This window comes from Rhodnius prolixus, unplaced genomic scaffold (genome assembly GCF_049639745.1).
Source record: "Rhodnius prolixus isolate KJV_2025 unplaced genomic scaffold, Rpr scaffold_8, whole genome shotgun sequence".
NCBI lineage: Eukaryota > Metazoa > Arthropoda > Insecta > Hemiptera > Reduviidae > Rhodnius > Rhodnius prolixus.
This window is the reverse complement of record NW_027411593.1, coordinates 13,434,168-13,556,063: the sequence shown is the minus strand read 5'-3', so window position 1 is coordinate 13,556,063 and position 121,896 is coordinate 13,434,168. Positions and strand designations below refer to the sequence as shown.

The following is a 121,896-nucleotide window of genomic DNA, read 5'->3' as shown; positions in this document are numbered from 1 at the left end:
TACTGGCATTACAAAAGAAAAAGCTTCGAAAATTGCGACAATGTTCGAACATTATGAAATAAAAATATTATTGCATGTCTGAACACACAACGATTTGTAGATAGCTTATTCTCTCAGTTGTACTAATGCGATCTAAACAAGGTACAAATGTAAAATTTAACTGCATTAGTGTAATTTGTAAAAAGAATAAATTTAAAAGCTATGTAGGATGATTCAAGTTATATACTTGTCCATTCAAGTACAAAATAATTAAAAATTTACTTCAAGTCATTCAATATTTCTATTTTATTAACAATATTATTATTGTCTCTACCAAAACTTTTTAACAACTTGATTCCCCCGCCGTCAAGATGAGGCTCGTTTTTCTCTAGATTACTCAGGTTTGTTCCCTTTTTTGTTTTTAAAATAAATTTGTATAGTTAAATTATCATAATATCTTTGTAATGATATTACTAATTACCATAAGTAACCGAAAGCATATCAATGAACGAAATACCATTATTATAATATATTAATATTCCCATAATAAGACTATAGTACATAGGTAATAATAATATTAGTCTACTGTAATAATAAGCAGGTAGATATGATATTAACTATCAAGACTGGCTTGGTACTTTGAAAAGGCCCTAAGTTAGTCAAGTTCATACTTATTAATCAGCTGACTCCTTTTCTTTGGTGAAATTAAACAAATTTTATTTATAACTATTTCTAGTATTGTAATTTCGGTCCAATGTTTTCAATAAATTCTTTCGCAATTATCTATAAAAAAAATTATTAGTTATTAGAAACCTGTTGAATTGTGATGTACAAAGTCATAAATCCAACATCGGTCGCCAGAGTGAACTGGTGTTGACGAAACCAGTACCTACGCAATGAATTGTATTTAAATCTTTTCTTTTTACAATTCAAAAATTATTTGATAAGTGCTCACTGGAGATTTGTGCCTTTGTTGCTAGCACCCCTGCTAATGTAACCCCTACTCCTTACACCAATGTCGCCTGCTATCTTAGGCTGTACATTGAGAAAAGATTAAATTGGAACCCTCACACGGACTAAAAAGAGTTGTACTCAATTACCGACAACTGAAAAGACTGTTTGTCCACAGATCCTGTCTCTCAACGAACCACAAACGACTTAAATATATAATCCCATTTTAAAAATCTACAGGTGAACGGAATTAAAAATTTGGGGTCTAACTAAATGTTCCAACCTCCAAAGAATACGCTTTCAATCCAAAATCCATCGTACAATAGTTAGTGCTCTAATCTACATTTCCTAGCTGACCATCCCTGGAGAAATTATCTACTAACCCGATCCCGTTATAATATAAAATTCCACCAATCCCTTCAATCCCATCCTAATTCCTTGGACTGCTACCTCTTATGTCTCACCATTCCTGAGGTAATCCTCTCAGGTTAGGGACAGGGAAAGGATTTCCTCATCGATGGACGATAGCAATTAGCTCAGCAATTGGAAATGTTAATGCTGGGTGCATCTCCTCCCTGGGGAGTGAGCATGTGCGCGTATAGATGCTTGTACACGGGTGCATTCAGTGCTATGAATGTTACTTTTAGCAATAAAAAGAAATAGGAAGTTATGTCAAGGAAGTTTTATGAGGTGTTTATACCTATAATTTTTAAAAACTACTAAAAATTCTGTGAATATTTCGTTTTGGAAATACATGCAATAGAACAGCAATAGAATAATTGTAATAGAATAATGTCCTGTTTGATTCAAGTCTCTATTTCCGCTTTTAAAATTTCATTCAATAAAAATATTGATGAACAAAAAAACAAACCTTATTTAATGAAAAAGAATGGTAGATTGTATAATAAATACATTAAAATAACTGCAAGTAGTTTATAAAAATGAACAGAGTTTAATTTCTTTCCATTCCATTAGAAAGTGAAGTGCAAAGAGAAGAAGGGGAGGTAAACAACTGCAGATCGATATCAGCAAAATTAATTAATATTTACTATTTTAACCATAATCGAGTATTCCTACCAACTTGGCTGTCTGTTGTAATGTCCTCAATTATTTTAAATATTATCGTTTTTAATAGTACGCAATATAAAAGATACTTTAATTCTAATCTCACTCAAGGCTGATAAATAAATGTTTTAATTTGCAGAATCTGTCTGCCAGGACTAAATAAATAAACCTTCGGTATTATCTTAAGCTTTCTCGAATTTTATAATTATATTTTAATTCTAATTTGAGAAGCTCAAATGATTAGCCGAAAGAAATATCTCCTGTATTGAATACTTTTTCTAATTCTGTTGAGTAATTGTCAAGAGATGGCATTGCTCTGATCCAGAAGGAGGAATTCTTTTTTTTTGTGGGCCGCAGTTATTAGAAGTCAGCAACAAATTGGCAGTATTTCAGAATTTCTTAAACAGATTTTGAACGCTTATTTTTATTTTACTGCTGGTGATTGATTTCTCGACTATTCATTTGAAATGAGGCCATTAGACTGCAATTATACAAATAATTAAAGTACCATAGTTTCAAAGTTTCTGAGTATTAAAGTAAAGAGTGGGATATCTTCATGTTAACAATAAACCTTAAAGTTCTATCCAAGATAATTGTGGTAGCTTTGAATATATGACAAAGCAAAAAAAAAGTGATTTACTAAAGAAGAATTCAAGAGAAGTTTGTTAGCAAATAGAATGCTTTCTTTAAATTCCTGTTTAAACACCATCTATTCTTCGCCTTGAAAACTCACTTCTACTTAAAACAGTTTACTGAGTTTAAAATTAGGATGTCAAGCTAAGAGATGTTTTCTGCTTTTGTTGTTTTTGCAATTAAAATGGAAACTTATTCCTCCGTTGCATGTCTTGCCATTTTAATAGTTATTTTTAATTATCCATTAATAAATTGAATAATAATTAATTAAACTACCTTCCATCATCTTCTAACACTCCTTTAAGCATAAAAGAAACATAAATTTTATCATGTTCGGTAGGAGGATATAAATTTTGTTAATTTTTGACACTACAAGTAAGTATCTTTTAATTTAAAAAAAAAAAAATTATTATTTTAAATCATCAACATTACTTTGGGCATCTTAAATTGTCATATTTATGGAAATTAAGTTATACGTATATTATACATTAGTTTTGAGAATTAGCCGAAGCGTTTTTCCTTACTGCTATTTCAATTTTAGTCGTTTATATATATTAAGTACTAGTATTATATTAAGTTTATATGTACATATTTATAAAATCTAAATTTCTTCACAAATAAGTTTGGTTACATTGGAAAATTGTGTGACTGATGAATCGAAATGCTGTAAGATATAAACGCAACTCAATTGTCTTTTGAGCAGCTCAACTAAGTGTTTTTTTAGGTGTCTCTCTAATCTTCTCTCACGTTCTCTCTTTCATCATTTAACTTAGGGTAGTTGACCCTATTTTTTTTTTTGCATAAAAACACAATCTGGAAATGTAGAAAAGTATCAGCTCGATCAGTAAGGCATCTCTTAAACTTAATGTTTGCCCTTCTTAATATCAGTTGGATGTCACAACTTCAATTCAAAATAATCACTCGGTATAAGAAATTGTAAGGAAAAAACTTGACACTAAGATCACATTATCTTCTTAATTTGGTAATGCAAATCCCTTTAATGTCTGTGTATCTTTCTATCATCTTTTTAATTATAGTAATCAAGTAGTATTTCAGATAGTATATCACCTCTATGAAGTTTATTGTTTACAGGCATGATAACTAGTTTTCCGTAACTTGCTAACCTCAATATTTAAATAATTCTGAGCACCACCGACTGGGACGACAGCTTCGGCATTTTCTAGTTTTATTCCACTTCTTCTGTTGATTCAAATCATCCCACTCCACAAAATGAATTCGCAAATTCTTCTTCTTTATATTCTTCTCGATTTTTACTTTTTTCCCCTGCGTTTTCGTGTTTAAGACCTTTTTGTAAATTGCAATATTTTTATTCTTCTTTTCCTCTAAGCACTTCATAAGCTACTTCCCTCATGCAATTTATCAGTAACCTTCTAAAGTGCTTTTTAAGTTAAACTTTCATTTCTATTAATCTTTCTTTTAATCTCTTTTCATTTAAAAAAATAATAATTCTTTCTGCAATAAATGGATATTAATTTTTTTCTTTTTGAAACTTCACATTTTCTTGCCTTTTGATCTCCTCAAATGTTTAATTTTCATTATCTTTTATTAACTTATTCCAACGGAATGCACATCAGGCTTTTGACCATTTAGTAATTTGAACAATTACCTTCAGCACATGAGTGTAGGAATCTTTACTGAAATCATTTACTCATTGCTTAATAATGGAGGGTAACTACTTATGGATATCTTATGTTGATAATAAGGGCAGGAAATTTTTGAGTCTAGACATAATTGAATGAGCATTTTTTCCTTTATAAATTCCGCTTTCTTACACTAAATTGTCCGCCTGAAAAAATTGGCATTACTTGACTTTACTTTTATTTTATTATATTATATAATATGAAGAGAGTTTGAAGGAAAGTAATAAACTAAAATAGAAATAATATTTTTAAGTGGATTCATTTATTTATTGCAATAATTCCTTTTTTTAAGGCGAATTTATTGGTTTCAAATTCATAAAATGGATTTTTTTTTTTTTTTAAATTGAAATATTTTGTTTTTCCAAGTATGTTTTTAAATAAATAATTTTTTCACCTGGGGAAGTCGGCATTGATAATGGCACCCTTCTTCTTTTGGTTCTTGATCTCTTGATGATTACCATCTTCTACCATCATCATGACAATGCATGAAGTTTAAACTTAACCAAACCAGCCTCCAGTCACTGACAGCCCATCAGATTACAGTCTGCAAGTTCAATTAAATGTATGTTTGTATTTGAACAGATAATTATAAAAATAAAAGACAAATTGTTTACTTTATTTATCTTTTCAGTGACATATTGCTGAGTATGGTTTGTTTTTTAGAATAAGCACAGCATCACGGCAATTTGGCTAGTTTTATGAATAAAAAGCAGGCAATAAATTACCCCCCTTCCCATTTCTAGTCCATGAGGGAGTGTAGGGAGAAGTTATCTTGGATGCGCGTGCGAAGATTACAAAAGGTGCGCGCCTGTATGTTAGAGAAGAAAAGTGGGATATAAAAAGAAGAGCGCGAAGTGAGGAGGAAAGTTAAGATATCTCAAGCGGATGGCACATCTATCACACAGACCTGTCTGTGACCGGGCACCATGAACAGCTTCCAGGATCAACCAAGGCGCACTATTAGCGAGGGGAAGAATACCATCTACTCACTTGTCTTTCTTGCTCAGCCTGTGACAACTGAAACGCATTAAAACACTACCTTGGAGTCGTGTTTACTTTTATATATCTATATACACCTTCGCTTACACTTCACTTTACTATTTATTTAAACAAAAAGTTTATCAACTTTTCTTTTTTTCTTTCACCCACTCACTTTATCTCTCTCTTTAAAAAAAATAAAAAACAAAATTCCTAATACTGAAAGACAAAAATTTATTTAGGAAATCCGTAATAATCTAGTTTCTTTAAATTGTATTGAAATGTTTTCACAAGCATTGTGAATTCAATTAGCATCATTTAGTCATAGCACTGAGAACTGTACGAGATAACTGACTATCACAGTGGTGGGCAACCTATGACCCGCAGGTTACCTAGTGACCCACTGGGACAAAAGTGACCCAGTGAACAAATCTTAATTACGACGATCGGTAGGTATTCGTGCTAACGAATCAAAGTGTGCTTATATTGAGATCTGTTGCAAACTGTGATGAAATTCAGCGAGTAATCGTTTCAAAATGTACTTTTCTGCTAACATTTTATAATTTCTTTCAAGTTATAATTTAGGAGTTGATGATAATAAATTTGTAATTATCTATTTAAGGTATATTAGATAATCCCATCTGCAAAACTGTTTTATTTTCTGTACTCTGAGATAATATGAAGCCTATAATAGAAAGGACTACAATCAGCTTGCAGAACTAGCCATGATTAATATAAAAATGCTTGCAACTTTAACCAAAAAGGCTACAGCTATTTTTGTACATTTACAAACATCAAAATTAATTCTGTGTTCTGGAAGTTGGTCTAAGGGACAGAAAAAGAGGGGTAACGTTCTTGCCAAAGTTTCGGAAATAAATATAGAGTATTTTCTTAATCAGAACTTAATTATAGTTTGAACCTTGAAGAAAATAACCATTATAATTGAGTAAACTATGAAGAAACAAACAAAATGATAATTATTTAAATATAAGAATAAAGCAAGTAATAAATAAAATAGTAATGTAACTTTAGATTAGAGTGTAACGTAGATCCGTCGTACGTTTCCACAGAAACTACAGCCAAATGATGTAAATCACCACCCGAAGGTCTAATAGAAACCATCAGTTTTAACATGGTTTTTTAGCGAAAGCCGTGATCATGCCTGTCTCTTACCAAAAAATGGCCTATCATAGAGGATCGTGTCTTTTCTACCTTACGTTTCCACTAATCTAAGCCAAGAGAATCACTAAGTGCACTGCTTCTAAAAAAACGTTGAATCGCGCACGTAACGTTTAAGTGCACTTCTATAAAACAATAGTGAATAATACACGTTACATTCTAGTGAATTTCTATAAATGAGAATCAAGTGTATTTAATTTAAGTACATTTCTATGCATTTTTTTTTTTTTTTTTTTTAAAGGTCTGTGTGACTTCCCAATTATTTTTAAAGTATCGCATTTACATTTTTTTTTAGCCATTTAATTTAGAAGCCATTTGTTTTTTTGCTTCAATGTTCAAGTCATTTACAGAAACAAATAGGCTGCAAACTTATAGACTATTGCTTGGCCTTATGGATAAAGAGAAGGAAGAGAACAAATTAACAGGGAAAATTCAAGCCAAATCCTGATTATTTGAGGTATCTTATGCCCAAAAACTGTTGGAAGACTTCACCAGGGGACCGATGCAATAATTAGCAGCAGAAGACTTAACGGAGCTGAAAGACCTTCATGTGTCTTCTGTAGAGGATTATTTTATTTTATTTTTTTTTAATGAACAAGGACCTCGGAGCACGTGTTCTAAGCGTTCGTTAGCGATGGTTACTTGGGAGAAGCGTTGGAATAATTTCTCAAAGAAGCGCGTTGGTAGTCCAATGGCAAAAAAGATGCGGCGACACTGCTCGGTGATTTGAATTTTAATTCTCTGACAGCCAATAAATAATTGTTGAAGAAACATTACGATTCAGTAATTTGTAGTTTAGATCTTAAATTAAGCATTGTTTAGTTCAGAGAAACATTGTGGCCTTAAATTAAGTTACTCTAAATATTAGATGCACTTAAAACTTAAAGAAGAACTTTAAATTTGTAAAGTGAATGTCATAAGTCAGTCCGGGGCAAAAATCAGATCAAGGGCTCACTGGTAAGGACTTCTTTCATTTTCTCTGTTATCAGTGAGTTGCTTTATCGCTCAATGTTGTAAATTTCAAATAAAATGGAACAAAAAAAAGTTAAAGAACAAAAGAATTTTATCATTCATTAAATGTTAAAAGACTGATTTAAATTATTTCTTCAAAAGGCGTATTACACTGACTACATTATTGACGTAAAGGCGAAAATTGTTGAGACTAGGGAAGAAGCAGCGGCGTGGTATAAGTAGAGGAGAATCCAACTCATGTTCCCAAAGAGCTCCATTATAGATAGCATCGACTATTCACTCACTACCAATTGGGTGTTCATCCAGCCACAATATAAACGGCCTACCGTTCAATTGAGCTTGTTTATTCGTTTCAGATGTAGATAAAGCAAGAGGAAACAGGAACCAATCGATTTAATGCCGGCATCAACGATAGACTGGCGCGGGGTAGTAAAGAAAGTGGGTGGTGAGAGAACAGACAGCGAAAAAGCAACCTTAATTTGAGGAGAAAGATAAAGAAGGGCAAAGAAGTAAAATCTCTAGGAAGCAGTGTAAAAAGTGGAATGGTAAGAGAACAGAATGGTTAAAGTGTGCCCGAAGGAACAGTTAGTTAGGGATCTGGGACAAGTTAGAATAGACTCATTAGCTTGCTGAAACAAAAGTAAAACAGTAAAAAACACGAGTTTATATAAGCTTCTTAAACATAAAGATAGAAAGAGAGGGTAAAAAGAAAAAGTAGCTAAGATTTGTCAGCCATTTTTATCTCGTTACTTAAATCTAGATGCATTAATTACAAAAATTATAAGCACTTATTATTTGATAGTTACTTGAACATGTTTAAGGTGTAAACTCGCGTTTTTATGTCTTTCGAACTTGCTGACCTTATCTTCTTCCTCTATTTGCGACGATTCATGCTCTTATCAGTGGCTGGTATCATGGAAATAGTGCTAAGAGTGAGAAAGATCCAAGAGGAGTATGTTCCATGTTGGTAATAATAAGGTGAAAGTAACAGCTGATGTTGCCTTCGCCTTCTTGGTCGAGTTTTGATTGAGCAGATATAAGTATTTGGCATAAGTTATGTTTGTCAGCTGCGCACTTAACTGTGGGGTAGCAACTTTGATTATAAAATGATTGATCTGTAATATATCTTCTTTATTTCTATTTGTGTGTTTTCTTTAGCTATAATCGTAGTGATTAGTTCGTTGGTTTCTTTGTTTTGACTCCATTTGGCTGCTCATTGACTTTACTTTTTTAATGAGCCTCTACAGTATGGTAATTGTACAGAAGAGAACAATGAAGGCAGGCAATGCAATGGAGAAGATTCTAGCTGTAAATGGTAGAACATGTCTTAAATAAAAAAAATGAAAATAAATTATCATTCTAAAAGAAGGATTTTAACATAAACCAGAAAAGGAGTTGGCTAAAATAGAACCAGTGAATTGGTTGTAGTGTGCATCAAGATGAGAATAAGAAAGGTAACTTGAGATGGATGATGGTAACGTTTGTGGAAACACAAAGGTGGAGAGCATGAAACCATGGAATTAGCTGAGATTGAATCTAAAGCGAAATTTGAATCAGTAAACTGTAAAGCTAAATTCTAAATAACAAAATTATACAATAAACTACAACCAAACGATTGAAGGTAACAATAGAGCCAATATCTTTGCTGAGTTTTGAATTATCAGCTGACAATTTTAATGAAACGGTACAAAAAAATCTAGATTTAGCACGATACCTGTTATTCATCATTGTTCAATCTAATACTAAAATCTATTATTGAAGAACACTATTAAAAAGGAAATTATATTTTTGTCTCTACTTCAGATGTCACATTATTTTGTCCTCTACATATTGACCTAGTTCTCGGAGAAATACGTTGAATACGTTGCCTACTTTATGTACATATGATTTACTCATGTAATGGTTGTAATATGTTTTATCGACTTTTATGCAGTTATTTGCTTATCTTAGAACTTACATAAATAGGCAGATAAAGAACTCAGGAATATGGTCTATTTTCAGTATTGTAGTGGATGATGATGTAAATAAAAAGTCAAATCTTCACATTAGCAATTAATTTCTAGCTTAGGAAAAGTACAGGAACAGGATTACTAAGCTCCGTCGAACAAATAACTTTTTAAGCGGATTTTAAATCATGAAAATTAAATATTTTTTTCCAGTTTGTTTTTAAGTTAATCCTTGTCTATTGAAGAGTGAAATTAAATTATAAAAGTGTTTTAACTCGTCTTAAGTTATTCTTCTATTAGCATCATACAATGTAACAGAATATCTTTTATAAGTCCATCGTGAGACTGACTAAGGTTTAAGTTGAATAGTTTGATATTACTGGTTTTTAAACTTCTGCGATTATGCTGTTTCTCTTTTAAAATGTTGACTTCGCTTCCTTCATCTTTGAGCTTATTCTGCGGGCACTATAGACGCTTTCTTTACTATTGGGCAATCAGCTGGCCGAACGCTCTGAAAAAAGAAAGAAATACTGTGAGTTCCATTTTTCAAACTAGAATTGTTGGTATTAGATAGGATATTAGTGAATCTAAAGCTGGACAAATCTGACCTTCATTCACTAACATAATTACAATAAGGTTCTAGTAATAGAAATCCAGCCTCAGATTTCTTGTAAATGAGTTTGTAAAAAGTTGCTTTTTCTTACTCTTCCACTCACTCTTTCACTTTATTTTTGTAGAAATTCTTTTCCTCCTTCGGTTGTGTGTACGTTAGCCATTTTCCAGCTCACAAAATTTCACTAGCTATAAGTAGAAGGGTGTTTTAGTGGATCTAGCATGTGGGAAGTACATAAATATAACAGTCAATGGCAGCGTTGTGGTGCAAGGTGAAGCACAGGCACTTAGTCCAGGCCCTTATATCACCCTGCTCCCTTTACCTACCACTGGAACTCCTCTTTTTTTTCCGGACAAGATACAAACCGGACAAAAACAACTCCAGGGCACAAAATTCTCTTTTTCTACTAGAGCAGCCTCCTCTTTTATGATCTCTTATATAATAAATTATTATAATTTGACAATTTTTACTTTTTATTCTACAGAAAAAAAGAAAACAAATTTAATGATTACACAAGGGACTCATATAAAATTAAATTAAAACGCTAATTCAGTTTTAAAAAAGTCATTATTGATAAGAGTTAAAATTAAACTAATCGTCTCACGCTCGCTAAACCCCTCAATTATTAAAACCTAATTATTAACATTTTATTTAATCTCCAAACAAATTATTATTATTTATTTATGTTTCTTTTTACGTTGTTAATTGAACTTAACTATATTAAACTGTCGGCTAAAAATGTTTGTCATTCTCTAAGGGGTCCCGTAATTATAAAATTATTTGTCCCAAAGAGAAGTAGTTAATGTTACGAAGTATTATTATTTTTAATACATTTTTTTTTTATATTTAAGGCGTTCCAACATCTTAAAGTTATTATTATTCTTATTCTTATTATTCCCTTATTCTTTATTACTATTCTTATTATTATTATTAGTTACTATTTACGGTTTTGCTGGTAACTTTTTTCGGGTCATTGATTTTAGGTGTTTGTGGAGGTGATGTTCTTAGCAAATTTACGTTACGGACTACTAAGGAGACTCCTTGGACCGAAATCCTCCATGAACGTACAAAACAAACTTACACTTTACAAAACACTATTACGACCAATATGGACATATGGAACAGAATTGTGGGGCTCCGCTAAACCATCCAACATCCAATCTTTCCTATCTAAAGTCCTCCGCCGAATCGTTAACTCACCGTTCTATGTCTCCAATCGCACCCTCCATCATGATCTCAATATTCCGTATGTAAATGAGTTAATCCACACCCGGATTCCTAAATTTCCACAGCAAACTCTCTGATCACCCAAATCCTCTGGCTCAATTACTATCTACATCGTCCTATCCTGACAATCCGCCACGTGACCTCATTGCTTCCTAAACCCCTAATAAGTTCCTAGAGAGTTCCAGCGCTGGCTGGTTTCTCTCATCCCGTCATCCTGGTTGTGGCACTGAGCCAGCTCTGTGGCACAATCAAATGTTTATTTGTAAATACACATTTGCTAGATGTAATTATATTTTGTACCGTTGCAAATAAATAAATAAAAAAAAACTTTGACAGATTTTATTTTATGTAGCTGTATGTGTTGTTGTTAAAAACATTAATAAAAACCAATAGGAATTCATTTCTCCCTTCATGTTCGACGTAGGGGATAAAGCAGATCGGTTTTCTTTTGATGAGAGATCCGTTAGTATTCAATAATTTTATCTAGATTTTATTGTTGGATAGTTTTATTTTTGTATGGTTACCATTAATTTTACAGGTTTCTTCTTGTAGTAACCCACGTATTATGCGCGTGCTCACACACATAAGGAAGAGCTACAATACTTCAGCAGAGAATGAGGTAGATTGCCCAGTAAGTAATGGAAGTATTTTAACAAAAAAAAAAAAAAATGTTTTCACCTTCATCACCAAATGTACCCGCATTAATTTTTAAAGAACATATAGTGGAGACCTAAAGTATGCTACAGAACTCGCACACTCTGTTCTCATGATGTTCACTTGCTCCGTGCATTCTCAAACATGCATACAAACGCGCATGAAACATATTTGAAAGCAGAACTTACTGTTATCTTTTTGCATAGCTTTCTTTTTTCTTATTTTTGCTATTTTCTCTTTTTCACTTGTTTTGTTATAGCAAAATAAAATATGATGTGCAAACTTTCACGTCAATCCTTTGCTGCAATATCCTGTGTTCTAATCATAATATTTTTTTATCCAAACTCGGAATTTCAATTATATTCAACAGTAAATGCCACTTAAAGTTTCCCAAAAATTTGAGTAGTTCAATGAAGTGACACTACAAACCTACACAGAACTTTACCTCAGAACTAATTCTCAAAGAATAAGTATTAAAAAAAAAAAATTTGTTATGCTACAATAAAAATGAAAAGTCTACTCACATTAGCGTGGTTCTTCAGTTTAGGAAATTTTCTACAAATTTCAAATTGTACTAATACAATTAATTTCCCTTTTCGCGATTTTAGTTTGTGGATTATTCTGAGCACTACACAATTTAAAAAAAAAAACAAAAACTTTTTATAACTCAGCAAGCAAGAAGAAAATGGAAACTAGTATAGCATGAAGAAAGATTGATAAAACTGAGAATAATTAATAAACAAGATTATTCATTATCTTGGCAAAAAAGTGATAGAAAGAAAACTTCACGTGGGCGATGCAGTTTGCTTGCTTCAACGATCTGAATAGATCGACATACAGAGAGAGCTTGTTGAAAGATGATACATACTTTATTCACTTTTAATAACACAATTATAATGTTAGAAAATTTTAGAAGCGTGGTAAAATTGATGCCTGCAGGATATTAAAGGACCTAAATTAACTTTAAACAAGTTTAAACTTATTGTGCCAAAGGTTATAAACCTTGCCAAACTCCTTAACATTCTAAAATGAAGTGTTATATTGAATATTCTACGAACTTCACTAATCTTCTTCTCTCACTCTCCATCAAACTTTATTTTTTATTGTTTTAATATGCGTTATTAAAGATATAATTAAATTAATTTCGAAACAAAGCCTCACCATAAACAGTTAAATACCAATCTTTAGCAATCTGACCAGAGTTGTAAGCAGCTAATGTTTGCTCACAATGTGTTCTGGTTCTAAGAAACAACACTGGTTATTGATCCTGTATAGAAAAAAATTGATTTTGATCACTTTTAGTAGATAACTGGTCTGGGTGGGCCCTTAATCTCGTTCCTTAGGCACTGCCTAAGAGCCTTAGGATGATCCCTTATTGTAGGTGTGCGAAGACGCCTACACCCAGAAGCGGGAAACGCGAGAATTTTAGAGAGGGTTATTCTCTAGTGCCTTTAGGGCGTAAGCCCCACCACCTCGACAAGGTTGGACACCAAGTGGGGTCAAGGCCTGAAGGGCCATTGCCATAAAGAGGGCACACAAAAGACATATCCCTGCAGATGAACATGGAGAAAAACTGATGCTGAAGAGAAGTGTGATGTAAAGGATACAGGAAGGCGGTAGTTGCTCCTTCTTCTTGCCGATGAACAAGATGCACTGTAGCCTGAAAAGAAGAGAAGTGAAAACACAATGAAAGTTACAAGATGCGAGGCTACAGAAGTTTGGCGGGAACCAAAACGCGGGAAAAGCATGGCGCGAAAATTTAAAAGGAGGGGGCGCCGCGAAAAGATGAGTTCGACTGAACACTTATAGTACTATAGTAGGTGAAACTTCTTTTCAGAAAGTCTGGGAATTTCTCAGTCATTTTTGTGTATTATCTCCTCTAGGCAGCAAGTGCAAGAGCGATACTGAACCAATGATTGCACCTAAATTTTAGACATAACTGTCAACACAGAAACTAGACCCACTAAAAAGGTCTACCTTGTGGCGATGATATTATCTGTGTTTAAGTTGTCCTATGAACTCTGCAACACTGCTAGAAGTAAGGGTTTTTTTTTTTTTGTAAGATAGATTAGAGTTGCAAGATGGCCCTAAGTAACTGCTAACACTAACCCAAAAGTTTCTGTAGAAAACCTACTAGCTCTTCGCCAATGGAAAAGTTATAAATCACCCCCAATCTGCTCAATCTTTTTGGGTAGCCGACATCCTGATTCTAGAACCCTCTCTAGAAACTAAATTCTAATAAACTCTTCCTGCTACTTCTTTTTGGGACACCAACATAGCCATCATAGTAAAAAGGGTATCTTGGGCGCTGATTGTGGTGGCGTTTCCCCACTTATTTTAGCAAAAAAATGTTATTGCCAATCAAATCAGAAAACCAAAGAAGTATGGAAAGAAAAATCCTTTTCAGTACCCAACAGGGATAATTAATAAGCCAGTGGTAGTTTTGGACATCCAACTCCGAAATATTATCAGTCCTATCAAGAGAGCAATATAGTAATATACAGTTTGTTTTTTTTCTCACTGAGACATCACTTGTTTTTCCATGCCAAAACGAGATGTTCCATTTAATTAATTTCAGTTGTTTTGTTGCTTGTTCTCAATTCTAACCAATCTCGTTGATGAATTTATACACACAAAAAAATAAACAAATATATAAAATACCGTATACAGCTACAAAAGTTTTTCTCGAACAAGTATTATCCAATTATTTTTCAGAGTTTAACCTTACGTATATAAAAAACAATATATATATATATTGTTAGTTAAATTGATTTTTATTTTTCTCTTGATAAAATTAAATGTCATGTATACATAACATTTATCACCAGAACGTTAGGAAAGATCTTAACCATGTTCTCTCACACATTACATACAGGATATATCCCAACATTAAATTCAGCTGATGGTGCATGATAACTATGTAATATATTTTATATAAAAACATAATAAATAAATTTATGACTTACATAAAATGTTATATGGTTCATCTAATAATTTGTTTTCTTATTCTCTTTCCTGCAAATTTTATTTTTTATTTAGGAATAGTTTCTATTAAATATTTCAGTCGTTATAATTCCATTTATTATGGAATATGAGATCAGAAGAAAATAGTTTTGTTAATAGTTCCACTGCTTTAACACTCTTCTACAGATAGTTATTACTATTTAACAAGATATTATTTTATGTTTCTGCACATACTTCTTCAAACGTAAGTTGTCAATTGTGAACACACAATTTCAGAAATCCATCACTATTTGTAAATTTTCAAAAAAACTACTGGAAAAAACCACTGAACTACAAACCACGCAAAAGTTACGGCCATGTGAAATCAAATAGGCTGTTTTGGCGACAACCTCGTAAGTGGCAAAGACTGCGGCAAAACTGCAGCTGGGGCCCGGTGGTATTCACCTGGAATTCATAATACGACATTTGAGCACTGAAGCGATTCAATTATTTATTAACATGGAGTTCTGGTTACATCTCGATTTCACCGGCAAAGAAGAAAAAAAATCTCCTGTTTACCTAATTTAAAAGGGTCAAACAACTACTATTTTTGAGTATCTACTTTTAACTACTGTCCTCATGTCGCTGAGAAGTGCCTTCTGCAAAGTAGCAGAAAAAAATAGATCTGTAAAACCATTAAGATACGAAGGATCGTTTTCACAAAAAAAAGAGAAGCTATCAGAGTGATATTTATCGACTCTTATTTGGCCTGCAGTTATCTTTAAAAACAAACACCAATAGGACAGGAGATATAGCGATTACAAATATGAAGAAAATGTAAAGCACTCAAACTTTATCAACTAATATCTTCATAAAAAATACAGCTAGAAAGCGGGAATTGTGCCCAATTATAGAGGTAAATGAATACTATAATTACCCATAATTCTGCAAAAATTACACCAATATGACGGGAGATACAGCAATTCAAAATTTGAAGGAAATGTAAAACTCTCAAACTTTATCACCTTATAACTCTTTCAAAAAATTGAGCTAGAAAGCTGCAATTGGGCTCAATTGAAGAGGTAAATTAGTACCATAAATGTACATATTTTCGGAAAGTTTACAGTGTAACTTTATGTTTGGTCCATTTTATTTTCGTAAAAACGATTCGCAGGTGTTAGTTGAACCAAAACCGCTCACAACCCTTTGTGCCAGATTTCACAAATTTAAAAATTTTTCTTTTGTGAAATAAGTGATATAAAAATCTATTTTTGATTCTGATGTTTTAAAAATGGGCTTTAGTTCATTATTATACTGCAGTTCCATTTACAGTAAATAAACAAATTCTGTAAAATTAGGATGAATCACGCGGTCCACAATATTCATAGGTTTGGTCTACTCTATTACTTAATTAGATCCTAATATAACTAAAGTTTTGTTCCTCTAAAAACCATTTAACTCGGATGCATTTCAGAGACAAGAATGATATGTCCACGTTATGTAGTATAAAGGATACGAATGTTTGACGACATATACAGGTATTTAGATGCACCATTTCGCTACGAAGACATAATACTCTCCACCAACATCTATTATGTGCTTAAATCTATAGCAGAGTTAACAATGAAATATGAATGTATTTAAAAGTTATAGCCGATTAGAATGAATGCAAGAAAATGATTTGAGGAGGATTATGCGATTTTAATTTAGGTTAAGCTATAAGGATGGCAGAAGCACAGAGTACTGATCCATCCATTAGTTGTAAGGTTTATGTAAATAGTTGTATATAGTAGAGGGATGAATGTGTGAAGCGAATGTATTTATAAGTAAGAATGGAGAGTGAGTGATATTCTAGTGATAAGCACCTAGACGATGCTGGCTGGATGGCGGAAGCCAATGCCAAAAAAAGGGCAAAAAAAACATTCGAAACATAATAATTACAATAAATAAGGACAAAGTTAAACGAAAGATAAGAAGACAGAAAGGATTGAGTTTGAAATAAACGCTGTAATATGAAATATGTGGATGCTGGCGTTGTAAGGATGACAAGTTTTCGCGTGAGTCTAGGAGCTGCAGGCAAAACACGCCTTTTGTTCTCATTCTTGTCACTGATTCATGGTGACTCTAATAGCTGTTCTCCTGTCTCATTTCTAGCTTCCTAACTTACACTTTTTATTTCCTTTTATTACGTTTATTTTTAACTATACAAAACAAAACAAAAAAAGAAGAAGTTACATTTTCTTTTGTGCGAGGAAAAATTAAATATTTTCTTCTTGGAAAATGGATATGTGCTGAATGTAAATGTCGCGATGCTTACGGCTGATTGCTAAAATTACCATCATTTCTCTGTAGGATATTTTCAACCAAGTTTCAGCGATACTGTTTCAGTAAATAAATGTCTATTTAACTAGAGAACAAGTGAATGAAAAACTAATGAGTGATGACTGTCACATTTCATTTCTTAAATTGTTTTATTTGAAATGTTTATACTCTCATTAATTCAAAATATCCGAAATGCCTAGTAGGCTTTTTGGATGGAGGAAAGTGTACCTATCTTTAGAAATCCTAATCGAATTTTGGAACATCTGATCCTTTGGACACCAGAGAGATTACACCTTATTTCCTGGCTCTCTTTCTAGAATATACCTGGAATATCTCTTTTTTATTTTAGTATCTAAGAACCGCAGAAGGCGTGGCGCAGTTGGAGGACTCCCATGCTTTCTGGATGGCCTGGATAGTTACCAGCTGTTGGAGAGCAATATAACCTACCTCTTTTAGAGATTTCTAAAGCGAGGACAATGGAAGGAGAGCTGAGATGGCTTCAGGATGAGTAGTTATCCCTTGGTACCTGCTCGCTTTTCTCCATGAACTTCCCTGGCTTACCCGGATGGGAAGTTTTATTACCATGGATGCTGAAGGATGTCTTCCCTAGCACTAGAGGGACAAAATAGTGCTGAGTATCCCCCAAGAATCGAAATATAGTCGCTCCTTTTAAATTATACATATTAGTCAGCGTTTATGGTGAGCCAATGCCCATTTAATATGAAATTAATATAAAAATTAGGAAAGAAGAATTTGAAAAAGTTAAAAAAGGTAATTAAAAATTAAATTTATGACACTTTTTAGTTGAATAGGGGCATTTTAATTAAAAATGGAAGAAATAAGATTCATTTTTACAAATTAGGGCCAAGAGAGAAAAAAATAAATAAAAACTAAGCGGGTACGACCCGTCGAAACTGAGACATCTTTCTTTTTGCGTAAAACTGATGTTTGCAGTTTTGCAGAACCAAACTTTTTGTTTAAATAATTGATTTTTGTAAAGCTTATTGCACATCAATGCAATCAATTTAAACGATAATTAAATAAACCACAATATATTGAAGATCCAAACCTGCTTTTGTTCTATCAGGAAAGATAATTTGTTAAAGAATATAACTATGGAGAATAGGGAGTAATTATAGCTAAATTGAAATGTGGGAAATAAATTAATTCACCAGATAAATAGTAGATTGTACAAAGAAGATGAAAGCTTGTTGTATTAAATAAGTAGAACAACTAAGAAACAGAATGCAATTTAGAGAAATTAACAAATTTAATTTTCTTCCCTTGATTTAATTTTCCAACTTGTTTTAAGCGCTTTTCACAACTAACAGAGTGGGCGAAAATTCGGCAGCAATGTCTTACATATAGTACTATAGCACGTATGTAGGCGCAAAGGCTTGAAATAGAACATTCAAAATGGATTAATGGAACGGTTTTCTAAGCAGTTGCTCTTAATGCGAACGTGGTACATTTGGGAAATTAGGTTTTTCAACAAAGATGTATGTTATGTGGTTTCCCTAAATACGAAAAAAAAAAACGAAAAGAAAAGAAAGAAAATTAAACCGCAGAGCCTGAAGGTTTTCTTTGTCTCGTAATTAGTCGCGTGGGGTCAAAATAATCGCAGCACTTTCATTTCAACCGTTGCACTAAGAAAAGGCTCTTCCTCGCCACCTTCAAAGTGACTCCACCTGTCTAAATTGGGCTAGAATTGAGTCTAGAATATGCTTTAAACGCTAAACTTACTCCCCCTCCATCTATAAGGTAATTAACCGTCACCCCATGTTCCCGTTTACGTTAAATTTTTTACTGTTATCCGGAAGGTGAATTTAATCTCTTTTTTTGAAATTTCTTTTTCTTCTCTTAATTAGGAGTTTTAGGATTGGCAGTTAATAAGTAAAAAAGTAAAGTAATCGCCTATTTTTTCAGGCGGGGCTTAACGTCCAACTACCAATTAGGTGTCGTGGACGGAGGCGACTAGCAAACGTACTTTACTATTTCTCATTTAACCATTAAATAAAATTCAAGGCCAAGACTGGGAATCGAACCCAGTACCACAATGCATATTAGCTTTGCAGGTCTCGCCTCTTAACCCGCTCGGCTACCGTGGCGCCCGATTGGCAGTTAATACTTTATAACTCATAGGATTATTCAATTTTTTGAACATCAATTTTGTTATTTGATGTACATACAGAAAACTGTTACAGTTGTTGTTTTTTATTTGGACCGATTCCTCGCCAATTTGAATCCTTAATATAATATTTTTACGGTCACTAAAACCAATATATATTCATTACTGATTAAATAAACTATAAATCGCAAGGAACTGAAACATGGTATTTCGTTTGGCAAATCCACCAGAGACCTTAATGGGAAAATGCCCCTTAGTTTCTCGCCTTTAGTTTTTCACGATCTCTGTTTTACTGAAAAATTTAATTTTTCTTTGCAAGGATTCTGGAGGAAATGCAATTAATTTTTGTCATGCCTCAAGTTCCCCAAGTAAGTTACTATACACGAATAATTGTTTATCTTAGGTAAAAATTAATTTTTAGCAAAGTTAGTTGAGTGTTAGTTGCCGTTAGAACAGAAATTAGAAAGCATGGAAGTGGCGCCTGGCTACTAGCCTAAATCAAATATCTGCAACGCGTACTGGCAACCAGATCTATCCCTTAAAAAACCACATTAACTATGCCTCTTTAGGGCCATTTGTGTGTTAAAAACAAATCCATATTTTTTAAAGAATTTACCAACTTATTATAAATGCGAGAGCAAGTCGTGCGATCTAGATGCTTTTTATATTTCATCTTGTTTTAATAATTATTACAAAATGGAATGAAAAATTTCCACAATATGCAAATAAATTACAGTTTTAATTAGCTAATAAGAGATGAGTTTAAGTAATTACTCACTATTCACAAATGGTACGCAAGTTACGGTGAATCTGGAACAATATTTGTACAAACTCTTCTTCCCTTTCGTATATCTGATACTATATGATATTTGTAATTGTAAAGTCATTATAATCTCTGTTTTTCTCGCTTTTTTAAAGCTAATTAATTCAGACATTAAATGTACGTTAATTAAAGAACTCATTAGATATTTACAAAAGTTAACGTGGCAGTAATGATGACGAAGATAAGATCAGGTACTTCTCACAAGGCACATGCTTAGTTAGTTAAGGGACAATAATATAGAGGAGAGATTAGGGAGATAAGTTTAAATGAGCGCAACATGATCTTGGTAATATGTCTTTTATACTACAAACTCTGAAGAAGCCAATAAGTTTGCCAGAAGTTGAATACTCACATGACTTCGTATTAACCTAATTCTCAAGATGCCTTAATTTTAACAGTTTTCATTTGAAAATCTTCAAGTAAAACATGTATATAATTAGTGCACAAAGTTTGAAGAAGCCGGTTTCGAGTAGATCTACAAAACTGAGAAATTTATTTAGTAAAATATGAACTCCGGTTCACCAATTTTGCCAAAAATTTTTATTGAGACAAAATCAGTTGGCCCCTAAAGCTAAAAATCAAATTTGAATTTCATGCGTTTTTTTTTAAGTCTCAGTGGACTCGCTAAGACATACGCGCAGACCAATTTGTAAAAAACACTTTTTTTGGATCAAGGAGATCTCAAAAGGGATGTTACTAATCTAAACACAAAATAGAAAATCAGCACGATTACAATACTTCTCTTAATGAATAGAATTAAAAGATTGAAAAGAGCAATGCAGATTGCTTTGGTCGTTTGATTTTTAGTGTCTTTTAAAAATGTTCATAAAATTTAAAAACATATTTTATTTTAAGGAAGACTTTATTTTGGGATGAGAAAAAGAACGAGAACCGTCTCCAGAAAATTTTTTGTAGAGAATTTTCTAAATTAGGTTAAATCCTTGGGTGAAAAAAAAAAAAAAAAACTAATGGCATTTAATCCACAACAAAGTCAACAAATCCCCTTCACTCTGTGGCGTGCAGACTTGTCCTTCAGACAGCTTTAAACTTAGTAACACTTCTACCTGTAGAAGCTGTAGGATATCTTGGAATAAACATTGAAAATCGACTAAATTAGAGTGAACCAATGGAAATAAGAGATATCTAAACAAATAGAACAAACTGCTACAACGACCAATTAATAGACAATCCAAAATTATCCTAGCACCACAAATGACTGATTAACAGTTGCACATACAAACCGAAATAGTTACAGACTTGAACATGTGGAGTTCAAACAAACGCACAGAAAATGTGACCCTTCTAATTTAAAATTATTCATCAGATAACTATGTTTTGCTACAGTATTATCCACAAAAATCTCCACATTTCCTCAAAAAAATGGCAGCAAAATAGTTTTTTTTATAAAAATATAAATTTGTATATAATACAAAAAAATTGGGGAGGGTATTGGTCTAGTGGTCAAGAGCGTGGCTTTGTGTGTGGGAGGTCCCTAGTTCGAAACCCGCGAATGACTACTTTTTATTTGTTTAAAAAATTTGTTTATACGTAAACTATGAGCTTCCGCCCTGGTCCACGACAACTAATTGGTGGTTGGACGTTAAGCATCGCCTGAAAAAATAGGCGATTACTTTATGTATCATATACCCGCAGAGGGAAGTGGATTAGCTACTTCTAGAGGAGAAGAACTAAGAAAATCTTGTAAAACAAATGAGTGTAATTATAAATAATAATTAGGCCTACTATTTTTACTAGCTATTTCGTGATTACTTTTAATATCGTAGATTGATTTTGGCTGCCATTAGGAGAAAAATTTCAATGATTAAATGCAAGCGTGAACTGAATTTCATTGAGCGAAGAACGGCTAATTGTAATGTAGCATGTTGATGTTTATTCAAGTTCTATCGAAGTATTATTCAACATTGAGTCTAAGCACCGCTGTTCTTTGTGTAGAAAGCAGGCTAAAGGTACTATGTCTCTGCTTACAATTCCTAGCACAGTATGTTTGTCTATGCGTTAGCCTATAACATCCTTTTTATACGCCCTTCCAACTCAGGCAGTCAATACAATGGCTGTGTAATGCCCATTAATGTAATGGAAAGATCTAATCGTACGAAATAATGTACCATCAGCTTAGCAGTACATTGTAACATCTTCACAAATAGTGTATACGATGTTAGAGACACATAAACTCTTCAGCTAAAATTTGTTACAAATGTAACTTCTTTATTGAACTAGCTGTTGATCGTATGATTATATCTTGACAAGGACTGGCTATAAATCGCTGCCATAAGTAGTGACTCATTTTCCATGAAGGCAAGGCATTCTTATATTCGCCGAGCTTTTATTCCATGACTGTATTATTCTTCTTCAACATCTGAGGTCGTTGGCGCCAAGGACATGTAAGGTAAGTGCACTGGGGCCTCCGAACAGTGGGTAGACAATTATATCCTTCATAGTCGCTTTGGTTTCTTCTTTATCGGATTCACAATTCTTATCTTGATTTAGCCACTTATCCATTTTTAGGGTACAAATTCAACTAAAATAAATCTTAAATGAGTAAGGATGTTTTTAAGTTGTATGAAACGTAGAACTTTTTACCATGTATTTGAAATATTAGTGGACACTGTGCAATTGGGCGAAACCTAAACTCCAATGAAAAGTGTACTGTCACAGAACTACAAACTTATATTTCATTTGCATAGTACCTTTGATAGGATCTTTATCTATTAACTTGTTACTAAAATGTTAATGAGTGAATTAATTTATCAGTTCACAATATATTTCCGCGACCACCAAAAATTCTCTCGCGACCCTACGGGGGGGTTCGTGACCCATAGTTTTTTTTTGGCTTTCGCCATACAGCCAGCATCATCTAGATGCTTAGTAATCTTATTCGAACACATTCTCTAAATAAATTACATTCACCCTAATAGCTGAAACTAGAAACTATGTACAACTACCCAAGCACAACCATTTCTACATCTATACAAATTAAAACTGTCCGGTAGAACAATTGTACAAGGGTTGATCGTCAAAAACTGCACGAAAAAGCGTAACGTTGAAAAACACCCAACTTTGACAATTTTTTTTCTTTTTTTCTATAAAAGCTACAATTTCCAAATTTTCTTTAAAATATAGGGCAAATCATCCTTTACATCAGTAATTTTTTCGTAATAACATAGATCTAATAGATTTCTAGAAAAAAGTTAGCAAACACTGGAAAAAAACGACATTTTCAGAAAATGTTCTTGTTGTTGTTCTTTTTCTTCTTGTTGTTACCTTTTTTTTAAACAACGTAGCGCCTATACGCGTGAACCGATTTTCTGAGGTGTCATTCGATTCAGAATTTTATGTAGATGTGCCTTTTAGAGGTCTCGACGCTGTACATCAAATAGGAGAGGAGTTAGCCCCATGTATGTGAGGCCCCTTCTTTTAACTATTATTATTAATAACACAGTAAATTATTGAACATTTTGATCAAATTTGGCAGGTTTACACTATACACTTGGGTACGCCATTATCACTAGAATATCACTCACTCTCCATTCTTACTTATAAATACATTCGCTTCACTCATTCCTCCCTCTACAACTATTTACTAAACTACAACTAATGGATGGATCAGTACTCTGTGCTCCTGCCATCCTTATAGCTTAACCGAAATTAAAATCACGAAATCCTTCTCTAATCATTTTCTTGCATTCATTCTAATCAGCTATAACTTTTAAATACCCTCGTATTACTTAGCTAGCTCTACAACAGATTTAAGCACATAGATGTAGGTGAAGAATATTATGTCTTCGTAGCGAAATGGTGCATCTAAATACCTGTATATGTCGTCAAACATTCGTATCCTTTCTATTACATAACGTGGACATATCATTATTATGGTTTAAGAAACACTGGTCCATATTATTATTACTTTGCGACAGAAGAGAGTCATTAATATTATATTTAGGATCCAGGATATAGAGGTAATGATGTAAGTTTCACACCTCGTTGATAATTTCCTGACCATGTTCAATTGGTGTTTGTAAATTTAGCAGTAACCAATACCAGAGGCTTCCAATATACATGAACACTCTAGTATGGATAACATTACATAACGTGATAAACAAGTCGGTTTACATGGTAACCAAAGTAACAACTATTCAGTTAACAATACGATGTGTACTTGTATAAATGAGTTTAAATGGTAACTTTTAACCACTAACTTACTAAGTAAGAAGTAGTTAGCTTGGAATGGAGAGGGAAGTATATATGTAAAATTGAGTGGTGGGGATGAGAAGCTGCTGTTTTTATGGTTGCGATAAAAGTGTCTGCCAAGCATGAAATTAAGCCAACGTTCCGCTTACCTGGGGATAGCGGTATGGGGTTTACTGGTAGCAAAAGCAGCCTTTGCTTGCTAAGCATTAAGCCACAAAACCACTTTCATTAGCTTAACACGGACTTCCTTCGTTGCTGGTGCTCTAATGCTGCACAAACCCTCTTTCTGGAGTCTCTCGTCCCGCTCTTGCAGCCAGTTGTTACGGTCTCGTTCTGACTTGCCCCTCCCCTCACACAGTACAACCTAAAGCTCCCCCATCCCTAGCCAAACTTACATTGTATAAATTATAAAACCCTCTCCAGGACCAATGAGTACTGAAGAAAGAAAGATAGAGCGATCCGTACAGAACGAGATGGACTGGGAGATACAGAAACAAAAAAAAAAATTAATAAAAAAAAGAAAAAGAAATTAAAACGAATTTACCTCTACGAGCCGACCCTCCATTCATCCCTCCTCAACACATAAAACGATAAATATTTCAAGGAAAATTAACTACCACAAAGCTCGTTTGAATTATGCCATTCTGAGTTTTGTAACAATTTGTCGCAGAAGCTGGCCAAGCCCTTTTTTTTTGTTTTTTTGCTCTTTACTTCATTTTTTATACTTTTTGCTCCCACCACAGCCATTTCTGCCTAATGAAATTCGAATTGTTTCTACGCTACTACAGTATCTCGTAAAATATTTTTTGGACCAAAGCCACTATTTAAGACAGCCGTAGAAATTGGTAAAACCTCAAAAGACAAAACAAACCATCTGCTGAGTGGTGGTCCATATTTCTTAAATGGGGAAAATCTCTATGTACGTATGTATGTATGTATGTAGAGAGACAAACATATAAATACATGGAACAAAATACATTCTGCTAAGAATTACAAGAAATATCTGTTAAAAAACAAATATATGGCTGCTCGTTTAATGTAATTTTCTCAAGAACATGTTTTCTTTTCTAAAATTTCCTTACATAACTTGTGAAAAATTTTGTTCTGTAGCGTCTGGACTTTAAAAAGAAAAATGCTAATAATAACTGTGACAAAACTGACCCGACTATCTCTTAATAAAGTTCAGAGGATTTCAAAGCCTTAGGGATTTCTTAAAACTTCGGATTCTTGAAAATTATTTTGTTATTACTAACAATATGCAGTTAGTAAAACTGTACATCAAAACAGAAAAGTGAAAGGCCCATAGCTAATTCTCCAAAAGAAGTGCTCGAACTTACGATCTTATCTAGACAAATGGTACAAATATAAATACGAAGATTTTCGAAAATCGAAATTGCAATATTCGAATAAAAGTTGACAAAGTTAAAAACTCAGTCAGTAAAGTGGTTGAGGGTTTTTCACTGCTAACATGAGAGAACTAACTGAAATATAAAGTTTAACCTTCTTGCCATTTTTTGATTTTGAGCTAGCGTAAACACACAAAGTGAAGAACTTTTGTGTTTTTTTTGGATCAATTTTCGTAAAAGATTAAACAAAAAATTTACACATATTTTAGAAACAATTTATATTAAGACCGAACTAGTGTATTAGAGCAGCAGTACATGTAAACTACTTTGTAAAGGAACGGATTAGCTCTGTGGTCAGCTTAATTTGACGCGGAGATCCCGGATTCAAATCCAGCAACTGGCCCTTAGATTTTTCTCTTTCTAGGAACTTCTTACCAAGACGTAGATGGTTGGATGACGTAGAAAGAGATCTGCGAAAGGTGGGTGTTAGAAGATGGCGCCTAAAAGCCGAGGATAAGGAAAAGTGGCACTCTCTCTTGAATGAGGTCCAGATCCTATTATAGGACTGTAGCACCATGGGAAGAAGAAGAAGGAACTTCTTACACATCACTGTCCATAGGCCGGCAGTGCACTGAAAAAAGCTCTGGGCAACAATGACCTTAGATGTTGAAGCGCCTTAAATAAGATTTAAATGAAAGAATGAATAAATATCTATTACTATTAATATATACATAAAATAAATACAGAAGTATAAATGTATTATACATTTCAACCTTCTTATCTAGTGAAGAAAGAGAAAAGTTAGATGAGAGGATTGGAATGCAGGGAAAAAAGGAGAGGAAAAACCTGCAGCTACATATGATTTTAAAAAAAATTAAGCAGTTAACTGAAACTGCTACATTTCAGCTCAAATTGACTAAGTTATTAGAATTTTCTTGACAACGCTCCAATAATTCTCTTTAAAGTTAGGCTTACCATAATTACGAAGAGCCAAACCGGGACGCAAAGGAGGAAGAGGCTCATTTTCGTTTTGCTTTTCACTTAATTTGTGTTTTTCATATTTGAAATGCAATCAAAATTATTAAGTTTACTGAAAACATATTAATAAATGGGCGCGGGGGAACGATCGGCCGGGGTGTCGGTGTTGTTCAAGTTTGACTGGGACGCCGGGACAGGGATCTCAAACCGGGACCATCCCGGTCAAACCGGGACGTATGGTAAGCCTATTTAAAGTTATCCCTGAAAAAAGATGGCTCTTAATATCGTGTACGTTCCACAGTTAAATAATTTTTATCCGATGTATTGTTTGTCGTAAACAATAGGCATAATTTTACTTTTTTTCATTTAAAACCTAAAATTCTAAATGCGCTTACTACTCTAGCCTACCATTTTTAGGTCACTAAAGTATCCTTCAAAAGATTTTCTTGAAGCTAAGATTTAGGATTAACTTAAGGGCCGTTTAATGAGGAAAGAGAAAAACAAGAACCAGCGCTGAGGAACAACCACAGGTAAGAAGAGGATAGACACTTCAGCGATCTTGTCGTCTCAGACAATTAACATCCACTAAACTTGCAGTGAGAGTCTTACATAAGAGGCCTGCTTAAGAAGTTGATGAGTGCAACTGTTTAGAAGTTTAAGTAAATAAGTTGACTATATTTTTCATTATTCATTTTTCTTTTAACCTATATTCATGTTTATATTCTTATACATGTGAATTGTCCATTGCTAATGGATATGACATCAATTAATTAAACGCGTATAGCATGTGGATGTTAGAAATCCATTCTAAACAAATGTCTTAAAACAAATTGAATTAACATTAGCGAGAATATTTGCATACACTACAGCTAGAACATTAAATAATTACTAATTAACTACAGCTAGCAGTGCCGATAAGCTGTTCAATCTAATATGTATTCTCTATTAAATAGCTATTTGTGTAATTTAAATCAACCGTAAATGTAGAGATCTATTGTAATCACAATATTGTACAACTAATTCTCTGTTTACTAGTAAGCTTATTGCATTCCAAATCTTTTGCTAATAGGTCTTCAAGTTTGGAACTAGTTGGGTGTTGAAATTTATTGTGCTAAGAACTGATCACAGAAATCAATAGTAACAGTATAGAAATAATTGATTGTACTAAAGTGTATGGATTTTTCTTATGTTTACCGTAGCAAGGCAAAGTATTTCTCTATCTTGGCAAGTTGTCGAAATTTATTTTTCATGTAATTACTTTTATTAAGTTCCAAGGTCTTTTTTTACCAACTTTGTTAGCGTCACATGTCCTGACCAATCTCCACACTCTCTTCCTCATCAGAAGTCCAACTCTTCTATGGCAACTGTCTCTCAGCATCTACTTGTTCAGGAAACATATCGAGGCTTGGATCATATTGCAGCATTTCTTATCCTACCCACGTACGTTGCGTGATTTGTACTAGCGTCTCTGATGTCAAAATCTGTCTCCCATATTTTCATGACTTACTGTCTTCGTTAACTAACGGTATTTTTGAAGATAGTTCACTAAATTCCTTTGTTTATTTCTTTTTAATTATGAAAACTTAATGCACTCATGGCGACACACAATCATTATTCTCTTTCATTGACTTCGTGGTTTAGCTTCTTTTTTTTTTATACCAGGAACTTGAGGTGATGGTTGTTGACAATAATCAAGAGATTGACTCTTTTCCAGCAGACCTCCATTATCTTTTTTTAAAGTTAATCATCAAATTCAACTTTAAATTTTCTCAGGATGATATTCAGATTATAATGCAGATTTACTGCATTACTTGCAAACTAACACAAGCGATTAGATGAAATTTAAATGTTCATCTCTGAAGGAAGAGATCTAGAAATAAACCACATGATCTTTCATGATTACAGAAGATAAATAAATTGTGAAAAATCTGCTTACATAATACAATACAGACTACAAATATCCTGGAAATCACATATTTACACGACAAATAACACAAGAAAGGAAAAGTACCTAAGCACATGCTCATTTATGCCCGATTGCTGCATACACCAAACTATGGCTTGAGCATAGTAGAGTTTAATAGTATCAAATAATAAAAACTAAAACGAATGAAGCGCATTCTATCAACCGATTTCCACATCGCCAGTTGGGCTTACAATCCCACCTAAATCCTTCAACTCAACACTCTTTAATCCAGCCACCGTTATAGATACGGTACTCTTTATGCAAAATTAGATTTTAATTTGAAGGAGAGGCATTACTTAAAGGATTCAAATAACTTAAATTTTATGAGAATAATTTTAAAAACAAGAGCTGAGCTACATAAACTTAATCACAGACAAGGTAAATCGCCAAATGAAAATTTAAATAACTGCAATCTGGGTAACTTACATGCAATAGAAGACCATTATCATTTTCTGGCGTTTTGTCCAATTTTAAAAGAGTTTAGGGTGCGGTACTTTGGCAAACGGATTCTTAATGAGGAGGAATTAATACTGATAATAAATGGCAAAGATTGGGATAATCTGTATGGCTATGTGAGCACAGCGTGCAGGTACAGAGCACTTATAGAGTCAGAATTCAGTTGAAAAAAATAAAAAATAAATCGGTTAAGTAAATAGCTAGATCTGTATAAATTTAATATTTAATGTGTAATTGTTCTGAGATGTGGTTTATTGGAAACTTAGCAAATGTTAGGGATTTATTTTTACTTTTGTTTACTGTGTATTGTAATATGATTCTCTTAGTATGAATTAAGAAGTTTTATTTTATTTTTTATGAATGATAATGTTCTTTTTTGTACAAGTATTTTTTGCAACTCTGGCAGACGGTACTACCATTGCCATTGATGTTTTTTGTTTTTGTTTGTATTAGTATTATAATGAGTTTCTTTTACAAATAAACATCTTTATTATTAATCCAGCCAGCACCTCCAACACGATTCAGATGAATACATCAGAGAAATGTTAAGTTCATAATACTTTAAATATTTCAAAGTATCCCTCTCTTTTCCCATGGTGACACTCTTTTGTTACATTAAAAGTTAAAATGGTACAAATGACCACAAAATATAATGTAATAATGTTGGTTACTGTCCAATTAGTGTTGGCACAATAATGTCCTAGTTAAAACAACAGTTTATTTTCAATTTAAATGTCAAACTATTAAGATTTTAAAAAGTAATTAGTTACTCTATTCGGTAGGAAATCTCATTTATAAGAATGGACATAACAGATGGAACAAGAGTAGCGCATATATAGTAGTTTGATTAGAAATTGACTAATACGGCCTACTGGCATGGTTGGACTAGGGTAATTATAAGTAAATTACTGTACTGTCATGGAGCAAGTGGAGAAGAGACAAGAGGCCGCGAGTAATAACAATGTGGATTGTGGCTCGTTGATATTGTATTTTCCCTAGGGTAATTCAGGACGTGGGCTGACTGGTTGTTCGTGTGTGGACCAAGAGGTATAGAGGAATGGAGACTAGGTCACACACTACCACCGCTACAACGGGGGATATAGAGAGAGACAGAGAGGTTTGGGAAGCTGCGGTACAGTGCCTCTAGTTGAATTGTGGCTCTATGGGGCATTACTGCCCCTCTGTTCGCCGTTAGTCTGCACTCCTCAGCGGCGGCTCTGCTTCTCGCTAGCCGCTCCCAACAACATCCTCATTCTTCCTCACTAGTCCTTCGCATCCCTACCAGACTATAGCAGAACCTCACGTCCCACTTGCTGCCATCTCATCCCTAATATACTATCTCGGACTAACATCCCTACTTATCTCTTACTAGCCAGCTACAGCCCCTTGGTCTCATACCACATTTTTTTGCCTTTCTTTCCCTTTTTCACTAAAACAAGTGAAAAAAAAGTTGCAAGAAACGAAGTAAAGATAGTAACATTATGAAATACCTAACAAGAGGCCGGGAGTTTCCCCAAGAATCAGTACAGATTAAAAGCTAAACTTATTGTCGTCTTTACATCGATTCGGGGGTATTCAAAATATGTATACAATTTATACCCATAAGACCATTTAAATCGGAAAGACGAAAGTGCTGGTGGCTAGGAGGAAGCCTCAGGTGCATCCCGCGACGTTTTACGTCTTTGGGGATTACGAGTTCGAGGTTGTCTCCAACTTCCCCTACCTGGGCTCTATCATTTCGGACATAGCCGACGAAAAAGAAGAAGTCAGAAGAAGGATAGCAGTGGGAAACAGAGCGTACTACGGTCTATATAAAATAATGAGGAGCAGCCTGGTCAACCGAGGAACAAAGATCCAGATGTATAAGACCTTGATAAGGCCAGTCGTGACCTACGCAAGCGAAACATGGACACTGAATAAGGCAGCTTGTGAGAGGATTGACAGGTTCGAGAGGCGAGTCCTAAGACGGATCTTTGGGCCGAAAAGGGAAAACCAGAGCTGGAAAAGAAGGCCAAATCAAGAGGTGTACGCCCTGTATGGGGAGCCAAGCATCACCGCGTTTGTGAAGGCCCAGCGGCTGAAATGGTATGGGCATGTATGCCGGATGTCCGAGGAAAGGATAGCATCAAAGGTGCTAAAAGGAAAGTGGCACGGCTCTCGCCCCCGGGGACGTCCGAAGACCAGGTGGGTGGACAATGTGAGAGCGGATATGAGAAAGATAGGTTTGAGGGCCCACCTGGTGAATGGATAGGGTTGAGTGGTCTACCCGCATAGAGCAGGCCATGGACCGTCTCGGTCTGTAGTGCCCATAGAAGAAGAAGAAGAAGAAGAAGCCCATTTAAATCAGAATTGGGTAGTCTGAGTGAAAGCAGAAGTGAAGGGTTATTGTCTAGGAATACGATGCTTTATAATATTTACAATAACCGGAGATATTATGATTTGGACATGAATGAGGAAATTATTAAAGAAGAAATGAGTTTTTAGTTGCGAAAGATGTTTGCTTCATGAAGGTCCTAGTACGGTTCAAAAGATCTATTTTGTGCTCGAGTTGTCATACAATAATAAGTGTCTGTAAAACGTTTCAACTTGAGTGATGAAGCAAAGTTTCTTTAGTTAAATCCAAGTAGCTACACACAACTGTCTCTGCAAGAACTAGATGGATTATGCGAATGTCATAATCAGTGTGTTTTGTTAGTTAGGATGTCCGCAGATACAAAGAGATTCCCGAAGAAGAGGCTAATCCACTTCCTCCTAAACAAAAAGTAAGTGTGCTGTAATACGTAGTGATAATCACGATTTTATCCTAAGATGAGTAACTATTTTACACAATGAAGTTTTAACGGTTTGACTTTTGGCTTACATTTTTCAGATAAATTTTTAAAAGCATCTTCTTTTTCCCTTGCCAAAAACATCAAAATTTTATGGATCATGTTGCTATTGTTTCAGAGTGCGTCTAAAGTAAAGCATTGCTTTACAGTTCACCTGTCTCCTGTACATGGATCATGTTGCTATTGTTTCAGAGTGCGTCTAAAGTAAAGCATTGCTTTACAGTTCACCTGTCTCCTGTACATTCTAGTTGTAACACGGTAAAGCATGCTGTCTGTTTGCCAGTCCCCTAAACAATATAATAGGTAAAAGTATGTTAATTAGTTTGATGTCTGTTCCATTCTAACTTTTCTTTGCCAACCTCTTAACCTAAAAGATGCCAGAAGTAAGCGCTGACTCTCCAATGTTTTTCAACACAATCAACCTAAGCAGTTAGCTCATAAACCTCGCTTTCTGAGTCTCAAGAGCAGATCATAGCTAATAAAATGCTGCTTGAAAGTCAACAGCTTAACAAGCCTTCTTTGAACAACTCTACAGCATTTGGAATCCTAAAAGAAACGGCGAGTTTCTCTCTCTGGAGTGACCGACTTTCTATCTTCAGAATTTGAAATGTGAAACCTCCAGAAATAACCCTCTACTTCATGCGATCTCTTCACTGCCAGCATACATGACACCTAATCCAGCCCAAAGACTGTGGACAAGAGCCAGTTCTTTCTAGAGAGACTTCTTAGATAATGTACTCACAAACTAATGACCAGTTCTGTACTTTTATTGCCCATTAATTAAAGGACAGCTAAAAGGAAAGCACTTAGAATCAAAAATTATTACTTATCGCGTTGGTTCTAATAAACTTGCTGCTAAAGTTCTGAATTTAAAGAAAACTTTGTTTTGCATGAAAATAATAAATGATACGAACCAAATTTGTATCTCGTAAAAGTACAGTTATCCTTAATTCTTACGTGACTAGAGCAAACGGTATAAACAGTGTAATTACATCTTCACTTCGAACTCTTAAATTTTTGCAGAACAATCCTTATAGAACATCTCTAATTTAAAATGTCCCCAAAACCGGATAAAAGCATTAACTGGCGCACACTTAGCAAGAATTTTCTAAAGAACCCACAGATTTTAACAGAAAAATGAAAGAAAGTATATTTTTGCCACAGAAAAAAAAACAAACTTACATTTAGTTTTAAGCTTTATTCAACTTTTGGGGCGGAAAGAATTTACCTTTCAACGAAATAACTTTAAAAGAAGTGGGTCCAACCTAAAGAAAGTGTTTTAAAAATTGAGTGATGTTGCTTCCACCATCAATGTATTTCGATTTACGCCTTAAAATAATATAATATGTTGCCAACTTTTGTATAAAATGGTAAATTTATTCATAAAACAATGATCTCTTTAATATTTAATAAATAAACCTTATTCCTAGGAGCTATATTAGTTAGGCTTATTATTATATTATTATTATTTATCAGTCTTCACTTTTATTTCATCAATTCGCTAGTTAAGGATTTATTTAGTTTTCTAAAATTATCAGAATTGATTTTTCTATCCCGGAATTCCTTTAGTGACAAAGCTAAGTTAAACGAAGATTATTGGAGATTTAAACCTTAATTTTTAACCTATCTAATTTGGTTAACCTGGCCGATCTAATTTGTGAACATTGAAGAAATTAATCAAGTTGTCAATTTATTATTAATAAAGTGATTTATTAAAACAAACAAAATAATCTCTATTATCATCTTAGAAATATCTAAAATCACAATTATTTTCTCTTAAGTTGAGTAACAAGAGGTTCTGTGTCACAATTGATTTTTGAAGAAATTACTCTAGGTGCGAAAATTGGTTTTTAGAATAGCCTGGAAGTGGATGTTCTTGAACGGTGATTGTGTATAACTCTAGCTAACAAACAGAAACTTTTAAAGTTCAAAAATCATATTACCCATTTGTGAGGTGAGAAGAATAGAAAAATATGCCCAATGAGAAAATACAAAATAAATAAAAATATTAAATACTTTGCGTAAGATACAGACGTCTTCGAACCTTACTTCTAATGCCGTGACCCCGCAATACAGTTCCTCATGTTGCGGTGACCCCAAACCAAAAATAATTTTGGTGGCTACTTCATGACTGTAATTTTGCTACATTTATGATTCGGAATGTAAATACCTGATATGCATTATGTATTCTTATTGCTACAAATCAAACATAATTTAAACATAGTGATTAATCACAAAAACAATATTTAATTAGGTATATATTGAGAAATATTTATTACTGATTCCAAATAAAGAACATTTCACCACGGCATAGCATGGGTTTAAATACGTATAACAACAGTAATATAACAGTAAACAACAGTGCAATATTTTGCAACAGTATGCTGCCAAATTCAGTGAGATGGTTGTGGTTGCTTCTTGCTTACCAATTCAGAAATTCTCGGGGCAGTCATTGCAAGGGCACAGCGAAGATCATTTTCCACAACACGTCTACTTCGGTATTTAGACTTGATTACTAGCAAGCTGGAAAACACTGTTTCGCAAAGATATGTTATTGGAAAAGGAAGAAGAAGGCGCAGCACAGTCTCAGACAGAATATGATATAACTGTAAACACTTAATCCAGAATTTTGTCAGTGGCATCGTAGAGAAATCTGTTCTCGCTGCATCATTGTTAATTAGGTCAATGAACTCTTCTTGCGCTGTCTCCGGAACATCTTCAACTTTCACTGTGAATGGACTTCTGGCAAGTGCAAATGGGATGTCAGGTAGATTAGGAAAGTATGATGAAATTTCGTCTGCAAGCATGTGTAAATGTTCTTTCACAGAAGTTATCATCATAAGTTTTTGGCTGGCTCAATGTCATGTTCCTCCTCAAAGAAGGCAGATAATGTAGGAAACATGTAAATTTTATTTTTATCCAATTTATTTTTCCAAAGCTGAAGATCATTCATTTGGAATGATCTAATTTTTTCGAACAAATCGAGGCACGTTGCATTTGGTCCTTGCAGTGATAAATTTAAATCATTCAAGATGACAAAGATGTCCACCAAGTAAGCTATTTTCTGCAGCACAGTTTTATCGCTAAAAAGTGCTTCGAATAGCGAAATCTGTATTTTCCGATGGCTTTAGGCGACCCATGTGTTTTGGTCGTTCGACCCCCGCCGGGGTCGCGACCCGCAGTTGAGAACCGCTAGACTAAAGGAATTCGAGACGAGACAAGTAATAAACTAAAATGTTTCTTACTACAGGGTACACACATCAACTTCATGGCCTTGAGATTTAGTGAACTTCATTGATTGGCCAAAATCATTGGGGGCGTTAAGTGGGTTATTCATCTCCAATTATAATTTGTAGCAAAAGGTTACTTGCAGTTGCAGAACGGTTCTTTTATTCCCTCCTGGTGTACCACCTAAAACTAATTAAAAATAATTTTGTAACAGATTATTACATTATGGACAGTAGTAAATAGTAAGTATAAATGAAATTGTTGATATATTTCTAAGAGTATTAGGAATTTAATGTAAATCAATGTGAAAAAAGCAATTTTTTTTTTTTATGAGAAGTTAAGATGTAGTGAATTTGTAGGCCAAGTTTACCCAAGCTAAAGTCAGACAGGTTTAGGTTGCTGTCAATTAAAGCAGCGCTGCTGACAATATAAACGGCAAGTTGAACTGTAATCCAATAAGCAGGTACGTCCGGAGCTAACGCCTTCCTAACTATTAGAAGGTTAGAGTAGACGCTGGTATAAACTCAAATTGCTGTTGCTCCAGCTACACTACTGTCACCGATATGATCCTTGTTCATCAACTAGGTAGTTTTACTACTTATAGACAAGTTGTTGGCCCTTCGCTTCTCACCCATTTACCATTTGACCTTCTTATATCAGCACTTAGTAACTATATATCTTCCCTGTTACAACTATAATCAAGTGATAATTGCTTCTCATTTTGTGATGTTGACAATTAATAGTTGTGTGAAGTTACTGTTCATTTTCTTAATTTACTTCTGTAAAATATTTTGGCATCTCTTTTGTGGATAAATCTGGCTTTCATTTCAGGACATTTTTTTTTTCTAATTTTTGAACAATAAGGATGCCACTGAAGAAAAAGCATTTGAGTCGAATAACCTAAATGAAGTCATTGGTGAAACTCAAATGGTTTCTCATTTCACGGAGAAGGTTATCTGAGAAGAGTATGAGTAAGTATCTATAGCAGGCAGCTGAATAATCATTGTAACAACTTTGGTTAGGAACTTTTCGAAAGTTCCATGAAACTTCGCTGTGTTATAAGTTTAACAATCGAATTGTTATGCGCGAAGAAAAGTGATCTGTTTAGATTGCTGGGTCAGAGGTAAAGACTTGGAGGTCAATCCATTAGAAAGTACAGCCACATTAGTACAGTCACTTTAAAGAAAAGGAGGTGCATTTTGGGACTACGAAGAAATTATTCACTTTATTAAATTCATCTTAGACGGCAAAACTGCCACATTCCCATATTTTCAGCTTTGGCTGAAATACTTAACTTTGGTGATCCATGGACGAGTATCATTCCAACTACTCGTAGATAATCACACAAAAAGACGATCTCATTGGTTTGAGCTAATACCTCACCCTGCCAAAACAGGAAAAATGTAAGGTGCTGGAGATTTTTGAGAACAAAGAAGCCGAATGGGGTTTATATTTGTGGTCGATGGCGCCCGGAGCCTGTTTGATTCACTGCTAGCTTCTAGTGAGTTTTACAAGCAACATTGTCCATAACCAGAAAAAAGAGCTGCAGGAACCTTCTATGAGGAGGAAATATAGGAGCAGAAAAAATATTTATTTCTGCGTATTTTGTGTCTTAGTCTCAAGTAAAGGGAAATTTACCACACCATAGATGAAGAAGAAGAAGAAGGGTAAGTGGGTTCAATAATTCCCATTAATGTTCCCTCAAAAGTTAAAATCGAAAAGAGAGGAAAACCCTAAAATGTTTAGGGATTGGGGCTTCGTTTTAAAAAATAAATTTACATTCTTGCCCACGAAAGAAGTCCTTGATGTCATTGAAGCTTCTTTTGTCTTTTGAAGTGCATTGCGGTCTTCGGATCAGAATTCATTACCATAACCAAAATAAAATAAAGGTTATTTAAACCCTGTATTTATCAATAGAATATTCGCTATTAAGCTTTTGATTAAGGTTCTAACATTGTTATCATTATTTAATATCCAATGAGAAAGAAAACTTTGCAAAAAAGAAATTTAAATTCATTTAAAAATATCTATTCCAATGTTTTTAATAACAAAATTGTAAAGGAAAATGGAAAATGAGATAATTATTGATGCTTATCACACACAACAACATACATCGAAAGTATGGAAAACTTAGTCTTTATATGTTTCAACAAAAAAAATCTTTGTAACAAGCGATAGCTCTAGTCACTCTGCAGGGCGTCATTTCCAATAAAAAATTTACAGGTAGCCTTTTGGCTTAGGACTTATTTGTTTAGGATTGCTTTATAGTCAGTCACTGCTTAAGCATTTTATAGTCAAGTGAGGACAGTGTGACTTGTGCAACTTATCTTTAAATTTAGAAATGACATTTTACCTATCAAAAATATTTAAAAGAAGTAGCCTGTGCTTTTCGCCATTGGAAGTTAATATGAAATCTCCAAGATCTGATCTTAACAAAAAAGTATTTGAAAAAGAACTATTTCAAGGAAAAAAATAGGAGGTTTCAAAAGATCAAAGGATGGTTTGTTTACATATTAATGAATGCTATCAAATTAATGCAGTTTTTATGACTTACGTACAAGTAATAGATAAGAATGAAGACTATTGGTGAAGGTAATAATAAATGAAGGGTACTAGAGCTGCCTTTTGTTGCTTTAGAGAGAGCTAATCTTTAATAAATGTGTCTTTCAACCTTATTATACTGACTATTCTTTAAGAAATCTTTGTGAAGAGTATCTGAAGGGAGATTTCCAAGGAGACCATAGAAAAATTCGTAATAAAAGACGAGAGATAGGGCAATTTTCACGAATGAAATCACATTCAATTGGTCAATATAAATAATTAACATAATAGATACTTACTGAACAGAACTGGTTACACTACATTGATCTATTTGTCTGCAGAGCACCCTCTTACAGCGTCGGCCTCACAAAGACGTGTTACTGTAAGTGCTGTTCGTGCAGTTCGACTGGAATACCCGCAGGGACTGTTGTTGATCACTGAAGAAGTGGCTGGTTTACTGACCCTAACGATATTTTAACAACCTGGCAAATGCAAAAATAAAAATTAATAAACAAAAAAAATTTATATAAAATGTGATATAAAAATAATTGCCACCATTAATGAGAATATGGAATGAAAGTGGTTTTTAATGTTAATTTTACCGTTAACGGCATAATGTATATTTTTGGCATAATTTAGATAAATTATATAAAATGGACAAGTTATATTCTGAAATAAAATATTCGTATGTTTATTTTTTATACATTCATACTTTATCTCGGGCTCCACTTAGACAAACGATTGACATGAACTATGAACTCCACTCAAAACGACTGAACTGAATCAAAGATTCAGAAATATTAAAGAAACTATTAGACTAAAGCTTAAAACTTATATTACACCAAAGATAATACAGCTCAATATAATATATACTCAAGATAATATAGCACTCGAATTATACCGGTACACAAACACATCAAAATCCGAGCCCTTAAAATCCATACATACAGTCTAATCTTCCTTTAACGACTATAACCTCACAATCCATGCTGGCATGAAAATTCCATTCGTCCCAATCTTAACTAAATGAAATTCCATTCTAAACTATCTCCAAATCCATGGTTACAGACTAACGAAATCACTTTTTTGGGGGGGTTAAAAAAAACCTTCTTTTTTTTTAACCCTTAAACATTATCTACTATCGGTTTCTCTCAATAAATTTTTCTTAATCGATTGTCGAGACGTTTTGGATGTCTGGATGCATTTCCAATTCCATGATTCCCCATAACTGCACAGCGTTACACAATCGATATAAACACAGGTTGAAAAAAACTACTAGATCATTAAAACGCAACTTAAAACGACAATTTAGGAGTTAGCATTTTAGAGAACAAAATTCTATTGTCAGAAACTGAGAATAAACATGTTTTGAAGAATTGGGACTTCGTGGCGTGCGACAACTGGGTGCCTGATGTGGAGTGGTCAGAGAGGCAGCTGTACCCCCACTGGTGGAACGTGTTCATGAGTTGATTCTAAAGTTCACGCGCTCGCCTGAAGCCAAACATCCTTCTTTCTAAATTTTTCATGTTCTACTTAATAATTATTTTTAAAAATGTCACTTAGAAGTGCAAAAGGAAGGAAGCGAAATTCAAAAGAGTGTTGTCAACATATTATTATTATAGTTTTAAATATAAGTAACCTAAAATAATAAATAATGGAATGGTACGTATAATCTGGACAAAACTGTTCTTGCGAAGTAATAATTTACACTTTGACTATTTGGTTAAAAGATTTGTCGTTCAAAATTACCATTCATATATGAAAAACCAACAATGATTGTAATAAACGAACGCGAAAAGTTTCGACAATTCCCTCGCCTCCTCCACCTTATCCATGCTGTCTCCTCCTCCTCTGAAATCAACCTTACCAATCCCCTAATTTTATATCACTCGTCGCTTCTACCCCTCCAATCCTTCATGTTTACCGGCAGTTAAATTGGAAGTGACTAGTTATCTGGAGGCACGCCACAATAATTCGCATTAAGTGAACGTGCGTGCGTTATCGGCTTAGATCTGTGCGGCCGGGGGCGGCAGCGGCGCTGGGGGCGTTGTTAAGCCCATGTCCTGTCAACAGTACTCTCGGCCTCCCCGGCATGAAAATAGAACCACTTTTACTTGTGTTTCAATCCAACATTACACCCAGCAACCGTGTGCACTTAACATTAGCATATTGTAGAATGCGTAGCCCTATTTTTTGTTTTGTTTTGTAGATTGTGCTTGTAATTTGCGGTTTACAAAGTAAATACCATTTATTTGTTCAAGAAATAATTCTGTAATCTGTACTAGTTTCGATTTACAAAAGAGGGCATTAGCTGAAGTTAATCTGCATAAATTAATGTGTTATTTGTTTGTATGCTGGTTTGTTCCAAATTTGTACTTTGTCTTACACTTTAAAAGAGAAAGGGAGGCGATCGTGTACATATTTTTTAGGATACTCTCCAATCTTAAAGGCCGAATACTTCTCCTCCAATAGTCTATCTGCTTTTAGCTTTACAGTGTCTATTTTTTTCTTCGCCCAAACCTCATATCCGTTTAACAGAATATTCCCTACAATAAGTCTGTCAACGAATTTAGAACTTTTTTTTTGGAAATACAGGAGATCCAAAAACAAAAATAACGTCTTAACTTAGGTTTAAACTGTGTCGTTACATCATGTTAACTAAATTCGTCGCCTGAATCTGAATCTGATTGGCTACACGTCAGTGACCTACAAAAGACTGGCGTCTTATCACAGAAGAACTGTTCACAGGTAGCGAGATTTAATAACGGAGGCTGGACTAACATTGTTGGAAGTCAATGGAAGTTTTTTAAATTATGGACACTTCAAACGCACATCAACCACTTAAAGGATTGGCTTATAAAATGGCGAATCAAAACTAAAGTTACGAAATCAAAATATATAGTATTTACTCTCAGACGGAAAATCCTACCTCCCATCATCTTGAACCAAACTCCTATACCAACTGTGGACAAAGTACGCTACCTTGGACATGGAATCCCTCATACTAGACTGAAAAGACAAGAAACTAACCAACGCTACAAACTTCTCGCCAGACTACTTGACAAACTTAACCTACATAACAAAAGACTTTTATACCTGTTGTTACAGTGACTTACCAATTGGTCATACGGCATCGAAGTATGGGGATCGACTAAACGTTCCAATTCTTTACGCATTCAGACTTTACAATAAAAAATACTACGAAAACTACTTAACGCTCCATTCTATATTTCGAACCTCGCCATTCATAATGACCTCAAAATCCCGTTCATTAGCGACCTTACTAAAACTCGTTTCTTAAAATTTCATTCCTTTACAGCAGCTCATTCTAATCCTTTAATTGAAAACTTATCTTCTTCCATTTTACCAGGTAATCCTCGAAGGAGATTGATTGGCCCCCGCGATCTACTCTCCCCAAAAAAGCAGTATAATGCATCTACTCACGTTAATGGAATATCGCCAGTGCGTGCCTTCTTCTATCTTCATTCACGACATTATATTACATCACATTTGCTTGTTGCAACAACCTTGTCACAAATTTCAATAAAAGATTTTTTAAAAAAATTATGGAATCACTGAACACAAGCGCTCAATAAAGTTTTTGACCATTTCATGGAGAAGTTTAAACGAATAGATTTTCCTTGGTTTGTAAGAATTTCCTAAAGTGTGAGTTTTCTTGCGATAATTCTAAATCAAAGAATATATATATATAATTATTTCTACCTTCCACTATATGGCATAAAGAAAAATGTTCACCAACAGAACATACAGCACTTTTGGCTAGCAAGAGCGGTCACTAGTCGGCGACAGGACCGTACCTGTCATGGCTGTAAATTAGGATTTGTCCACACAGTCCAACTTCTTATTGGCTTCCAACCACCGTAACACTTTCTTCCTCTAATCCTTCCGCCTCCACCCTCTTAGTTCAATTCCCTGGACATCATTTATTCTCTCCATAACATCCCCCACACCTCTTTCTCGCCGTACATTCCATGCTTGTGTCTGAAAGAGTGTGTGTGCGCGCGCGCAAGGTTGTTCTTGGACAGAGGAGACCCAACATCTCTCCTTACCCCGCTTGTAACAGCTACATCATTTCCCCTACTATGTACTTCTTCTTCACCCTATAATTCATAACTTCACCTACAATATATTTTTCGCAATAACCAATATTGGCATGCCATTCATTATGTTGTTTGATTTCCTTCCCACACTAACAATTTTCTTAGAAACTTTTCATACCTGATGATAAATATTTTTTTTAGACATTTAATTTATTAACCTGTTTATATTCTCAGGTAATTGCTTTTTACTCAAGAAATATAACAAACATATTTCCATTATTAATTGCTTTTAATTCCAATTTTAGAAGATTTTTCCAAAAAGAAAATATTGCAATTTCATGGGATTTTTCAAAAACAAATTCAAAAGGTTACCTTCAGCTACTGAATGGAAACCCAATTTATTGAATCAGCGACTTCTTCAGGGGCTTTGCCATCATTCACTCACTCACTCACTCCCTGATCATCACAACCTCAGCCACAATAGCTTTCCACCATCATTATAGATGGTAATTTGAGCCAATTCATCAACATATTCACAAACTCGTCCTCATTTAAACATACAATTTAAAGATGTCTACATTCTACGACAAATATTAACATCTAACAGAGCTGATATGCATTTGTTTACTTCGCTTCAGATTTTTTCTCTTCAATATACTATCTTCTCAAATACAGAAGTTTACATAGGCAGAATATGGAAGGTCTTTCCTGGAATAGATAGAGGACTCCATGTACCAGATAGTCTTTACTATAGACGGAGGATATTAGGATCGATCCAGAAGTACAGCAGTGGAACAGGTATATCATTAAATGTTGAAGCAGTTTAGATTTATCAGCATACGATCAAAATTCAGTTAAAATGGTTCGAAAAGCCAGAAATAAGATGTTTACACTGGAAATTTTTTTTTAGAATCAAACGAATTTTTTGAATAAGTTAGTGAAATCCAGGTTGAGTGAAATATCAATTTAGGTAGCACTAATAATATTGAATTTGTGGAAATCCATACACAAAGAAATAAGTGAAATTCTTATAATAATAATGGAAATACTGAAACCAATTAAATTGTTCAGTAAAATTTTAAAATTTGGAAACACAAATGTTTTAATAAAATCGTGCAGTAGCAGGCAGATATTGTTTCGTTTTCAAAGATAAGCGGAAAACATGTTTATTTCAGTTTCTTTTTTAAAGCGAAAAAGTGAATGGATTTTTTTAAAATCTTTTTTCTACGAACAGCCTTTCACAATCTAGATACATTTACGGGCACTGAATCAAATAAATAAAATACTAATTGAGTTTAAATTTACCAATCGTTGAACCAGCATAGATTACGTTGATATGTGATACATTTATAGACATGTATTGCAGTAGTAACACTAGATATCTGAACAAATAATTGTTACCAATACTGGTATCGATGAGTGCATACAGCAAATTTTAGACTTTTGAGGTTTTTTACTTTTTTTAAGGCTTAATGATCAGAGTTATTTTTTATTTTTGTAAATATTGATTGCAATCTTTATAAAGAAAAAAACAATGGCTACGTTACCACTGAAGAATCAACTCTGGAAATCAGGTTCTAACTTGACTGTTCCATTAAAAAAGCCCAAACTAAAAAAAACATTTACGTGCAACGATACCACCATAAGCATTGTGCACAAAAGTGCATCCAAATTTTCAATTTTTATCCCTTTCCCTCAGTTTTACGCCAGAAAACGTTTAAAAATTATTTTTACTCTATTCTTCAAAACACCCTCTGTGTTTCGTTTTGATCAGTGTCATTGCTGAGAATGCCTTCTCAAACAGGTAAGTAGTGTTGAAAGGAAGCAGTATTCCGACTACCTTACTACCCAATCAATGTGTATTCTTTTTCAACCATAATCCAGAACTCTACTAAATTCATTTCCACGAACTTCAATCGCTGTGTACTGTCAGCTGCAACGACAATAAGCTGTTCCTTTTCCATTAATTGTAGGCCAGACATATGAACTTGGATATGAAATGGGTTTCTGATCCAATCTTTGTCAAAAAAAAAGAGTTAGACTTGGAAAGTAGTGTTGCAACTTCTCAATAACTATGTCATGTAACACGACTGCACCAGGATCAACTTCAACAGTATGACGAAACATAGCTACTGAATTAGTTGCTTCTATTTCATGTGACCACATTCGAAGTCTCGGACGAAATGCGCATAGTTTCGTCAGTAACAGAGAGTATGTTTGATTCGTTGTTCTGCATACTCGAATTCTGTGCATCATTCTGTTTTATTTCATTTATAGGAATATGAGGTTATACTGTTTTAACTTATAATTAATTTTAATGCAACGCCATTATAATTTTTTGTATTTTTTTGCCACGGCACACTTCTACCGTAGCCGTGGCACAGTTGTGTGCCGCGACGCATAGGTTGGGAAGCACTGATCTACACGCTATTTCTTGTACTGTGTCTGCCTGAAGAATGTTAAAACAACGCTTCGTAACGGAAACCATTATTATCAGATGAGTCTTTCCTTTCAGTTATTGAAGAAATAAAGAAAAAACAATTATTTTCCATAACCAACCCTGTAATGTAAACTGAAACAGGTCAAAAGAGACAAATCAGAACTTCTAAAGTGTACTACAATAAGAACTACATCATTTAGTACAGACTTTCAATTCCTAGCTCAGATTATGTGCTCAGGATCTTCCTTTTGAGCCATATTCCTGTTTATCCTTCTGAATGGACAATGATCAAGCTGATCACCGGAGTAACTAACACTGGGGCACATATTCACGTCCAAATTGTCAGTGAAAAAATCAGTTTGGTCATGATGGCATTGCTCAATCATAAAGGAAACGAGAGGAAATTTTGTATTATATTAATATTATAGTAGTTATATTGGATCAACTAAATTGGAATTCATAAATAATCAGACCATAGGGCGGCAATTGATTAGCTTTAAATAATGAACTATTTTGTTTTGGTATTCCCTAGTGAATCGACACCGTGTTTATTACATTCTTTATTACGTACGACTGCCCACGAATAAGTAAAGAAAAAGAAGAATATTTATAACTGAAAAACAAAAACAAAAAATATTATATATATAAAGTGAGAGAGAACAGTTGCTACCATTTCGTTATAATTCTTTGTATAATTTTACACAATAGATGCTTTCATGCAGGATGAACGTGCCGCGGAGGGGATGTTGACAAGAGAGGAGCATTCTCCCGATAAGCGACTTGTCAGCCATGTTTCATTTTCTTTAGTCTCTCTCTTCCTCTCTGTACAATTTTCACCACTCTCAACATTCTTCTTATTTATATATATACTCTTTTTTATTATTATTATATTTTTATATAAGAAGATAAACTCTTTGTTCTTTATTTAGAAAAATAATAGAATGAAAATAAAAGAGTTAAATTTGTTATGACAGCCAGTTCTCGGAGAGTGGAAAATAAATAATCTGGAGAACACCTCGCAAATCCAAAATATATAATGCAATCACGTACGATAAATAAAAAAAAAATAATGAGCAAAATGACGCAATTTTTCTTCTGCAAAATGCTAATATACTTTAAGAAGTGAGGCGCCACGGTAGCCGAGCGGTTAGAGGCGAGACCTGCAAAGCTAATATGTACTGTGGTACTGGGTTCGATTCCCGGTTTATTAGGCCTTGGATTTTATTTAATGGTTAATAAAAGAAATTTACAGTAAAGTATGTTTGCTAGTCGCCTCCGTCCACGACACCTTATTGGTAGTTGGACTTTAAGCCCCGCATGAAAAAATAGGCGATTACTTTACTTCACTTTTACTTTACCTTACTTTAAGAAGTGGCAAAAACGCTGCAGATTATATTGGAATTTTTACTATTGCTTTGTTTTTGTTTTAGTTAAAAATTATGATGGTATGTTGGTACTCCATTTTATTTCCTCCTGGATATACCTATAGTTTGGAGTGGACTAGCAGAATATAATGGCCAGAAAGATTAGATCTACCCATTATTCGGAGTCGGAGCTCACCTAAAGTAGAACATCTAGCTAAGAAGTGATAGAGATCCTCCTGTACCCCTTAAGGAGCACAGAGAGCACATAATATCATCACCTTGCCGCTCCAACCATGGGACACTAACCTGAGTAGATCTCTGAAATTCAATTTCGCGTTACCTATATGACCAAAATGAGAACCACAATCAACTGTATTCTCCATTAGTGTCCTGTAAAGGAGGAAACGCTCCATCTTGCTGGCCCTTCTCACAGATTCCTCCCCAAAAGCACCCCGCACTCTATCCGCCAACGCAGTCAATTGTGATTGCCACACATTGATGAGGTTCAAGGATGAGTCGAATGCCAACGAATGTTTCTGTGCCAGGACCTCAAGAAAAATGTAATTAAAAGCCAACAGGGAGATGAATGGTTGGAATAATCTGGTACTCTGACATGCAACATGTAATGTACGTAAATATGTAAATATGAAGATAAATACATTTGATTATTATTACAAAAATTTCTATTGAAGAAATAGAGAAGAATTACATAAAAATGAGCCATAAAAGAGAGAAAATTTGATGTCAAACTTACTTTTATTTCAAAAAAGAAAAAAATCCAGTCCTGTTTTTATTCCTTGAGAAATATGTGGAGACCTACAGCGAAGGGATTGTATTTTGTGGTCATGTAGGGTGGACCAGTCATGCCCTGAATTAGGAATTCGCCGTTTCCTTCCTTCCGCTCAAGAGCCACCACCCTAAGCATCATTGTTAGCATTCTATTCTTATGTTGTCCATAATTTCGGATTATATTACTACAAGTACAAACAGGATGTAGAAAGGTCAAAGTAAGAGTAACTGAATAGATTTTCTCTTTGGAGAGAAAGTGAGAGCAGCACATGTACGCTCCAGTCAGATTAGAGAAACTAGAGATTTCATCGAAAATAGTGGATTTCAAGTTCTTAAAGTTCGAAAAAGTTGTTTTGAGAAATTAGTTTCTCATACTCCATTCATTTTCTTAACCTTCCAACAGTGAAGCTGTTACGATCCTGCAGATTTCATTTTTCACTCCTTAAATATCTGTTTTGTGGTGCTCCGAGTCGGAAAAAGTGGTTTTAAAATGTATAAACAAGAGTATGGTAAAGGCCATGTGGATATCAGATAATTGTTGGCCTATCAACTGCAAACTCAGAAAACACATGCATTGCATGGGCCTGGCAGATGATAGCCTTTGTTGGTTCTTTCAGAAGGTGGAGGAGGAGGAAACGGCACTGCACGTGTTGTGTCAGTGCGAAGGGCTTTTGTCTGGTTAAGGATGTTACTCCTTGGGATGGAAAAAAAAAACCAAGGCCTGAGAGCTTTACCCAGGAGCCGCTCTTTTGTATTAAGAGTGTGAAGAGCGAGCTCTAGAGTGATGGGAGCCACAATAGATCCATTGAGTCGCCTTTAAGGCCACCCTACCAGAATCTAATCTAATGATCAAAGTTAATCAAAAACAGGAACATAGAAAGTTCAAATTTGACTCCTCAAAAGAGGTACCACACTGAGATCCGGCAATAAACTTTTAGCCAAAATCACTAGGACAAAAAATGGCATTTTTGCAAAATAGATATTCAACTGTTTTGGAGTTTTACTCGAAGGACTCCATCAATTTTCTTAAAACTCCAGTACGCTTATTGGAAACAAGAAGATCTAAAACTTTTATTTAAAACATTTTTCTGATAAATACTTTTGGAGGAGAGGCTTTTCTCTGTGTAACCTTTACTTCAATTATATTAACATGAATAAACAAACAAAACAAAAAAAAAAGTAAAAATCAGAATTTTTCAACAATTATTTTAAATAATAAGTATTCGAATCGCCTATATGGTATGCGGCCATTAGAAACACGTAAGACGCTTCTAGAAGACAGACAAAGCTAGATTTTGATTGGATTTCCCCTAGAAACACTTACTAATCAAACAACTGATCTTACATCATCATCATTATCATCATCCTTCATCATTAATCAATCAAACCATCAAATCAAATCAATCAACATCATTTGATAACACACTACTTTATTTAGTAAAATAATAAATGAAAATAGAATTAACGGTAACTGAACAGTGAAAGTTTCACGTTTTAAACTCCACTTCTTCAACTTAGAGCAATATTTTTGGCAAATAGTTTGGATACGTCGGTGCACAGGATTGTTTAAGAATTTTTGCAGGTATTTAGTTAATCGCGTATTGCTCGAGTCCAGCACTCTGTATTTACTTCTTTCAATATACTCGTAAGACGAGATTTTTGTTTTGGTTGCTGTTATACATAAACATATTTCTTTCGTAAGTTTCCTTGTTACTGTAATTACATTTTTCTTTATTAATTTGTATAGAGGCCTTTCTGAGGGATTGCCCCAACCTGCACCATGAGTGACAACATTCATGGAAAGCTAAAATAAACTTCCACATTATTGAATATATTGCTTAATTCTATTCAGAATAATTCACTATATTGTTTTTTCCTCTTCTTGAGCAGTGCAATATTTTTAATAACAAAAAATATATATTTAATAAAATTCCTTCAATTCAGTATCTCCTCTTTTACGTTCCCTTTTGCTGAAAACTTTAAATGAAATATTTCCATCACTTTAGGCCAGTTTATTGAATATTTCCGAGTACAGACGGTGGATGGTATATGGAGGAGTTATCGGCTAATACTGCCAACCCCATCCTGTGCCATCACAATCTAATGACAGGCATTACTATTCGCAGCCGCATATCCACAGACATTCCACAATAGCAGTCATACCCTCCATTGTTAAAGAGTTATTTAATTTCTTTTAACGCCACAATAGGATTCTCACTATAAAACTTACGCATTTAGTTCATTTTTTTGTTTTTGTTTTTAAAGAGTAAACTATAAAATATTATGGCAACTTGTTAAGTAAAAACTATTGATGAGATTTTGCACAAGAATTGATTCAAAAAAATACTTCTATTTGAATTTTCAATATCCAAGTTTAGAAGCTGGAAAAAATCGGGTGGATGATAATTTAAATATTTCAAGACTTTTTAATTGAACTTCCTCTAAGTGATCACAGAAGTTGAAAGAGAGCCTCCAATATTCATTCACACATATCCGGTGTCTGTCGATATAAGTAGTCGACGAGTTTAGCAATCCGGGGCCCCATATCTCTTGATAGCACTTACGATTACGTATTGCTCACTTGATTTAAGAATGAATCTATTTACTCAACACTAATCCAAGAGTGCTAAAATAGTGTTTTACCAATCTAGCGATTTCCTGGACTTATCTAACGTCATTCTTAAATAGAACGTTAATTAAGAACCTATATCTAAGCATTGTACATTTCTAAATAAAGAGACAAAATTCTTAAAGGTTTTTTAAGTGAGTAAACGAAATTCCGATTTTTGTAAATGTCTTTAAATAAGATTGAAACAGGTACAAGTTTAATAAGTAAGTTTAAGTGAGGTTCAGACATTATTTCCGTTATACCCGTAGTGTGGTGGTACCCAAATGAAAAATCAAATGTCAACTATTTGCAATATTCCTGAACATCAATTTGTAAAGATGACATTTTCATATTCAGAAATGGAGTTCTCATAATTGAAAATCTGCCCGATTATAATATTTTCTCTAATTGAGGTAAGATAAAGTAAAAAAAAAAAAATTGAGTAACTTTTCTTGTAAATGATTTTATTATCGCTCTGATTTATTGCTGATTGAACTGTTACGGGAAAAATAATCCAGGTCATTGAACATCCGGAAAATGTAATTAATTAAATTTTAAAAAATAAATCACCAGTATAAATCTAGTTAGCACTGTTGATATTGAAAAAATAAAATAAAGATGGATTGGAATTGCCAGTAAGAAATTGTCACGTTTGATTTAAACTTACTTTTTAAACTTTTGTACTTCTTCCTTTAAAGTTTTCACAGTCCTGTTTCATCTTATTTTAGGACAATTACGTTCTAAATTTCTTTTACTCTCTTTCAAGAACTTTAGAATTGTTTATCTTTTTTTGTGGAAATGTAAACTTTTCTGAAACATGGAATCCGAACGTTCGTTAAAATTGTGATTAGATGAGTTCAGGGATTGGATGAAATTTATATATTGTACAATAACTTCCTTGGGACTCGGATTTAATTCTATTTTATTTAATGAAGAGAACAGGAACATCAGGTTTATTAATGAAAATTGACTTTAAGGAGACACTTTGATAGCGCATCATTAAAAAAGTATATAATCGCATAATTGCAAACCTATTAAAACCAGGGAAAATAACTCGGCTCTGATTAGAGATAAGGATTAATATTTGTTTTAATGATTCACCTCAAAACATTTTGTGTTTTGACGGTATATTGCCAATGGAAATCCATTCTAAGTTGATCAAGGTTTTATTTTAACTAATTTGCAACTTTATTTTCAAATTTAAGAAAAAATAGGTATAAACAATTTAAACGTGGCTGAGTTTCTCTTGATTTTTGAAAGATTGACGCCCAAAAACTTTGAACCATGGATATAATAAACATAGCGTAAAGTAAACAACTGAATTTGACTTACGAATAATAGAAAGGGGTTTGCTCTGACATCCGCTTTCTCCAAAAACGAACGAAATTTGGAAGTAGGAAAACATTTTGAGTCAAATGAAGGAGGTGTTATCAGCTGTAGACAGGTATTTTGAACACCTTCCAGATTCGGATTACAGCATCAAATCCATTCATTAGAAAAACATTAGTCTAGATTCTCTAGATGCAACGATCTTAAAAAAGAACTAATTGTAAAATAATGAAATAAAAATAAAATGCGGGAGATAACACAATAACTAAAACACATAAAACATAATAATATCTCCTTAACAAAAACTTACAGTTTAAAATGTTAAGTATAAGGGTTGATTAAACGCCAAAAGGTACACAAATCAGCGAGTACCCAACATTTCATTAATACTTCATTAATATTTAAGTAATTCTACTGCATTAATTTTCATTAATAAGTTATTTTTTAGAATTTATTAGATATCACAGACCCTTATGCTGGCCATTTTCGTCTACAAAATATATGTTCAAGTAGCACTGTAGATTGACTGTAATATCTAGTTATTTATAATAATCAAACTATTAATTACAGGTTAAAAAGAAAAATGTTATAAAAAATAAAATAAAAATATGAGGCTAAAAAATTCAAAAACTTTTTTATAAAAAACTTACACCAATGATTTTGTTTATTTCATTTATTTATTTTTATTTTTAAATAAAAATCGTCGGTTTAAGTTCATTCTTTGATTAAAGTAATTGTTATTTTATGTAGTAGTCAAACGTTTGTAATAATAGGTAATAATTATCTGGCTTTATCGCAAATAATATAGTTTTCTTCAATTACATGAATTACTGTGTGTTAATTGTGCTCACGAATATTTCGGTAAGACGAATTCAAGACAGTAGCCTACTCTTTGTCTTTTTCTACTTTAACATGCATGTACATATTTATGTGATTTATCATAATTATAACAAAAAAATAATATAAATGAAGTGGCCAGCATAAGGGTCTGTGATATCTAATAAATTCTAAAAAATAACTTATTAATGAAAATTAATGCAGTAGAATTACTTAAATATTAATGAAGTATTAATGAAATGTTGGGTACTCGCTGATTTGTGTACCTTTTGGCGTTTAATCAACCCTTATACTTAACATTTTAAACTGTAAGTTTTTGTTAAGGAGATTTTTGTACCTTTTGGATAGACTGTCCTTTTTGTCTATTTTACAAAGTTACATATCTGCTTTACAGATTTTTTTAAAATTTGGAATAAGCTATTCTATCATTATAACCTGATAAGGTGTTAACTACCACTGGAGAGATCTTTTTAAAGAATGATTGTAGTTGCGTTCCCCCAAACCATCCTCAATAACAATTTTTTTGAGAAAGTGTTTTGAATAACATAGGAAGGTATTTGTACGTAAATAGCAAAATTAAACTGCGATTTCAGTACTTCCTTTTAAGAGGAGTAAGAAAAATAAACTAGGATTGCAGTACTTCTCCCTAAAAGGCAAAGAGGCAAAGATTTTTTAATCGAACAATTCATTGATTTAAATCGGTTCACTCATTGATAATTTAAACGATTGCAGTACTTCCTATTAGTAGGAGCAAGAGAATCAGCAACGTAGAGGAGCTTTAACCACTTATTCGAGCTGAATTTTATCAAAATCGGACTAAGCGTTATAGAAATATTGGTAATAATAGTTTTAGAAAGGGCCTTATTTGGTTGGGCAAACTCCCCTCCTTGTGAGGCACGGTGCAGAGACTTTTAAAGTGCAAATCTGTATAAAATTTCGATTCGAATGACACTTCATTCATAAAAATCGGTTCACGTGTCGATAATTTGAAACGATTGCTATACTTCCCCTTAACAAGTGTAAGAGCTGATCGCCGCTTTAATGTTACGTAGGGGAGCCCTAGCCCTATCATCCTACCAAATTTTATCAAAATCGGGCCAAGATTTACAGAGTAATTAGTAATAATAATTTTAGAGGGGGCCTTACATAAAGGGGGCTAACTCCTCTCCCATTCGATGTACAGCGTCGGGACCCCCAAAAGGCACATCTACATAAAATTCCGAATCGAATGACACCTCATTCATGAAAATCGGTTCACGCGTTTAGGCGCTACGTTGTTTACAAAAAAGGTAACAACAAGAACAACAAGAAGAAGAAGAAGAACAAGAACAAGAACATTTTTTGAAAAAGCCGTTTTTGCTCATTTTCGGCAACTTTTTTCTCGAAACCTATTAGATCTGGGTGGTTGCAAAAAAATTACAGTTATAAAGGAGGGTTTGCCCTATAATTTAAAGAAAATTTGGGAATTTTATCTTTTATAGAAAAACAGAAAAAAATTGTCAAAGTTGGGTGTTTTTCAACGTTACGCTTTTTCGTGCAGTTTTTGATGGTCAACCCTTATATTCATAACGGTTTGAATAAACACAAATTAACCTAAATATAGTTTATTCACATAATTCATAAGGCATAATATTCATAAGGCATAACTTCCATAAAGAGTGACAACACTCAACTCAACTCAACTAAGGAATGTCTCCAGTTGGAGGTAGTTACCTGCTACCCTTAACGGTCAGCCCTTCTCTTACACCCACTACAGGGTTACCAAATATCATACATTCCAATACATTCAAATTTACTACATAATAAAAATAAATAAATTCATAAAAAGGTCGAGAACACTGAGATTTTGAGTATAAGAATGTTGTAAGGACGTACAATATTGATATTTATTCATCAAATAATGATTTATCGTGATGATTTATAACGAAGTTTGTTTATAATTGTTGCATAAATAATGAGTACATCAGATATAACATATATCTTGAAACAAGAAAATAATGATTATATTTTGATTATATAATTATTTCGAAGGATTTATGAACGTAGTTCGAAACTGAGACTGATAAAATAGATATATAAACTGTTTAAAAAAGAAAATAATAAAAGTTGGTGCTAATAGCCTTAGACTCCGAAGCGAAAAACAGATAAAAAAAATAGTTAAAAATTGAGACGTAATCACAAAAATAAGTTTATAGTAATCGATAAGTAAGAAGGTATGCGTGAGTGTAATCGTCTATAAATTGTAATAGAACTATTTTAAAAATGAGGCGATTAACTTAATTTTTAACCATATTCAAAAGTTATACGAGGGTTGGAGATAAAAGAGTATGTCGCCATCTAATAATATAGCCTTCCTTGTATGGAACGTGAATTCATAAAGAAATTCTTTTAGAAAATTTACATTATGATGGCCATATCTCTTCATTTTTACGGCTAAATAACTGATGGCCAAAATAGCTGCTGCTGAATAACCTTTTTACGGATATGATCAGTTTTATTACATATTATTATTTTTTTGTCGCTTGATTATTATGGATAAAATACTCCTTCGTTATGTTTATAAGATTATTTTTGAAAAGTATAAGTTCTATTTGGAAAGTACGAGGTCTGTAAATTAAGCAATGAGACTGATTTTTTTAAATTTTTTTATTCAAAAAGAATTACAATTCTATATTGTCACCTTCAAAATAACTTCCTTCTAAAGTCACACAACGCTGGAGACGTTTCTTCCACTCCTTATATCAGTGCTCGAACTCCGAATAGCCTTCAGTTGGTCGGTTACAGCCGTTTGAATGTTTTCGACTGTCCTAAAATGAGTTCCCTTGAGGTGATTTTTCAACTTCGGGAAGAGAAAAAAGTCACAAGGACTCAAGTCAGGCGAATAAGGAGGCTGAGGAGCCACAGCAATGTTTTTACTGGCCAAAAAACTCGTTTATTGAAATTGCTGTGTGACAAGGAGCATTAACGTGATGCAACACCCACTTGTTCTTGATGTTTGGTCTCACACGAATGACCCTTTTTCGAAGTTTTTCTAGAACCTCTCGGTAAAAGTGTTTATTGACCGTTTGACTTTGAGGTAGAAACTCTTTGTGGACGATTCCGTGGATATAGAAAAAACAAATCAGCATGCATTTGATCTTCGACTTCGCTATCCTTGCTTTTTTTGGGCCTTAGAGAAGTTGAAGTGTGCCACTCCATGCTCTGGCGCTTGGTTTCTGGGTCGTACTCAAACACCCAAGACTCGTCACCAGTAATGGGGGTCATTTTTTTTTTCAAGGGAACTCATCTTGGGACAGTCGAAAACATTCAAATGGCTGTAACCGACCACGGCTATTCCAGTATCGTAGTTCGAGCACTGCTGTTGAGGAGAGGAAGAAACGTCTCCAGCGCTATGTGGCTTCAGAAGGAAGTTATTTTGAAGGTGACAATATAGAATTGTAATTCTTTTTGAAGAAATTTTTTTTAAAAAATCAGTCTCATTACTTAATTAACAGACCTCGTATATAGTATTTTATTTGAAACATCATTTTGTCTACATTATTTAGGGTCCACTCCTTATTGGCGAACTATTAGAATAATTTCTACCGTTAATGGTTCACTTCAAATGACCTTCAACTTCAATTTTCTGTGCACAACTCTCCACGATGTCCTGGTCTGTTAGGTACCCCTGAATACTGCTTTTTTTTTTTTTGGCCAAGATATGAATGCTACAAAAGCAGCAAAAAACTATTGTTGATATCTAGGGCAGTGACCTAACTGTTACCAGTGGTACATCCGGAAATGTAAGCTTGCCTGAGGAAAAAACCCCAAGAAATCCAAATACCATTGACAAACAGTCCAAGAGCAACTGAAACACAAATTGGAAAGACAAGCGGAATGGCAATTTTTAGGAGGCGCATGAGTTGTCAGATGATAACAAGTAACACAGAGAGAGATAAACCATCTGCCTATCTTTAGTGACTAAGTAACTACACTGTGTTGTGACAAGGAATGAAAAATGGACAGTGTACGAAAACATGAAAAAAAAAAAGCAGTGGTTTGTTCCAAATCAGACGCCCACACATTCCAAAAAACCAGGATTAACTTTTTTTTTTAAAAAAAAAGGTTTTATGGTGTATTTGGTGAGACAAAGCAGGAATAATTCACTATGAACTGGTCAAACTCGGGTGAGACCATCATATCCAACATTTATTGTAACTGGAAAAGTTGAACGAAAAAATTGGATTTTTGTTAGTGGATAATTGAAATAATGGATTACTGTGCGGCTCCCCTATTATGAAGGATTCATCTTCCTATTTTCGGTTTATACCAGGAATGGATGACATTCAATGAATACATGATTATTCCCTTTGAAAATTATTGCATCAGCATTTTTATTTCAATGAAAAGTATGGAGCAAGAATACATTTTGACTAAAATTATTTGAAAAACATTTAAATCTCATTTCTTTGAATAAAAAAAGTATCGATTAAAAATTCTATGTTTTCGATCTCAAGAAATGAAAATTAAACTTTTTTTTCGTAAGTCCAATTTAAAGCTGAACGCTCAACCTTTGCGAAGTGGTTCCGAATTGTTATGCAAATTGTGAATTGGGTTTATTCGTATAACTTACTTAAGACATTGAAGGAAAAGGTTTGTAATAAATATAAGAAGTGTTAAAACTAGAAACATTTTGTACAGGACTATAAAAGTGCATGCTGGATCAAAAATCAGCTAAATACCAAATACCTTAGGATTCAAGATTGGCGAGGAATCGGTCAAATAAAAAAAAACAAACAAACTCGTCTTTTTGCCAACGTTTCGACAAATATATTGTCCTCTTCAGGGCGTGGCTATGCGGGACAATATATTTGTCGAAACGTTGGCAAAGACGAGTTTGTTTTTTACTTGACCGATTCCTCGTCAATCTTGAATCCTATGTTTGTGAACGTTCAGTTAGAAGCGTAAGAAAAGTTTGTTTACTAAGCCGAGGGAAACACCCCTCATTTTCTCATTTCCACGAGCCAAAGTGAGGTGCCCTTATCTAACCAACACATGCAAACACACACAAGAGCGAATCTTAAAAAAAAACAACCTCGACAATGAACCTTCAACATGGTTCCATTTGTCAAGATACACTCTGGTAACATTTGCTCTATTTAACTAACACCACTCCCATAATTGTTATTGCCAAACATCGTTACAAAGTATTAAAAACTTAAATTAGTTTGGTTTTGTAATTTGAATAATGTTGAATAAAGATTACAAAATAAGTCTCTCAGACCAGAACTTAGTTGAACTGTACAGCGTCATTTTGTATCTGACCCATTCTCTAGAATCTAAACATGCACAATTTTAACCACAATTATAATTTAAGACAGGCATGTCAAACACGAATGCGGCCCGCTAGTCTAAGTCCTGCGGCCAGTTACAGCCGCAAGCCGTTGTCGGAAGAGTGGCAGCAACTTCCAACAAAATGCGATGCAGTAGCTAGCATTACGGCTTATAACTCGATGTGGACTTACTCGCTTCTTGCTCACTGAGATAGTACTGGCAGAGTGTCAAATACGAAGTATTATTTTAGGTAAAACAACTTCAAAAAGAAAATTTATCCCATTTTGAATGCTGCCTATCATTACTACAAAAAAATGCCGAATTTGAAATTTCCAAAATCAAATTAAATGATTAAAAAACGAATTTGAAACAAAATTTTAGGATTTTACTAAATGTGAAAATCAATTTCAAATATTAACTTCTACTCTTTCAGTTAATGTTAAAACTGATGATGAAATTTTACAATTAGAACTCATCGAAATTCAGTGCAGTTTCTGTTTTGAAACAAAAATTCACGGCAGTTGGAGTATCAAACTTTTATAACTAACTAATAAATCAATCGTTTCCCAATATTTTATTATTAGCTAAACATGTTTTAGCCATATTTGTAAAGAGATATTTGTGTGAGATATTGCTTTCAATATTAAAAAATAATAAAAATCCTGAAAGATCAAGATTAACAGAAAAACATGTTCAATCTATTTTAAAAATACAGAACTGCCAATGAAATTCAACAAAATTTCGAAGATTTGGTTACAGAAAAACGTTGCCAAGTTTCTTCAAAACAAGATTATACAATTTTTTTGTAAGAATTTGTATTATTTGACTTGATTTTATTTTCTCAATGTACTTTTTATATTAATAATAGTAAATCAAAATTTTCTTATTTTGAGTTTTTTTATGATGCTATTTTTGGAAATCATAAAATGGCCCTTGATGATAAATAAGTTTAAAATGCCTAATGTAAGAGGGCATCCTTATCGAATATTTAGAAACCTTATTTCAAGACCTACAGCTAGCAAACCATAATTTTAAAAATAAGAGACAAAAGTTATGTTATTTGTACCTCCTGCTTTTCCAATAACTTATTTGTGTGTGTGAATGTGTGACTTTTGAGACTCTTCTACACACACGGAGTCTAAGAGAAAGAGGAATCATTTTTTTTCTCCTAAAAATCTTCTCATTTTAGCAAACTTTTCTTTCACTTCATGAAAGATTTCCAAATTTCATTTAAGCGAAAGTAAATCATAAAGAAAAAAAAACTATTTACAATGTTAAGTGACTTTAGCCAAAAGTAAATGATACGAGACGAAGTGGATTTTGTTTTAGATGTTTAACAAAGCGAAAGCTATTACATTGTGAGAAATGGGAGAACTAGGATGGTCATTAATGTATTTTAGAATGTGTAGGTTGATCTCTGCCCAGCTGATGGAGCTAGCTGGAAGAACCTAACTGATGGGTGTAGCTGGGTCCGAGAGAGCGTTGTTGTTACAGCTGCCTGCTCTTGAATTCACTACCCACTCTTACACACACTATCTATTCATCCTGCCGTGAATACAATAACAGTAAAAAATTGTGAATACAGAATTTCGCATGAGAATAGGGCGAGTGCTCGCATATTTTTGTAAGTTAATCAACTGTCCCCGCTAGTACTAGAAGAGTGACGCAAATATGTACAACCCACAGTTATACCAACCCTTATCTCCTGGACAGAAATACGCATAGGAAGAGTCACTCCACGGGTCAAACCTAAATATAAATCTAAGGGGGACTGGTTTTGTTTGGTGGTTATGAGTGGAGACTTGTAATAGGAAATCCCCAGTTCGTGTTGGGTTTTTATTTTTTGGAAAGATGTTAATAGTAAGGTATGAGGGCTTTCGTCCCCGTGTTCGACACGTAATTAGATATTTAACGTAAGATTCGCTTAAAAAATTAGCGATTCCTTTTTACTTTAATCATAATTCTCGTAATGAACCTACGATTTCCTGTTATTAATTAAAACCTTAATCTTGAATTTTTGTTCATTCTTTTTGGTGACTGATTTACGAGTATAGTTTCAATAGGATGAAAAAATAATTGCCATTTCAGTCGAGTAAAATTTATTTTGCCGAGCTTTCGAGCTAGGGACACTAGGTCATCTTCAGGGCTGTGGAACATATTTACAGTTTGTTAACAATGATTCTATTGAAATGAATATGTATAATAAAACGAAATTTACAAAAATTATTTACCTAGTTTAGAAAGTAATACTATAACATTTCAGGGTTGGTGTGTCTTCTGCCTTGTCTGTTCATGGACTGAGTGTGATCGGTCTGTGTGTAATATGTGTTAGGTTGTGTGGAAGTCAGTGTTGCCAATTGTCAAGTATTTTGTAGTAAGTTTGCGTATATGTTGTTTAAATTGTTCGTGTCTGTTTTGAAATTTAAACTGTTTTCTGTCTTAGATATGTATATCATTTCTAGCAATAAATTTTACTCGACTGAAATGGCAATTATTTTTTCAACTTAAACTTAAATTTCATTTTTATAAATAAAAACTTTATAGCATTCATGAAGTAGGGCAAAAGTTTGACTTAAAACTCAGCTCGCCAAAAGGTTACGACTTTTTCAACATACAACTTGTAAAGACAATAATTTTGATTCACCTTCCCAAAATCTATTTACACAACTGCAGTACATTACCGAAATAAGTGAAGAATATGTTGATACAACACGATATACCTAAATACACGAGGAGAGAGTTCGTTCAACAGTGAAGCTCCCCAAAGAAAAGCATTTCACCATTGCGCGCTAGCACTTACTACTACATTAAGAAGATCACGTGGCCACCCTGGTGCTTCAACCGCCTTAGAAAGAAGAAGGATATGAGGAAACTGCACTGTGGAACTTGGCCTTAGCGGTATCTTGCAGCTTCAGAAACGTAGTGAAGATGGAGAACTCGGCGCTAGGTTCTGTTACACTGATTGGACAGAGTGTTTTCTATTTAATGAATTGGATTCTTTAGGAACTAAAATCTTTGGTTGTGAGCCCCAAAGTTCTATTCCTTCGTTCTTTTTTTTTTTCAAAATTCCACTTGAAAATAATTTTTATTTTTAAGGCACGTCAGTCAACAAGTGAGGTCACTGTTACAATTTTGACTATTGATGGACATTTATGAAAGCTATTGGAATAAGAAATAACAAATTTATTTTTAATATTTTATGAAATTAATAAGCTTATTACAATAGCTCTTTTCAATTTAATAGAAAATGAATTTCCAAAATGCGAACAATTTTGATCTTTTTTCTCTTTCTCCCATTTTGGACCAAAGTTTTCCTCACATTAAATTGTACATCCCACTTAAGAGTAGTAAGTTAGAGTTGAGTTACATTTAGAGTATACACCAAGAAACCTAAAAAATTATATCAAACATAAAAAGGATGCCCTTGCACTTTTTTAAGCAAAACAATGGAGACTATATTCTACTATCACAGCTACATCTCTATCTATTGGTTCTAAGAAGGCAGGACAACAGATATATTTGATTGAACGGGACTATAGCCAGAATGAACCCTTTTCGATTGGGTTACTAATTCGTAATGGAAGCTCTGGGGAAATTACTTTTCTTTTTCTTCTTCTGCCCAACAAGAAGACCTTGACCTTTCCGGCCACTTTCTGCCAATTCGACTGCACATCACAATCCATCTTCTCCTCTTTCGTAAGTCCGATTCAACCTCATCCAGCTACCTGAGTCACAACTCTTTCATTTCTTCAATTCTCTCTAGGCTCCACGTTTTTGAATTTGACCTTTTTAAACGTGTTACTCTTCACTGAATAAATATTTAATGGTGTGACAGTACGTGTACGAGTTTTGTTTGACCATCCCTCCTCATTTCCTCATTTAATGGATATCCAACTAAAACATTTAAACTCGAAAAAAAATGTCTCCAAATTCTGTGAACAACTAATTTATCGTAAGTTGGCACACACTTTGTGAATCTGCGTCCAGATTACACTGATTATCAGGACAACTTGCAGACCTGGGGTTTATTCAGCTCTTCTGCTTATTTATTGGTATCAGAATCAGGTTATTGTAAGAAGAGTGGACACCATTGCAAGGTCAAGCAGGTCGTGTTCTTCTTTCAGCATCTTCTCAGTCTTTGACTCGAGTGATTCGTTTTATTGCAATTTGTTTTGGGCACCATCTTCAAGCTTTATTAAAACTGTCCGGTAGGACAGTTGTATAAGGGTTGACCATCAAAAACTGCACGAAAAAGCGTAACGTTGAAAAACACCCAACTTTGACAATTTTTTTCTCTTTTTCTATAAAAGATAAAATTCCCAAATTTTCTTTAAATCTTACTCCAAACCCTCCTTTATAACTGTAATTTTTTTGCAACCACCCAGATCTAATAGGTTTCGAGAAAAAAGTTGCCGAAAATGAGCAAAAACGGCTTTTTCAAAAAATGTTCTTGTTCTTGTTGTTGTTCTTGTTGTTGTTGTTGTTACCTTTTTGTAAACAACGTAGCGCCTAAACGCGTGAACCGATTTTCATGAATGAGGTGTCATTCGATTCGGAATTTTATGTAGATGTGCCTTTTGGGGGTCTCGATGCTGTACATCGAATGGAAGAGGAGTTAGCCCCCTTTATGTAAGGCCCCCTCCAAAATTATTATTACTAATTACTCTGTAAATCTTGGCCCGATTTTGATAAAATTTGGTAGGGTGATAGGGTTAGGGCTCCCCTACGTAACATTAAAGCGACGATCAGCTCTAACACTTTTTAAGGGGAAGTATAGCAATCGTTGCAAATTATCGACACGTGAACCGATTTTCATGAATGAAGTGTCATTCGAATCGAAATTTTGTACAGATTTGCACTTTAAAAGTCTCGACGCCGTGCCTCATAAGGAGGGGAGTTTGCCCCACCCAAATAAGACCCTTTCTAAAACTATTATTACCAATATTTCTATAACGCTTAGTCCGATTTTGATAAAATTCAGCCCGAATAAGTGGTTAAAGCTCCTCTACGTGGCTGTGAAGTGCCATCTTGCTCTTACACCTACTAAGAGGAAGTACTACAGTCGTTTAAATTATCAATGAGTGAACCGATTTAAATCAATGAATTGTCGTTCGATTAAAAAATCTTTCCTCTTTGCCTTTTAGGGAGAAGTACTGCAATCGTAGTTTATTTTTCTTACTCCTCTTAAAAGGAAGTACTGAAATCGCAGTTTAATTTTGCTATTTACGTACAAATACCTTCCTATGTTATTCAAAACTCTTTTTCAAAAAAATTGTTATTGAGAATGGTTTGGTGGAACGCAACTATAATCATTCTATAAAAAGATCTCTCCAGTGGTAGTTACGGTTCCGACTTAACACCTTATCAGATTATAATGATAGAATTGCTTATTCCAAATTTTAAAAAAATCTGTAAAGAAGATATGTAACTTTGTAAAATAGACAAAAAGGAAAATCTATCCAAAAGGTACAAAAATATCCTTAACAAAAACTTACAGTTTAAAATGTTAAGTATAAGGGTTGATTAAACGCCAAAAGGTACACAAATCAGCGAGTACCCAACATTTCATTAATACTTCATTAATAGTCAAGTAATTCTACTGCATTAATTTTCATTAATAAGTTATTTTTTAGAATTTATTAGATGTCACAGACCCTTATGCTGGCCACTTCATTTATAATATTTTTTTGTAATAATTATGATAAATCACATATATACGTACATGCATGTTAAAGTAGAAAAAGACAAAGTTAGAGTAGGCTACTGTCTTGAATTCGTCTTACCGAAATATTCGTGAGCACAAATAATACACAGATAATAACAAGTAGATTATTCAACAACAATTATTCATTTCTCAATTGTAATTTAATTTAGTCCTCCTAATTTTACTTATAGTAAAATACTGGTATAATTAGCTGCCCTAAAAATATGCATATCTTATTCATTTTACATTACATGTATACAACATTGTGGTATGAATACCAAGATTGAGAATGTAATTGAAGAAAACTATATTATTTGCGATAAAGCCAGATAATTATTACCTATTATTATAAACGTTTGACTACTTCATAAAATAACAATTACTTTAATCGAAGAATGAACTTAAACCGACGATTTTTATTTAAAAATAAAAATAAATAAATAAAATAAAATCATTAATGTAAGTTTTTTATAAAAAAAAAGTTTTGAATTTTTTAGCCTCATATTTTTTTTTCTTTTTAACCTGTAATTAATAGTTTGATTATTATAAATAACTAGATATTACAGTCAATCTACAGTGCAACTTGAACATATATTTTGTAGACGAAAATGGCCAGCATAAGGGTCTGTGACATCTAATAAATTCTAAAAAATAACTTATTAATGAAAATTAATGCAGTAGAATTACTTGACTATTAATGAAGTATTAATGAAATGTTGGGTACTCGCTGATTTGTGTACCTTTTGGCGTTTAATCAACCCTTATACTTAACATTTTAAACTGTAAGTTTTTGTTAAGGATACTATTAAAATTTATCTTACTACAACCAGAGATCAACCAAAGAATTACTTTGTAAACTTTGGACAGTAAATAGCTGAATTCCGTCCATGAAGTTAATGGTAGTTATAAAGCTTTGTTTCCAACCTTTGTTCAGATTAAAAAACGCACCAAAAAATATTACTGTTGAAAACAACCAACTTTGACAATTTTTTTCTCTTTTCCAATAAAAGATAAAATTCTCAATTTTTCCTTAAAATATAGAGCAAATCCTAGTTTATAGGTGTAATTTTTTGCAACAACCAAGCTCAGATTTCAAGAGAAACATTGTCAAAAAATAGGAAAAAAAACGGCATTTTCAGAAATTGTTCTGTTTTTTCTTCCTGGGACCTTTTTTTGTTAAACCGATTTTCACGAAATGTAGATATCAATATACGAACAACAGGAGTTTTCTCGATTAATAAAAGAGGGTTCTCGGAGTTTCTTCTCATTAACTTCCTTTTTAGAGAAAGATTCGAAAAAAACTAATAAATTTTAGCAATAAATTATAAGTGCTTGCAATAAATTCAGTACAATAAGTTTTATTAGGTGATAAAGAGAGCCTGAGGCGGAAAACAGTTTATTACGAATTGCAATGTATGCATAGTAGCCAAAATAAGTAATATTTATTGGTTTTATGAAAAGAAAATAAAAGATAAATGAATGCAACTAAGATGAAGGCAGCAAATTTCAGCACAATGAAAGCGTTAACCAGCATCAGTTCTGTAAAGTCTTATCTCGTTTTAAAGAACTAAAACAAACAAAATAAAAATACAAAGACAAAATAAAATGGAATAATAAAAAAAAAAACCTACGTTCATTTTGCGTACTTATTCGAAGGTGAAAAAGTGTTATCTGTGGCGGCTATCTCAAAGATGGAGTACCAAGAGACCAAGGGAAGTATACATTATGTTGCCAGATAGGGAATCTGCTCTCTCTATGACGTGGAAAAGAGTTCTTTGTGGCTTTTTACTTCTTTTTTTTCAGGCTACGTTATCCAACATGGCCTGCTATCTAGGCTTTGTTCCATCCCCTATGCTTTAATAAACATATCTACCAGCTATCATCACTCTATTCAATATTTATAACTACTTTAGATCGTAGTAACAGTTTTTGATATGCCTGTGAAACGTAACATTATATATATGTACCATTCAACATATGTTTACATGTACACACGTGCATTAAACTTTTTCGAACACCTTTTACTCTAAAAAAAAATGAAAAAATCAACCGTTAAATAACCTACTGCTCCATCTGATTTCAGCTATATGGTGGAAACAGATGCAGACAGAAAAAGGAATTAGATACCTTGCTATATTTTAAATAAACTTACAAGATGCAAAAATATTGATGCTTCATTTTCTATGACTGCCTAATATTTGGCTGACGAAGTTGAGTGAATCCATTATACAGATTGAAAGGCTCAGATTTCAACAAATGGCAAAAAAACACGCGCAGAAGATCAAGCAACAAGGCTTGATTGAACAGCGGAAATCGCAATTAAACATCAATTTTGCAAAACCAAACTTGATTTTTGTTCAGGAATTGAAAAACTTTTACAAGATTTGCAAAAAACATAGGGTGATACTGATCAGCGCACATTATCTGTATAAAATACAGGAAACACGAAAATATGGAACCTTTACAGCTTCACAGATCGCTAGTGTGAAAATTACTGTAGAGGTAGGACTACGTTTAGGTTCGGCAAAGCTTAACCTAGCAAATGACAGAATAGAATATTTGGAGAATAGTTACCTTAAACAAGACCCTAAAAGATACAATTGTAAAAACGTAAGTTGGGCAAAAATGCAAGTTGATATTCCATTGTTCTTGCAACTCAGAATTTTGGTTAGACTTTTCATACAAAATAAATATTTAGGCGTTAAGCGAAACTACGCTATAAATTTAAAAGAATCTTTCTTGTTTAAAGTTTTAAGAAGCTGTTGCAATACAACCATCAGAGCTTTTTCCTAGAAAATGCTATATCATTATCTTCGTGCTAAGAAAAGCAAGCCTGGATTATCAACAAATCATCTATGTTGGTATAAACGTTAAATGAGGCCATTTTTTTTAAACATTTAGTTACAAACGTAAGCGAAGACAACGGAAAAGCTGCAGATAACTTCGTTTTCTATTTGAGGAATTAACATTCGACCTGAGTCCCGAACGTTGGCCTTGCTCTAGTCTTAGTTTCAATAAAGTAATTTTAAATAACCATCTTCAATTATCAAATAAATTTAAATTTTCAGCCCTTCTTCATTTATATAACTTATTGTTTGAATTTATTAGAGAAGTAGAGATAGTGAAAGAATTTGGCCCATTTTAAAACCACATTAGCAACTTTATTATTCGTTAATTCACGCACAAAGCTATCCTGATTCCCAAGTGAATATAATAATGGGAAAAAGTTTTTATAAATGGTGGTTAGCTTTTTATTTTTTATTTCTTTTGGTTTTAATTTAATTTTATTTTGTTTTTTGTTTTATTCAGAAAGTTTGGCTTTTATGAAGTAAGTTTGAGTTTTTTTAATATTCACATTTTATAATTGAAGATATTTCCAGATTTATTTATTAGCACTTTTTATCATTGTGGGGTCAGATGTATATTCTAAACAGGTTTGAACATGAATTGCAGAATAAAATTACTCACTATTAAATATTCTTTTCCTTAAGTATTTTAATTGTTTAAGTTTTCGAAATTGAGTTTTTACTAGAAATCTTCTGCACCGCCCCCTAAAAATGTTTTTAGTTAAACTATAATTAGTTATTTTAGTTTCATGTATTTAGTAGCAGAAATTTGGACTCAGTGTCGTATCCTGCATTATTATTATTTCAATTCAAAAGTGTGGTCATATGCTCCCAAAAAATGTTCCAATCTTCGCCCTATTCGAATTTTGTCAGTCTCATTTTCAAATCCAACTGAGAAAGATAAATAAATAAGCTTCATTCCAAACATTCCTCAATTAGCACTTTTGTGCACTGCAAAAAGCCAGGACTAAAGGTAATGTGCCACACATTCTCTGTGGAGCACAAACCTTAAACTTTGGGTCCAGTAAATTACCTCCATGTTGAACAAGTGACGAGCCATAGGTGCATCTTTGAAAATCAACACCAAATAGATTCCTTTTCCATTTAATAACCTGGAGAAGGTTCTCAGGCTTTTCTGTACAAATCTCTTTGCAAACTACATTATTTTGCCTCATTCTTTGTTATTCCCACCTTTGGCAGCCTAATTGCTTTACTCAGGCTATGGGCATACAAAGGTTAAGAAATATACACCAAAGAAAACTTAGCTATATTGTTACCCCGGAGTTTTGGATATCGGGAAATCCAGAAAAAGGTCACTATTTTCATCTGATCTTATTTATTCAGTCTTCTTCTACATTCCTTTGCCAGCTTTTTGATTAAAACTTTTCTAAAGCTTACTATCTTACTATCCTATGGCCCTCCTTCAGTTACTTCCACTGAACTATACTTTAGGAATGTCATGACCTCTGTTTAAATATAGTTATGAATAGTTCAGATATAGAGGAAACATTCTTGTGGAGGCAAAAAATGTTTGAGAAGTTTTGCGAGACCAGGAAATTCAAATTTTTTGTCTGCCTTTTCCAGTTCATGGGAAGGAAAGAATAGAATGTCGAAAGTATGGGATCCAAACATAAATCTAAACCACTAATTTTCATTTGCAATCCTCTCCAAGTATAAAATGTCTATAATCAACAATTACAGTAGATACAATAATTTAAAGAAGATCTATACATTTGGTGTTATAGTACTTGCAGTTTACAGCGAGTTCTTCTCACCAGTATTTTGTTTGTAAGTATTTTAGAATACTCTACTTTCCTTTTAACCATTGAACGATCCCTATCTTGTTCTTGAGAATTCCAGGGAAGTAAAGAAGAGGAGGCCGTAAAACAGCTTCCCAATAATGTCCCTTGTACATACCCCTTATTGCATTAAAGATGGCGTTCAGGTATAGAAGGGTACCGGTGAGCTGTAATGAATTCCCAAGCCTGTTCACTTTATAACATACCATCCTTCAGGGCAATGTACCGCTCACTAACAAAATGGTATACGAATATTTACGTTAATATCTTTAAAGTGAACCAATCTTTAAAAATAAACATGTAATTCTGAAAGAACTTCTAAAACTACATTTCACTTCTTTCCAATAAAAATTAGAATCAATTCGTAACATTATTTTGGTTGGCATTGATTTCAACGATGTCGAGTGAATTCTGATTGACATTAAATTAATCTTTCAACGAAATTAATGATTCTGATATATTGACCGATAAAGTCGATGAATTCATAATAGATATTTAATCTTTAATTTTCAAGAGCTGAAGGAAAAGACGAATAATTGAATACCTTCTAGGAACAAGGTCTAATTAAAATATTTAATTTGTATTTGCTCTTGCTCTTCTTTTAAATGTGAAAATGTTTTGCAATCGTAAAAAAATTTAAAGTTTTCATTGAAAATATCTGGTTAGAAGTGCCAAAGGCCTGAAGAAAAATTGTTTTTATAAATTGGAATGTGTCGGTATCCATTTGGCTGTTGTTTGTGGTCAGCATTTTACTCAAAAAGATTATGAAATCCATTCAATAAGCTTTTTTGTACAAAATTAGTTGCAAATCGATGCACCTTTCTTCAAGAAAATTACCAAAAAAAAGGGAGAAAAGAACGCATCGTTGCTATAAAAATCTATTTTTTTCTTGCAAAAAGTTTTAAATTAAAGAAAAACCTTTATGAGAATTCTTGGGGTACAAAGTTACGTATAAGAAAAAACTTATTATCGAGAAAACTACGAGGAAATACTGAAAAATGCCCTAAATAAAAATGTCGCACCTCAGGGTCCACTTATTTCGGCCAAAACGTTGAAGCTAGAAGTGATAATTCAGAAGTTAAAGCTTTCTGCTATTTTGTTTTCGTCATGTTCCGGTGACACAAACATGCGCTCAAACCCCATTGCATTTTGTAAGTAAAAGTCATTTCACCACTCGGCTCCTTTGGGAACGCAGCGGGTGATTTTTAGACAAATACTCTGATCTTGTTAAGTGCGAAATAAAGATCCTCACAAGCCATTGGCCGTTCACTTAAATGTTTTCTTAAGCCTACAAAAAATTTGTGGTTACAAACCAATGAATAAAAAGTTTTCCTTGTTATTATAAAGTACTTCCTTTCGCTAGAAACCGCCAAAGTCAGCTTTCACAACGATCCTTACTTAATTACTATCTGGTTCGACAGTTCTTAAATTAGGACCTGGGCCTCCTCAACAAGTTTTTCCCATTCGTCGCGGTCTACAGGCCTTAAGGCGCCATTTACTTATTCCAACCCGACGAAGGTCTTCTTCCATATCATCCAGCGGTCTAAGTCGAGGGTGCCCTAGAATTCTTCTGCCTCCTGGGGTTTTCTTTTAACAGTTTTCGGGGCACCCTTCCCGCAGGCATCCTCTTCACGTGTCTCCTTCCCCTACTTTATTTGGGCGACTATATCAGGTTCTCCAAACAATTCCATCAATTCAAGGTTCTTTCTGATTCTCCAGTCGCCATCTCAACGACCCTGGCGTAAAGAAACCTAAGAGGACTCATTACTTACATGTTACTGAGTCAAAACAGAAAAACTCTTAATTACTATTACTTTTATTGGTTTTTCCCTAGATGATAACGAGAGGACACAACAGATACAATTCGGTCTTCTACCTTTTTGCAGCTTTTCAATATAACATCCTTTGGGAACATTAAGAAATGGCTTACAAGGAAGTATACTAGACTCACTAGAACTACCACCTTCACGGCACAAAAGTCGAACTAGGAATGACTAATACTCTAGTTACGGGTATTGTTTTTTGACGAAGCATTTACATTGGATGTAACCAGCTGCGAGACCATGGGGATAGAAAATGAAGATAGAAGGATGAAACTCTGTACCAATTCTGTCGGTTGAAAACGATTCCTAATATTTGGATCCAAACTAGAGGTTGAAGTCTTATCTCTGCCCAACTAGTTCTTCAAAGAGACAAGATAAAATGAGCTGTAAACCAAGAGCGGCAGAATTTGCTTAAGTGCATATTCTATTTGCCTGTGAAAGTATAGATTAGATTCCATTACTATTCTGTGATCCTGCCAATTTCCATTCTTTAGATCTCTTAAAATGATTCAGATAAAGATGACCCAAACCGACCAATTTCTTTTGAAATAAATGAAAACTTATTTGAAAAAATTTATCCTCCAAGGATAATTGTCTTTCTTATTTTATTTTTCATTAAATATTTTGAAACATCGGTCAAATTAATGACCGCCACCGAAAATTTGAATATATTTATTCAGTTTTGTAAAATATAATTTATTTAATGTAAAAGTTTTTTTAAAATATGGGTACATTAGTTGCTTTACAAATTCAAAAATTATCTAATTTATAGAAATATATGTTTTGTTAAATTCGATAATTTCCCAAACATACACACTATAGTTATTAACTGGCACTTTCAGTTTATTCGCTGATAGTGTGCCTATCTGCTTTTAGGTGTGTAGATCGGCCGGCCCGTGAGCAGCATCTCTTCTATCTAATTCATTTGACTCTAAACATAAAGCGGTCCCAAAGGAATGAGTGTAGTTGTTAAATTATTAAACTAAATCGTACACAAGGGTGATGTTATCAATACTGACTCGTATCGAAACATTGATTAAAATTGTTATTTATATATGTTACACATCCCGGTACACTGCTATCAATATCATATGACATTTCGATATATTTAGTACTAATCAGAGAATAAGCAAGATAACATTTACATACTTGTAATCGAGAGTGTGAGGAAAGATTTATGGACAGTTGGAGTTTCATCAATACATGTCTTCGAATATAAATAAATCTCAAATAGTGGTTTAGAGATGCACAATTACAGTAAGACGGATGCAACACTAACTCAAAGAACTGTAAAGTCCACATCTATACCACTACATCGAAGTATACACCATTTGTATACGTCACAGCAATATTATTGTCTTATTCTGCTGACTTCAAGCTGATCACTACCTGCAATAGCTTCTAATTTCACTTATCGGTTGGACTAAACTTTATAAAATAGAATAAAACGCCAACACATCAGTACCTACGACATTTTTCTGCAAAACGAGATTCATACTCTGGTCATATTCTTAATAACATAACTCTATCTACATCCAATTCCTTTGTACCATCCAAGGCTACCTTAGGATTAACTTCTGACCTAGAAAATCATCTAACAGAACTAACGACAAGAACTTGAAACGCTAATTTGGAACACGTAAGGTCTTATGAGAACCTCTTATTATTGTTAGTTACAAACTAAACAATTTGTAAGACAATACAGAAATCATTAAGAATGTTGATTTCGAGCAGTGGGACGCAACGATAAAAATTTAATAGCTCTACTTCAGGAGATATGTAGCTGATAATGTTTATTATGACATTCGCAGTCAAAACTTGGTTTTTAAATTATTTTTCATTTCTATTTGTTCATTGGTATGTTGCAAACGCGAAGAATATCGAACAAAAAGGTATTAGATTACTTTAAACTTCTATTATAAACTAGTTAGCTCTAGAAATATAACAAGAACATTTTGTTTAGATAACAAAATAAAGTTATATAAAATAGAGAATTCTGGGCGCATTTTCTCCTATCGTGAACTTTATTCTATTTGTAAAACCTGCAATATCACCAAAATGAGATACAGAAATGAACATCCATTCCTAAACCGAACTTTTTTGTTTTTAATTTTGAAATAAAACTAACTGAATTATTTATATCTACGAGGGTCGTTTGAAAAGTCCGTGCAAAAATAAAAACTACTTAATTTTTTGGGGTAAACCTTTTTTATTTTTCAACATAGTCTCCTTTTAGGCTTATACACTTCGTCCAACGCTGCTCTAGTTTGTTGATCCCGTCCGAATAATAGGATTTGTCCAAGTCTGAAAAATAGCCATTCGTTTCTGCAATCACCTCCTCGTTTGAATAAAATCTTTTTCCCGCCAGCCATTTCTTCATATTGGGGAACAAATAGTAGTCGAGGGAGCCAAGTCTGGAGAATAGGGGGGATGTGAATCGAGTTGGAACCCTATTTCCATTAATTTTGCGACCACAACTGCTGAGGTGTGAGCTGGTGCGTTGTCGTGATGGAAAAGGACTTTTTTGTGGGCCAATCGTGGGCGTTTTTCTTACAGCTCGGTTTTCAAACGGTCCAATAACGATGATTAATATGCACCTGTAATAGTTTTACCCTTTTCCGGATAGTCGATGTGGATTATTCCTTGCGAATCCCAAAAGACAGTCGCCATAATCTTTCCGGCCGAAGGAACGGTCTTCGCCTTTTTTGGCGCAGATTCCCCCTTGGTAACCCATTGTTTAGATTGTTCTTTGGTCTCAGGAGTGTAGTGATGTATGCATGTTTCATCCACAGTGACGAAGCGACGCTTAAAGTCCTGCGGATTCTTCTGGAACAGCTGCAAACCGTCCTTGCAACACTTCACACGATTTCGTTTTTGGTCAAGCGTGAGCAATCGCGGCACCCATCTTGCGGATAGCTTTGTCATGTCCAAATGTTGATGCAAAATATTATGTACCCGTTCATTCGAGATGCCCACAGCTCTAGCAATCTCACGCACCTTCACTCTTCTGTCATCCATCACCATATCATGGATTTTATCAATGATTTCTGGAGTAGTAACCTCAACAGGGCGTCCAGAACGTTCAGCGTCACTTGTGCCCATATGGCCACTCCGAAAATTTTGAAACCACTTATAAACTGTTCTAATCGAAGGTGCAGAGTCACCATAATGTTTATCAAGCTTCTCTTTAGTCTCCTCAGGCGTTTTGCCTTTCATAAAGTAGTGTTTAATCAACACACGAAATTCTTTTTCGTCCATTTTTTGAAAATCACTCGACTTCCTCGATTCAAACGAATGCCAAACACAAAGAAATAGACCGATCTGGCTGAAACTTGGTGTGTTTTTCCAAGAGATGCTACTAACTAAACATAACCTCGATACGCGCCAGTGGTGCTATCTCTCTGACTTTGCACGGACTTTTCAAACGACTCTCGTAAATTATTAACAATAGAGGAAATGAAACCAATTCCGAAAAAAAAAAAATTCTTTTCAATTATTTGATTTATTCACTAACCTAACTTCTAACAGTGGATCTCAAGTATTGCACAAGCTTACGAAATCCAAAATAATGCCAAAAATACTAGTATTTTTAGCTACTTAGAAGTATTCTAAATAAAGTTTACAAAATATGTGGCTCTAAATGCTTCCTTCAAAATGGAATGACCCATTCATGGAATAAATAGATTTATTAAGTAATTTCTTTAAAATAATATCACATTCTCTTTGAAAATTCTTTTAAGTGCAGAAATTAACTTCAACATTTATTCACTTTAAGAAAAAATACTTTTATAATCAATTTTATAATAAATTAAATATAAAACTCATAAATTAAATAAATACTTACCCTTTAGTAGTCCTTTGTACGTGTTTACTACAAACACAGTTAAATGCAACTACATCTAAGAAACGAATGTAATTTTACTTGAGTGGCCAAAGCTGGGATAGTTGTATAAAAGCAGATGGAGACTTTTATTTGGATTTCACCACCCGTCTGGTAAGTGTCTTCGGTTTAAGTTGCCTTAACATGATTTGTCAGAGTGGTTCCCAAAAGCCCAAGACGGGTTTCAGCCCAGGAGTATCGACCTTTAAAGTAGATAAAACATCATACTATATAATGTATGTACATAAGATATTTGTTTTGTCCAGTTAATGTAAACTATAAAGAGTATTAGTAATGTTTTTTTTTTTAATCAAAAATATTTTTGTTTACATAAATATGGAAACCTAAATTCAATAAATGCTTAATAATTAAATGATTACAGTAGTCAGACAATTAAGTAATTTTCAAGTTTTGAAGCAAAGCTGTATATTCTCACACACAAGACGGTTGCTCTACTATTGGCCATCATTCAACGATAATATAAGCTGCAAAACTTACAAATCAAAATATTTGTTGGTCTTCATCTCTCGCTACACTTACTGACTTGGGGCAAGCGATTTTTTTCCCCCGTTTTTAGCGATATTCTCGTCAACTGCCCTAACTATTGGTACAGTTATAGTTATTACACACTAGCAGATGATACACTTATACATATTTAAAAAAAAATTCGATGAAAATTAGATCAACAATACTTTATTTTCATTTTTTCGCTTTTTTTTTTGGCATTGGCTTTCGCCATACAGCCAGCATCGTCTAGGTGCTTATCACTAGAATATCACTCACTCTCCATTCTTACCTTCAAATACATTCGCTTCACACATTCATCCCTCTACTATATACAACTATTTACATAAACCTTACAACTAATGGATGGATCAGCACTCTATATTCCTGCCATTCTTATAGCTTAACTGAAATTAAAACCATGTAATCCTTCTCTAATCATTTTCTTCCATTCATTCTACAACTTTTAAATACATTCATATTTCATTGCTAGCTCTGCTATAGACTTAAGCACATAAATGTTGGTGGAGAATATAATGTCTTCGTAGCGAAATGGTGCATCTAAATACCTGTATATATCGTCAAATATTCGTTTCCTTTCTACCACATAACGTGGACATATCATTATTATATGTTTGAAATCCTCCTCCTCATTGCAATCTACGCAAAGAGGAGAGGACCTTCTGTTGATCCTGTGAAGATACGATCCACACACCGCGTGGTTCGCTCTCAGCCTGCTTATTGTCGCAACAACCCATTTATTGGTGACAGTTCCCTTAAACCATGGTTGTCTAGGTAACTGATCTGCCATAGTTTTATAGAATCTCCCTTTATCACCATTTTACTTTAAAAGTAACAATACTTTTGGCAGAGCGAATGATTTGATTGAAAATTTCATTTGTTTGAAACCTTTCAGTTATTGTGCTCTTCTTTCATATTTCATTCCTTCTCCATCACTTCACTTGTCAGGGTGTCAATTCCACTTTCAGTCTTATATGTGATCAAGACTTTGATTTGTTAAAACATTAGTAACTTTTGGTTGAACCCTATTTTATTAAAATACTATGAAAGGCTCAAATTCTGGATTTAAGGAAGATTCTTTAGAGGAGCACTCTAATAGTTGGGTTTTAAAAATTATTTTTAAGGTTTTCTCTAAAACAGTTGTAGGTTGACCTTTTTTCACAACTATCACTAACAATCTATCTTGGTAAAATCGTTTCAGGACGGTTCAAAGGGAAAGGGCACGATGAGGAAGGTTTTTCTTGTAAAGTACCATTTAAGTTTTTTTAAGAGGGTTTCTAGAAAATAACAGGGGACACTTTTTTACTTGATTTATTCTTGATTAAATGATTGATTGATTCTTAAAAACAGTTAATTGTAAAGTCTAAGGGAACTGATTTAACTGATGAACTGATTCAGTTCAAAATTCCATAAGTAGAACAACATTCAATCATCTTTATTTATGGTCCACTAATTGTATAATTTGTAATTGTATACACATTGTAAATTGTAATTAATTTGTGAAGAGTTGATCACTGATATTCTCAATTACAAAGTAACTTCAGTAACTCAAAGAAACTCAAACTTGGAAAGTTAACGTAATGAATAAATTTTGAATTATGCAAAACAGTTTGTTTTGTAAATGGGTCACATAACTTATTTTTGTTTTTTAGTTCAAGTTCTTTTTCTTGACGTTTTATTTTTATATATTTTTTCATGATTTAAAGCGCGTCAACATCAGTAACTTCGGTTATAACCGGAGCTTTTTTCAGTGTATTGCTGGCCTCCCCTCCGGACAGTGTTCTCTTGTTACAGACAACACTGTCCATCACCGGACAGTGAGCTGTAAGAAGCTCCTAGGAAGAGAAAATCTAAGGGTCAGCTGCTGGATTCAATCCCGGGACCTCCGCGTGGGAATCCAATACGCGAACCGCATAGCTAATCCCTTCCCTACACGTTTTATTTTTTTTAATTTTTTTATCCAATCCTTTCAATCAAAAGTCCTCTGCCGTATTGTTAATCCTCTCTATATCTTTTTATCTAAGTTCACAAAAAAGGTAACAACAACAACTTCAACAAGAACAAGAACATTTTCTGAAAATTAGGTTTTTGTCCATTTTCAGCAACGTATTTCTCAAAATCTATTTAATCTATGTTGCAAAAATAAAAATTACAGTCATAAAGGAGGATTTGCCCTATATTTTAAAGAACATTTGGGAATTTTATCTTATATAAAAGAAGAGAAAAAAATTGTCAAAGTTGGGTGTTTTTGAACGTTACACTTTTTCGTGCAGTTTTTGACGATCAACCCTTATACAACCGTCCTACCGACACGAAAATATGTTTAAATAATTTCATATTAATAATCATGAAGTAGTAGAGACAAGCAACAAAGTATTAACTAACTTCATAAAGGAATAGATAGAAGTGATAATAAACTAAAACAGTGTTTATATTAAGCATAGATATGGCCGCAAGCAAACACAAGTTTTGCCGTACTAAGGTTTTACAAGATGGGGACGGTTGCAAGCACCGACTCTCCGTTTCTATACAGCTTTTGTCATTTCGAATTATAATTTAAATTGGAAGATAGTATACAATCGTTTTAGAAGCGCTGTTATTTACCTCATTAAAATCTGCACAGTGTTAAGTCTCGTGTAAAAGAGAGAGACAACGAGATAGGGGAATTAACTGTTGAGGCAGGGTGTGGAAGAGAAAGAAGATCCTTTGGCTTATACAACCTTCAATTAGAACACTTTGTTGGACTAATGATTTGTTTTAGAAAGACTTAAAACGGAAATAAGATTGAATGGAGGGGAGAGAGACCAAAAGGAGGGGTAAGGATAGAAAAATAGGTTTGTCTCTTTCTTCAGTATCATTGACTAATTCCTTTTGACCACCGCCATCTCTTCGACTTCTTCTAAGGACGACAAGACAGATAGCATTTAATGATAATGTAACCATTTTTCAGAATTTCCATTCTTTGAATATTCTAAGTTCCTTTTAAAAATTAGCGTAACTCAGTTTTTATTGGGTTGATCCTTTTACAGTTCAACATTTATTTTGTTTAATATTTTACGCGTTTCGGGTACGGATTTCTTAGTGACCGTAGCAAACGGTAAATATATTATAAAGGTAGGCTATGCTTGATGATTCTCTGATTGATTGCAGTAAAAATCACAAATAGGGTACCTCTAAATAGCGGAAACTCTAAGAGAACATTTTTCTATTTTAAAAAACAAAAGTTTTTTTTAGAAAATTGAGCGCTGATTTTTCCATAAGCTTTCTTAAAGTTAGATAGATTGCGAAGTTTTTGATTTAATTGTCACTCTTTAAGTACCAGTCAAGATGAAGTGTGGAGAGAAGCCAACTAGTGGAGGAATTCGATACTGGTTGGAGGGGCTCCTTGGAGGAAACCGGTCGCAAGACAAGCGGCTTTTCAGTTTCCTAGCACGACTGTTTGGGACAGCGGGTTTGGACGGGTGGACGAAGAGTCAAACGGTTTTTAGTTTGTTGATTTTTACAGAAGACATTTTGAGATTATTTGCAAGAGTTAATTATATTAAATAGAAAAGGTTGGTCATTTTTCTAAGCACTACTGACTGGAAGGATTGTATACGATAGAAGCAGTAATGTCCAAACTGATTGTCAATCGTTTGTCAAATAATCTACAAATGTTGCTTCCAAGGATGTCGTTTGTCGCGATAAAGCCCCAAATATCGCAGGTGTTCAACAGGTTGTATAATAGCGACATCCGGATAAAAGACTTCCTCGGAGGAGGGTTGAAGGTGATAATTTGCATTTAGTGGAGTTAAACTTTTATTCTCCATATAATTAGCCAGACTAGTAGAATGTACAATAGCCGAGCGGTTAGAGGAGAGACCTGCGAAGCTAATATGTATTGTGGTACTGGGTTCGATTCCCGGTCTTCTTAGGCCTTGGATTTTATTTAATGGTTAATATGAGAGATTTATAGTAAAGTATGCTTGTTAGTCGCCTCCGTTCACGACACCTAATTGGTAGTTGGACGTAAAGCCTGCCTGACTAGTAGAATGTTAATGCGATCTTAAAACGTTCAGGTCATGAGATTTTGAAGCAATAAAGCCGCCCTCGTCAGCGCGAGGATAGTTTATAAATGAGTAGGAACATCAGCATTACAAAAGGTACATAAAAGAGGTATACGAAATCGTGTAGACGATCACAGCAAACCCAGAAGAAGCTCTACGAAAAGTTATGATTTTAAAATAAAGTATGGGAAAGACACCTTTGAGCTTTTACATGAAGCCCGGCAACCGTACTCGGTCATAGACTTCCATCAAGACATTCGGATAATAGTGCTTTTACTTGCCAGTGGTGCTATCTCTCTGACTTTGCACGGACTTTTCAAACGACCCTCGTATATAATTAGTCCTTTAACAAAATTTGGCCAAAAATCTCTCGATTGGAAATGCGAACTTAAAAGATGAGATTTTCAGTTTTTCGCCACTTAAAAGTTTTGAAAATGGTCTTAAAGACATTCTTTGAACTTAATGCTATTATTTTTAGCACTTTTATTTGAAAAAATGGACGCTTTTTATCTATTTTTTTTTTTTTAATTAAAGTATTGACGTGAATTCTTCTCAATATCTCGAGCATTTATCAAGGAAGCGCGACAGCGCCATTGTTTAACTCAATTACTTAATAAAAGTAATATAATAAAAACTTCACTTGATTACCAAGACGGAAGCAAACTGATATAAGCTTCAGAGTACATTGAACTCTGATGACTCGATCGAATTTCATTAAGTTAAAATTGTTTATTTAATATACTGCCAATTTCATTTGGAATCTTTTACCGGGGAAATAAGAATTGTTGAGAGTTGGTGAAAGGGCCTAGATATAGAGGAAACGTTTAAATTGAAACTATATTTCCCGTTGTATTAGTAAAAATGGATATAAATTTAATCCAACCATTGCATTGGAACGCACAATTGTACAATACGTAGAATGGGTTTTTGATGATTTGTCATTAATGTTTAATTACTAAAGTTAGAGATTAGTAAGAGTTTTTACTCCAGACTTTTTAAAAAAACTGTTTAGAGACGTGAATTTTTTTATTATTTTGGAGCTATCTGACATGGAATTCAGTGGAGTCTCGGTTATCCGTCACCCTTTTATCCGTCTATTCCAATTAACCGTCACTGTCCTCAGTATTTAAAAATTACAAAAAACCCAAAAAATTATGTCGCAGACATTGTATTCATTAATTTTAATACACAATAGAATGAATTGAATAATGAAAGATGCCTGACCTTTAAGGCTTAAGCGTATAAACGTATAAAATATGTGCGAGTATACCAGTTAATACAAAGTTTTATACACGTTAAACAAAAGAATCTGGAAATTTTCCTGTTTTTTTCCATTATCCCCGTCTATTCGACTATCCGTCACGTGTCCGGTCCCGGTCATGACGGAAAACCGATACTCCACTGTATAATGGTAATGTGTAATTCTATAATTTAATTAATCTAAGCTAGAATACAGACTTGATTTCTTCGTAGATCAGGAAACAGAAAGGGTGGCGATGAAAAGTAGAAAATCAGCAAGTAACTTTCTATTTTACAGCTGAATATCCTCCCAAAGCTTTCTCTCCTTCTGATGTTAAGTATGCTATCCTGAATCTTCCTAGGAAAAAATCTCCCGGTCACGATCTTATCACCGCCAATTTCCTCCGGCGAATGCCAAAACGTGCTATCGTTTTCCTTACCTACCTATACAATTCAGTACTAAGAACCACATTTTTCCCGATTCAATGGAAATTCTCCAAAATAATAATGATTCTTAAACCTAAAAAGCCAGTAAACAGCGTTTCGTCCTATCGTCCTATAAGCCTTCTTCCAATCTTAGGAAAACTCCTTGAGAAACTGCTCCTAAAACGAATTTATCCTCTCCTAGAATCACAGGAAATACTTCCGTCCCATCAATTTGGTTTCCGCGCTCATCACTCTACAGTCCAGCAATGTCATCGTGTTGTGGATGTAATCTCAACCTCTCTTGAGAATGGACAGTATTGTCCGGGAGTTTTTCTCGACGTTGCTCAAGCTTTCGATCGCGTCTGGCACCGGGGATTGCTTGCCAAACTCAAGAGCATCCTACCAACTACATATTTTCTCATCCTTCAATCTTACCTTACTGGACGCTTATTTAGTGTCGTCTGTGGAAATTCCAACTCTCCTTGTTACCCAGTTCGAGCAGGTGTTCCCCAGGGAAGTGTCCTTGGGCCTGTACTCTACACCATATACACTGCTGATATTCCTTTTTCCTTTTTACTTATGCCGATGATACGGCCATCCTCTCTCCTCATAAAGACCCGGTCCTTGCCTACCGCTTCCTCCAATCCCATATAGAATCTCTTGAGCCTTGGCTAAAGAAATGGAGAATTAAAATTAATGAAAATAAATGTAATTACATTACATTCTCCCTAAGGCGAACTATCCTTCCACCCGTTTACCTAAACCTCACTCCTCTTCCCACAACAGATTGTGTTAAGTACCTAGGACTCTTCATGGACAAACGCCAAACCTGGAATCCACATGCTAGACTCAAACGGAAAGAACTGAACAGACGATACAAACTTCTCTCTAGACTTCTCGACAAGCGATCTAAACTCTCTCTACAGAATAAACGACTTATCTACACTATGATACTGAAACCTGCCTGGACTTACGGAATGGAACTTTGGGGCTCAGCCAAAGGTTCCAATATCTACAGAATCCAATCCTTCCAGTCAAAAACTCTCCGTCGAATCGCTAATGCTCCTTACTTTGTTTCCAATCATACCTTGCACCGAGATTTCCTTGTTCCTTATGTCTCAGAAGCTGTAAGATCCCGTTACTTTAAATTCCACACATCAATCATCTCACATCCCAATCCTCTAGTAGCTCAACTTACCACTCTACCAGGAAATCCTCCTCCAGGCGGTTGAAGCGTAGGTGGCCACGCGATCTTCTAAATGAAGTAAGAGCCAATGTACAATAGTTGGAACTGTACCAAATTTGGGAGTTTCACCAATGGGTGAATTCTCCCCTCATGTATTCATGTACCTATTCCATTATCATGTTGTATCAGCTTCACTTGATGCAGAATTATTCTGCAGTTGTGAAAATAAATAAATTTAAGAAAAACAAAAAAAACAGCTGAATGTACAATCAAAATGGCAGCTATAATTAAGTCCAGAAATAATAAATTTAATTGATCATTGTTTACTTTTTAGGCTACAACAAGAAAATGGAATTACTTTTTAATCAATCAAATATTTAAGCATTTCGCTTACCTCTAGTAAGTGAATGTATTGCAATAGTGGTGTAGCTCTTCAATTTTGAGTTTAACGCTATCCTAAGAAAAAAAAAAATAAACTTATTTTTACTGATTGCTTTAAGTGAAAGTGAGTTTGGTAAAACAGGAAAACAGTAAATCTTAAAAAATATACAAATTTCGAGACTTTTGCTTAGTTGTAAGTCACGGAATGATGCGTCAATAAAAGTTTTGGTCAAATTACTGAAAGAACTTATCAGTTTCTCAATATTCTCTCGAGAAAAAGCTCTCTCTAGTTTCTCTAAATTTTATAAAGAGATCCGCGAACATTACATATTCTTAGATCTATTTAGTTGTATTCATTTGAATCATTTACATAGAGGGTAGGAAATGTTAGGCTATCCATTAAAGTGGTATTTCGGTTTCACTGTATATTGTTAACCAACAATTCACTGTACTTATATTCCTAACCAAGAATGAAGTTCATTTCTGAAAACCTGAGTTTAAAAAGAAGTATAAGTCAAAATTGAAAATTTTAGTAAAAGAACGCCATGAAAGTGTTCCATCCATATATTTAAATATTGTTCCTCAATGGTAATAAAGTAAAGAAGTTTGATCATTACTAAATACCAGGCAAGATAATACCACATTAAATTAGTAGAAGTTATAAGTAAATACATTAAAATCCTTTATATTCCGGGGAGGCTTTAAATTTTACGCCCTTAACTAGTTGTATTTCATGCATTTTACAGGCCATTTGTTCCAGCAATAATGCGTATCTTTTCTCTCCAGTTATTACTGGAGTTACTAACAATTTTATACTTAAGTAGTTACTAAAGCTAAATTTTTTAAAATCTTTTTCTTTTTTTTTCCTCCATCCAACATAAACACAAGGAACAATTCACGCGAATAATTGTTCATAGTTTTTGGTGACTGAATCATCGATCTAAAAGGAGGAAAAATTATTGTCAATTTCATTAAGATTTTTTTAATTATTTTTAATTTTGGTCAAGCTTTCGACCTATGGACTTAGGTCAAATTCAGGGCTTATGCTTTGTACGCAATTATAATATTTAGTACCTAAACACTCAGAACAGAAGACAAACCAACTTACGATGTTAAAAATGTAAAAAAAAATTATAATTTTCAACAATAATATATTGGTTTCGTGACCATAAATTGTTAAACTTAGGATGGAAGATTTACGAGGAATCGGTCAAATAAAACAACTCGTCTTTTTGCCAACGTTTCGACAAATATCTTTCTAGAACCTTTCTAGAAATGTGCCACATAGTGAAACAAAACAACACAGTGAACTTTAGGACAGACACGTCTAATTTAGCCAATTGCTACAATTTTATCATTAAAAAATAAATAGATATCCAAATTTTGTACATAATTATTGCTGGGTTTTTTAAATTTACTTCAAATCTTTTGGTTATTTGGTATTTAGTGCATAAGGGTTATTTGGTTTCTCCTGTGTTTTGTGTTTAACGGTTTTTGTGGTTTAAAGAAATTTACCAATATTTATTGTATTTACTCTTTTGTTGTATGTAATTAGTCTACTGTATCTGTTCAATTGTAATTACCAAAATTCCCGTGTAAGTCCCGCTATATCTGTATATATATGTATATACTGCTTCTCCATTTCTGGCTCTTAGTTTCTGTAACTCAACCAACCCGCATAGCCACGTAAATTTTAATAATTATAAAAAAAATTATTGCATTTTTACAGTTTATGTTCATATTACTGATTTTTACTGTTTTTTCTATGTTACTGACTCTGTAAATTGTTTTGTATTTGTAATATCCAGGCCCTGAAGAGGACAATATATTTGTCGAAACGTTGGCAAAGAGATGAGCTGTATTATTTGACCGATACCTCGCAAATCTTCCATCCTAAGTTTAACAATTTGCGGTCACGAAAACTATATATTCGTAATAAATTATGACTGAAATTGGCAACAATGTTTCTTCCTCCATATATATTTATTACTTTTAAAACTTTTTCCTACGATACAGGTAGCGGAAATAGTAGCATCAAGTCAAAATTTCTAATTCCAGATTTCACCGAGGTCCTGTGAGTCCAAAAAAGTACTTGTAACTAATGAGTCAGCCTGTGGAACGTATTTTTTTTTTTCAGCATAACTCAAAAACGAACCATCTTAGGAAGATCAAATTCAATAATTGATCAAGGGCTCTTAGATCTTATGAAGAACGGCATTCCTTTCGAAATGTTTTCCTTTTCCAAAGTAATTATTTAGCTCCCGGAGATACCGTGAATAATTAAAAGAAGAAAGATTGCGTATCTGGAACACAAGATGAGAAGTAGCAAGTAACATCTTCTTCAGAACATTTCGGTTGGGAAAGTAGAAGACAAAAATAGTACGGTCTTAGAAGGTCAGGATAATCAATTGTTTCAGAACAAGGTTCGGTGCAGCAGAGATTGTTCCATCTCGCACAGGACCGCAATGTACTTTAATGAAGTGATCGTCTACTTCCGCTATTTTAACACACTCATAGCGTTCTTTTACTAAAATTTTCAATTTTGACTTATATTTCTTTTGAAACTCCAGATTTCAGAAATGAACTTCATTCTTAACCAACAATATATTAATTATTATTATTTATTTATTGCTTTTAAATTTTGTACAATCCATAGCAAGAGTTGGTCTCGGTTACCAATTACTATATATATATATAACACACAATAGAGTGATACATACAATTTTATAATATATTTGCTAATAATTATACACAATTAAATAACTATGAGCGAGAGTATACAAATAAAAAGAAAGAAAAAGTAAACAAATCTGCGTTTAAAAAACAAACAAATAAGAAATATCAACCCACAAGTATAGCTCTTAGCCTTAATGCATTATAAACATAAAAATATATACTTTTTAATTTACTCAAGTTATCTACAAAAAGGAGATCATCGACTTGGTCTTGAAAATTTACATTCGATCGCACATAACTTCTTAAATAAGTGTCCCTAAAGAAAGATAATACAGTACACTCTAACAAAAAATGTGCAAATTCATCTTTAGAACATTTACATAAAGAACAAACATTATCAGGATTGAAGCTACGCACAGTTCCCTTTAGATAAATTCTAGGTTTGATTTTGCTCATTAGGCGGATTTGTGACAAAGTCCAAATAAATTTAGGATCACATCTGAAGTAGATGTATGGTTCAGGCAAACCAAGAAGGCTTATGCTTCTAAAATAGTTATTAAAGGAAGCATGAGTCACAGAAAGTACATCCTTACTCAACAAATTATTATTAAAACTTTCTAGCAAGGAGTTTTTCCTTTTTCTTAATTCCTCCGAACTTTGCGCTAGCCACACATCGTCGCCACCTATAGAAAATAAGAGTCTTCTAAATTCCATTACCCAGTTATAAGGCAATTGAATAGTATCTGACTGTTCAAACAAACCATTATAGCAGACTCTTGGTAGACTATCATGAGGTAGATTTAAGATTTTTGACCAGAATCCCAACATTCGTTTAAAAATTAGAGCTTTAATATGCAGCCGATTACTTTCCAAACGGACAAAAGCGTCAGGCGTATTGCGAGAAAGATGCAGTAACGATTTTAGGAATTTTAAATGCACTCTTTCCAGAAGGTCGAAATAATTAGGGCTCCAAATTTCCGAAGCATAGAGTAAAACACTCGAAACCATACTGTCAAAGATGTACATCTTATCCCTCCAAGAGTTGCACCCGGATCTGGCTATGAGACTCAACACGGAAGCCATAGCGGCAGAACTTTTAACAATATATTAATGTGAAATACCGCTTTAAAAGATAGCCTAACATCTCCTACCCTGTATGTAAATGATTCAAATAATAGTTGAATACATCTAACTTAGGCGAAGAAGCGTTCATGCTTTACTTTAAATTACTATTTTAGCGCCATTTCATTTAGTTATTTGTTAATACAAAATGTATTTTAAATTAAATAATGAAAATAAAGTATTGAACATCCAGTATTCGTATTTAAAAAATGGATTGAATCGACAAGTAGAGTTACCGCAGCCAATATAAGTTTTTAACTTTGGCGATATAAACTGTTATCCATTTAAAAAGAAATATCACCGCTGAATTGGACCAAGTGAATGGAAAAACGCTGTAACCCTTAATAACAATCATATCCTGGCCCTGTTCGTGGTGGGCTACCCCAACAGATTAATGTCGCATGTCCCCCTAACTTTAAAATCCTTTACACAAACAAGGGTATAATGAAAATTTCCCACTTTCAACGTTGCTATCTAGCCCATTTTAAAGATTCCTCTAATAAAAATGTTAATAGCTGTGAGATAAAAATAAATTAATTTATTATTTAAAATTTGAATACATAATACATAAATGAAAAAATGGAAAAAGGATACATTTATTTCTTTCACGTATTAGTATAGTTAGCGTATATTAGCAACATACTTAGTAGTAGCATTAGTAATCACGAAATATACGGTAGATTTCTGATCGACTCCACGAATTTACAATGATCTTTATCTGACGAAGTGTCTCAGTATCTTTTTTTTCCCTAACCACTTGTCCATAATCAGTTTTAGTTACTCCCTGAACATTCCGAAAATTAGCGTCTCACGATAATAATATGAAGAAAAAAAAAAGAAGCTACTTTTTTTAATAGTAAATAAAATGAAATTGTGATTTGTAATTTTTCTATTATGATGCGAAATTAGGTTCATTGCGAAATAAAATTTGAATGAGTTTCTAAAGAACTGAGTTTTAATTATTACTGGGTAATTTTTTAGGTTATCTCTTGTTTGCCCTCGGCCGACTATTTGAGGGTGATCGGTGTAAAAGTCTAAATTCAATTGTAATTTGGGTAAAACATAATTAAGTGAAGAAAGATAACGGCATATGTGAAATATTCGAACATACTCACACAACATAATCTGATCACGATTTACTTAAAGAGTTTCTTGAAATCAACAAGTAAATTTCCCAAAAAAAGGGACAGAAACTACAAAAATTTTAAGGTAAAGAAGTATTTCCTCTCAATCGATTTACTTCATACGGGAAATCTAACTTAATATTGTCTCTATTTTGGTCCTGGGTTGTTAAAAGGAAAGAGACAGAAGACTTGGCGATAAATTCGCATGTAAACCAACTGGAATTAAATGATTGTATCCTGTCAAAAAGTAAAGAAATAAAATGCATGTGGTTTTCTGAAAATTGTACCACTGAGAAGGATGTCTTGGTGAAATTAAACCAAGGAAAAAGAATGATTATCATTGTGAAATCAGTGATTGGGATGAGGAGCTGTTCCATTCCACTGTGCTTGGCTCGGCTCTATATGGTCTGGATGAAGTTGGGAAAATAAAAGCAAAAACTGCTTGCAACGGAGATGCGACTTCTGGAGACACAGCTATAGGGAGTGTGTCTAGGTTGCAGAGATTTCGGCGACGAGTTCGACCATGAAATCAATGTGCTCCACGATATGTAGGTAAAAGGGCCTCAAATGTTAAGAGAACCTTATGAGAATGTAAACCAATTGGTGGTGGTCTAAACGAATAATTGGGACTACATGCTGGAAAAATGGAGAAGAAGAGGGCGTCTGAGAAAGGCATGGATAGAGGACATTTAGGAAGGAATGGCCACGAAAGGATTGGAGGAGAGAACGATAGGAAGAGGGAATTTTGGGATCTGACATATGACCTTTGTTCATCAACAGCCAAAGAAGAGGAGATGGTCCGTCCTGATTTATGGTATAAAGAAAGTCGCAGGTGTATCTTGTTATTCTCATCCTAAGATTGTCCTGTTCTTTCATTCTGTTACACTTTCTCTGTATACATTTGTAGAGGTTATTCTCTTTGTAATGGAGGATTCTCTTAAAACCCTGAATGTTCTTTGTCACTGGCAAACAGGCTAGAAATGACAAGGGTATGATGACTTTAATAATACTCCCGATGATCTTTACCTTAGAAGGAAAACGATTGAAGGAATAAGGTCAAAAGACATCTTATCTTATGTAGATCAATTTTCTTCTTTCAAGACGTGAATACTTCGCATCTTATCTTTGAAAACAGAAAGGTAACAAACTGCTAAAATTCCAAAGTGAAAGACAATTTGTGAGTTTTAATTGTACGTAACTAACCTTTCCATGTTTCCATCTTGTAGTCAAGGAAGTGTTAATCAAACAGATCAAGTTAAGATAACTGAGCTTTGGGAAAATTGTTGTGTGGAGCTTTTGAAATATGGAAAAGCGCCTTACTTTCACAGATTCAAAGGCTTTTCTTACAATGGAGGATTGTAGTAACATTTAAGGAGTTACTTAGTGCCCATTGTTTAATATCTATGATTTAGAATCAGGCATTAAAGGCATCAGATATGAGTACGTTAAAAAAAAATTAGAAACATACATGATCCAACAAGGGCTCTTAGATCCTATGAAGAACAACATCCCTTCAAAATGATTACATTTTCCAAAGTAATTATTTAGCTCCTAGAGATACTGTGAACAATTAAAAGAAGAAAGATTGCGTATCTGGAACACAAGATGAGAAGTAGCAAGTAACATCTTCTTCAGAACATTTCGGTTGGGAAAGTAGAAGACAAAAATAGTACGGTCTTAGTATGGACAGGGTAATCAATTGTTTTAGAACAAGGACTGGGATCGGTACAGCAGAGTTGTTCCATCTCGCACAGGACCGCAATGTATTTAATGAAGTGATCGTCTACTTTCGCTATTAGAGTCTCGGCACTTAAATTTACCCGCAGCAAGAGATAGCGGGTGATTTTACCAGCAGATTTTGCTACGCTAGGTGCTTTACCAGATTAATGTTCTGCCAGTAGTCGTTGTTATAATTTCTTTCTACCTAAACGAAGAGGATCTCGTTACTAAATTGTATTTAATTGTAGTTGTAAGATTTATTTTCAATAATTTTTAATTACTGCTTCACTATACAGCATATTATACACCATAGTATTTAGTAAATGGTGGTATAAGTAATAATTTTTTTCCAGTTACATTCCTTTAGCTGAGACCTAAATTCTTTTCCTTGTTGGAAATACCTGCCGCCCCCACATGGCTAGGGTAAGCTTTCTTCCTATTTCCGATATACCACCCGGACTCTGTCCCACTTTACCCTCCGTTCATCCCTTCCAGTCAAGTTGAACTGGTTTTGTTCGAACAAGGCGGCTACGATCGTTAACTGTAATTAAATACCCATTAACGTCAACGCCAAAAGTTTACAACAAACGCGGGTGGAAATACTTAACAAAATTTATTCTTTTTAGTTTTTAGTACTATCTTTTATTTTTTGTAGACATGCTCGTATATCTTTAGGTAGATAATTCTAAAAATAATTATAATAATAGGTAATAATAATTAATAATAACCCAATTATCATTATACACACAAATTAATAATTTCGCAAAAACAAGTTATAGTTAGATCAAGTTGGCGGCCATTAAAGCTCCAGAATACCTCACTGACTGATGATTTAATCCCAGCAAAATCTTAAATAAAACTCTAAAACGATTTACTGAAATTTTCCGTACGTTTGTGACGTTGTCACATAAACTAGTCAAAAAAAGAAATAAATAGTGTGTAATTGACACAATTACCAATTGTTGAAGGGTTAGCTTAACAGGATTTCGGCCGAAAGTAAGGATGACAATTCCAAGGCATGGTACTCATGAAGTAGCAAGGTTGAACTACCTGCTATTTCTCGTATTTATTTTTGTACTCTCGTATTAAGAAGAACCAGGGAAACGAGATCCTTAACAATAGGGGATAGTTAAGTATTTCAACCCCCTCATAGGTTTAAATTCTTTTAGGATTAGGTCACATTTAGAGTGTGCAGGAACATTTGTTAAAAGTACTGCACACTTGAGTTAGATTCTACGAAATAGGATAGACTATATACATGAACTAGATTAAGCGTTATTACATATGTAATATATAATGTAATTGTATATATGTATATGTATTATTATATAAGTCGTTACAAACATGTTTATTAATAATGTAAAGTTTTCCCCCCAAAAAAAAACTTTACTTACACAACTAATGCCTGCCACTAGTTATTAAATATGTGGGTTTGATTAACTAATAAAACTCGCTAAAGTTGTAAGTAATAACCTGATTTATTCACACATTGACATTAACTAACATTAACATTTACTGGCAACTAACGCTATTCATTACAGTCACCATTTACAACAGTCACAACAGTTTACTGTTACTTACTCACTTCGTAACGCCACAAAACTGTTCCCCGACTGACCACTGGTCCGCACTGCACCGAATTGCACTAGTCTCAGCTACACTAACACAGCTCTACTCATCAACTGACTAATTGCCCAACTAGCTACCACTGAAGCACTCCGCAACACTGACTCTCCAAGACTAACTCATAAACTTGACTAATAACTATAAACTCTAATAACTCCTTAAAACTTGCTAAAAAACTCTTAAAACTCAATTGAAACTCAATTGAAACACTCCCTTCTCCAGCTGTGTCGGCCTCCTTTTAACTGCGTGCCTCCCTCCAACTGGGACTGCCCTCCTCCAACTCTCTGAGCATAAGTTTCCACGCCCTCCTGACGTTCATTGGTTGGAAAACACATACCGCCACCACCTCAGCTGTGAGCCGCCTCCTCCCATTCTCTGTCTCTCTCCAACTCCGTCTGTCTCACTCTCACCTGTCAATCACTGGCTGGGAAACACATATGCCACCACCCCAACTGAGGCCTTTCTCTTAGCTGGCTTTTACACAGGTCACTAACTCCTTGAACAATCTAGCCCTTTCCTTTCTAGTTCAGGTATAGACTGGCCCTTTTGTCTACACAGTGGTGGCCTGTTACCGGCTTTAGTCGTTCAACCTCTAGAATAATCTAGGCCTTTCTTCTCCGCCCAGGTCAACTTCGTTACAATAATTAAAGCAAAACCCAAAGTACTTTTAATTGCTTGAATTTTGGAAAATGTCAACTTGTGAAAATAAGGGATGGTACCATCGGCGAAACCGCATTCCCCCTCGTCGGCTAGACCAATGATGTAAGAGAGGGGGTCTGCATCCGATAGCCTAGGCTCCACCCTGCCTTGCTGAGCAAGATATGTGTGTGTGTGTGGCAGCACGATATGACAATAGGCAACCATCCCAGCTCTAGTGGCCTTTATGTGAGAAAAGAAACTGTGTAGTAGGCGCTAATGGCCACAGACGTCGATGCGCCGGAGAAAAATAAAACAGGGGATAGTTAAAAAAAAAAAAATTTAATATCTCCCTTTGACGATTTGAGTGTTAGTACAAAATATAATAAAGAAGAAAGGATGTAGGCAGAATTAAAAAGAACAAGACTGGAGCTCGCAGAAATGTGGAAAAGAGTCTTAGAACTCGTCAATTATTTTATGCCAGACTGCACTGTCTTTTTCACTCCATCTGCTGACACCCCAGAAATTCAATAACCTGCATGAAGGTCGAGCGGGCAATTTTCCTATAACCTTCACCGCTGGGGATCTAGATAAAGCATTTTTCCTTTCTCTCTCTTCCATTATTTTCACACAGAAAAAAAAAGAAAAACAACATGGAAAGGATTTCCAATTTAAATATATTTTGAAACAAATCAAGAACAATGCCTATTTTCTTTTCGGAGGCGCACTCCAAGTCCAACTACCGACAGATATCCTGAGGTTGGAGGCGGTTAGCAAACATACTTCTCTACAAAATTTCTCACATTCGTTAAAATCCGCCATCCGGAAAAGTAGATAGAGTGATAAGCACATAATAATTCCGCTACAATACAGATATTTTACTTATTCTATTTGACAACGAATATTTGCTAAATAAAATTGTGGATAATAAGTATTATACCCTTTACTTTATCTCACCCAGTTTAAAAAGGGCTAACTCCTCTCCCATTCGATGTACAGCGTCGAGACCCCCAAAAGGCACATCTACATAAAATTCCGAATCGAATGACACCTCATTCATGAAAATCGGTTCACGCGTTTAGGCGCTACGTTGTTTACAAAAAAGGTAACAAGAAGAAGAAGAAGAAGAAGAAGAAGAAGAAGAAGAAGAAGAACAAGAACAAGAACAAGAACATTTTTTGAAAAAGCCGTTTTTGCTCATTTTTGGCAACTTTTTTCTCGAAACCTATTAGATCTGGGTTGTTGCAAAAAAATTACAGTTATAAAGGAGGGTTTGCCCTATAATTTAAAGAAAATTTGGGAATTTTATCTTTTATAGAAAAAGAGAAAAAAATTGTCAAAGTTGGGTGTTTTTCAACGTTACGCTTTTTCGTGCAGTTTTTGATGATCAACCCTTATACAACTGTCCTACCGGACAGTTTTAATCCAATATACAGGGTGATCCATTTAAAACGCACAAATCGCTAATAACTTTTTAGAAAAGTGGAATTTCGAAAAAAACCCATGAAGTAAACTATATGTTTTTTTCGGGTCGTTTTCAAATTTTCCACCCCCGAAGCCGTATCTTTATTTTTAGTGGAGTCGTCGGTCAAAAACCCGATTGAGGTTTCATAAGGACCACTGGTTTTGACAATGATTGTGAAAACTACATAAAAAATTGTGAAAAATGACGTTGATCCCATTTCAATATCCCTAATATTTGTCGAGATAATCAAGATCAAAGTTACTATTTTATCAACTCGTGAGCGGTTTTCAATTTAATATTCTTACCTTTATCAAAGGTCAAGAAGTCTTGCATACTGGGTGCATTAACATGATGTGATGGTTGCTTTTATTTGATGATAAAACAAGTTTATCCTAATTTCCCCACATCCATTACATTACACTACATTTTTTAAAATCTTCTATTTATTGTTATTTTTGTTCATTGCGTCACAAATAACATTTTCTGCAGTCAGAGGACCTCCCAAAACGTGTATTTCTGGTGTAAAATTAATATTGAAAACAGTTCACGAATAGATAAAATTGTAACTTTGATCTTAAATATCTCAACTAATATTAGGGATATCGAAACGGGATCAACGTCATTTTTCACAGTTTTTTTGTGTAGCTTTCATAATCATTGTCAAAAACAGTGGTCCTAATAAAAACCCCAATTGGGTTTTTAGCCGTAACTCCGCCAAAAATAAAGATACAGCATCGGGAGTGGAAAATTTGAAAACTAGACAAAAAAAAAAAACATATAGTTTACGTCGTAGGTTTTTTCGAAATTCCACTTTCCTAAAACGTTATTAGCGATTGGTGCGTTTTAAATGGATCACCCTGTATACATGTGATTTTACTAAACTGTACTTAAAGAACATGGAGAATATATCAATCAATGTAAACAAAAGAAGTAAGAAACTGTATTAAATAGGATGATAATAAGACTCCAGAAATGAAAGTAAGAGCCTAGGATTTAGTTCGAAAGAAAAGCTAGTTTTCTATGAGTTTAAAGAAACATGAGCACAAGGTCTTTAAAAGAAATCCAATATCTTGCGATCTATATAAGAGGAAAATGACGCAGTTTCTTTCCTCCTTAAGGTTCTATTTGAAAGAGACAAGTAATTGTGAATGAACTCTCGTAAGAACTATGAAGCTTTATATTAAGTTGAGTGAATAAAAATGTACTTTGCCGTTTAGGATAAGGAACGGAGATGGAAGTTTTGAAAATATTAATATTCTGGAAGATGAAGAAGACAAGGCAATTAAGGTAATGAAAAGAAACAAAGCAGAACGATGGCATCCCAAACGAACTTATTGTAGAAGGAAGGATTTATTAATAAAACTTGGGTGTGCTCCCTTTAACAAAATTTTAAAAATAGAACAATACCAGGTGAAATTATTCACAAAAAAGAACTAGGAAATAAATAGATAATTATCGATCTGGGAATAAATAGAAAATTATCAACCTTTATCTTTTGATGCAAATTTCGTAAAATATTTTGCAGCATTATTAATGATAGAATTAAAATTAAGGTTCATGAATTTCATGATATAATAAAGCAGGCAGCCTTTTGGCCTTCTTATAGTACTACGCAATACAAAGCCTGAGTCGAATTGAAAAATCCATATTATAATAATAATAATGCACATCTAAAGGCTAAACAGAAGCATTCGATTTTATAAAGTAAAAAATGTATTTGCGACGCATTCAAGAAAACTAATATTGATTGGGTTTTTTGTAGATATTGTTAAGAAAATTCATGCGAATAATAAAGCTTACATGTGCTTGGATAAAGCAAAAATGTTACGGGCTGAGAAATAGTAGTACCTATCTCCAATATTATTTAAATGTGCACTAAATAACTTATTTAAGGAATTTAGATTGAAGTGATTTGGGAATAAAAATAAATGAAACGATGTTGAATAACCTCCTGATTAGGTGATGATGATTTTTGACTAATCCCATCTAATCTAATGGCCTTTATTAAATTGGTTAAAAATGGCTTACTGAGATAAGTAATAAAAATGGATTTAAAATATTTCCAGGAATAAAAAATTATCTACTCTGAAGAAGCACTGATCTTACGAGTATGTACAAAATTATGTTTATAACCTACATATATAAAAAACGAATGGAGAGAGATATACCGTAAAAGTTAACCGTGATGGAGCAATTTCTGGAGTATATAAAAAATTTCTAAAGGCAATTTCTCAGCTGAACTCAAATAGTTTGTTTGTTAAGCACGAATATGTCCCAGAGATAAAAAAAATATCAACTTTGCTAAAGCAAACCAAGAGGCTATTGTAAGTAATATACAGTGACTCCCATTAATATTGGGACACCTATTACAAAATGATTTAAAAGGTAAATGAAAACAACGTACAAAAGTTTGGATTTTTTTTTTTTAATAACATTAGCAACATCTGTAGAAATTATATATAAGTATAAATCGATGAAATTCCAAACTGTTAGGTAGCACTTTTTGAAAAAGTGTAAAATAAGGCTCTCAAAAATATTGGGACACCAGAAGTGCTAGTGTTTAAATGTTCAATATTTAAAATCTCCTACTATTTAATAATTGGTTGGTAATAATTTAATAATTGCTTTTTGACTTACAATAGCCCTCAAACGATCAGGCATAGGTGAAACAAGTTTTTGGTTAATTCAGGTGGTGTTTTTTTCCCATTCTTCCAGGAAACATCGTTTTAATTCATTTTTGTTAGATATTACTCGTTTACTTAAAGCACTGGCTAAATATTGCCATAAATCTTCAATGGGATTAAGATCCGGTGACTGCGGAGAGGTTTGGAAAACTTTGGGCAGTTATATAACAGTCACTGACGTATCACCCAAGCCGTAGGTTTGGGGTCATTGTCTTGGTAGAATTTAGAAGACCCTAAAATACCAAATGTTTGGGCACTTTTTTCAAATTATATTTTAATATATTACTATAGGGAAGGGATTAGCTATGAGGTTAGCATACTGGACTCCCACGCGGAGGTCCCGGGTTCGAATCCAGCAGCTGACCCTTAGATTTTCTCTTCCTAGGAGCTTCTTACAGCTCACTGTCCGGTGATGGACAGTGTTGTCTGTAACGAGAGAACACTGTCCGGAGGCCGGCAGTGCACTGGAAAAAGCTCCGGGCGCTAATGACCTCAGCTGTTGATGCGCAAAAAAAAAAAAAAAAAAAAAAAAAAAAAAATATATTACTATAAACCATTTTGTGCATCATTCCATCAATAAACACTAATTCTCCAAATCCTGATGCACATTCAGCTCCAAACCAGAACTGACCCACCTCCACCCGGTGGTGCAGCTTTAAAACCCTTTAAAGTTGGCTGTAAATTCTTCTTTTCGAGATCAGCATTCGCTTTCCTCCAGACCATAACCCTTCCATCTGACTGAAAAACATTAAATTTTGATTCATCGCTAGAGTATATCATTCCAAAAGTCACTATTTACATTGAAATATTTTTCGGCAAATTTCACTCTCTTAAAACGATTTATGTTACTGACAAAAAGATTCTTCCAGGCTACTCTACCATGATAGTCGAGTTTTCTTAGCACTCTCCGAACTGTTTCTGCTCCTTTTTTGCTCTCTGAACATGTCAAAAATTTCACATTGAAGTTTTGGAGCACTAAGTCGGTGATCTTTTTTAATTCTTATATATTAATAACGCTGCTCTCTCTCAGAGAGCAGTTGAGGACGGCCTTTTTGTGGGGTTGAAACAATTCTTTTTCTTTTTGGTAACGCTGAATGATGTTCCACGCATTAGATGTTTTAGGTCCGATCAGTTTTTCTGTCTCTCTAACACTTTTTATTGTCTTTGTGCAAAGAAATTATAATATTTCTTTGTTCAATCGTTGTATTTGTATTTTTGCGCGACATGTTACACCTGGCTTGATTTATATAAACTAATTTAATTATTAATTTCATATTGAATATATGCTTAAGGTATATATTTACAAATTGTGTAGATATTCGTGCAAAACCCTGGACAAACTATAAATTATAATAGTGTCCCAATATTTATGAGAGGTAGAATTTGCACTTATTATTATATATATTTTTTTTAATCTACCAAAACATTTTTATTTACTTATTTAAATAGTTTTTATTTAATTAATAGTAATTATAAAATGAAATGAATTTATAAAAATTTGAATAAATGGGTGCCACTTTTAATTTTCGTCAATTTTTAACTTCTGTATGTACTGTCCCAATATTAATGGGAGTCACTGTATAATATATCTGTATTTATAAAATCTCTTTTAGAAAAAGAGAAAATTGAAATGTTTTTCGTCGTTACGCTTTTCCGTGCACTTTTTGGCTATCAACTGCCCTACCGGACAGTTTTCATATGTTAAGCTTCAATTTCCTTTAATTACACATATGAAAATGTTTGTACATAGTTTGGCCATTATAAAAATTATAATTATTGCATGAGAAAAAAAGTCCTTGCTTCTTTTAAATTAAAAAACAAAAAAACATTTTATCTCTCCCTAGAGGTGCGGATGAAACGTAGCCTCATCATAGCTAGGTCATACATTAATCATTAATTATCACGTTGGACAATGTGCAGGCTAACTTAGCCTTAAGAAAATTAATCAACTATCGTAAACAATACGATTAAAGCGAAATAAACTGTTGGAGCTAATCGATGCTATTTGTTCGATTAATCCTATATTTTGTTTACGACGCCTTACCAGTTTAATAACGCGTCAGTACATAAGAACAATAACTGCGTGTTTTGTAATTAGTTTGATAATTTTGTAAGCAAAGATTACTCGTAGTTTATCCCTTCTTTAAGGGATTAAATAATTTTTAGAGGCATTAGATTTATCTAGAAACTTAATTTTGTGAAAAATATTTCTGTTTCTGAAGTATTTTCTTTTAGGGTTGCCAACTCTATAAAGTTCCAAAAAAGGACACCCAAAAAATATTAGGTACATTCAGGGCCGTCGGTAGGATTTTGGGGCCCGGGAATGTACAGAGTGTTTAGCATAAGACTACCGTTACTTCGGGAGGTGATTCTGGGCATCATTTGCAACAAAAAATTCTATATAATCTATAGCTCGATTCGGCTCCGTTATATAGATATTTTTAATTTTATGTTTTTTCAAGGTATTACTACTTTTTAGCAAGCAATTGTCTATATTTCTCAAACTATTAAAGCTACAGAAATTTCAATAAGCTCATTAGAAAGAAGGTTAAATTTCCTTTTAAATAAGCTAATTTGTATTCCAAAATAATAATATTAAGTATTTCACTTTGTGGCCCAAACATAAGAAATAGCAAGTTTCTAATTTTTACCAAAAACTTTGACTTGATTTTTCTCAAAAATATTATTTATGTTAAAAACGTGCACTATTAATGAAAAGCATCTGCATACAATCACCTTTCGAATGGTATACAATGCATTGGGGTTATTTTAGAAATTGATGCAGAAATCTGTGATTAATTGCAAAAAAGTAGGCCTCAAAACAGCGTCGGCATTATGAAAGGAATTCAACTACCAAAAGAATATAATTAATCAGAATCATCAAATCCAGTACTATTTTTTGCATTTTGTTCATTGTTACATCAATAACCTATTAGAACAGGTAGAACAGGAAAACAACACGCCAAATGAAGTAGCCTCGGAAGTCAGAACTTAAATCAAAAATACAATAACTTAAATTAGATTTGTGAGAATAATATCTGAAAAAGGACAAAAGGCGTCCTTTCCTAATTTAAGAAAGGACAAGGACAACCAGGTGTTAAAAAAGGTCAGTCCATTCCAAAAAAGGGCAGTTTGCAACCCTATTTTCTTTTCATCGAAGTCATACATTTTTTTCTCCAATAAATTCTGCAGAAACCATTGTAACATAGTGTGTCGCTGGTTGTTGCAAGAGAAAAAATAAGGAGCTGGGAACCTGTAGAATCTCCTAAGGCTTGTAATCAAACCTGATTTAAGATATAGATCCAAGGCATTGTTCGACTATCGGCTTGTTAAGGGCTTAAAGAATGCCGCTGAGTTGCATCCTAGTATTCTAATCCATTTCTAAGGAACAGAATATCTGTGAATATTACATCAAAGAGGAATGCTCTTCTAGAAGCAATCGGAAAAACAGGATGACGAATATAACTAGTTAAAGAATAGAATAGGTACGTTAAAGTCGCACCAACTTGGAGGCAGATGAGTCTATCCAAGACTTTTGTTTCGAGCGGCTAAATTGGTGAGGGATCTCTAGGAGTCACAATGGTGCTTTCAATGCACCCCTTAAGGTGATTAATATGAGTCTTATTTTGAAATATATAAGATAATGTCTTAGTTTTGGAAGGTTTCTTGTTTGGTTCACTAAGATGCGAAAACTTTAATCTGTATAACTAAGCAGAAATCAGGGTAATAACACTTAAATAAAAACTGATACAAACTGCTGAATAGTATGTATTCACTAATCAGAGGTATTCGCTGTGTACAGATTAAGTTGGCTTATTTAACTTCTTCACAGAACAACATATATATTTATGCGAGTGTCCTCTATAATAATCATAAGTGCATACATTCCTCCGTTTTACTAATTATTCGTGTCTTTCAGCTTGTTATACATTCCCTTAATGAGTATGTTAGCAATCAAAAGGAGTGAATACTCCGCTTATAGTAAAGTGGGTCGTTGTTGAAGTTGATGGAAACGAATGCCCAGTTTCCAAACAGACAGAAATCAATGGGGTTACCGTGTGTACGTGCGACTGCCGAGTGGGGGTAATAAAACATAACACTAACACACATACAAACGTAGTATTGTCTGTGAAACCTCGTTACCTTTGACAGAGTAACTTTAGAGTCACACTAGAGGCATCACCCTTTCCTAATGGTAACTCCTACATCCTAGAACCGTCCTGAAAATACACAAAGACCCTTCTTATTGTTGCTTTCTCCAATCCTACTTTCCGATGTTCAATAGATAATTCGATCTGAACCTTTCTTACGGATATTAAAGGAAGAAAATAAAAGGAGACCCAGACAAAAACAAAATAACATTTAATCCATAGAACAATGCAATATTGACTTTTATTACCAATTCTTTTAATTCTTTTTTTTGCTTTTATCTTACCAGCAACAAGAAGAAGTAATGCAAACGTTTTAGATAGTGTTTCTATCTGAGAAAATGGCCTCTGTGTTGACGCGCATGTATTTGGGTTTGTTTATGAATATGAAAAATCAATATAAAGTTTTCCATTAGCTTTCAACGAATATTAAATGCACAAGAACCTAACTTTGAAACTACCAGGAACAAAAAAAAACTTTGCTTTGTGAGCCTAGAAACTGAATGTACAACCGAAAGGAAGAAAGACTACACCATTTCGAAACCAGTGATCACACGACAGCAACGCATTCAAACAGACTGGGGCGTTCAATTAACGGTTCCTACAAATAAACGAAATGCTCCCAATAAATCATAGCTTGCTTGCTAAAGGTGTGCTGAACATTTGAAAGACGTTGCTTACGAAGAACTATGAACGACAGTTTTCATTTGTAAATTATCTTTCCAATGTTTGATTCGTTAAATCGCTTTAGCTTCCAAAGTACAGCCATTGAAGAACTGAAGAAGCTAAAGAAGCAGATCTGGTTAATCTGTTCGAAGATTCAAATTTTGTACGTTATAATCCAAGATAAAGGCCTATACCTTCAAGAGTTCAAGTTTGCAAAAAAGAATCAACAATTCTAGTAAGTTCGATTCGCATAGATTAATAAATGAGTCGAATATTTAAAGAGTATCTCCCTAACATATCGATATCAAGTGAATAATTGCAAAAATAGCACTACAAAAATGGCAGACATAATTACAGTAATGGTAATAAAGGGAGATTCTAAAAAACTATGGTAGATCAGTTACCTAGACAACCATGGTTTAAGGGAACTGTCACTAATAAATGGGTTGTTACGACAATAAGCAGGCTGTGAGCGAACCACGCGATATGTATCTTCACAGGATCAACCAAAGGTCCTCTCCTCTTTGCGTAGATTGCAATGAGGAGGAGGATTTCAAACATATAATAATGATATGTCCACTTTATGTGGTAGAAAGGAAACGAATGTTTGACGACATATACAGGTATTTAGATGCACCCTTTCGCTAAGAAGACATAATATTCTCCACCAACATCTATGTGCTTAAATCTTAAGCAGAGCTAGCAAAGAAATATGAATGTATTTAAAAGTTATAGTCGATTAGAATGAATGGAAGAAAATGATTAGAGAAGGATTACGTGATTTTAATTTCGGTTAAGCTATAAGTATGGCAGGAATATAGAGTACTGAACCATCCATTAGTTGTAAGGTTTATGTAAATAGTTGTATGTAGTAGAGGGATGAATGTGCGAAGCGAATGTATTTATAAGTAAGAATGGAGAGTGAGTGATATTCTAGTGATAAGCACCTAGACGAGCTGGCTGTATGGCGAAAGCCAATGCAAAAAAAAAAATCTCCCTAAAAGATGTCTGTCTATTCGTGGAGTCAGAAAGTCAAAGAAACAGATCTCGATCTCGACGACAATATCGAATAGATGACCGATGATATCGAAAATGATTTTAGAAAGCTGGGATTAAGATGATGACAAGACAGTCCCAAGTAGATAAAAATTGAGTGAAAGAGATGAATTTTGATAATATGAAAGTGAGTTCATTGTCAAAACTATTCAAACAAATATTTTTAAAAAAAATAATAACTCTGGAATGATTAGCAAAATTAAAACATAGTTTTGTCCAGCCTTGCAATTGGAAATTCGATAAATTTCATTGCAACTTTTTACAACTAGTTAGTAAAAAAGTTACACCCTATCCAAATTAAGGAAAAGAATTCTTGAGAACCTCATAAACCTAAGATACACATTTCTCGCCTATTTTAAAACAAGCTAATTAGTAAGTGGTGAGACTAAATCATGTTATGAATATATTAAGCGCTAGAACTAGTCTGTAATTAACGCTAAAATGAAACTATTCATAACTAAGAAAACTGTTTTTCAGAATGTATTCACAATCCCACGGTATAGGTCGGCAAATATCAAGAAGTTTCAAACCAACTTCTTAGAAAATTAGTTGCTATAGAAGAGGAGTGTTTATTTTCCTTTGAAAAATAGTGTAGAAGTTTTGCCAAGATTTAAAAGTAAATTTGCTAGAAATTTTTGACGTAGTAAAATGAGCGTTTTCGTATTTAAATTTTTAACGACAGCTTGTTTGTTCTTAATTTTTTCTTCTAAGAATTTATTTAATTAAAATATTTAATCAATTTTTACATGGTTTACATAAGCATGAACGGGGAAACTGTAATTTTACAGGTAAAAATATACAGGGCATAAACTGTTTTCTCTCAAAACTACTAATCCAGAAATACTTGTCCCCTTTTTCGTTAGAAATCCCAATTTAACGAACAAATTTCTTTTTTTTTATGCTATTAGAAGCCAAAACCAAATACATGAATCATTTTTTTTAAATGGGATGGTCAAAAAAAAAAAAACAGATACGGCTTTAACTGAGTTGTAAAAAAATTGATGTGTCTCTATAAATATTTAATGAACCTTTAAAAAAGATTTATGTTTTTTTGACTGTCCTCAATATAGAGATAGCCGTCCAATAGGTTACCCTTTATTATAGATTTACAACCTCATTTTGGTTTTGCGCACGGCTTAAAAAAAAAAAAAAAACACCGTTTTCTAAATTAGGTTCCTTAGAACAGGATATATTTCTATAAAATGGACAGTGTCCTCCTGGAGATAAGATACAAGTGTACACCATACATTGCCCGCAAAGTAAATAACTTAGCTCTAATAATGCTACTCTGTTACAGCTTCTGCAACTAATATTTACTAAAATTAGTATATTTGTATATAATAAGATTGTTTGGAAAAAGCAACTAACTGGTGCTATAGTTACTGCGACTGAAAATGCTGCTACAGCTGCTACATTTCTGTGACTGGAACTGCTACTGCTTCTACAGCTACTGCAAGTGTTGCTACAGCTACAGCAACTGCTTCTACTGCGACTGCAGCTGCTGCTAACACTTACTGCTTCCACTGCAACTTCTGCCACGCTGATATTGTTAATGCTTCTGCTTCTGCTGCTACAACTACCTGCCACTTCTGCTGCAACAGCTTCTACTACTACTACAGCTACTGCTAACACCTAATGCTCCCACTGCAACTTCTGCCACGCTGATATTGTTAATGCTTCTGCTTCTGCTGCTACAACTACCTGCCACTTCTGCTGCAACAGCTTCTACTACTACTACTACTACAGCTACTGCTAACACCTAATGCTCCCACTGCAACTTCTGCCACGCTGATATTGTTAATGCTTCTGCTTCTGCTGCTACAACTACCTGCCACTTCTGCTGCAACAGCTTCTACTACTACTACAGCTACTGCTAACACCTAATGCTCCCACTGCAACTTCTGCCACGCTGATATTGTTAATGCTTCTGCTTCTGCTGCTACAACTACCTGCCACTTCTGCTGCAACAGCTTCTACTACTATTACAGCTGCTGCTAACACCTAATGCTCCCACTGCAACTTCTGCCACGCTGATATTGTTAATGCTTCTGCTTCTGCTGCTACAACTACCTGCCACTTCTGCTGCAACAGCTTCTACTTCTACTTCAGCTGCTGCTAACACCTAATGCTCCTACTGCAATTGCTGCCACACTGCTACTGCAATTGCAGCTACAGTTTCTGCTGCTGCTATTGTAACTACTCGTATAACTGGTACTAATACTAACTGCTGCCGTGCAGCTAACGCTGCCATGCTGCTATTCCTATTGCTGCTACAATTACTCTGCTACCGCTACTGCAACTATTATTTACTAAATTAGTATAATTATATTTAATAAGAATGTTTGGAAAAAGCAATTTCTGCTATAGTTACTGCGCCTGAATATGCAGCTTGCTATTGCTGCATTTCCTACTGCTACTACTTTTGCTCTAAGCACTGCAACTATTGCTACAGCTGCTACTTCTGTAACAGCTACTGCAAATGCAACTGCTGCTACTGCTACAAATACTGCCACTGCTTCGTACTTATAATCTGAAAAATAAAGGAATTAAAGTATTTTTTTTTAGAACTGGGCTTGATTAAATTAATAACATTAGTTTATAATTCAACGATGGTTGTTACAATTAATTTTTAATAGAGGAATAAAAATTTCTAGTAAAGTTGAAAACGAGAGAATTATTGCACAGATAAAAAGAAGTAGAAGAAAGAAGGGAATTGCGGGTTATGTAGAAAAGAATGAAACGAAGAAATTAGGGCTCATAAACGTTTAAAGGGTTGAATGATTCAGATGGTCTGCGTGTTGGTGTACTATGAGCACCCGGGTATGAGGGAATAGACCTAGGGAGTTTTGAAGCAAGGCACCCTTTTTACTGATGTTGCGAAGGTGGAGTCAAATTGAAACGGAGAAGAGTAAGGGCGCGCTGGAGAAAATAAGAAAGGCTGGTGAAAACAAGAGGTTATTAGGGTTGGCTGAAGATTTGTAAGGGTTTGGTACTGAGTTACACAGTACATTAGATGAATACAAGGGCCGTTCTTCTGCTCGCTAACCAGCGGCCATCCCCCAAACCAAGGGACTCTGGATCTTCCACTTCTTCAACATCTTTTGTCCCTTTTTTTTTTTCGATAAAGAAGAAAATTCCCTCGTTGGTAATTCTTTCTCGGTTCTCTATCTCTTCAAGTATGTTAAATATTTTCGCTTTTAAATCTCAACCAATTTTTTCGTCGCTAACATTTATAAATAAACCTTAAAATGACAATACACCAGCAAAATAAAATCATTCAATTATTATCAACCATTGATTTTATCCAACGAAGCACGCATATTTAATTTAAAAACAAAAAAACAAAAAATCCCATGCATGTTAAAAACGTGCATGCATGTCGGTTAAAATCAGCGATATGATCCATCATGGCAAATCCAACCACATTTTCAATAATTATTATCTATTTTACGCTTAATTGACTTAATCATGATTAACATTATGGTGTGCAGTTTTTTTTTGGGTAGGGTGTAATAATATAATACCACACATCCCAACCCATTATTCCGTCAATATAACGCGGCCATATCTGTGATAATGAACCACTGGAAGCCTTAAAAGGTTGGCTGACGGCAAATTTGTATTTATATCTACATAAAATCATGCGTACTGGGTTGGGAATATTTATAAACTGTACTAAATAGATAATAACCGCAATTAGGGTGAAGAAACTTTATAAAGTAAGCCAATCTTTCGTCTAACAAAGAATATGGTGCAATTTAAGGAATTATTTTCTTGTCAACAATAGCTGTAAACGTGCAAAGTAAGTATTTCGGTTCAAGATGTTTTTCTTAGAAGAGCTGAAAGACTTGGTCGTTGTGGACAGATCCGCAGCAGCCCGGTTTCTATAGTACACCACCTACGTAATATTAAGTAAAATTAAAAAAAAATAATAGTTACATTCCGGTATTCAAGAAAATCACGTGCCCTTATTTTCAAGTCGTTTTAATAAGATAAAGATCTGTTTTATAATAAAATAAAGGAGTTTTCGTTTTGATATTCTTTTATTGGGGAGCCGAAATCAGCTTAAATGGTTTTCAAGAACTTACTGGAAAGCTAAGAAACATTCTTAAGAAATTCCGTCACGCCATATTCTTCTAAACGGAATTTTAGCATGTTATTTAAACTTCTTAATTATTGTATATATGTGGGTGGTGACCTTAATATAGAATAGAACTCAATAGAGAACTTAATCGCCCTCCTAAACTTGGAATTAACTTACGCCGTTTTAATGACAAGATTTTTTGTTTTTATTTGATAGAACGATAGAAGAATTTAAATAAAGAATTCAGTGTTAAAATGTAGCTAGTACTATTGCCTATCTAAGAAATAAAGTTGTAAGACTGTGTCTAAAAGTTGGTTGCTTGCTGTTTGTTATCGGGAACACTAGCAGCGCTCAACCCTGCCACTAGCGAGGAGAAACTTCAGGACTACTTGACATTTCATACTTCAGGACCAGGAAACAAGAAAGAACCTCGTGATAAACCTACAGTTACTAGAGTTATATTTGATTTAGATAATCCATTAGCTACATTTTCATACAGAACTGTTTATCTCCATTCTCAATAAAATCCTACCAAAAAATAAAAATAAATGACGGATTTGGTCTGATGAGTAAAAGACGGACTTTGTATTTGTCTAGGTTATTATAATTCTAAATCGTTGTTCACAAGAGTTTTTTTTTTGTAAACTAGTACTTTAAGAGTAGAAGTAAAAACAGTTCTGTGTTCTAATCGCTAAATCAAAATTTGCTGAAACAAAATGGTGGACATTAAGTAACACTGATAAATACACATAGGTATATTATTTAACAAGGAATCAATTGGTAAATTTTTGGAGCTACTAAGAGTGAATAAAAGGCGAAAAAATTATCTGAAGTATAGCTAGAGAGATAACTTGTTGGCTTCATCAAATGAGAAATCCACATTGGATTGCTCACAAAAACCAGGACGTTTATTTAATAAAACTATCAAAAATGTGCATCAGACTATAATATTTGTGCTCAAATAATCTGGAAGAACTACTAAATTTGCAGAAATGGGCCTGATCCGTATAACTGAGAAGAATAACGGCTTAATTAGAGAGAGACGGTTAGAAAATTTGTAGCGCCGTAGAAGAGAACGAAAATATGGACTTTCGCAGATCAAAAACGAAAATAAGATATCAGGATTACATACAGAAAACAAAAAAAAAACTTCAATCTAAAAAAAAGAAGAATTGAAAAACAACTGGTATGAGCCTTGAATGAGATAGCCGACAGAATATCAAGTACCACATTAGACTACCAAGAAGATGTAGAAGGTTGCTGGATTTCTTAAACTGCTATTCATTGCACAAAAAGATCACTTGGTCAAGAATGCATAACGTAGAATATGAAAGAATTATTTACCCTCATCGATGTTACAAAAATGTAATTTTAATTACCTACCAATTTTATACTATTTGAGAAAGAATTCCGAACAGTACCAAATCTTGAATTTTAACCATTACAAAAAAATATATCCAAGGTGTTTCATAAGTGTAGTACAGAATTTAAATTATGGGGTAGAAATCTTGTTAAGCAAACAGTTCTAAAGGCATCTGGGCTAATTTTTATTTAATTTCAGCGCCAAGAAGCAAAGACAGATTTAAACGAATTTTCTCCAGTCGCTCTCTTTTTTATTTTTTTAAAATAAAAAGTCCGTATTCCGGCCACTTCGTTTTGCTCCAATTTAAGTAAAGAAAATAAGTTGGTAAAACCCAGGAAGTTGGGACGTGTTGATAACGGAAGAAGGGATAATAAATTAGTTTAAAAGGAAGGTTGATGAAGAAATAAACTCATTAAAAAAAAGGAAAAGACGTTAGAGAAGTAGGGAATTACTATCTCGAGGACCAGCTGCCACTTGAATCTCAGTAATCAAATCAGATTGAGTAATTTTTTTTTTCTATTCTATTTTAATGGAACCATATCTGGAGTTTGTAACGAGAATTCATGCATTTATATCATTTAGTTTTTAAACCTTTTTGCAACTAAATGGCTCATTATTCTGTTAATGATTTGCAGTAGAAGGCAAACGTCATTACTAAACAAATGCTAAACTCAAGAAGTTAGTAGCATACCATTTCATCTTCCTTGACATCTCTCAAGGAACAATACCATTTAGATTTGACCAGGAAACTGATAATTGCAGACCTATATTTTGTGCTCCTCGTTAGATGTATTGGAACAGAAATTGTGCAGTTTTTCAATCCTGAGTACTCCAGAGATATTGTTTTGAGGTTATTTAGCTCCCTGACAACAACAAAAAAAAAAATTAAATTAGTATTTTATGTATACATATCAGCGCTACAAAACTTCTCGCCAGACTACTTGACAAACGTTCGAAACTTAACCTACATAACAAAAGACTTTTATATCTACTGTTACTGCGACCTATTTGGTCATACGTACGGTGACCATTATTTTTGTATCAAAAAACAGGACAAGGAGGAAAAAAAACCTATAAAAAATATTAATACGTTTATTAACTCGAGATCGGTTATTACAAAACAATGGCCATATAATATGGCCCATGTTCAACCGAAACTGAGCGACTACTTGCACTATACACTTATTAATTAGTAACAAAATGTAAATAGTAACTCTTGTAAATAGAAAAAATAGTCAGTCTTTTAAAATCACAACAAAATTTGTTTTAATGTCACATTCTTTAAAACTATACTAGCGACAATAATATACAAATATATCTAATTTTCACAATATGAAGATCAGATCTTAACAAAATCATACATAAATCTTCGAAAAAATATTCATATTTTCATTAATTTCATTGAGTATAATTAAAATTTCATTGAAAAACAGTACAAAACAGTACAAATGAATAAAAAACAGGACATTTATGCTTAAAAAAAAAAGAAGGACAGCGTCTTAAAAAACAGTACTGTCCTGCCAAAAACAGTACGAATGGTCACCGTAGTCATACGGCATCTAAGTATGGGGATCGACTAAGCGTTCCAACTCACTACGCCTCCAGGCATTACAGTCAAAAATACTTCGCAAAACTTCTTAACGCTCCGTTCTATGTATCTAACCTCACACTATCCATAATGACCTCAAAATCCCTTTCAACACAGATCTTGCTAACACTCGTTTTCTCAAATTTCATTCCTCTACAGCAGCTCATTCTAACCCTCTCATAGCACACCAGTAGTATAAATTTGGGCATACTAGGACGTTTTTTTGCGTCGGGATCGACGACCTAGCAACGCGTCATCATGACGTCACACCCCCTACCCCCCATCCTAATTTTGTGGTCCAGATGGACGAGGGGTTAGGGGTGTGACGTCATAATGACGACACAATACGTCAAAATGACGCAAATTAATAGAGGTATTTTCCTCGTACGTCACAAGGAACGCAAGTCCTACGTCACAAGGTATACCCCTCCCCCATTATGAGTGCTAGAGAGAGAGAGAGAGAGAGAGAGAGAGAGAGAGAGAGAGACATATATAATAAAAAAAAAATTCCATTCACGAGGAGCGCGCATGCGTCCTTATCCCAAATTTTTATTTTATTTTTTTTTTAAACAAGGATCATACCACATAAACCGCGATCTTTTTGTGTACATTATTATTGATACACCTTGACCTTGAGTCTGTTAAATCAAGGACATATCCTGTGTGTACATCCACCTATCTCTCATTAAAGGTGAGCACATCCCATGTACTGTTGTAAGATAATATGTAATAAAAAATGCATGCACGAGGGGCGCGCATCTATCCTTATCCCAAATTTTTTAAACAAGGATCATACCACACAAACCACGATCTTTTTGTGTACATTATTATTGATACACCTTGACCGTGAGTCTGCTAAATCAAGGACATATCCTGTGTGTACATCCACCTATCTCTCATTAAAGGTGAGCACATCCCATGTACTGTTGTAAGATAATATGTAATAAAAAATGCATGCACGAGGAGCGCGCATCTGTCCTTATCCCAAATTTTTAAAACAAGGATCATACCACACAAACCGCGATCTTTTTGTGTACATTATTATTGATACACCTTGACCTTGAGCCTGCTAAATCAAGGACATATCCTGTGGACATCCACCTCTCTGTCTCTCTCTCTCTCTCTCTCTCTCTCTCTCATTAAAGGTGAGCACATCCTATGTACAGTGTTTTATTTTTTATCTAAGCTGACAAATTTTCTTAATGCGTTGAAACAAAGTTTAGGCATCCGGTTTAGGCAATCGCTTCTCGGCCTTTTGGCTAAGATCAAAGTGTAGTATCTGTAGTTAAATGTATATGTATTAATAAATCTGCATTTACTACACTAATTTGCGTTATTTGTAATAGATCCCTACTCTCCTTATTCCTTTGGATATGGCATTAAAAGAATTTGTTTTAGATAAATTAGTACATGTGCTATTTGGTTAAGATGATAAATATTTATTAAAATATTGGAAGGACTTCGGGTACACGCGTCAATCTTCGGAATTCAATTGGTGGAGAGGGGGTCGATGAAACTGTTTCGTGGATGGCATAGCAATCTAAAATCTTTCCTATATGATGAGCAAACCATACAAACCGCGCGTGTATGTTGGGTGATTCACACAAACTTGACACACTAATTGAGGGTGTTATCAAGTGTATTGGACATTAAAAAAAATTATTATCGCATAAGGAAAAACAACACACTCGTTAATTATATTTATAATGTCAAAAAATATTTAGAAATAGATATCTTACAACTGTCAATTATACATAGAAAACTGACACACTAATTGTGGGTGTTATCACGTGTATTGGACATTATTAGAAATAAATGATGATAACTATTAACATGGTCAGTTAGAAGGTGCAATGAGTCATCCTGCGACATACTGAAGGCTATCTCTATTGCAATAAGATCTATGACGCCGTAGGAAATGATATCTTTCTCGCGCGCTTTTTTTTTTTTAAATTTTCCTTAAGTTTGTAATTGGTTGTGTTACCTTCATGCCTCCCATATCTCTCCCCCTCTCTCTCTCGAGCGCAGTATATAAAATCGGTGAATAGTTGTGAGGGTTCATCCAGTAGCTCTTATGTATTACTACATGCAGTACATCATTTGATTTTTTCATCATTTAAGAACCAGGTAATTAAGTTTGACATTTTTTTATTTTTGCTTTTTAACTTTTTTTTTTTTTTTTCAAAAACAAAAAACATTTTTTCTAGAATGAGCGATGAACTGTTAAAAAAATTGCAACATCCTTCAACAAGCCACAACCGAACTTATAAAAAGGTATCAGAATTAGAGGTTGATAGACCTTATTTGATCTTCTCTTTTGCTAGAGTGGAGAAAACCAAATTTGGTCCTGCGATTGTGGTCCAGATACGGGATATTGATGATACAACGTCTTGGATTTTTTTACCGAGGCGTTATACATCCTCTATCACAGATCAGGATATACAACATTATATGGGTATTTAAAATGTATTTTTTATTTATTTTTACTTTTTTCTTACCTATGTAGTTGAAATAATTTTTCTTTTAAGATGGTGATTTGTCCCTTATCTATAAGGGGATAAGCAAGACAAGCAAGTGTTACATGATAGCATTCGAAGCATCCAAACAACAACAACAACAACAACAACAACAACAACAACAGGAGGAGGAGGAGGAACCGGCGAAGAAGAAGCAGAAGAAGAAGAAGTAAGTTCATTATGTCTAATCCGGCCTGCGTTAAATGTGGGAAAAGTTTCTCCAGACCGTACGATTTAAAGAGACATGTTGCGACATGTTCGCCAAAGAAATGCCCCAAATGTGGTAGTATATTCCACACTTTGCTCACCTTAAAGACACATGTTTTGACATGTTCACCCAGGAAATGTCCAAACTGTGCTAGTATATTACCCAATTTGGTGTCATTATTAAATCATGTCTCTTCAGATTGTACTGCATGTGACGATGATACAACAACAACACCCCCAGTTAGGACTAGAGGAGGGAATGTACAAAATCAAAAGAAATATCGTCTATTATCCGTTCCTTTACAGGATGGTGTGGTGATTATCGCTTTAAATAGATCGGCTCAGAATATATGCATTAAAAATACTAATAATATAAAAGACCCTGTGCTATTTTTACAAGATAAACACGGGGTACTATTAAAGTATTTACTTAAAGCCAGAGAAGATCTATTGACCTTTAAATCATCCATCTTCCTAGAATGTGTTTATAGTCGATATAGGAATTCTGATCTTGAACAATATACGGATGGAAATTTTAAAACCTCGATAGAGATTATCGACGCTAGCACCAACCTAATTCACTACCTTCAAAGAAGTTTTGCAAAACTTTTGCGCGAACTACAGGAATTTGAAACTAGTGGATCAGGTTGGAAATTACATTCCGTAGATTCCCTTGTCCTCCGATTGACTAAATATTGCCCTTTAGGTGGAAGAGCTTACATTCCTTTACCAAAGAAAATAGCCAATAAAAAAGCAATTGTCAATATACGCAATACTGACGATTACTGCTTTAAATACGCCATTCTATCTCGTCAACTGGAGAAACCCCACCGTATAACCATGTATAGAAAACTTAATCACTATTACAATTTCGATAATATTTCCTTTCCCACACCTTTAAAGGATATACTTAGGTTTGAGAAAGATAATAATGTATCGGTAAATGTTTATTCTCTAACCGAGAAGGAGAAGCAGGTTTTTCCTCTGATGATTAGTTCGAATTTAGCGGCTGTAGAACACTTTGACCTTTTATTTCTCCGTGATTTAAATACCTCTCATTATTGCTTAATAAAAAATCTCTCACGGCTTATATCTCCCCAACTTAGTGACCATCATGGTGGTGTTGTTATGTGTAAACGATGCTTCAAATCATTCACTCGTGATTATAGAACAGTGGATGGGAAAACAGCCGAGGAACGATTAACCGCCCATCAACTTTTCTGTAATCAACACAAACCATGTCACATTCGGATGCCCGCGGAAAATACACAATTACACTTTACAAACTATCACCATAAACAACACATACCCATAGTTATCTATGCAGACTTTGAGTGCCTACTTTTACCCGTACACAGCGCACCCGGATGTTCATCCACATCATGGTCTAGACAAACACATAAACACCAGGTTTGCAGTGTGGGGGCTAAGGTGGTCTCTACGCTAGCCAGCTATCAAAAAGACATTTTCCTATATACGGGCGATGATGCGGTCCAGCAATTTATGGAATATTTACATTCCGTTGTTAAAGATGTGGAAGCCCTATATAAGGTGATCATTCCAATGAACGCACTATCCCACCAACAACAGGAGGATTTTGCTAATGCCACACATTGTGGCATTTGTGAACAGGCGTTCAACGGGTTAGAGAAGAGAGTTCACCATCATGATCACCTTACGGGTGACTTCATCTGCGTGGCCCATAATTGCTGCAACCTCAAAGTACAATTGCCGAATTTTATTCCAGTCTACATGCATAACCTTAGCGGATATGATGCGCATCCGATTATATTGTCTTTAGGCGTTGATCCGGGAGATGTGTGGGTAATACCAAATTCCGAAGAGAAGTATATAAGTTTTTCGAAAAAGTTTTCCGATTGCTCATCCATATGGCTTCGCTTTTTGGATACATACCGGTTTCTACCGGATACTTTGGAACATCTTATAAATAACTTGACGGAATACCCACAAATGGAGAAACAATTTCCCGACAATGACCAGAGACGGTTACTACTTAGAAAGGGCGTTTTTCCATACGCCTATATGACGGGTATGGAGAGAATGGATGAACGAGCCTTACCAGCTAAACGCTATTTCTATAATGATTTAACCGATGAGCCCATATCCGATAGTGATTACCAGCACGCACAAAAGGTTTGGTCTTCATTCCACATGAACACACTTCGGGAGTACACAGAATTGTATCTGACAACTGACATAATTCTCTTAAGCGACATATTTGAACAATTTCGACAGGTTTGTGAGTCTATCTACTACATTGATCCTAGTTGGTATTTTACAACACCTGGCCTGGCATTTGATGCATGTTTAAAGTGTACAAAAGTTAAATTGGATCTTCTAACGGATTATGACAAACTGCTCATGATCGAATCGGGGATTAGAGGCGGCATCACTTCTTGTGTAACAAGGCATGCTAAAGCCAATAATCCCTACATACCCGGCTATGATCCTACACAACCAACCAACTATATTCTCTACATAGATGTTAACAATCTCTACGGTTTCGCAATGATGGAACATCTCCCGATTGGTGGGTTTGACTGGCTCGAAGGAGAACAGACCATCGACATAACCACCATTCCGGATGATGGTGACATTGGGTTTATCCTAGAGGTTGATCTACACATACCTACACACTTACATGACTATTTCGCTCAGTTTCCACCACTACCACATCATCACAATAAAAAACTCTATACCACGCTGGACGACAAACACCATTATGTGGTACACTATAGAAATTTAAAACAGGCTCTATCCATGGGGGTTGTACTTAAACAAGTGCATAGAATATTAAAATTTAATCAATCCCCCTGGCTTAAACCCTACATTGAACTCAACACGAGCCTTAGAAAGGCGGCTAGAAATGATTTTGAAAAGGATTTCTATAAGTTGATGAACAATTCTGTTTTTGGTAAATGTATTGAAAACAAGAGGAAGCGTTTATCTATTAAGATTGTCACGTCTGAACAAGCGTTGCTCAAGCTGTCAAAAAGAGCAAACTTTAAGGATAGAACAATCTTTAATGAAAACGTTATTGCTGTTCATCTGCACAAAGAGTCCATTTACTTTGATCGGCCCATTTACGTTGGATTTTCCATTTTAGAACTTTCCAAACATTACATGTATCATTTCCATTACCAGGTAATGTTAAAATACTATACTCCTAAAGCATTAACCCTCCTCTATTCCGACACAGACTCATATCTTTATAAAATTGAAACTGACGATGTCTATGAGGATCTAATAGTATTAAAAGCACACTTTGACACTTCCAACTACCCGCCTACACACAAATGTTTCTCAAATCATAATAAGAAGGTGTTGGGCAAATTTTCCGATGAGACTGGTGGTGATCCCATTGAAGAGGTGGTTGCATTAAGGCCGAAAATGTATAGCCTTAGAATATTTAAACGAGGAATTATAAAGAAGGTGAAAGGTATCAAACGAAGTGCCGTTAATAAGATCACATTTTCTGACTATTTAAATATCTTACATAATAGAGATTGTGTTCTATATTCCTCGTTTAAAACTATACTATCTAAAAAACACCAACTATTCACCTTTGATTGCAATAAAATGAGTTTATCCTCGCTTGATGATAAACGTTTTATTTTAGGCGATGGCATAAACACGCTTCCGTTTGGTCACTATCGGCTAGACACATAACAACAACAACAACATGCACACTTTAACCAATCTATGTTTACGCTTTACATGTGATGATGAGAGGTATTTCCAACCAGTTTCACTGTTAGATATAAGTATGATTGAAATATGTAAGTATGTAAATAGAAGAAGTGATATTTCCCTATTGGAAATACCCAAAACTATTAAATGTAAATTAATCGATGAATACTCCTATTATTGTATAGATACTTATAAACAATGTTTTATCGATTTGTATTGTTTTGAAAATATCAAATTCAATGCTGGTAAACGCATGTCTGTGTCAGATTATATTGCTATATCGTATTGTTTTCCAGATAATAGTTCTTTATTTTTACAACAATTTAAATCGATTAGAATAACTATTAAAATGTGTTATTATAAAAAAGTTAACATTCTTTCCCATAATATTACTAATAATGACATATTACTGACCGATAGCAATTCCAAGTATAATTTTTGTGTTCATTGTTGTAACTTGCTCACACCACCTCCTAGCGGTATTTTCTGGCATTCTTACAGCACAACCATGTGCACAAACAATGGTAATCTTCTTCTATCCAGTATTATTTGTGACAAACTATTTTGGTGCTTTAATTGCATTACAACCCCACTATTTAGTGTGGACCATCTCCCCCACCCATAGTTAGCTCACCTACACCACAAGCATGTTCAGTTGTATTACGATCGTTATTTAAACAGGTAACAAAATGGAAGAATGGAAGCTTGTCATGTCACACCCTTTCCATCACCAGTTTCAACAGGATTTCTCTAGCTTAACAAATAGTAAGGAGAATGCCCTTGATTTTATGCTATTATACGTTAAACTAATAATAATAATAATAATAATATATATTTATTGTTTAAAGATAACATCTTCTAACAATGAGTTTGGTTTTTTTTTTTTTTTTTTTTTTTTTTTTAAATAAGTGGAAATGCAATAAAAATAGCGTACAAAAAGAAAAGAAAAAGTATCCATAAAAAACAAGAAAAATAAAATGTATCCGTCAAAAATACAAAATAAAAAACAAATTATTACAAAAAAATACGGTTTCTTTTTATACAATACAATTTGACTATGTACAAGTTTATCAATACAATCATAAACACTGTCACTCATCAATTACAAATGTACGAAGCTTCAAACAGTTAATTACATAATAAAACAGATCATTCAATTTATTTAATGAATTTATTATAAGAAGATCTTCAATGCTATAATTTTGATTGTCATAATACTTGTCAATGAATTGTTTTCTTATGTTATTATAAACAGGACATGAGAATAGAAAGTGCTGTAGAGTTTCAAATTCCAATTTGTTACAGATAGTGCATACGACCGAACCATCTAATACGTATTTTGAACCTTTATAAATAATCTGTGTTATGGACTTGTTGCTCAATCTGAGTTGCATTATTAATCTAATTTTGTGAATGGAACATTTAAACCTAATGTATTCCTCACCACTATTCAGACTACTAATGCTCCTATACAAAGGGTTAAATTTGGAGTGTACAATTTTATTGATATTTAGAGATAGGCAATGGTTTGAAATTTTTTCAAGAATATCTTTTTTTGTTTTCCTGTATTGAGTACTTAATTCTAAATCCTTGAGACTGGCACCTACATCAAAAAGAAACAGATCTATCTGACTGTACCAGTTATGTTCTATTTTATTATAAGGCAATCCATTTATTTCTTTAAGTTTATTGAACAACACTTTAGGTAACCTATCGTCAGACATTTCCATTAATTTACCAACATAATTAAAAATTCTGTTAAATATGTTAACAACCATTGGAGTGACACCAGTTTCAACCATTATATAATGATCAGGAGTATTAAAAGGCAGCAGATATAGTTGCTTTATGTACTTAATCAAAATTTTACTTATATCCGGAAAATACCTCGCAGACCAAACCTCTGAAGCATACATTGCAGAGGAGGAAACAATAGAATTAAATAATTTAATTTTACTTTCCCAAGTATCAGATTTACCTCCCGATAAGATACTCTTGACAATACCTAAAGCTCTGTTACCTTTATTTATAAAATACTTTGTTGCAGACGAAAACTTACAAACTGAATTGAAGGGTACGCCTAGATAATGATATTGATTTACATATTCCAAATTTATTTGATTAAGTGAAAGAGGTTTCAGTTTTTTGACTTTAAAACTTCTCCGAAAAACCATTACTTTAGATTTGTCGGCATTCACTTGTAAAGAATTTATATGGCAATATTCAGAAACAATTTGCAATTTTTTTTGAGCATCAGACCATGAATCAGCGAATAACACCAAGTCATCAGCAAACATTAGAGTTAAAATATCAACAGACCTCGTGATCGAAATTCCTGAGACACCATTTTTTCTAAGAAAATCCTCAAAATCCGCAATAAAGAGAATAAACAATAAAGGTGACAAGGATTCACCTTGTATAACACCTTTAGTTATATCAATCTCCCAGTTCGATAAAACATTATTCACTGATAATTTAAATGAGGCATTTTTGTATAATTTACTAAATAATCTAATAAATTTACCACTCACTCCAAGAGAATCTAATTTAGCCCATAGTTTATTATGATCGACTGAATCGAACGCTTTTCTAAAATCAATAAAAATACCAAATAGATACTTTTTTTTAATTTGAGATTGAATGCTTGCCACTGAAGACAAAATAAACAAATTATCCACACAGGAGCGCCCATGTCTGAATCCAGATTGTGTTTCTGGTATAATACCGTTTAGCTCTACCCAAGTCACTAGTCTTGTACGTAGTATTGAAGTGAATAATTTCGTTATTGTGTTCAAAAGACCAATACTGCGATAACAGTTCGGGTCATGAGCATCTCCTTTTTTAAATAACAGAACAGATACTACTCTTACCCAGTCTTGAGGTATATTTTCTGTTTCAAACACAACATTAAATAGATTTAATAAATAATGTTCCCATGAAGCAGGTAGATGTTTAAAAACTTCATACGGGATCCCATCTAGTCCTGTGGACTTTTTATTTCGGGACTTACCTATCGCATACTGGAGTTCTGACAAGGTTATATTACCATCAAGAGAAGGATTTGAATTATTGCATAAAACAGAGAGTGAGGGGGACGAAGTAGTAAAATGTTCACAAAAAAAGTTATACCATAGATCAAAATTTATAGGGTTTATGAATTTATTAGAAGGCTTCAATTTTCTAACTACTTGCCAAAATTGTTGAGAATTACCAACTACCGCCAAATTATTTTTTATTTCCTCATAATATTGTTTTTTAACTAGCTTTAAATGTTTTCTATAAGTATTTCTCAATGTTATATAATTTGTCAATTCTGAATTAGAAAAACATGATTTTTTCCATTTACGATAGGCTACACGCATTTCTCTTTTAAGAATTTTACACGACAAGTTGTACCATCGGTTCCTATCATTTGAACAATCCGCAACAGTTTTATTTTTAATCGGTAATCCAGAGGAACAAACAGTATTAACGAAATTACAGTATAACTCAGAACTATCGACACTATTAAAATAAATATTGGAACTATTTTGTAAATTTTCATGAAATATTTTAATTAATGAATTATCCCATTTCAAATATTTTAAGTTTTTATTTAATGTCATCGAATAATTTTCTGAGTTTTTAATACTTTGCACTTGCCCTTTATACCTGATTGAAAGTATACACGCATTATGTTCATAAAAAGGAGATAAATTTTTAATTTTCAAGTTAGCAATTTCATGAAGCAAATTATAACTACACCATACCAAATCGATCGTACTGCTATTGCCTGAAAATGATATAAACGTAAATTTAGAAGGTGTGTCAGATTTAGTCCGACCGTTGCAAACAGCTAAACCCAAAGATTCCATGGTAGATGTCAGCTGCTTCCCTTTCTTATTAATTACTCTATCCAGCGCTGTTCGCGGATGATTGAGAGAGGTATCTATAAAAATAGATTCTTCTGTTTCATCTAAATCACCGATGCGACAGTTAAAATCACCGGCAATAACATATTTAGTGTCAATTGGAAATTTTTCATAGAGTCCATGTATGTATTCTGTTAGTGATTCAGTACAAAATATAATATCACAACTAGGGGGCCAATAGTTAATTCCTATTACATATGAATTATTATTCAAATTGATTTTAACAAATAGCCATAACACACATTTATCTAGCACTTCCAGAGTATAACCTAAATTAGATTTATAGAATAACATTATGCCACCACTTGCTCTACCACGAGATTTATCTTTTACAGCGCTACTATAGCAATATTTATATTCTTTTAGAAAAGATGGTAAACAAAAGCGATCCTCTAATACCCAAGTTTCCACAATGCAGAGCAAATCGTGTTTACAAAAATAGTTAATTTGATGATGATCTAGATTATTTAAGTTATGCAAACCTGAAATATTCCATATTAATACATTGAAATTAACAGTGGGTAAAGGCTGAGAATTAGTTGCTTGAATTGAAGTCAAACTTTGAAGAGGAGACTGCGAGGCGTGTAGTGAGATCCCTGAAGTACCTATTACAGATGTCTGTTCTTGTTCACTAACAGATTCATTATATATTATTTCGGAGGTTCCAGAGCCTGGGAACGAGGTTTTAAAAAATTGTCTAGAGATCCCCTTTGGCTGGTAAAATGTTTTTGATCGCGTCTTCTCTTCTTGCTATCGGTCGAAATTCTCGAAGTTAGAGAGGATACGTCAGTATCATCACCATCATCAGAATATACTTCAACCATTTCGCGTTCACCTTTTATATTAGCTAAATCAGCGATTGATTTAATTACTGCAGCTGGAGAATTATCTTCTTTCCGAACCAGTACTCTGCCACGACTAAACCAAACATATTTTATTACTTTGTTTAATTTAAGTTCTCTGGCCTTTTTGTAGAGAAAATAATTTGAAGGCGACATTTCTTCAAAAATTCTAATGGTTGAACTTTTACCAAGAGAATCTAAACACAACGTTCCTTTCTTGGCTTTATAGAGTTGAAAAAATTTATTTTTCAACTGTAAATTAACAAATTTTAGAATTATAGGTGGATAATGTAATTTAGTATTTGTCTTCAGACGATACACAGATTTAATTGAAGAGAGATCTAGATTAAAGTCTATAAAATCAGCAATTTGTTTGACTATATTTAGCAGATCTTCATCTGAGTTATAATTAACGTTAAGTATTCTCAGACCGTCGTAATGAACAATCTGCTGTGTGTAGTTAAAGGAAGACTGCAAATTTAATAATTGGATTTTTGCCTCAGTTAATTCTTTTTGAAGAGAAACTATTTGTTTGTTGGCTTTACGAAGGTTGCATTTTAGGCTGTCAACAGACTCTTTTACTTCTTTTCGAAATAAATCAATCGAAGTAGATATATTCTGATTTTCAGTTTTGACAGACTGCAATTCAATTTTGATAGTACCCAGTTCCGTTGAGATATTTGTCATACCTTGTTCAAGACGGGCTAGTATAGAAGCAACAGAGTCTAATCCCCCTCCACTTGCGCTAGCTGTGCCACCACTTGGCCCCACTGAACTTGGTTGTTTATTCATACTTTAGACTAAACCAAGTAAACAATTGAAATGAACAAACAAATTAAAATCACTAATATTATATCTATTGAAATATTGTTTTTACACAGTTAGTTTAATCAAAAAACGCCAAAATAAGAACAGGAAATGAAAGTACTCGACACATAGAACACTTCTATAAAAAAAAATTTCGAAACTATAATTATAAACCACTATAATTTAATAAAAATAACAGAACGACAAGCGAGATGTTAACTGGTTGAAGCACCAAACCAAACTGATTATACGTTAAACTACAGGAATTGGAAACATTATCGCGGAAATTTGTGCAAAAAAGCGATTATAAAGACTTCCACTATTTGAATTGTGTTTGGTCCACTCCGAAATGTTTGGAGGGCCCTGATACGTGCATATGTTGTCATATCTCTAGTTTATGTTTTGATATTATTAGCAAATTAGATACACTTTACCATTGTAATTACATCGAAGTGTTTTTGTCAAAAAAGGTAAATAATTTTAGTTTTACATAAATAGCGTTGTATATATGTAAATATATTGGCTTGTAACCTAGATGAAATAAAACATATGTATATATTTTAAACAATTTTGTTTTTATTATAATCACCCCCAACACCACAAATTAGTGTGCCTGTTTTGTTTGAGTCACCCAACATGAGATATCACAATGCTGTACAAGATAATAGATGTACACAGGATATGTCCTTGATTTAGCAGGATAAGGATAGATGCGCGCCCCTCGTGCATGCATTTCTTATTACATATTATCTCTCTATTCATCAAACCTTTACTACAGATAACACATTATTATTATTATTATTTAATCATAATTACATATTTTACAACACTACATAGGATGTGCTCACCTTTAATGAGAGATTGGTGGATGTACACACACAGGATCTGTCCTTGATTTAGCAGACTCTAGGTCAAGGTGAATATAAATGTATACAAAAAGATCGCATTTTTGTGTATTATGATCTCTTGTTAAAAAAAAAAACATTTTGGGATAAGGACGCATGCGCGCTCCTCGTGAATGGAATTTTTTTTTATTACATATGTCTCTCTCTCTCTCTCTCTCTCTAGCACTCATAATGGGGGAGGGGGTATACCTTGTGACGTAGGACTTGCGTTCCTTGTGACGTACGAGGAAAATACCTCTATTAATTTGCGTCATTTTGACGTATTGTGTCGTCATTATGACGTCACACCCCTAACCCCTCGTCCATCTGGACCACAAAATTAGGATGGGGGTAGGGGGTGTGACGTCATGATGACGCGTTGCTAGGTCGTCGATCCCGACCCGTCCTAGTATGCCCAAATTTATACTACTCACACCTATCTTCTTCCACATTACCAGGTAATCCTCTAAGGAGATTGAAGAGAAGATGGGCCTCTTATGATCTTCTCTTATCGTGAGAGCAGTGTAGCAAGAGCACGTTACTGGAGTGACACCACTGGGTGCCTTCTCCACTCATGATTTTCTTTTATTTCTTTTATCAGGTACCATATTTGCTTGTTGCAAGAACCGTTGCAGTTGTAAATTCCAATAAAAGATTTAAAAAAAAAAAATATATATACATGTCGTAATTGAACAAATAAAAATAGCAGAAAGTAGAAAAGTTTCGCTTAGATGCCTAAAGAGCATGCAACAATGGGGTTACTCGAAAATTCCACTCAACTGAATCGGTTCACTGGTTTTCGAGAATATTTCGTTTTAAAAGTCATGTTTATCAGTCATTATTTAAATAACTACGATTATTTGCAACGACACAACTACATCGTACTTCATTCGCGCTTTTTAACCATGATATTTTTGTTAGGAGGAAAATGGCGTCGCGCCAAGTTTAGCCTCCGTCGCTGGAAGTTGGCCATCTCGTGACTTAGGAGGTTTTTTCTTTTACCCTTCCACACATTGACCCACACTCTGTGTTTACATGTTTATTGGATACGTTACTTAGCAATTTATGAACTTCTGTTATTTAAGTGAACTAAAAGTTTAATAGAAAATATTCAGAGAAATTATTGTTTTAGTTTGTCTGGCAGTTGAAGGCAAGATTCAAATATTAAGGGTTAAGTCGAAAATTTGTCCAGTTATAAGAGCGATTTTTTATTTGTTTCTTTTTAAAACTGAAGATGTGTGTAAGATACAATATTGTATGCATTTTTGGGGTCAGGAAGAAAATCTGTAACCGTTTACGTATTGGGTTTAAGAGTGAACGAGAGAGATTTGGATGGAAAGAGCCTGGAGAGATGCATTAATTCACGGAGTTGTTGCACAATTTACAGGTTCGAGACAGATTAGAACAGTTTAGAACTCGCACTAGAGTCGAGATCATTGGCTAAATATTACTGTTAAGTATTATTTCATTGTTTTTCTACTTTAAGAAGAAGATTTCATCGTAATATATTTATTCGCTACCACAATTTTTCTTTTTTTAAAATAAATCTTTAACAGTAAAACGTATGTTTTAACAGTTCTACTCATTTAATTCACAACAATTCCCTCATCATTCATCTATACTAACCCCCTCATCCACAAATACACAAATTAGACCTAAGGGACTGTTTAGGAGCTCATAAAATAGTAATAATAATAAAAAAAAAAATCAATTGGAGTTAGGCCGTGCTTACTCACAAAGTTCATTTAAAAATTACCAAGACAAGATGCAATCTGTACCTTTATTACCCTTTTTAAAGAGGGCTAATTTTATTCAGATAAAATCTCATTCTATTTTACAAATTAAATACTTTTCAAGAGTCTCAGTTCAGGGGTACTTAGTGTTGCTAGCAGCAAAACAAAGCAAAATGACTTTAAACCTCAAAAGAAAAGGGTTGATGCAGTGAAGGGGGAAAAAATGTTACAACTAATTAGGCAACAAGGCAATTAATAGGAGAGATAAAATCGTAAAAATTACTCTGTATAAATTGTTTGGGGGCACAATATTCATTGCTTTTGAGTCCTAATTTTAAAATGTAAAACGTAGAAGACGGTCAAGAATACAATTAAACAGATTATTTCAATCTTAAGTGCATAAACTCAATTTATCTTTGGAATCGAGGAGCGACAATATTCGTACTCTAGAACCCGCTCTAATCCTGAGTTTGGTGGGAGCACAAAAGATGCCAGGGATCAAACACGTAAGAGGCTAAGGTTGAAGCGAAGAAGCCCTTAAAGTAAGTACTAGCGTCTGATAATTGACACGTTACACACGGTAGAGTTACTTAGCCTTGAGTGTCAATGCATATTATGTGAGAAAAAGAAGGAAACCACTTCTTACATTCTGTGCGATGGTGTTGAAGGTTCTTTAGAACCTTAAGACCAAAGGAGATGATATAGTAAAATCAACTGGAGGATGAAATCCTGGCCCTTGGAAAAAAGGAATGACCCTTACTGCTTACAACTGGACAGCACCTAACAGACATGATTCTGCTATATCTAGTTATGGTCAATTTCCAACAAATTCCAGCTAGATAACGCGCTCGGCTATAGGCCAAAGTATTCATTTTGTTCATCTGATTGGCGTTTTTTTACAGCCCGTCGTAATCACACATCTCCGAATAAAACGTAATAACTTTACCTAAAGAGAAACGGTAATGTAGGAGTTCTCTGATTATAAGCCTAAGAAAATGCCTTTAAAAACTTGTAAAAGCGGTCGAATATCCAGCAGAAAGATGCCTTATAACGGGATCATTCACTAAAGTCATTATATTTTGAACTTAATTAGTTCAAAGTAGGTA

The 121,896-nt window shown here is 34.0% G+C and overlaps 1 protein-coding gene, 1 long non-coding RNA gene and 1 pseudogene across 6 annotated transcripts; 2 read left to right on the top strand and 1 right to left on the bottom strand.

Annotated features, from left to right (window-relative positions):
- Positions 1-3,075: 3,075 nt before the first annotated feature.
- LOC141450899 (uncharacterized) lies at positions 3,076-39,066 on the bottom strand. Of its 5 annotated transcripts, none has more exons than XR_012456431.1 (6): positions 37,926-39,066; positions 35,117-35,274; positions 9,745-9,875; positions 8,225-8,724; positions 4,684-4,833; positions 3,076-4,435 (listed from the first exon to the last, which is right to left on the bottom strand). It is a non-coding gene; the product is annotated as an uncharacterized lncRNA (long non-coding RNA). The 5 variants fall into 5 exon arrangements; XR_012456432.1 differs by lacking the exons at positions 3,076-4,435; positions 35,117-35,274; positions 37,926-39,066 and adding exons at positions 12,047-12,287; positions 12,383-13,518; positions 14,825-15,323 and having other exon boundaries at positions 4,445-4,833; XR_012456429.1 differs by lacking the exon at positions 3,076-4,435 and having other exon boundaries at positions 4,451-4,833; positions 37,926-38,108; positions 38,339-39,066.
- A 68,352-nt stretch (positions 39,067-107,418) lies between these two features.
- LOC141451590 (U2 spliceosomal RNA) lies at positions 107,419-107,538 on the top strand (annotated as a pseudogene).
- A 583-nt stretch (positions 107,539-108,121) lies between these two features.
- LOC141450898 (uncharacterized) lies at positions 108,122-113,125 on the top strand. Its single transcript, XM_074121785.1, has 3 exons — positions 108,122-108,306; positions 108,387-108,634; positions 108,708-113,125. Exon 3 carries the CDS (start codon positions 108,876-108,878, stop codon positions 112,590-112,592), a length of 3,717 nt encoding a protein of 1,238 aa, XP_073977886.1. The 5' UTR covers positions 108,122-108,306; positions 108,387-108,634; positions 108,708-108,875; the 3' UTR covers positions 112,593-113,125.
- The last annotated feature ends 8,771 nt before the right edge of the window (positions 113,126-121,896 follow it).

Bases quoted from the DNA above. Each gene is read 5' to 3' on its own strand.
- LOC141450898 (XM_074121785.1), top strand. From the start codon at position 108,876: ATGTCTAATCCGGCCTGCGTTAAATGTGGGAAAAGTTTCTCCAGACCG.